At 35.8% G+C, this 144,179-nt stretch overlaps 1 protein-coding gene across 3 annotated transcripts; it reads right to left on the bottom strand.

Annotated features, from left to right (window-relative positions):
* Window positions 1-37,487: 37,487 nt before the first annotated feature.
* EIF3E (eukaryotic translation initiation factor 3 subunit E) lies at window positions 37,488-131,949 on the bottom strand. Of its 3 annotated transcripts, none has more exons than XM_049633521.1 (13): window positions 131,870-131,949; window positions 87,646-87,760; window positions 85,846-85,963; window positions 83,177-83,219; window positions 81,393-81,497; window positions 75,713-75,838; window positions 74,915-75,039; window positions 58,430-58,556; window positions 57,274-57,375; window positions 55,840-55,949; window positions 38,840-38,942; window positions 38,416-38,550; window positions 37,488-37,665 (listed from the first exon to the last, which is right to left on the bottom strand). In XM_049633521.1, the coding sequence occupies exons 2-13, from the start codon at window positions 87,701-87,703 to the stop codon at window positions 37,627-37,629; spliced, it is 1,191 nt and encodes a 396-aa protein (XP_049489478.1). In that variant the 5' UTR covers window positions 87,704-87,760; window positions 131,870-131,949; the 3' UTR covers window positions 37,488-37,626. The 3 variants fall into 3 exon arrangements, with proteins under 3 accessions (XP_049489478.1, XP_049489477.1, XP_049489476.1); XM_049633520.1 differs by having other exon boundaries at window positions 131,829-131,882; XM_049633519.1 differs by lacking the exon at window positions 131,870-131,949 and adding an exon at window positions 91,893-92,023.
* Window positions 131,950-144,179: the final 12,230 nt, after the last annotated feature.

Here is a 144,179-nt window from a genome sequence, read left to right as displayed (position 1 = left end):
TTCATACTGCTAGAAGCACTTTTTAAAATACTGAATACATGGCCACACCAAAACAGAGAATACGGCTGGTATAATATTGGTGTGATATGCAAAAAAGGATTTGGGGTCGCACATGGTGGAGAAGGGAAGATATGAAAACTTTCCCAAGTTAGGGATGAAACAGGCAAGCACTTTGAAATCAATCAATAGTTTCTTCATCTCCCCAAAATATACTAATACTTAACTGAAACTAGTGGTCATTCAATCACTGATTAAGAAATGACCACCACCACCATACCATACATAATTTAAAAAATGTTTTTTTCTTGTGATGAGGACTCTTAAGATTTACTCTCTTAGCAACTTTAAAATACGCAAAAAAGTGTTATTAAGTACAGTCACCGTGCTGTACGTTACATCCCATGACATTTATTTTGTAACTGGACGTTTGTGACTTTTGACTCTTCATGCATTTCACCCACCCACGCACCCACCCCCAACCACTCTCTGGCAACCAGCAGTCAGATTCTGTCAGATCTTACCAATGATCATACTTTCTATAGTGTAAGTGATAAATTGAATCATGGCAAGAAACAAAAGATGTTCCCCCTGACCCCTAGGTATTTTGATTTGAACAATGGAGTTTTAAATTATGTTCTTGATTCCTATGAAGATTTTAACGAAATTACAGAACATACAAAAGGTTGCTGTTATCTTGTTCAAATAGAACTAGATTTGCTCATCTAGCTGCAGATTCAGCAGATATACTGTACAAATATAAATTTTGGAAAATTCTACTCGATCTATAAACTTCTTTTTTTTAATATTTACTTATTTTGAGAGAGCATGAGGGGAGGGGCAGAGAGAGGTGGGGACAGAGGATCCAAAGCAGGCTCTGCACTGACAGCAGCAAACCTGATGCAAGGCTCAAACTCAAGAACCAGGAGATCACAATCTGAGCCTAAGTTGGATGCTCAACCAACTGAGCCACCCAGGCATCCCTTGATCTATAAACTTCTTATCAAAGCACATGAGATCTTACCTGCTAAATGTTCTACACATCTTGTACATAACACTAATAAAAAAAAAAAAAGGAATGTGATTTACTTACCTATAATATTGAGGCTTTCATAATGAAAACATAGGTCACTTTTCAAAATGTGTAAAACATGTAAATGTATAAAAGCACTTAATGAGATTATTGACTTTATAGAAATGGAAGATTGCCCCTTAGACATGTGCCTACAAGATGGATATCATTGTTGCCAGCCATATTAAAATATTAGCTTGCCATAAAATCATATTTTCAAAGCGTGGCACAAGAAGAATGCCTTCTAATTTGCAAATTCGAAGGTGTGAATGGAAAAAAGACTACAGTAAAGCAGAAATGTAGATGCTGTTCCTTTGAAACTGTTTGATGATCTTTGAAGAGGCTATAAGGAACCTAGAAAAAGATGAAGTGGCTATGCAGGTATTGTTCAACGTTCCATGTAGGCTGCAATGAAATTCATACAAGGAAAAAAAATTCATATTTTGGAAATAAGACCGCTTTAGAACTCAGAAAATGGCAGCCAAATTAAACAGGACTTTCTCATTTCTTCACTAAAACTGTACCTTATTTGGAATCCAACTTTAATTTCACAAGTTCAAACTACCTGTCTGTTTTAAAATCCTTTTCCCCAAGAAAGAGAGGTTTAAGTTATGGTGACATGATTAAGAGTGTTTTAAAATGATAGACAATTTAAATATGGACAACTTACATGATTAACTTCTAAATGGTTATCTGATTGATAGGCAGCTGGTCTATCAAAATCAGTCTGTGGATTCAAACTGAATGGACATCTTGAGAGAGATAGAAATGAATTCTTACAAGTCTAAAAACCTGGTGTTACTTGTGAGTAAAACCCCAAGTATTCAATGCTCAGATGCTTTTGTTGAAAATATTCAGATCATCACGTTGGACTGACATCAGGAATCAATGTGATGTAGGCTTAGTAACAGCAGAGCGGCAAGTCAATGTGACTTTTACATTTGACTATATTTACTTTTACCACTACATAAAAAATAAAAGTATGCCCTAAAGAAAAGTTTGCAGGCAGTTCAGAGAAGTATTATTGGAAAAGGAAACTGAAAGACTAAAATTACCCCACTGTATCATAAGACAGAAAGAAAAACCTCACTGTTATCTTTTTATTAGATATAGGTAACATCTGTTTAGTATGAATCTTACAAATATACACTAAGATAGCCTGAAATTGTTTAATATATAATAAGAGTTAAAATAAGTCATAGTATCAGAGCAAAGAAATATTATGAAAACATTGTTAACTTTTCCTCACACATATGGTTTTTCAATTAGTCCTATTATTAATCATTAATGGCCACAGTTACCTAGTTCTATTGCTTTGGTTTAAATAATAGCATTTATATAAAAGAAAATTAAATAATATGAATTTAATATAATTTCAAATAAACACCCATTTTCATATCTTTACGTTAAATAAATAACATAAATCATTTATTATAAACTATATATGGCTATAAAAAGTTGTTTATTATCTCTCAGCCAAATGCTGTTCCCTTGCCCACCTAGTGCTCCCAAGTACACTCTCTAGTCAACCTTCTACACACAACTGTCTTCAGCCAGTCAGATTTCAGAGAACTCAATGATTAACACAGAAATGGTTCCTTCTTTCATGAACTTACAGAGTAGCAGGAAAGAAAGGCATCAAACATGTGATTACCAAGAAAATGTGTGGAAAAGAAGAATGGAGGTATACAGAGGACTAGAGAAAGCACAACTGGGAGAGCCAATCTGGCCAGGAAGGCTTCCCCAAGAAAGCCAGAGCCAGTCAATTCCCTGGAGGCTTCAGGGAAAGCCCAGGTTGCAAGCCCAGGTTTCCAGCACTGGAATAAGTCCAAGGTTGCAAACCAGTTGCCTGCAGGACAGATTTAGGCTGAAGGCATTCTGTGGCCATTACACCGTTGTCAAAAAACTCAAGTGTGCGCCCTCTCTCTCTCTCTCTCTCGAGTCTAAAAACCTTGAGAGGTTTTTAGTCTAAAAACTCTCTCTCGAGTCTAAAAATCTCGAGAGAGAGAGAGAGAGAGGGAGAGGGAGAGAGAGAGAGAGAGAGTTTTACTTTAAAGCCTGATTTCTAGCCTATTTTGAAAAATAAGAAATGCAGCCAAAAATAAGAAATGAAGACCCAAGAAATGGGCCCATGTTGCAGTGACCAACTGGACACGAGTAGCCACTGCCCCCTTTAAATGACGTATGACTTTTCCAATTCACATCTTCCCCTCACTCCCAATTGCTTCCCTGCATGGAGACTGAGTGGCACATGTCACATACCTTCATGCATGTTGTTACTTAGAGTAGAACATGTTTCTCATCAAGATGAGGCAACAAAAAGACAGCGTCCATGTATAGCCAGCTCACTTCACTAATTGAGGCCACTTTAAGCATCTGAATTTGTGATGTCCATCATAAGCCACTCTCAGATAAAACAAAGGTCTCTTTATATTTAAAAATTAGAAGACATTTCGCAGGAGAGCTCTTGTTCAGACTCCATATAGCATCTCCTTCTCCTAACTATTGTCCACCTTCAAAGTGTATCTAACTAAATGCCTTTCTTGATGTATTTAATGTGGCTGACCATCAGCCGAAGTCGAGATCTCCAGCTGGAATCCCTTTCTCCTAGACTTTCCTGTGTCCCATTCAGCTTAAGTCCCTGAAACTAGACTCAGAATCACTCTGCCATCTTCTGGGAAGCATCTCCTGGACAGAGGGCCCCAGGTGTCTTGAATGTGTGCTTTAGGATGCCAAGATAATCCAATGAGGCGTAGGAAGAAAATGTTAGCACTTTTATTTATATTTATTTTTATCTCATGAAACAAAAGAAATGAAGATATATAAATACTAAGCATATAGCTTGACACTGGTATCTTCCCTCCTTCCATGTATCAGGCTATTATGGGTCTAGGTATACTCACTTATTTTTTCAACTTCAATATATTATAATATGTTGCAGTTGGGGAAGTGATTGCCCAAATTTCAATGGCAGTGTGGAGGCATAAATGGTATCAAAACTGCTGTCTTAGAGGACTAAGTCCAAATATACTATGCTGAAGACTCAGCTGCTGCCACCTTATGCGCACCAGTAAACATCTCCAACTCCTAATCTTCTGTGAGTTTAGAAAGCCTCCCCCTAGATACACCAATCCCTCTGGGAACTACCCTCCCACCTCTCTGAACAGCTCTGATAACATTCCTCTTAAAGTCCTTTTCTTCTTCTTAAGAAACTAGTTACACCCATCACTTTTGCTTTGTGTTTAGGCAGAACTGAGTTGGTATCCTAGTGTCACTTATATTCTTGGTCAAATTATTTAACCTCATAGAGCCTCAGTTTTCTTATCTAGAAAAATATCATTTTTTAAGGTTGTTGAGGAATTATGAAGTTTCTAGAACTTTATTTACAGCTGTAAGATTTAGCTGCTATGCTATCCTACTATTCCTCTTATTTAAGCCTTGGACATTTAACTTGTTCTAGAATAATTTCAGACAGAGAAAGAGAGAGAGAGATTTCAATTGAACCCAAATAACACAGAAATACCTCCAAATATCCAGGTCTTAGCTGGCTTACCACTAAAAGATAGTAAGGGGCTCAGAATGAACTTTTCCTTACAGGCTAAAGTCTAGAGGCATTCAAATACAATGTTAAACTTATTGATTTTCGTACCCACCTGCTCAGTTTACAGCTTATTTCCTTGACAGCAGGATTAAAAGAAAAAGAGCAATGAGTAATGGAATGTCTGGGGCAGATTTCGGACACAGGAGATAAACTCCAAGTGTCTGAACTTGCACGTATATCAGCCTATATCTCTTTCTGATCTTCCTAGTAGAAGTACATTCCTTTGGTTTATCCTCACTTGATCTCTTCCATTTCCCTACTGAGGACTTACCAGACTCTGCTTCAGTCATACCCTTGATAGCAGAATGAATTCCATCATCTCCTTCGGTGGGGTGTCATTTGTCAACAGGAATAAGGGCCTCGATTGTGAGGAGGAAGCCCTGAATATCGATAGACAACTCCCAGCTATCAACGCCTCACTTTTGCCTTGCGCCTGATACCCCAGCCCAGCTAGCTAGGTGTCAGAGGTAACATTCCTCTTGGAGGTGTCAATACACTCTGTTGTGACCCCTTGACTCTGCTTGATGACTTCCATGATTTGTTTCTATATATTGAGGAAGGTGAGATTTTTAAGCTTACAAAGGGAAAAAAGCAACCAATTGGATGCCATTTAGCACTCAAAAAGAAATGGATTAAATATCACCTAATTTGTTTTAATTCCTGCTATTCCACAACATACAATATCCTCTGGTTGGGCTGGCTGACTTCCTGACCCCATTCACTCTTACTTTCAAGTGATTTTACTTTTTATTGTGAAATATGTCATCCATAAAAAAGGATGTGTAAAGCATACATGTACTTTTAAAGAGACTGTTATAAAGCACATACCAAGGTCCCCCATACCCCCACATACATATTACAAAATGATAGAAAGTTAATATTTCAGGAGACCTTCCCTTCCCGTGATATAACCACTATCCTAACTTGTGTGATAATCATTATTAATAGTTTTATCACTTATATATGTTATCCCTTAACAATGTAATTTAGCTTTTCCTGTCTTTAAATTTTATATAAATAGAATAATAGTGACTCTTATTTTGTGACTTGCTTATCCCATTCCATATTCTGTTTGTGAGATTCATTCACATTGATAGAGAGGTATAATGAGTTAATTTTCTCTGCTGTATAATACTCCATTGTATTACTTTATTATATTGCAGCTTCTTGTATCTATTCTACTGCTGGTGGAAATTTGATTTTCTACATGTACCTTGCTCCACTTCTGTCTCTATGTCTGTTCCAGCCTAGGAGACATTTTTTTCTCCCCATGAATTTCTCTCAATATATGAATATTGTTCTTCCTGATTCTTCCTCACAGGTTCACTGTCCATCCTGACAGATCATACAAGTTGAGGTCAGACATATTTAGTTACTGAATTACTAATGAACACCTTCATTAATTAATCAAATATTTTGAGTAGGTGTGAGAACTTAGACTCAATACAATGCAGTTTGGTATTCACTAGAGCTTACCAATATTTTCTTTTACCAACACTTTGGACCCATAATAGTACTCAGTTAGTATATGTTAATCCTTGGTTGAGATTAATAAAAATAGCATAATAGTAGTAATAATAGTAGCAGTTAATGTTTACTATGTACTATGTGTAAGGCACTGTACTAAGAGTTTTAGAAGAATTAAATTGTTTAATCCTCACAGCAGTACTATGAAATAGGTACTATTATGCTAATCCTCATTCTATACATGAGAAAACTAAGAGAAATTATGTAATGTGCCCAAAGTCATACACTAATGGGTATTAGAATAGAAGGGATAATAGAAACTTAAAGATAGTCACTTTAGTTATTCCATGCTGATTTACAAAGACATAATCACAGGGGCCTGGATGGCTTAGTTGTTAAGCATCTGACTTTGGATCAGGTCATGATCTCCCAGTTCGTGAATTCGAGTCCCACATGGAGTGAGCTTGAACCCATAGGGTGAGCTTGACCCCTACTTTGCATGAGCTCAAGCCCTGCTTTGGATGAGCAGGAGCACAAGCCTGGGTTCGGTTAAAACACAAGCCCCGGGTGAGCCCCACTTCTCTCTCTCTCTCTCTCTCTCTCTCTCTCTCTCTCTGCCCCTCACTCATTTGCATGCTGCCCTCCCTCTCTTTCTCTCAAAGAAAAAAATCATAATAGTAAACTATTACTTGCTGAGTATCTTCACTGTGCAAAATACTAAATGGAGCCCTCTACATCATCTCATCAATTCTCATAACAATTCATTGTGATGAGTACTATACTATATTTCCAATTTAAGAGCAAGGAAACTGAGCCTCACGGATGTTAAGTAATTGCCTAATTATCTAGTAAGTGACAGGGTGGGATTTGAACCTAAATATGCCTTACCTCCACATCGATGATCTGCCATAACATCCTGTTGTCCCTCTGTAGATTTTACCAGGCCCATGACATTGATGCTTTTGCATCTTAAATCCTAATTTCTTTTTTTTAATGCCTCTCATCATAGGATGTGATGTGAACTATAAAATTCAACATTCCACTTACAATGATGTCCAGGGAAAAGAAGTCATCACTGGTATGGAGTCACAGTTTTGGATTCCATGGAAATTTTTTATCTATTCTATTCTGCTATGTCACCATAAGTGATTGGCTGTAGCACAGGAAGAAAAAGTGAGTGTGACCATTAGTCTTGCTCAGAAAAATTAATGAATATCAAGACATTCTCTTGTCCATTAGCCCTTGGATGGTTCACTTCTTCTTGCTTGTTTCCTGAGAGTGGAAGTGACCAGTTGGATCCTTTGGATCCTTCTCTGTTCTCTGCTACGTTGATTGCTCTGATTAGTGAAAGCTATATACCACACAATCCTTTTAAAACCATTGTACAGAGAATACAACTATAGTAATAAATCAATATTGTTTTTATAGTTTGTAACATAGTTTAATTAAATAACAGTTTAAACTTTATATTTTTAGTAAGACTTACCGTATGCAGCTAAATCTTGGCCCCCAAAGTGGCATTTAGTTATCTTTTTGCTCATATAACTACAAAGCAATTTTTAAACTGAAAGTGTAGGTGTGCTTTTGAGAAACTCCTTTCTGAATCAGCTGGGGAGAAGTCAAAAAACTTACCATGCACAAAAATGATCAGGGGATGGTACAAGTTAAAAAATCAAGACATGAATACATTTTTTTATTTTAATTTACAAGTAGAAAATTATCTCCTTCCAGTACCCCATGCTATGAGTTTTGGCAAATGCGCAGAGTTGAGTAATGATCACCACAAACAAAATACAAAACAGTTCCATCAACCACCTCCTCCTCAAATCCTTGGGTTATCTCCTTGGAGTCAAGCTTTCCCCCTACTCTTAGTGCCTGCCTACCATTGATCTGTACCCTTTCCCTATAGTTTTACTTCTTTAGAATATCATATAAATGGAATCACATGGTATATAGCCTTTGAATCTGGCTTTTTTTTGCTTAGCATAATGTTTTTGAGATTAATCCAAGTTATTGCATGTACCAATAATACATTCCTTTTTATGGATGAGTACCATTTCATTGTATGGATATACCATAGTTTGTTGATCCATTCCCCAGTTGAGGGACATTTGGATTATTTGTAGGATTTGGTATTAGGTATAAAGCTGCTATAACATTCATATACAGGTTTTTATGTAGCACAGATTTTTTTTATTTCACTTAGTTAAATAAGTATAACTTGAGTTACAGGGTTGTAATGTAAATGTGCTAAATTTTGTAATAACTGCTAAACTGTTTTCCAAAGTACCAGTTTGCCCTCTCACCAGCAAACTATGAGAGTTCCCATTGTTCCACACAGTCCTGTACACATGGAATGATCAGTCTTTGATAGTAGCCATTCTAATTAATGACTAATTGTATCATGTTGTAGTCTTCCATTGCATATCCCTAATGATCAGTGGTATTGAGCATATTTTAATGTGGATATCTACCATCTGTATATCTTCCTAATGAACTGTCTGTACAAATCTTTGGTCTATTTTTTAATTGGACTGTTTGTTTTCTTATTTTTGAGTTTTCATTATGTAGTTTGGATCCAAGTTCTTGGAGATTTTCTCCCAAGCCTATGGCTTCTGTTTTCATTTTCTTACAATATGGATTGTGATTTTGATATTGTATCTAAGAATTCTTGCCCTAACCCAAGGTCACAAAGATTTTCCCCTATGTTTTCTTCCAAAATTTTGACAGTGTTGCTATTTACATTTATACCTATGATACCTTTTAAGGTAAAATTGGTATAAAGTATGGAGTATATATCAAGGTACATTATTTTTGCATATCAATATTTAATTACTATAGCATAATTTTTTGAAAGGACTGTCCTTTCTCCATTGAGTTGTCTTCACATCTTTGTCAAAAATCACTCTACCACATACATAGGGGTCTATTTCTAGACTCTTTATTTTGTTCCATTGATCTATGTACCTTCCCTTCATTCATACCACATTCTCTTGATCACTGAAGCAAATCAGCAAATGAGCAAATCAGATAGTGTCAATTTTCCAACTTTGTTTTTTCTTTTTTCCTCCAAAAGTGTTTGGTTCTTCTAAGTCCTTTGCTTTTTCTTTATATATCTTAGAATCATCTTGCCAATATCTACAAAATATCCTGTTAGGATTTTGACTGGAAATTTCATTGGATCTGTAAATCAGTTTAGGAACAATTAACACCTTAAAAATACTATTTCACTCCATAAAGATAGTATAAATCTTCATTTATTTAAGTCTTTTTTTTTTTACTTCTTTTACCAGTAATTTATAGTATTTCAAATAGGGGTCCTGCATATATTTTGCTAGATTTGTAGCTAAATATTTTATTGCTTTAATGTGATTACATAAAGTGTACAGTTTTTTATTTTTATTTTTCATTTTTGCAAAGTGTACCGTTTTTAAAAATTCAATTTCCAATTATTCGTTGCTCTATATAAAAGTAAAATTGATTTTTATGCATTAAACTTATATCTGCAACCTTGATAAACTCATTTAAATAAAGATAATTTGTTTCTTCCTTTCCAGCCTGTGTGCAATTTCTTTTTCTTTCTTTTTTTTATCTTCTCGCACTGGCAAAGACTTCCAGAACAGTCTTAAATAGGATTGATAAAATGAGACATCCTGAGTTGTTGCTAATCCTAAAGGGAAAGCATTTAGTCTTTTACCATTATGTCAGCTGTAGTTCTTGTATATACTCATTATCAAGTTAGGAAAGTTTTCTTCCATTCCTAGTTTGCTGTTAATTTTTATCAGAAATTGTTGTTGAATTTTTTTCAAGTGCTTTTTCTGCATCTACTAAGAAGACTGTGTGGTTTCTCTTCTTCAATCTGTTAATATCATGAATTATATTGATTGATTATTCCATGTTGACTTGCCTTACATTCCTGGGATAATTCCCCTTGGTCATGATATATAATCCTTTTATATGTTGCTGAATTTAATTTGATAACATACTGTTGAGGATTTTTATGTTTGTGTTCGTGAGATATATTGGTCTGTTGTGTTGTTTTCTTATATGCCTTTGTCCACTTTGGGTATCAGAATAATGCCAACCTCATAAAAAGAGTTAGGAAGTGTCTTTTCCTCTTCTATCTTCTGAAATAGTTTGTGTAGAATTCATATGACTTCCTCCTTAAATGTTTTGGATAATTTGCCAGTGGAACCAGTTTGTTGTTGTTGTTGTCATTGTTGGAAGACAATTTAACATATAAATTTAATTTCTTTAATAGATATAGGGTAGTTCAGGCTATTTTTTTTTTAATGAGTTTTGGTGATTTGTGTTTTTTGAGTAATTTGTCAATTTAATCTGTTACGGAATTTATAAGCAGAGAGATATTCATAGTTTTTTTTTTTTAATCTTTCTAATTTCTTTAGGGTCTCTAGAGGTACCTCTCCTTTCATTCCTAATATAGGCAATTTGGGTTTTATCTCTTTTCTTGGTAAGTTTTGCTAAAGATTGTCAATTGGAATGATGAGATCAAACTGGATGCATTTAAAGCAAGAATCCCCAAAGATTCTGATATTAATGATGCTACAGAAACCCCACTGTATGGCATACAAGACACTATCAGTAAAACTTAGCAAATTCAAAGTAATATTTATATTTGAATAGAGGTCTTGTGATTTTCTTAACTCTAACCTGTCTCATCATGTCTCACATCATTTCACTATGTTAATTTAAAAATCATGTAATTATTAGAACAAACTTTATCTGGAAAACTCAACAACCACTTCAAATGAGTAAATGGTAGGTTTTCATTTCCCCAAACAAATCTTTCCAAGTGTCTCTTTGTATTTCAAATAGTTATTGACATTTTTAGAGTAACATATTAAATATCTTAATTATTAATTTTTCTTAATCAAAAGAAGTTACTATGGTTCATGTGATCCTGAGTTTAAAATAAAATTATTTCAGGAGATAACAGATGCTTTCCAGATGTCCTCTAAAATTTCTGATTGAGTTATATACTCATGTTGACTTACAAAAAAACAAAATAGGGCTTAAGAAATGATTCAACCATCTAAGCTATTAACATTTAGAGGCCTAGATAAATGAGTTGAAAATGTACAATGCCCATCTTCCTTCTGGAGATCCCAAAATTTAGGACTAAGTTATTTCTATAAGTCTAGAACCAATTAGTGCTGTTTCCATAATGTTTAAAGCAATTCTTCCACTGTACTGGATTCAAGTGGATTAATCTGTATTTTAAGCTATGGCTATAATTATCAAAATCTGACTTAATAAAATAGAGATGGTGGAATAAAAGAGACTTTATGAATATTTATTAATTTTCTACTTTTTTAAAAGAATATTTTTTCACAAATAGAAATTTACCTTGAGGTCCTCTAAAATCAGATTAATTTTTCTATCCTCTAATCCCATTTCAAATATCCTCAAAGTACCTATATGCTGTCCTGTAAAACTACTTCTTTAATACACTAAATAAAGTTAGGGCAATCATATATTCCATCTTAGATAGTAAATTATAATGTTACCCTACCTAAAATGAGTTTGAGTCAAAGCTATCAATATAAAATGAAACATTCATTAGAGCAAGTACTAACTGATCAACACCAAATGCATAGCAATTTAAAGATAAAAAGAATTAATGCCTTCTGCTTTTAATTTTTTTTTTTAACATTTATTCATTTTTGAGACAGAGAGAGACAGAGCATGAACGGGGGAGGGTCAGAGAGAGGGAGACACAGAATCTGAAACAGGCTCCAGGCTCTGAGCTGTCAGCACAGAGCCCGTCGCGGGGCTTGAACTCACTGACGCGAGATCATGACCTGAGCCGAAGTCCGCCGCTTAACGACTGAGCCACCCAGGCGCCCCAATGCCTTCTGCTTTTAATGAAACAACACGCTATAATTTGGTGTATATAAGTACTAAGTATTAAATAACAAGATGAGTTTTTTAAAGTACCATTACTAATATGCTTAAAAGAGTATATCTGAAGGAAGAATATTGAGTATAAGCTAGACTCAGCAGCATAAGAACCAGAAGCACGTCTGTTTGGACCCCTACTCTATTCTTGGCACCTAGCACCATACCCATAATAACTTTTGTCTGCTGACTGTAAGTCTAGTGGTTAAGTACATGGGTTTGGAGGTCAGACAGATATAAGTTGAAATCCTACTTTATCTAGGCAGATATATATTAAAACTTTCATTAAAAACAATATTATCCAGTTTATTTTTCTAAATCATGAGATATGAATTTTAAAAAACCTAGTTCTAAGAATCAAATCTGTTCTCAAAAGTTAGGATTACCACATGAAAATCACTAAAAAGTTATGCTTTAGGCTTTGAAGGCAACTCATAAAGAGGAGTTTCAGAATTTGTAGCATGTTACATAAGCAATTATCTGTGCAGAATGTCCACTTTAAGGGGGATGATACTTTGGGATATATAAGCTTTCATATATTTGTTTAAATTCAATCTCAGATACTGATGGCAGAATAAATTTAATAAAAAGTGGAATTACATATTATTATAACTGTTTGTGTACTTTGACTCATTAATTCTACTTCTGAGAGTCTACAATAAATCAAAATACAGAGTAGTTCATTGAAACATTACTTGAAACAATTACAACAAAAGGAACAACCTAATACCCAACAATGGAAAAATAGAACCAACATCAACTATGAGAAGATTTTTGACAAGGAATCTTTTGTCACGTTGCAAAATCAGAAGTGCAAAAAAAAAAAATTATGTATGTAGTATGCATTCAACTACATAAAAATATACATAGAACTAGCACTAAAACTATCTCAATTTAAAGATAAAGAGTGTCAAAAATAAAAAATAAAGATAAAGAGTGTCAGATCAGGTTTAAATAAAAGGCAAATATCTCAGATAAGAGGAGCAACTGAAAAATAACAGACTAGTTTAAAAGTAAAAGATACCATAGGCAACACAAATAGAACTCGTCTCAAACATTAATTTCATAAAAAGGACAACTCAAAGAACAAAGCATTAAGTGGAATAAAAGATACACATACATGTGTATAATAATACGTTCTACAAAATGCATAATAACTATATAAAAACCTATGTATCAAATTACACAGCACCAAAATATAAAAAGAGTCATTAGAGTATATGTGAAACATCTAGAAATACACTTTACACAGAAAATTTTAACATGCTTCTATAAATTTTGTCATATCAGATAGAAAAAACAAGGGGCACCTGGGTGGTTCAGTAGGTTAAACGTCCACCTCTTGGTTTCGGTTCAGGTCATGGTCTCACAGTTTTGGGGTTCAAGCCCCATGTCGAGCTCTGCATTGGCAATGTAGAGCCTGCTTGGGATTCTTTCCCTCTCCCTCTCTCGCTCTCTCTCAAAATAAATAAATAAACATTTCAAAAAACAATTTTAAAAAGATAGAAAAAAGCAGATAAGGACAGAGAGTTGAATAATTAATAAAATTAGTAATGCATATTGCAAATACTTCATATAATTTGAAAAGCACCTAAGTAAAATTAACATATTAACCTCCACTAAGCCAAAAAAAATATATAAATAAGTTCTATACAAATAAATTATAACAGGCTAATTTTAAATTGCAAAGCAATAAATTTATAAAATAATGGAAATTTAAACAAAAACACCTCAACTACTTCAAAAATAACAGTTTCTCCTATTATATCAGTTTGTGGAATACAGTCAAAGTTGTCCAAACCTTTATTAATTTTTTTAAAACAAACAATGAATAGAGATAAATGAACTAAAATTAATTTAAGAGGCTATAAAAATAATACGTTTCATCTTTACCTATTAAATTTTGGAGATTTCCAGGGCTAGACTCTGTTCTCATTCTGTTGCAAGGCAATTTCATCCATTCTTACAGTTTCATCTATCATTTATATGGCAGTCAAGATAATTAAAAAAAAACAGAAGAATAGAAATTAACCCTCAAAAAGAAAGACAAAGCAAAGCGTAAAAGAAAATATTAGAAAGAAAAAAAAACTGCAAAGTGATAAAAGTCATCCGAATTGGCAAGGAGGAAGTCAAACTTTCACTCTTCACAGACAACATGATACTCCATATGGAAAACCCAAAAGATTCCACCAAACAACTGCTAGACTGATCCATGAATTTGGCAAGTTGCAGGATATAAAATCAATGTACAGAAATCGGTTGAATTTCTATACACCAATAATGAAGCAACAGAAAGAGAAATCAAGGAATTGATCCCATTTACAATTGCACAAAAACCATAAAACACCTAGGAATAAATCTAACCAAAATGGGGAAAAATCTATACACTGAAAACTATAGAAAGCTTATGACAAAAATTGAAGAAGACCCCCCCCCAAAAAAATGGAAAAAGATTCCATGCTCCTTGATAGGAGGAACAAATATTGTTAAAATGTCGATACTACCCAAAGCAATCTACACATTCAATGCAATCCCTATCAAAAAACACCAGCATTCTTCACGGAGCTAGAACAAACAATCCTAAAATCTGTATGGAACCAGAAAGGACCCCTAATAGCCAAACCAATCCTGAAAAAGAAAACTAAAGCTGGAGGCATCACAATCCCAGACTTCAAACTATATTACAAAGCTGTAATCATCAAGACAGTATGGTACTGGCACGAATGCAGACACTTAGATCAGTGGAACAGAATAGAGAACCAAGAAATGGACCCACAAACATATGACCAACTAATGTTTGGCAAATCAGGAAAGAATATCCAAAGGAATAATGACAGTCTCTTCAGCAAATGGTGTTGGGAAAACTGGACAGAGAGATGCAGAAGAATGAGCCTGGACCACTTTCTTACACCATACACAAAAATAAACTCAAAATGGATGAAAGACCTAAATGTAAGACAGGAAGCCATCAAAATACTTGAGGTGAAGGCAGGCAAAAAACCTCTTTGACATCAGCTGCAGCATCTTCTTACTCAACACATCTCTGGAGGCAAGGGAAACAAAAGCAAAAATGAACTATTTGGACCTCATCAAGACAAAAAGCTTGTGCAGAGCAAAGGAAACAATCAGCAAAACTAAAAGGCAACCAACAGAATGGGAGAAGACATTTGCAAATGACATATCAAATAAAGGGTTAGTATCCAAAATCTATAAAGAACTTATCAAACTCAACACCCAAAAAGCAAATAATTCAGTGAAGTGGGCAAAAGACATGAACAGACACTTTTCCAAAGAATACTGATGGAAATAGACTGATGGAAATAGCCAGATGGCTAATAGACACATGAGAAAATACTCAACATCATTCATCATCATGGAAATATAAATTAAAACTACAACTCACACAAACCAAAATGGCTAAAATCAACAATTCAGGCAACAACAGATGTTGGTGAGGATGCAGAGAAAGAGGATCTCTTTTGCACTATTGGTGAGAATGCAAACTGGTGCAACCACTCTGGAAAACAGTATGGAGGTTCCTCAAAAAGTTAAAAATAGAACTACCCTATGATCCACCAATTGCACTACTAGGTACATATCCAAGGGATACAGGTGTGCTGTTTTGAAGGGGCACATGCACCCAAATGTTTATAGCAGCACTATTGACAATAGCCAAAGTATGGAAAGAGCCCAAATGTCCATCTATGGCTGAATGGATAAAGAAGATGTGATATCTATCTATCTATCTATCTATCTATCTATATCTATATATATATAGACTGACATATATATATATGAGTGGAGATAGGTAGGCTAAAATGTTACTGACAGTTCTCTGCTTTGTGGAGTTTGACTTTCCTTGTCTTGTTTTCTGCTTAAAAATTATTTTTCTATGATGAACATATATTAATTAAAATAACAAAGATAAACATTAATTTAGATAAAATGGTAGAGTAAAAAGAGAAAGGAAAAAACTATCAACAACTTGCTCAGAGGGAAAAGAAAAAGGTAAGAAAATTTACTACAGTTATGAAATAATTATTATATGCTACTAAAAATGATAAAGGAAAATAAGAAGAGATCTTAAAATCTAAAACAGAATGGATAGAATAAAAATTCCAAACAATAGTTTAAAAGACAAAGTCAGCACTTGCAGTTTTTGCTCTGACATGAAAAGAGCTTGAAAGTCATGTCTCCCTCCTTCATAAGAAGAAAAAATCTGAACAATGCCATGCCATGAGGACACACTCAAGTGGCCCTTTGGAGTAATCCATGTAGAGAAGAACTAAGGCTCCTAGCCTACAGTCAGCACCAATTTGCCACCCTCAAAATATATTTTCCAGCCCCCCTCAAGCTTTCAGATAACTATAGTCTCAACCGACATAAAACTTTAATATCATGAATGACCCTGAATAAGAACTAAGCCCTGAATGTGACCTACAGAGACTATGTGACAATAAATGATTATTGTTGTTTTAAGCAAAACAAATTTGTTTTAAGCAAAACAAAACAAAATTTTGGGCTGATTTATTATGCAGCATTAGGTTATTAATGCATTATTTTGATAGGCATGTGACAGAAATGTAGGAACATTTGGAAAAAAAAATCACATTAAGTATAGAGAAAAACAGAGATAATGGCAGAGAATTTTTCCAAAACTGATGAATGTCATCTTCTATTATCTTCTGGCTCAAATAGTTCAGTGAATTCTAAGTAAGATTAAAAGAAAAAAAATCACACCTAGACATCATAACAACACTACAGAACATCAAAGATAAAGAGATCTTCAGGGAAGCCTAACAGAAAAAGATAAAGGATCTTCAAAGGATCGAAACCTAGACTGACAGCAGACTTTTTCATAGCAACAATGGAACCCAGAAGTCTGTGAAAAGATGTGTTCAATTTTGCCAAGGGAAGGGAACTATCAGAATTCTATACCCGGAAAGACTATACCCAAAAAATCATTAAAAATGGAGATGAAATTAAAATGTCTTCAGAGAAGAAAAAACAGTGAGTTTGCTACCAATATAATATTACTAACTGGCACAAAAATAGGCACATAAAGTAGCCCAGAAATAAACCCATACTTAAATCATTGATTAATCTATGATAAAGAAGACAAGAATATTCAATGGGAAAATGACAGTCTCTTTAACGAATGGTGGTATTAAAACTGGACAGCTACATGTAAAAGAATGAAACTGGACTGTTTTTTTCACAGAATCACAAAAATAAACTCAAAATGGATTAAAGCCATAAATATGACCTGAAACCGTAAAACCACTACAAGAAAACATAGGCAGTAATTTATTTGACATTGGCCATCACAATAGTTTTCAAGCTATGTCTCTGCAGGCAAGAAAACAAGTAAAAATAAACTATTGGGACTACACTAAAATAAAACAGCTTTTGCACAGTGAAGGAAACCACCAACAAGACAACCTACTGAATGGGAAAAGATATTTTCAAGTGATATACCCAATAGGGGGTTAATATCAAAAATATTTAAAGAATTTATAGAACTCAACACACACACACACACACACACACACACACACAAACAAATAATCCAATTAAACATTTAAACAATAATCCAATTAATGTACATAGGATATGAATAGACATTTTTCTAAATATGGCATACAGATGGTCAACAGACACATGAAAAAATGCTCAACATCTTTCATTATCAGGGAAATGCAAATCAAAACCACAATGAGATATCACACATGTCAGATTATCTAAAATCAGAGGTGCTTGTGTGACTCAGTCAGTTGAGCATCCAGCTTTTGATTTCAGCTTAGGTCATGATTCCAAGGCTGTGGGATCAAGCCCTGCTTCGGGTTCCATTCTGAGTGTAGAGCCTGCTTGGGATTCTCTATTTCCCTCTGCCCCTCTCCACTGCTTCTCTCTCTCTCTCTCTCTCAATTTAAAAAAAAACTGAAATCAAAAACAAAAAAATAAGTGTTGGTGAGGATATAAAGAAGGAACCCTGTACACTGTTGATGCAAATTTATGCAGCCACTCTGGAAAACAGTATGGAGGTTCCTCAAAATATGAGAAATAGAATTACCATATGATCCAGTAACTCCACTATGGAGTAGTTGCCCAAAGAATTCAAAAACACTAATTCAAAAAGATATATGCACCCCTATGTTTATTGCAACATTATTTACAATAGCCAAGATATGGAAGCAACCCAAGTGTTCGCCCACAGATGAATGAATAGATGTGTGTGTGTGTGTGTGTGTGTGTGTGTGTGTGTGTGTATTTGGTGTGGTGTGTGTGATGGAATATTACTCAGCCATAAAAAAAGAATGAAATCTTGCTATTTGCAACAACATGGATAGACCTAGAAGGTATTATGCTAAATAAAATAAGTCAGAGAAAAACAAGTACCATATTTTTTCACTCATATTTGGAATTCAAGAAGCAAAACACATGAACAAAGAAAAAAAGTGACAAACCAAAACAAAAACCATTCTTCAAAAAAAAAAGTATGTTTATTTATTTTAGAAAGAGAGCGACAGAGTGCAGACAGGGAGGGGCAGAGAGAAAGGGAAACACAGAATCTGAAGAAGGCTCCAGCCTCTGAGCTGTCAGCAAAGAGCCCAACATGGGGCTTGAACTTGTGAACTGGAAGATCATGACCTGAGCCAAAGTTGGACATTTAGCTGACTGAGCCATCCAGGCACCTGAAAACAGACTCTTAAATACAGAGGAGAGGTGGGCAGAAGGACACTTATCATGATGGGCAACAAGAAATGTATAGAATTGTTAAATCAGTATATTGTACACCTGAAGCTAATGTAACACTGTATGTTAATTATAATTCACTAGAAAAAATATTACTAAGGAAATTCCAAAATATGTCCTTTAGTCACATGGAATGGGAGCTGTGGTGGAAAGTACAAGAGGAAAGGGTTTTATGGACAAATTCGATGAAATCTTGATGGTATAAAAACAACAAAACTAATGTCTTTCTGGATTGAAATAAAAACAAAAATAAGTTAGGATTAAAATACATGACAATAAAAGGATACAAATGAGGAGCAGGTGACTGGAATCAATTGTGCTAAGGTTTGTGTATTGTTCAGGAGGGGAGTAAAGATTTTTTATTAAATTTAGATCTTGATAATGCACATTCATGCTACAATTTCTAAGAAAATCCTGGGAATAATATCTCTTTTATTACTTGATAGATACGACAGCTACCAGTGAGACTAATCCAAAATAACAGAGAAAAATACCATTTGGAAAATAAAAGCCCAAGAAAAGAGAGAGAGAAATATAGAAAAAATAGAATAATGAGGAAAAACAAAATAAATGTTAGAAAAAAATATCCAAATATGTGTGTTGTAACTTAGAATATATATATTTTTATGAACAGATATTTATATATAAAACATATATTTATATATCATATATATTTATACACACATATATATGGTAATTATATCTACATATAGTAATTAAAATAAATCTAAATGGACTAAATGTACTCATTAAAATATAAACATCACCAGAATATGTTTAAGAAAACAAAAATCTACATCTAAAACACAAGACTATAAAAAGTTTAAAAGGAAAAAGTTGAAAAAATCCTAGGAAATATCGACCAAAAGAAAACTGTGTTCATTATATTACTGTATTAATATTGGACACAATAGATTTTGTAATAAAAGGCATTATTAAAATAAAGAGGTCCACTACATGCTCATTAACTGAAAAGTTCACAGTTCTAGATGTGTATACTACTAATATTATGGCCCCAAAACATATAAAGCAACAATTCATAGACTTCAATGGGAGATAGACAATTCTGCCATAATAGTGGAAGATTTTAACACAACTCTCTCAGTACCTGGAAGCTTTAGTAGAAAAAAATTAAGGATACAGACAATTTTAATAACACAATTAATAAGATTCATCTAATGTTAGTTTAGAAAATGCACCCAACAGCTATAGAAGGCACTTTTTTTTTTTAAATCAGGCACACATGAAGCATTTACCAAAGGTGACCACATACATAAAACAATTCTCAACCAACTTGAAAGGATTGTACTCAAAGACCTTCTTCTCTGACTATAATATGATTAAGTCAGAAATCAATACTAGAATGATAAGAGAATAAAGACCTTAGAAACAAATACTCTTCTATGGTCATTTGCTATATGATAAGGGTAGTGTTGCAGAGCATTTATTCCTCACATCATACACAAAACTCATCCCAGATGGATTTACAGCCACATGTGAAAAGCAACACTATTCTTCTGTACTGTTTTCTATAAAATTTTTAGAAAACAGCATAGAAGAATATTTTATGATCTCAAAGCACAAAAGTATCCTTTCTTTCTCTTTCTTTCTTTCTTTCTCTCTCTTTCTTTCTTTCTTTCTGAGAGAGTGAGCATGAGTGGGGGAGGGGCAGAGGGAGAGACAGAATCTTAAGCAGGCTCCATCCCCAGTGCAGAGCCTCACGCAGGGCTCGATACTGTGACCGTGAGATCAAGACCTGAGCTGAAATCAAGAGTTGGTCACTCAACCAACTAAGCCACCCAGGCACTCAAAAGAATTTCTTAAACAAAACACAGAGAGCACAAATCAGAGGAACAGATTAATTAATATGACTGTTAAAATTAAGAACTTGTGTATCAAAAGACTCCATATAGAAAGTGAAAGTAGGTATCTGCAAAATATATAACCAACAAAGGGTAATATATCAATAATATATAAAGAATATTGTACTTCAATTTTAAAATGAACCTAATAGAAAAATGGAGGGAAAAAATGAATTCCATAGGCGCAGAAATGAAAATACACATACAACAAAAGATATCAATCTATTGATAAATCAGGAAAATGCAAACTAAAATCACAATGAGATACTGTTGATACCCACTAGACTGGTACAAATTTACATTTCTGACAATACCAAATGCTAATGAGAATGTAGAACAAAAACAACTTTCATCTAATTCTGGTAGAATTAAAAATTAATACAATCACTTAGGAAAATTATGTTATAAATGAGAACATACACAGACGATAAGCCCACTGGATGTTCTATACAGTGCACCAGAAGACATGCATAAAAACATTTATAATGACATTGTAGTAATAAAAACTTGAAAATGATTTAAATGTCTATCACTGGTGAAATAAATAAGTTGTGGGATATTTACAAACAGGATCATGATGGAGCATGGAATGAGTTAGGTAAAGCTATGTGTATCCACATGGACAAATCTCAACAATATAGTGTTGAGAAACAGGAAAGCAGTCATAGAAAAATATATATAGTATGATTCATTCATATTAATTTCACCAAAGAGCACAACCTAACAATGTATTCTTTAGTGGTCCATATACTGGTGTAAAAACATTAAAGAAATCCAAAGGGATGTGGTTAATACAAATGTCTGAATAAGGAGAGGTGCAGACAGCCAGGAACATGGAAAGCATCTGTTCTATTTCTTAGCCTGGGTGATGAGCACATAGAAATCTTTTATTATTGTTCTAAATCTGCACACATGCAATTTTTTATCCTTTTTCTTGGTTGGATATTCACTATATTTTACAAAACACACACCAAAAAATCCTTCTTTCTTTTCTTTTTTTCTTTCTTCCTTCCTTTCTTTCCTTTCTTTCTTTTCCTTCCTTCTCTTCTCTTCCTAAAAAACAAAAACCCTGAATAAACTAATGTACCTTTTGTTTGTAGATGTAAATAAAAAATTCACTCCAAAGAGCTCAAGCAAAAATTAATTTGTAAATTGTATTATGTGGTCACTGAATTTCTTATATGAGCAACCACCCCAATTTGGAGACTATGCAGACAAATGATGCTTCTGTTACTCTGCTAAATGGTTCTTGTGGAGCTGCTGCTTCAGCAGCCACAGAACAGGGTAGACACTATAACTGGTCAGACTGGGCAGTGGACATTGTCACAATATTCTGTCTCTGGAGGTTTGACAGTTCTGTTCCCAAGAGCATTGGAATAGATTTCTGGAACACCTGCTTCTGTGTGACAGTAGTTTCAAAGTGACAGGAAATAATGAACCTAAGTCATATGCTAGAGAAATTGAACACAGCAAAACTCTGCAAGGAATCATTCTCATCAGAGTTGATGTGAATGCCATCTTCCAAAGTTGTGCAACATAACTGTAGGCATCTGCAGAAACCCTGGAACATGTTTGAAAGTGAGTTTCTGGATTCTAGCTTTTAAAAGTGTGGACACCTAAAGTACGAAATTCTCCAAATACAAGAAAGGTGTTAGAAATTGTCAGATGGCTGCCTGGGACTGGATGGTAGTCTCCACAAAATTCTATGTTTAAGTCTTAACCCCAACCAAGTACTTCAGAATATGACTGTATTAACAGATACAGTCTTTAAAGAGGTAATTAAGTTAAAATAAAGCCTTTGGGGTGGGCCCTAATCCGATCTGACTTGTGTCCTTATAAGAAGAAGAAATTTGGACACACAAAGAGACATCAGGGATGTGTACCCACAGAGGAAAGATCATGTGAAGACATAGTGAGAAGGCAGCCACTTCAAGCAAAGGAAAGAAGCCTCTGAAGGAACTAAACCTGCCTATGTCTTGATTCCAGCCTCCGGATTGGTGAGAAAATAAATTTCTGTTGCTTAAGCCACCCAGTCTGTGGTATTTTGTTATGGCAGCCTTAGAAAACTAATACAAAAAGAAGGACAAGTGTTTGCTGAGACTACTCCCAAGAGAAAAAAAGGAAATAAAAATTATTTTCAAGGCAGAATAGTGATTAGCTTTGAAGGGGTTTTCACTGAGATGTTGGAAATATTTATATTTTGATTTGGGTAGTGGTTACAGAGATATATATGTGTATGTCTGTATATGTATAAAATTTCAGTGGGCTATACATTTTAGGTCTGTGCATTTTACCATATGTATAATTTACCTCAAATAAAATGTTAATTTTTTACAAACTACCACAAAAATGCTTGGCACCAGTTTTACTGGTAGGTCTTTCATAGTTTTTAAAACTATATATTTCTTAGACTATAAAAACTGTCGCAGAATTTGTAAGCAAAAATAATTGAATTAATTTCATGAAATTAGCATAGCTCTGAAACTGACACCAAATAAAAAACTGGGTCAATTTTATATAGAAATGAAGATTTTTTTAAATAATAAATTATTAGTAGTACATTCATCAGTACATTAAAAAGTAAATCCTTTACAGGGACAATGTGGAATTTATTCATTGCAGATAGTTCACTTTTGAGAAATTTATTAATATATTCTACCACATGTCAATAGAGGTCAAATGACATTCCACACAAATTCCTGATTTTATTTTCATTTATTTTTTTAATGTTTATTTATATTTGAGAGAGAGGCAGAGACACAGAATCTGAAGCAGGCTCCAGGCTCTGAGCTGTCAGCACAGAGCCCAACACAGGGCTCAAACCAACAAGCTGTGACATCATGACCTGAGCCAAAGTCGGATGCTCAACTGGCTGAGCCACCCAGGCACCCCACAAATTCCTGATTTTAGAAATGAACAAATCAGCAAAAATAGAAGTAGTTGTTCAAGATTAAAAATATACGTGGTAAAATTAGGAAACTAAAAGAATACTCACCATCAATCAGGGATTTCAGAATAAGAAGGCAAATAAAAATTGAGTTAGCATTGGTAAATGTTATTGTTTGTAGATAATAAAATTATATGCTTAGAAAACTGGTGAATATCAACTTTACAAAGTTCCAAAATTAGTAGGCTTTCAGCAAAGCATGAGAAAATATAAATATGCGAAAATCATTTTCTTTTCAATTAGCTGAAAATATAATTGAAAAGAAGATTCCATTTGCTCTAGAAATGAGAAACATAAAATAATTCTACTAGAAATTACCTAAGGCTCACATGACAAAATTATAGCACTTGCAATACATAAAATCAGATTTAAATGTAGAAATATACCATGATCCTGAATGGACAGGCTAAATTTTGCAAAGGTATCATTTCTTCCCGAGTTAAGTTATACTGGGAAAAAATATTGGTGTGTGGCAGTTTTGTAATGTGTCAACTTTTCTTTCTATTTCTCACAGGAGTGGACAAGAGAGATTCTTTCAGGACATTTGGAGAGTAGACATGAAGCAGCAGCCATTTTGTAGCTTTGACACATTGTCACTGATCCAGTTTCATCTCTGGGTGTGATGAGTGGCTGGGCAGACATTACTCAGCCTTCCCCTGTATCCTCCTTCGGCTGCTCTGACTCCTGGGACAGATGTGTGTTTGGCCTCATGACCAAAGGCAGATACTCACACCAGATACTGCAGAGGCAGTATGAACAGGCACTGGTATCACTCCATCCTCCAGGGGCTTAGCTCCTGTGATTGCGGCTGCACACTGTCCTTGCTCTTTCCATTGTACCCCCATCTTGCCTTCCCACTTGCTTGCCCTGTGGCAAGCTTGCCCTGTGGACTTCAAGCTCCAGGATCAGACACGAAGACAGCAGCCTTATAGACCACTGCTTACCAACTCCTACAATCACATAAGATCGTATCTGCATGTGTATACCTCCTAATGCTTTTGCTTCACAAAAACTGAAAAGTATGATTACGTACAAATTAAAACTTCAGAATGTTAAAAATAAATACATTTAAAGGCAAAACAAAAATCATAAGAAAGGTTTTAAGTCTTTAATACATAGTTTCCTATGAGTCAATTAATAAAATACTAACTATACATCTGAAAAATGAGAGAAAAGAGAAATAGGTATCTTAAAGAAATATTGTATTTGGCCATTAGACATATAAAATCAATATGAAATATCAATTGTATTTAAAGAAATACAAATTGAAATAAAAATTGCCATCATAACTACCAACTATAATTCACTAAACTGTTAAAAATGCAAGTTTAATCTCACTAATAATCAGAAAGTAAAGTGATACAAGGTTTTCAGAGGTCAGTTTGGTTTGTTCTATCAAGAGCTTTGGGGCAATTCTTAATTCCACCTCTAGAAATCTAACCTAAGAACACAATTAGCATTTGAATAACTAATAATACACAAAGATGTTCACTGCAGTATTATGCTAACAAACAACTGCATACAAAATTATTTATAAATAGGAAACTGGCTAAATATATCATGGTATACTCATAAGATGGAGCCATAGTCCTCATTAAAAACTATGTACTTGAAATATTAAAATAATAATATAATGTCCATATATAATGTTATGTGAAAAGAATGCCTTTACAAAACTTTGTACAGTATAAATTTTGTTACAAATTATAAATTAAATTAGATATAAAAATAGTAAAAGTAAAGGACTAAATGAAAAATATCAAAATATCAAAATGGAAGTGGTGATTATGTGGAAAATTAAGGAATTTTTTTAACTTTTGTCTTTTACTTTTCTGATATTTTTCTCTTTATACTTTGCTGTATTTACACTTTTTATAATCATAAAAAATAGATGTTACTAATATATCAAATTATTGTCCTTGGATGGTGGGATTAGGAGCAGCTTTCTGGTTTTATGGAGTCCCATTTTTTTATGCATTAAGTTTATAATCTGACTTTTTAGAAAAATCATCCTTTTCACATCAACTCAGGGGCCAAGTGAGCACAACTGAAGGTCTCAGATATCAGTTTTTGCAAAAAAAAAAGAAAAGAAAAAAGCAGCTACCTTCCCTTTCCCTGAAAGTGTGAGATCTCTGAGCTAGAGGGTTAAGTACAAATAGTTAAATCATGATTGGTGAAGGTCTTGCCATTATTTTTCAGAACGTGATTTTCCATGGTGCCTCTTGGGCACAGAGTATATCTAATCCTTCCTTCACATACAAGCCCTCCAAATATTTGAAAAGTTTTCATCCCCCCCGCCCCCCAGTCTTCTCAAGGCTAATATCTCCAGATCCTTCAGCTATTTTTCATAGGGTCATGATTTTGTCTCTTCAGTTCACATGTCATCCTTCAGACACATTTCCTTTTTTCAGACAATTAACAAATGAGAAAACCTTATTGACTAGCCACAAAAAAAGATGAAAAGTCAATGGTAAGATTTATTTTCAGACTTAGTTTTCAGTACTTATTAGAAAATAATTTACTTTTCCTTTTAAAAGGTGAATTTCCAGAAATTGTTCTTCATTTTAACTCAAGTGCTCAGAAAATTCTAAGTTAAGGACACACTTGGCTAAATTATTTAATTATTCCTAGAAGCAGGGGGGCAGTATAAACTAGTGTTTAGGAGCATAGTCTTTGGAATCAGACCATCTAGGTTCAAAGTCTTCTCTACTATTTATAGCTGTATGACCTTGAGCATAACTCTCGGTTTGATTTCTTCTTTGTAAAATAGGTGGTAATAATATTAAACATCTCATAGGTTACTGAGAATTAAATAGGATAATGTATGCAAAGCACTTAAGTCATATTGCCTGGTACATAGTAGTCTTCTTAAGCAAAACAGTCTATATATATTCTCAAAGTAATTTTAAAATCTTCAAAACAAGTCTATATGAAGACAGTGACTATAGGAAGCATCTATATGAAGACAAATACAATCAGAAAGCAAAAGCATAATAGTTACTAACAGTGGTTTTTACAATATTTCACTTTCTAATCCTAAATACATGATTTGATTTAAAAACTATACTTTCACAAATTCAAATTAAAGATATACAACTTTTCTGTGAAGGATATACATAAATAGGGAATTTGGACCAATGAACTAAATTCAGTTTTCCAGGGGAGAAATGATGAAGGCTTGATTCATGGAGACAACAATGAAGACTATCATTTTGTTGAGTGCTTACCCTGTGCTAAGCATTCACTCAAAGAGGAGGAAGAAAGGCAGAGGGATGTAGGGAAGCAGAAGAAAGGAGGATGGGGAGAGGAGGCAAGGGAGGGTAAGGAGAGGAAGGGACAAGAGGGGAAGAGTAGGGGGTGGCTGGGTGGCTCAGTTGGTTAAACCTCCAACTTTTTATTTTGACCTCAGGTCATGATCACAGTGCAGAGCCTGCTTGGGATTCTCTCTTTCCCTCTCTCTGCCCCTCCTGTGCATTCTCGCATGCTGTCTCAAAATAACAAATAATTAATTAACTAATTTTTTAAAAAGAGGGGAAGAGGGGCGCCTGGGTGGCTGTCGGTTGAGCGTCCGACTTCAGCTCAGGTCACGATCTCGCGGTCCGTGAGTTCGAGCCCTGCGTTGGGCTCTGGGCTGATGGCTCGGAGCCTGGGGCCTGCTTCCGATTCTGTGTCTCCCTCTCTCTCTGCCCCTCCCCCGTTCATGCTCTGTCTCTCTCTGTCTCAAAAATAAATAAAACGCTAAAAAAAAAAAAATTAAAAATAAAAATATAAAAAGAGGGGAAGAGTGAGTGGTAGCTAACAGGTATTGAGTGCAGGCACTGTGTTGTTTATATGAATTTGTTTCATTTAATCCCATAAACCTACAAAATAAGTACTAGAAAAAGTCTTTAGAGAGGTTAAGTAACTTGCCCAAGGCCATAAAAATTTATTAACTGGCAAAGGACTCAAACCTAGTGCTTAACCACTAAGTTATTATTAAGAGGGAAATTGTTTCGATTAGGGGAGCAAAAGGACAGGGAAGAAAATATGAAGGTTTGGGGTCTAAGTTACAGAATCAGTAGTGATAAGAAGTATGGATTTGAGTGGGGATGGGAGGTGGAATAAACAGGACAGTAATTCTTTGATTTTTGCATTTCTGAAGGCAATATCCAAGACACTCTAAGTAAAGGAAATTGGAACATTTCGATTACACTAAATCAATTTCACATGATAAAGGAATTGAACACTAAGGTCAATAACAACATTTCAAAGACTAGCCAACATTCTCAATCATTCCTTTTATTTAAATCTGATTTCTGTTTCATTTTATTTAAAAATGCAACATGAAAGAGAAAAAAAAAAAAAACCTTCCTTGTTTTCCATCAAGGTGATTTTTTCAATTTGGTAACTTTAGAAAGGTCCATATTTTCCTCAATTTGATAACATAAAGTTTAGCAGTGGGGAATGGCTTTAACCAATACCTTCTTAAATATATATACCAAAGGAAGCCTTTCAGGACTCAGCAGAATGTTTTAGTCTTGCCAAGTTCACTTTAGAGAGCTGTGGAGAGTCTGGCTGGTGATATTGTTATGCCGATGCTTTCTTCTAGACACACACCTGATTAAAGCCTGCAGGATCAAAGAGTAAACCACTTACAGCAAAGTGCTACAGTCCCAAAAGCTCATCTGTGATTGGAATCACTTAAAACTATTTTAAAGGGTCATCACAAAGAGGGTGCTTATTTTTAGAAATGAGTTTTCTTTTGATACAAAGAAAAATGTTGGCCATTTCCCTTATGTTTATAACAACATTCCAATTTAATCTTCAGTTTAAAAATTCTTTAATTATTGCACAACAGTGTTTTGTTGATTGCATAACATTCACTTCTCTATTTGATACTAAAATCTAGGCTTCCTCTATGTGTGTGTGTGTGTGTGTGTATGTGTGTGTGAGAGAGAGCATGCACATTCTTTTCCTTTATGGTAATGATATATAGCTAAAACTATGGTTTATAGGTTTAAGTCCACTCTCAGGAGCAAGCTATAAACATGAATGATGGAAAAAAAATCTGTTATAAAAACATTATATTTTTACTTATTTCATTCTTACTTTACCCCAATTTTTTTTCTGTTAGCAGCCATGGAGCTGGAAAAAAAGCATGATATTATGCAGGTATCTGTTCCAAAAGTTTATTCCTCTGAATTCCACATCCCTATTCTCCACCACTTAAAGCTACTGACATATGGGGTGCATGGGTGGTTCAGCTGGGTAAGCGTCTGACTCATGATTTCTGCTCAGGTCATGATCTCATGGTTCCTGGGATTGAGCTCCCTGTTGGGCTCCGCACTGACAGTGTGGGGCCTGCTTGGTATTCTCTCTCTGGCCCCCCCTCAAAAAAAAAAAAAAAAACTTAAAAAAAATAAAGTCATTGATATGTATATATACATAAGGTCTTCAAGTTAAAGTAACCAATAGGTGTTGGAATTATTCTTTGGTGATGATTAGAATATTGTACAGAAAAAGGACTTTCAAAGTAAATTCTCTTTGTTGGTTATCATGTCGATCACTGAAAAAGCTGGAAGAACATATGCCAAAACACACAACCACATGTTTTTTTTTTTTTTCTGTCCAGTCATACATCAGAATCCAGCATAATTATTCTTGAATTAAAATCAAAAGCAAGTTTGTAAGAAGAGATCTATGTTCTTTTAAATGCCAAGATTTCATCTGGTATTCAGTTGATAACAACCATTATATTTACTTCACTTTTGTTTATAGTGAAATTAAAAGTTGAAAGACAAAAAAAAAAAAAAAAAAGTCCTACCAATTTAAATAAATTATGTGAAAGAAAACACTGCATATCACATACACCTTTATGAGCCTTTGGCATTTCTATGTTGAGCAAAATATATTGTTCTAATGTAGTATAACTTTTTAATTGTCCTTGTCTTATACTGTTCTATAAAATTGAAGTGACCTTTTAAAAACAAACAAGCAAACAAACAAAAAAACAAAAGAAGTTTGTCTGCTCCTAGAAGACAGAACCAAAAAAACATTGGGCAAATTTAAACACACACACACACATTAGTTTTGCTTCTCTACAATTTAGTCATTATAGTAGAATATAAGTTTCAAACACACAAAACCTCGAGTCTCCTGGTGCATCTTGTGTTACCATCTCTTATTCCACTGGCATTCCTATGTTGGAGCAGAGTGTTCTTAGGATAATTTAGCTTAAAAAAAAAAAACAAAAAAAAAACTACAGTTCTTCCTTGTTGTCTGTTCAAATATCCAGAGATGCCAAAGAGAGTTCTTTCACTTTTATTTTCTTTCGATGCTCTCGAAGTGAACAAACTATTTCAGTAATTTTTTTAAATTTTGGTGAATGATATTTCACCTAAAAGTTGATTGTCTCCTAATAAGAGAACGTAGCATCTTATAAAAGTGATAATTTTGTCAGTATGGGATTATACTTTTTTTAGTCAATTTTTTATAGTAAACTATTCTTCCCTGAGTTCTGTCAGTCACTAATGTCAGACAAGAAGAGTTTGCCAGGTGATCAGATGGTAAACCTGAAGAATAATGTTTAACTTACAAGGTTGTTTTGAGACTCACTTGAAATAATATGCATGATTGTTAAGTAAAAGCAAAAATATGAAGCAAATAAGAGACATTTTTATTGATTATAGGTGAAACCTCATTTGAGTTCTATAAATCTTCAAAGAACAAGGCCCCAAGCCCAGCGGCAAGGGAGTTATTACTAGATAACCAAGAATGTTATCTAATCACGTCATCTATGAAATCATGAGGCATACTGGTCATGTAGAGCTCTGGGCGATTTCTGAACCAATGAGACCGTCCACATTCTGCCCAATATTTTCTAGGACTAGTTATACTAACTTGCAGCAGAAATTCAATTTTTTAAGTAAAAAAGGATTATAAAAGTTCTAATACTTTTTTGTCACAGCTTCTTAAATTTTGTCCCTATCATGTAGTGTTTACACTGCAGCACATATGGCAGCTGACCTTTGAATATACCAAGACAAAACTTCTCATCTACTATTATGGGATTCATGCTTTTTGCTTTGTTTGTTTTGTTTTTAAAAGCTGTGATGATTTTAAGCTGATCTATCTATACTCTTTTCAGGTCCCCCTCACATCCAATGGCATGCACTTAGGAAACAGCTGGCAAAGGTTCAAGGTGCAATCTGTGGCTAAGAACAGAGAAACACTAACTGGCTTATGCACAGATGGACCAACAGCTCTGGCCCGATTAGCTAACTGAACAAAGATACAAAGCTAATCATGTGCTTCCTCTCTATGCAGACCATTTGTCTTTAAAATGAAGTGAAAAGCTGCATAGTCCCTAAGTATAGCAACCAGACAGACTCAGAGCAATGCCCCCTCTCTGCTAGACTACTGCTTCAGTATTTCCTAAACATCACCTGTGTACCTGAATGAATGAATGGGTAGTGAAGGAGTAAATCTCTACAGTATTATCATGCCTACTGTTTACGGAATACAAAGATGAACATATATCATGGTTACTATGCTTAAAGGGCAATGTAGAAGGCAAGAAAAAATGCCCACAAATAAGTGTAATCCAATAGTATTTTATTCCCCTAGGAGAACTGCCAGATTTCAAGTCCTGTTTAAATAAGAATGTCTTTCTGTGATCCAATTTTCCTTCCATGCCACTCTGAATAAACCATGCCTCTGGTCCTCAAACAGCAGCAGTCTAGCACTGATCAATATGGAATCTTAGATGTATACCTTTAGGCAATCAGGCTTACATATAGGCACACTTAGTTTATTCACCTGGAGTTGTGCATAAGTGCCCAAGCTGCTTCCCAGTTCAAAATAGTAACTTCTCCTTACCCCTCAACTGTCCTCACAACATTTAAAAACAAATGGATCAGTCTGACATTGTTCTCCCAATCCCAACAGACTAAATGACTAAAAGTCAGAGTTTCAGAACCAAAATAGGAGATGCCTTAGGTTAATGTTATTTCTTGCAGATTCTAAGAGTCAAACAGTTTATTAAATACATGAGATGAAAAATTAACAAAACATAACAGTGTTTGTGCTACCTCTCCAGAAAATTAACACTTTTCCAGAGAATGGCTTGATCTCTAAGATAATTTAAAATGCATGGGAGTAAATTATTCATGGAAGACACACAAAACAGTTTCAAAGCAGGCTATTTTCTAAGAATCTAATTAAAGTCTCATTGAAAGTTTTAAACATTTCACTCTAGCAGATTGTTTGACTCTGGCCTTGATTACTTTTCTTACTGATGGTAATTATGCTTAGTATTTTACTTCTGACCTTTTTACTGCAGAGGTGAATCCGATTTGGGATTGCTCCTGTGTTAGCAGTGGTACTGGAAGCAGAAAGATTTACTTCCCACATGACCTCTTTAGGATACTCGAAAGATACCTGTACCTCTTCCTTTGTCCACACATCTACCAGCTAGAAAAGAAAACAGGGGTCATATGTGAAGATCAACAATAGGCTGGCAAACAACATGAGTTCACAATATTGTGAATTTGGAAATCAACAGTTTTATATGCTGTCCAGCTATTTTCCTAACCAATGGGTAGTAGAGAGGAAGCAAAACATCTGAGATCATTAGTGTATCTCTCTCTCTTTTTATTTCCATCATTGCCAAGAAAGAGCCAAGACCAAGAGAAAGATAAGTTTTGAAACATTTCATAAATTGTAGTTAACGGTGACTTTTGCAAGTCTTCAGTTGACCTTAACCATTTAAAAAAGTATCTTGTAGCCATACTTCCTGAGTGTAACCTGTTTTCACATAACAACTGCACTTACCATATAGTATTATGTTTGTGTGTCTGTCTCAGACATCAACTGTATAGTCATGTAAAAAAAAAAAAAAAAAGATGTGGGAGTCTTTTTATCTCCAGTAACCAGCCACACAAAGCAGCTAATATTGCCATTAGAACGACTAGGAAATCAGTGAATAAGAAATCCATGATTTTGTTTATGCTCACCCAATAGAATGAAAATTAAAGATTTTTGATAGGTATGTTTATTTATTTTTAAGTCCACATTGTTTTTTTCCATTATGCCATTCCAAACACGATTCATTCATTCATTTGTTCCATTTATTCAATAACTTATCAAAGGTTTAACATGAGCCAGGCATTAGGGATTCAGTAATGAGTAAGACAGATATCATCCATAAACAAATGAAAATGACAGTCTAAGACATTAATCAACTAATTATAAAATTTATTAAGTAATAACTGTAATTTCAAGTCAGATAACTATCTAGCCCAGTCTAGGGGTAAGAAAAAGTTTCCTACAGAAAGGAAATGTCAAGTTTTCCTTTATCTTTGAGTTCTGGAGGATAAATAAAATACAAACTAGAAATACATGTGCGCATGGGAAGTGGGGGTTAGAGGAAGAGAAAATTCATTCCCAGGCAGAGGGAACAATATTACAAAAGTCAAACCATAGGAAGGATTTTTCGCTCTTTAGAGCAGTATTCTTCAAATGTCCATAATCCAACTGGTAGATAATGAAATTAATTTATGGGACATAGTAACTATTACAAAAACAATAAAAAAATAGAGATCATTACATATACTAAGGATGGGTATTGTTTATAAAACTTCCATCAGTCAAATATATGTATTATTTTTATAGTAAAGAATCATGATGTAAAGTATTTTTCTTATTCTGCAGTAGTCAAAATAGCTTGAAGGCCTGAGAGGCCAGTGTAGCTGGAGGGTGGCATAACATGAGGTTGATACAAGAAGAAGAAGGCAGATAATTACAGCCATGTTAAGAATTCAGTCTTTACTCTAAGAACAATAGGGAGCCATGGACAGGTTTTAAGTAGGAGAGAAAAATGATCAGATTTCAACTTGAAAAGATTTCTCTGTAATTTGGAAAACAGGTGGGAATGGGGGTCAAGCATAGTTATAGGGAGAATAATTCAGAAGATACTATATTCACTAAATGATGGATACTAACCTGGGCAAGAATGGTGGTGGCACAGAAGTAGATGGATTCAAAATAGAATATAAAATAAATTTAAAGAATACAAGTTGGCATTGAAAAATGGTAAAAGAAAAATAAACCATCAAAGATGAAAAGAAAAATAATTGAAAGAAGAAACTCAATGGAGGTTTAAGAGCAAATTAGACACAGTTGACCAGATCATTAACAAACTGGAAGAAAGATCTGAGGAAATTAGGCAAAATGCAATGCAGCACAGGTGGCAGAGATCAAAACTATGAAAGGGAGGGAGGTTTTCTTGGGAAACTAAAACAAACAAACAAACAAACAAACAAAAAAAAAAAACAACCAACAACAACCAATGAACCAGGAAGAATTATCCAAAAAGATAATTTTCTAGAACTAATGCAAGACAAAAGCCATTTCAGAATCAGAAGGCCAATGAATCTCAACCAGTATAAATAAAATTCACACTTAGACACATCATAGTGAAACTGTAGAACACTAATGAAAGATCCTAAAAGCAACCTGACGAAAGTCTCATTACAAAAGGAATGAACAAGAAAAAGGGCATTATTGTATAAAATAATGTCTGATTTGTAAAGTACAATAAAAAAGAACAGAATATGGGCAAAATTAAGTGGGGAGGAGGATCACTGGCATAATATCTTCCTTATATTGTTGGGGAGGAACAGAGATAATTTTAGGACACTAAGTTAAAAAACATGGGGAGCCTGGGTGGCTCAGTCGGTTGGGCATCCGACTTCGGCTCAGGTCATATCTCACAGTACGTGAGTTCGAGCCCCATGTCGGGCTCTGTGCCGACGGCTCAGAGCCTGGAGCCTGCTTCGGATTCTGTGTTTCCTCTCTGACCCTCCCATGCTCATTCTGTGTCTCTGTCTCTCAATAATAAATAAACATTAAAAAAAAATTAAAAAGAAAAAAGATGGTAGCAATAAACCCACATAGATTAGTAATCATAATAAAAGGAAATGGATTTAACTCACCAGTTAAAAGACACAATTTTCAGACTGGTTCTGAATACTCTAGCTAAAACAAGAACCTGGAAATGCAATGTGTTCATCAACACTGGGATAAATTAAATATGGTATATTTGACAATACTACAAAGCAGTGACAAAGAATGGATTATAGCTGAATACACCAACGTGAATATATCCACATAGATGAATCTCAGTGCTGGGAAAAGCAAGCAATAGATTATGAAGTATGATTTCAATTAAGTACATGTCAAAAACATGCAAAAACATTTTGTTAGGAATGTGTGTGTCTGTGTGTGTATGATAAAACTATGCAGAAAAACAAAGGAATTATTAACACAAAAGTCATGGTAGTGGTTGCTTCTCCAGGGCAAAGAGGAAAATACAATTAATGAGGGGCCCACAAGCTCTTCAAAGTTACTAGGACCATTCTATTTCTTAAGCTGAGTACCAAGTAGGAGGTATTGTGTAAATGAGCATTGATTTTATTTTTTTTTAGCTTCTATATATATATTTTAAAAACCATAAACACATATGCTTGTGAATACATAGAAACTTTAAAAAAAAACACACAAGCAACTACTTACTTAATATAAGCTTCATGAACTCTTGTTCTTTAATGTGTTCCCAGTACCTGTAAAAGTTGCTGACACATAGGAGGGTCTACTAAGTGGAAACAAATGAAAGTACAGGGCACAAAAAAGAAAGTTAATCAGTACATTATTTGTGCTCACCATCTTTACTGGTACAGTTTACCTGTTATTAAACGTTAAGGTTAAATCCAGAACCAGATAAGTTTTTTATGCAAGCTTCAAAAATGCATTTTAACAATGAACAAATGTTGGTAATGTGTAAAAATGGCCATTACAGGTTTTTTTTTTTCCAATACTAATAATCTATAGTGGCATCATCTTTCAAGTTCAAAGGGCAGCAATATGTGAAAAGCAAAAAGTGATAGGAAAAGTGAACATTAATTATTCATATAATGGATAACCTTGAAGGAGCAAACCATAAATAGAAAAAAATCAAAGGGATGTTCATCATCTGTCTGCTCATCACTTGTCTATTCCAAATAGATTTTTTTAGTGGGGTCACTAGAAATGATTACACTGGTAGAAAAATTGAATATCCTTTGCTCTCATTTGAAGGTAATGGTGCCAAGAGACTTGAACAGTTTTGTGGATCAAGATCCTCCTTTGCAACCTACTGAACATATACCCCTTAACCCTTTATAAGTTTAAGGCAATAATGATATAAGAAAGGGCACTGGGGTATAACTGAAAAAGCTTTTCAATTAGTTGCTTTAACATTTAATAGGTGTGACTTTGAGTAACCATCTGTTTCCTCATCAATAATATACAAATATTAGCACCAAAATTTCAGTGTTTCCAGGCATTGTGAGGCACTCAAATGTTAGCTTTGCTTCTCTACATATGTGTGAAAATGCCTGATACATAGCAAATAGCTTCCCATCTTTCCTCCCTGTGTTACTGGTCCACTAAAGCACATTAAACAACTTGCTTTTAGCTGCTAGGTAATCACCTAGAAATCCTTGCCTAGAAATCTGGTTTGGTTGAGCTATAGTCTTAAAAAGTCATTAATGATGTCTCTTTTTGCCCTTGAGTCACTTGTGAAGAGGGAAAGTCATCTTAACATCTAACTTGAGTAACATATGTAATTTTACATAGTTTTGTGTAACTATCTCTAGTTTTTAGCGATCTGTACTTCTGATTCTCATGGAATTAGCTCCTACACACAAGGTAAGAAGGACCTGTTTCAATCTAGTTCCTGAAATGCCACTTTTTGGTACTTTATGAACTTTGCCCAGTTTGTACTAGAGATGATCCTTTAAAGTTGGCATTTTCAGAACACTGGCTAAAGATGAATAAAAAATTAGTATTAGTATTAGTATTTGGGCTATCCTAACCAGCAATCCTCCCCCTCACTTGAACACCTTTGGGCTACAGTTTAGAAGAACCAATACTATAAGCCAGAGGTCTAAACAATAGCACATGGGTCAAATCTGGCCCATATTCTTTAAACTTAACTGCAGGCTGAGGGTGACCTGATCAGAAGCCAAATAAAAAGCCAATATGCACGTATCTTTTATCCTTGTGTATGTTGAAGAACTCCATTTCTAGAATATTCTCATAATGATAAAATAACAGAGATGGAGGACAGATTAGTGGTTTCTAAGGGTAGAGCTGGCGGAGGTAGGTATAAACATGAAGGGAGTAGCATGAGGGAGAAGGTCATGATGATAGTTCTTTATATTTTGTTTTTGTCTTTTTTTTTTCATATAAAAAAGTTCTTACCAACCCAGTGGTGCAAAAGCCTAGTAACAGAAAAATCATTTCCCCAATAAAGCAGATCTATTGTTCAGGTAGTAGTGATGTTTACAGAGTGATAGGATACAAGCACATGACCTTCATGCAGCATAAATATGTGTGCCATCCCATATACAATCTCTTATAGACCCAGCCTGGTTCTTCTCCAACACTGCCTGTTGGGAGTTGTGCCTGATTTTATTACTAGTTTCCATCTGAATCCATTTGGGAATGGGGTGATTCTGCTTTTGTTTCTTAGCCAGGAACAGTCAACCCAACACACTATGATGGCAGAGAAAAGAAGACAGTACTTTATCTTGACTGCACTGAAGGCTATACAAATCTACAGAAGTGATGAAATGGCATAGAACTATTTACACACATTGTACCTATGTCTATGTCCTGGTTGCGGTAATGCATCATAGCAACATAAATGAAAAAATTGGGATGAACTAGGTTTAGGCTACAAGAGACCTCTCTGTACTATTTTCACAATTTTCTGTGAATCTATAATTATTCCAAAATGAAAAGTTAAAAAAATACACACATCTATACACAAGGAAATTCACAAGATAAAATGAAACACAGCCAATTTTATTCAAATTCCCCCAAATTTATACACAATGTTGTTTCTAAAATGCATGTCATCCTTTATATAATGATTTTATTATTTCATTTTTATCGTTTTTTCATCTTGTCTTTATACACTTCTTCAGTAGAAGCCAGAGTCCTGAGTTGCCCAGTTAGGAGCCTAAAACATGCAAAGGGAAATTGACAGAGTTAGAAGAAAGTACTTTCTGAAAAAGCTAACTTACAAAGTGATACTAGCATTTCCTTTCAGTACTCCTGCCCAAACCCCTAAGATTTTAATGACCTCTGCAATTTCTAAATCATGCCACTTACAACAATAAAAAACAAGTCAAAATATCATCTGAAACAGTTTTTGACCAATTATAAAGTATAACAATGACAGTATCACCAACATTATAACAAAAGTCAATACAAATTGATCTTTAAGCATACAGAAAATAACATCATATAAAAGTTATCTTTTTAGGTTGAGTTATTCTAGACGTGGCTGGAACAGTCATGAACAATAATTTCCCATTTCTTCCTTCTCTTCTTTGAAAAACTACTCAAAGGACACAAACCTTCTGTTAAAATTTCAATCACATGAGGTCTCTGAATGTTCCATCTATTTTAGGAAGCAGTTGTACTTCCTAAAAATAATAACTTCCTACCCTTCAGTTACACATAATCGTAATAGCTAAGAAGCATTAAAGCTGGTTTGGGATTCCAAAATTACATGGCTGTTCAAGTTTAATATCTAATATGTAGGATATTTACCAAAAGAAGGGATATATATATTTTTTGACATAGTTAAATATGACAGATAAAATCAATTTTTTAAAGATCAATACTAAACCACACATGTAAGATGTAATAACGATGTTATATTCTTGCTAAATTCGAGACTGAATAGAAAATATGTGGTTCTTACCTCAGACCTACTATTCTGATTAAGTTTCTTCTCAATATTCATGGCCAACATCTGGCTTCTAAATGAAAGGCTTTTGGTCTTTTCAATCACTTGCTGATAGGGTGAGACTGCATTGTTACCCATAACCACATGACCCTAAAATAAGACAGAGGGAAATTGATCCTGTAATATTACAACCAAGTTTCCCAGTAAGTCATGAGCATCACATCACAACACTACCTGACTGTTGCACACATTTTTATGCACTGTACAGAGATGACAATATAACTCCAGCAACAAAAAAAACAGGTGGTTGCTGTTGCCTTAAAACAAAGCAAAAATTCTAACAGAATAGAACAAAATGTCCTTAATGAAAAATTCCCAAAAAAGCATAAAATAATCAGCAACTTATATCAAGATGTAGCATAACTAACATAATACTCACTAATTTAGAATCAATCTTGGCATCCAGTCTTGCATTTCTAATCAAATTTACGATCCACCTTTCAGCTTCTTCTGGAGTCATGTTCAGTTTGTCTGCCAACATGCTAATGAAAAAAGTAAAAACAATGTTAATGGAGTCTAAAACCTTGGTTTCATGTCCACAGTCTTTGAACCACACTCTGCATAGAGACTTTCAGGTATTTATGGATCACCTCTCTTAAATACTGTGACTTAATAACTGCACTATTCCATGTTTGTGCAATTATCTAATACTGTGCATGACCTATCCCCATTCCACCAACCAGACTGTTAAGATCCTTGAGGGGAGAGGACCACATTTCACATTTATAGAAATCTTTCTGGCTTCTAGAATAGTACCTTACACTTAGCAGGTGCTCAATTAATAATGCTCTAAGAGAGGAAAGGTTTTATAATGTATAAAGATTATACAAATTAAACCTACTACAAGGAACATCAGTGATAAGTATAATATAATGAAGTAACTAAAACTCAGGTCTGGTGTATATGTTTGCATTAAACTCCGAGGGCACTCTGGGAATTGTACACTATACAACCTAAATGTTAGCCAATGAATTTCAAAGGAAGGAGAAAGATACACATACATAAAATATGAGGAGGGTGGAGGAGGGAGGAAGACAAAGAGGGGAGAGAGGGAGAGAGGGAGGGAGGGAGGGAGGGAGGGAGGGAGGGAGAGAGAGAGAGAGGAGAGAGAGAGCAAGAGAGAGAGAGAGAAGGGAGCTAGGGAGATGCCTGGGGTAAAAAAGATACCATTATAGAGCTCAATTTATCAGGACTAATAAAAGCACCCCTTGGCAGTACATAAGTAAACCACTCAGCTGATGGAATAGTATGCATATATAGTATTAAAGAGTACAGAGTATAAATGTATTCACATATGCATGTTTAAACATTAACTGTTCTCTTTTCATCAGTCTTCACTGAAGACATTACACACTTGCCAGGCCCTCTAATGTTATCACTGGTTTGATGAAAAGAACTAGATAACCAATAATACAATCTTTCCTTAGAATATTATAAACTAAAATTCCTGATCCGATGTCAAGACACTGGCAATCATATCATTATGTAATTCCAGACTTTCCAACACAAATAACCTAATTTATAAAAATACCCTTATGAGAATAATATTATCTATGCTATCCCCATGTTACACATTTATTGAAAAAGATTTAACAGAAGTTCGTTCAAAATGTAAAAATTAATGCGGCGCCTGGGTGGCTCAATGGGTTAAGCGTCCAACTTCAGCTCAGGTCACAATCTCGCTGTTCTGAGTTCAAGCCCCATGTCTGTGCTGACAGTTCAGAGCTTGGAGCTTGTTTCAGACTGTGTCTCCCCCTCTATCTGCCCCATCCCTGCCTGCGCGCGCTCTCTCTCTCTCTCTCTCTCTCTAAAAATTAACATAAAAAAAATCTTTAATGAAAAATTTAAGTTAGGTTATCAATAAAATAAGTACAAACTAAATCTATGCAGATATACAATTAAAATTTATCCATAAAGGTGAGCCTGGATAGCTCCATCGGTTAAGCATCTCTTGGTTTCGGCTCAGGCCGTGATCTCACAGTTTGGGAGTCTGAGCCTCGTGTAGGGCTCTGTGCTAACAGTGCAGAGTCTACTTGGGACTCTTTCTCCCTCCCTCTCTCTCCGTGTCCCTCCTCAGCTCGTTCTGTCTCTCTCAAAAAGATAAGCTTTAAAAAAAAAAAAAAAAAAAACTTATCCTTAAAATATGCTTGGAGCTAATAACATCTTGATGAATACGAGCAAAAACACCACCATAAAACTCCCTGGATTTATGTGTCAAAATTTTGTTCTCTGTCTTTCTGTGATCGATTTTGCTCTAAATACAACATTCTCAGCAAGCAGAAAGAACAATTAATCCATGACTATTAATTCAATTTCATGACTTCATTTTATTCTCTTTATCACTGTTCTCTAATAACCCTAATTTTATTTAAGCTACTAAAAATAGGGAACTACATCAACTTACTTAAACAAGCAGGTGTGTTTTTGACTAGTAAAAATTCCTGCAACTGGTGTTTCCTGTGGTTTCCCATAAACTCCTGTGTTTCCTGCTGGTGCTTGACTAATTTTAGAAATGTGTAAATTTCATTGTCTCTACACTTCTATAGTAAGCAAATGTCTGCTACTCTCACCTAAAACTCAACTCTAAATGTAAAGAACAGATTTTCCAAAACATACGGATTATTTTATCACCTCCTATAGCAATTTATCTTTCATATGCCTCCTGCATCTCCCCAAACATAACTCATTAAAGTGAGGCCAAAGCATTTTACTCTGAAAAGCCAAAAGAAACTGTACTAAATATATTAAAATTCCAATGTTTAAGATCACTATATTCTATTTTATTTTTTTTAATATAAAATTTATTGTCAAATTGGTCCATACAACACCCAGTGCTCATCCCAGCAGGTGCCCTCCTCAATGACCATCACCCACCCTCCCCGACCTCCCACCCCCCCATCAACCCTCAGTTTATTCTCAGTTTTTAAGAGTCTCTTATGGTTTGGCCAAACCACTATATTGTATTTTAAAGAGCAGAAAAATTATTCCCAGTAAGCTATGAATTATGTAGAGTTGGTAGTGTAAAGATGCTTTAAAATTATAATATATAACCTATTTATGAGGCTGTTTAAATAACTAAAATTATAATGAAACATGGTCTTGAAGCCTAGGTTATCTATTAGATTCCTCTAGATGCTGTCACATCTAACTGAGAAGACCTAGAATTCTCTCTTTAACCACTGCCTTTTATCTAACCACTCTACTGTCATCTTGAAAGACTTTCCTCTCCACCCACCATACTAAACCTCTCTATTCATTACACTTGCCAGGTTTTTAATCACTTCAGGACCTTTGCATATACTGTGCCTTCTGCTTAAAAGGCTCATCCATCATCTTCACTTAACTGTTACACAGGTCTCAGCTAAAACAGTACCCTCATAAGCCTCCCATGACACCTCTGTAAACTGTAATGTATCTTTGATTTCATAGCCCCTCTATATTCTTTGGAGCAGTCATAATAGGTGTAACTTCCTGTTGTTGAGTATCTGCTTTCATGATACACTGTATAAGCAACCAAAGAGAATGTACCAAAGTTTCTTTGTTCACTGTTATCTACCTAGCAATTAGCACAATGCCAGGTTTACAGGAGACAATTAATAAAAATTTACTGTCTGACTCCTATACTAGTCACTTCCCTAGTTCAGGCTCTATTAGTGTTTCCTAGTTTTTTAACTCATCTACCTCTCCAGTCTCTCCTTAATCTATTTTATATAATTGCTAACTAACCAGTTTATTCCCAAATTCCTTTCAAAACTTTAACACAGTCCTTTTACCAAAACAATAAAATCCAAACTTCTAAATATCTCATTCATGGTTCTATACAATTCGGCTACAACCTAACTTTCCAAATTCCCATTATTCTCTCCCATGAACACTACATGCCAGCCAAACCAAACCAATTATCTTCCTTCCTTGGCATTCACTCAACAAAATATGAACTGTTAGATGCTAACAATAAAATACAGTCTGTTCCTTACTTTTATAAAGTTTAAGCCAGGGGTTGGGGAGTAGAGGACAATAACTTCATCCCCAAAATATATAAACTATTTTAAGTGTAAAGATGAATAAAGTAGAAAGAGCTATGTGAGATGCACAAGAGTTTACTATTCTAGTCTGGAGGTTTGGGGACTTCTTATTTAAGGAAATATTTAAGGTCAGATTTTAACATAAAAGACAGAAAAGTTTACTCTGTATAACTCCATAGAGAATTCTTCATCCTTTCTTTCTTTACATCCATATTCTATCTCATATTCCAACATGGCTGGGGCAATGTGGCAACATGCATCAAGACCCACAAATATCTGCAAACTCTGACCCATAATCCTACGCTGGGGATTTACTGCTTTGCATTGTGCTTGTTGATCCTTTATGTATTAAATCAAGTCAAAGAAAAACCTGAATAATGTCCAAGAAGTATTAATAAATTATTGATGGCATCTCAGGTTATCTACACTACCAATCACTCTGAGAGTGAATTAAAGAATGTGGCAACAGTCCAGTGTCTTTTAAGTAACAGGAAAATATACAGGGTAAAAGAAATTAAATGACTGATAGAAAGAAATCCTCAAAACTTGACAATACTCTTATAGTCCAGTGATTTTATGCAAAAATAGTAAAGTTTTAAAAATAAAACTATAAATCCTATTAAAGCTTAAAAAACAAAACGTTGGCTTAAGCTATCCTATACCATGCTTACCTTGTGTTATTTAAATTAACTCAGTTTATTAATACACTAAAAGACAAAATGTATCGAAATGCAGAATTTCTGAGAAAAGTATCTATTTGATCTAGATTTTAAACACAAAAATAATTTCCAGATTGTTCAGATTTTATAGAAACTCTCAACCTCATCTGGCAGCTTAAAGCTGACATCTAAATATTTGTGTAAATGTCCCTTATATATATCTTTAAGTTGACTAGCACACCTTTCTCAAGTAATGCAACAACATATTGAATATGTTAAATGAGAAATACATATGGAACCACAAAAGACCCTAAGTAGCCAAAGCGATCTTGAGCAAGAATTACAAAGCTGGAAGCATAACACTTCCTAATTTCAAACTATTGTTACAAAGCTTTGCATAGATGTTCAACTAATTTATGATAAAGGAGCTAAGAATATACAATGGAGAATTATATATTGTTTGATTATATATTCTTCAATAAATGATGCTGGGGAAAATGGACAACCACATGCAATAGATTGAAAATGGACCACTATCTTACACCATAAACAAAATTGACTCAAAATATATTAAAGACTGAATAAAGACCTGAACCTAAGACCTGAAACTATAAACTCCTCTAAGAACACACAGGTGGTAGGCTCCTTGACATCAGCCTTGGCAATGATTTTTTTTTTTTTAACGTTTATTTATTTTTGAGACAGAGAGAGACAGAGCATGAACGGGGGAGGGGCAGAGAGAGAGGGAGACACAGAATCGGAAGCAGGCTCCAGGCTCTGAGCCATCAGCCCAGAGCCCGACGCGGGGCTCGGACTCAGCACCGTGAGATCGTGACCTGAGCTGAAGTCGGACGCTTAACTGACTGAGCCACCCAGGCGCCCCGGCAATGATTTTTTGATCTGACACCAAAAGTAAAGACAACAGAAGCAAAAATAAACAAGTGGGACTATATCAAACTAAAAAGTCTGCATAGCAAAAGAACCCATCTACAAAATCCAAGAGTAAGCTACCAAATGGTAGAAGATATTGCAAATGACATATCTATGGGGTTAATATCCAAAATATATAAGGAATTACTACCACTGAATAGCAAAAAACAAAAACAAACAAAAAACCAAATAATTTAATTAAAAAGTGGGCAGAGGACCTAAATAGACATTTTCCCAAAGAAGACATACAGATGGCCAACAGGTACATGACATGCAAATCAAACCTACAATGAGATATCATCTCACACTTAGAATGGCTATTATCAAAGATAAGAAATAACAAGTGTTGGCAAGGATGTGGAAAAAAGAGAAGACTTGTACATTGTTGGTGGAAATGTAAACTGATACATTCTGGATGGAAAACAACATTGACCTTGAGGGCATTATGCTAAGTGAAATAAGACAGAGAAAGACAAATACTATATGATCTCACTTTATATGTGGATTCCATATGTGAAAATTCTTTCTTTTCATTTATAATTTTTTTAATATAAAGAGAGAGAGAGAGAGATTGCAAACTGGGGAGGGAGGCAGAAGGAGAGAGAATCTTAAGTAGGCTCCACACTCAGCATGGAGCCCAATGCGGGGCTCAATCCCACAACCCTGGGAAGATGACCTGTGTCAAAATCAGGAGTCAGATGCTCAACCGACCGAGCTACCCAGGCAACCCTGGAATCTTAAACAAAACAAAACAAAGCAAAACAAAAACTAAAAAAACAGGCCTTGATACAGAGAACAGATTGGTGGTTGCCAGAGGTGGTGATGGGTGGAGGGACAGGTGAATTGGTTAAAGGGGTCAAATGGCACGAACTTCTAATAATAAAATAACTCACGAGATGTAATGTATAGCACGGTGACTACTGTTAATAATATTGCACTGTATATTTGAAAGTTTCCAAGAGAGCAAACCTTAAAAGTTCCCATCACCAAAAAAGATCTTTGCAACTATGCGTGGTGATGGATGGTAACTAGACTTATTGTGGTGACCATTTCACATCAAATCCTTATGTTATACATTATGTTGTCCATGATGTTGAAACTAATATGTTATACATATCAATTATAGCTCAACAAAAACACTAAAATAAAAGGCTAGCAATATCCTTTGAAAAATTACAAACTGTTGTGATACTGCATCCATAAAATAAGAACTGAAAGATGTGACATCATGGATTTGTTTTTTTACCTACAGAAGGTTTGGAAGAAGATGTTGAGAAAATCTCCCCAGAGTGTAGAACATAAAGACAAAGGTATGGAAATTGGAGAGAAAAGGTAAAAAAATTAGAAGTCTAGTCCAGGAGATCCACTATCCAAACAACAGTAGTTTCAGAAAGAATAAACAGTGAAAATAAAAGAAAATAAATCATTGAAGAAATAATGCAAAAAAAAAAGTTTCCCAGAACTGGGGCATGAGTTCCCAAATTAAAAGGGTCCAGTATGAAGAATTAAAATAAACCTACACTAAGATATATCACCGTGAAATTTCAGAGCAATGGGAGCAAAGAAAAATAATCCTTCAAATTGTTAGAGAGGGAAACAAAACACCTATATGTAAAAGATCAGAGATAAAAATAGCTTCTGACTTCTAGAGCAGAAAGCTTCTAGAAAGCGACAGAACAAAGTCTTCAAAATTCTGGAATAAAGTAGTTTTCTACCTAGAATACCATGCCTAATACCATTATTCAAATATGAGAGTAAAGTGGACATTTTTAGATATGACTATTTTACCTCTAAACAACCTCCCTTATAAAGCTATTGAAGGACAAACTTTACCAAAATATGATAGTAAATCAAGAAAAAAAGGAATACAATAAAACTGGAGCTCTATTACAGGAGACAGACTAAAGGAATCTTCAGAACAAAGGACAAAGGGAGACAAATGTGCAACAGGCATAGAGAGCAACAAGTCCAGATCTTTTTCCCATAGATATAACTGATAGAGTAATTAGTCTTGAGAAGAGATTTATAAACTGGCAAACAGTCTGAAGTGTAATTAGTGATAAAGACACTAAGAAAAACAACTAAGCAAATGGGAGGAAAATGGCAATTACCAACTCCACAGAGTATAGTGAATACTAAAACACATTACAAATCTTATTTGAAACAATTTGGTGCTTGTTCAGGAACCCAGAGATAATTACAACAGATTAAAGCATTCAGAAAAAGTCCCATATACAAATGACAATTCAAAATGTCATATGGGTGGCATTTCAAATTAGTGGGAGAAAAGATAATTTTTCAATAAATCATGTTGACTGGCCATTTAGGGGAAAAAAAAAGGTAGTGTCTTCCTTATTCTCTATTCCCAAGTATAAATCCTAGGTGAATTTAAATAGAAAAAATACAGCCATAAAAGTCCTAGGAAAAAACATAAATAGCATATAAACCTATTGTGAGAAAGAATTTTAAATAAAATACAAAATCCAGTATGACAAATTATTAGTAGTAACTCTGACTACAGCAAAATGTTAATAATTTTTCAGTGACCAAAAAAAAAAAAAAAAAAAAAAAGGGAAATATATAGGATTCTAAGTGCTATTTCAAAAAGACAAAGTGAAAATAAGTATTTCACCCTCAGTTCTGTTTCATTAAACACGTTCATGCCTCTAGCACAAAACCAGATACTTTCCTTGTTTCTGGGCAGTAATTAAGACCAGTGGTCCTTCCTAGGAACATCAGTCTAAATCTAGAGAACCAATTAGGGTTCCACCAACTCTATGTCAATTTTCTTTCAGGTTTTTAATTACTAATTTTATGTATTTCAAAAACTATGAACTTAAGCATTTACCTATGGGGTCCTCTTGCCTGCTTTTCACTGAAGACTGAGGCCAACTATTTAGCATATCCAAAGTACTCCAGTCTTTTACAAAGGTAGGACAACTAATTTAAGAATGAGTATTAAGAATAAACTGCTGAACTGTAAAGCTGGAAGGAAATAGGAGAAAGAAAAAAGGAGAAAACTGAGAAATGCTTAATGCTGTGTGACAACTAAAAATTCTCACTGAATTTTCCAGTATCTCCTTAGTCAAAAATAAGAATATAGGCATACCTCTAATTGAATTTCATTTTACTGAGCTTCACAGATACTACATTTTTTTAAAAATTGAAGGTCTGGGGGCGCCTGGGTGGCGCAGTCGGTTAAGCGTCCGACTTCAGCCAGGTCACGATCTCGCGGTCCGTGAGTTCGAGCCCCGCGTCAGGCTCTGGGCTGATGGCTCGGAGCCTGGAGCCTGTTTCCGATTCTGTGTCTCCCTCTCTCTCTGCCCCTCCCCCGTTCATGCTCTGTCTCTCTCTGTCCCAAAAATAAATAAAAAACGTTGAAAAAAAAAAAATTTAAAAAAAAAAAAAAAAATTGAAGGTCTGTGGCAACCCTGCAAAGAGCAAGTCTACTAGTTACATTGTTCCAACAGCATTTGCTTTCTTCATGTCTTTGTGTCACATTTTGGTGCTTCTCACAGGATTTCAAACTTTTTCACTATTGTTATATTTGCTACGGTGATCTGTAATCAGTGATAATTGATGTTACTACTGTTAACAGTTTTGAAGTACCATGAAACTCACGTAAGACAGCAAACTTAACCCATAAATGTGTGTGTTCTGACTGCTCTACTGATGGCTGTTCCCCATTTCTCACTCCTTAGGCCTCCCTATTCCCTGAGACACAACAATACAGAAATTAGGCCAATTAATAACCCTACAATGGCCTCTAAGTGTTCAAGTGAAAGGAGGAGTCGCATGTCTCTTAGTTCAAATCAAAAGCTAGAAATGATTAAGTTTAGTGGGGACGGCATGTCAAAAGCTGACACAGCCTGAAAGGTAGGCCTCTTATGCCAGTTAGCCAAGTTGTGAATGCAAAGGGAAAAGTTCTTGCAGGAAATTAAAAGTGCTACTCCAGTGAATACATGAATGATAAGAAGTCAACAGCCTTACTGCTGATAGAAAGTTTTAGTGGTCTGGAAAAAAGACCAAAACAGGCACAAGATTCCCTGTCAGTTCTATGAAGGCTGAGAGAAGTAAGAAAGGCCAAGGAAAAAAAAACTGAAGTTCCTGGAGGCTGGCCATGAAATTTAAGAAAGGAAGCTATCTCCAGAACATAAAAGTACCCAAGGTGAAGCAGCAAGTTATCCAGAAGATCTAGCTAAGATAATTAATGAACGTGGCTACACCAAACAATAGATTTTCAATGTAGACCAAACAGCCTTATATTGGAAGAAGATGCCACCTTGGACTTACACAGCTAGAGAGGAGGAGTCAATGCTTGGATTCAAAGCCTCAAAGGACAGACAGACTGACCCTCTTGTTAGGGACTAATGCAGCTGGTGACTTTAAGTTGAAACCAATGGTTCATTTACCATCCCCAAAATCCTAGGGCTCTTAAGAATTATGCTAAATCTACTCTGCCTATGCTCTGTAAATGAACAACAAAGCCTGGATGATAGCACATCTGTTTACAAAATAGTTAACTGAGTATTTTAAACACACTGTTGAGATGTACTGCTCAGGAAAAAAAATTCCTTTCAAAATATTACTGCCCACTGACAATGCACCTCATCACCCCAAGAGCTCTGATGGAGACGTACAATGAGATTAATGTTGTTGTCGTGCCTGCTAATACATCATCTGTTCTGAAGTCCACGGATCAAGGAGTAATTTCAAGTGTTATTATTTAAGAAATTCCTAGGGCTATAACTGCCATACACAGTGATTCTTCTGTTGAATCTGGACAAAGTAAATTGAAAACCTCCTAAAGATTCACCATTAAGATGCCATTAACAGAGGCGCCTGGGTGGCCTAGTCAGTTGAGCGTCTGACTTCAGCTCAGGTTATGACCTCGCAGTTTGAGTTCAAGCCCTGCGTTAGGCTCTGTGCTGACAGCTCAGAGCCTGGAGCCTGCTTCGGATTCTGTGTCTCCCTCTCTCTCTGACCCTCCCCAGCTTCTGCTCTCTCTCTCTCTCTCTGCCTCTCAAAAATAAACAAACATTAAAACAATTAAAAAAAAAAAAAAAGATGCCATTAAGATTATTTGTGATTCATGGGAAGAGGTCAAAATATCAACATTAACAGGGGTTTGGAAGAAGTTAATTCCAAGCCTCAGATGATTTTTAAAAATTCCAGACTTCAGTGAGGAAGTAACTGCAGATGTGGTAGAAATAGGAAGAAAACGAGAATGAGACGTGGAACTTGAGGATGTGACTGAATTGCTATACTTTCATGGTAAAACTTTAACAGATAAGGAGTTGCTTCTGATGCATGAGCAGAGAAAGTGGTTTCTTGAGATGGAATCTACTCTTGGTGAAGATTATTGAAAATGACAACAAAGGATTTAGAATATTACATAAACTTAGTTGATAGAGCAGGGACAGGGTATGAGAGAACAGACTCCCCATTTGGAAAGAAGTTCTACTGTGGGTAAAATACTATCAAACAGCATCACATGCTACAGAGAAATTGTTTGTGAAAGGAAGAGTCAATATTATGTGGGAAACTTCATTGTCTTATTTTAAGAAATTGCAGCAGCTACCCCAATCTTCAGCAACCACCACCCTGTTCAGTCAGGGGCAATTAAAACTGAGGCAAGACCCTTCATTAGCAAAAAGATTATGATTCACTAAAAGCTCAGATGATGGTTAGCATTTTTTAGTAATATTTTTAAAAAATGTTTATTATTCATTCTGAGAGAGAATGAGCACACATGTGAGCCAAGAAAGGGGCAGAGAGAGAGAGAGACAGAGAGAGAATCTCAAGCTGTCAGCATGGAGCCCAATGTGAGGCTCGATCCCATCAACTGTTAGATCATGGCTTGAGCCGAAATCAAGTCAGACACTCAACTGACTGAGCCACCCAGGTGCTCCATTAGTAATATTTTTAAATTAAGGTATGTACATTCTTTAGACATAATGCTACATTGCACACTTAACAGACTAGAGACTATATATACTGGGAAACAAAAAAAATTCATTCAACTAGCTTTTATCCCAAGTAAGCTCCACACTCAGTGATGAGCCTGACATAGGGCTTGATCTCATGACTCTGAGATCATGACCTAAGTAGATATCAAGAGTCAGATGCTTAACCAACTGAGCCACCCAGGTGCCCCCATTTGAACAGCTTTATTGTGATATTCACTTTATTACAGTGGCCTGGAACCAAACCTGCAGTATCTCCAAGGTATGTCATATATTACTTAACAGTTAACACAGAAATACAAAAATATTTTTGAAACGAGTTTATCTCCATCTGGAAATACACCTTTCTATATTTTTCTTTAATATCAGGAAATAAAATTATGAATAGTAACTGTAAGAAAGTTAATAAAAACTTTAAGAAAAATATTAAGATCTAAAATGTTATTTAACAAAGTAGAATGGCTTCAAGAGTAGTTGGCAAATATCTTCTTTTGTGAAAAGTCAAACTAATTCTCTAAAGGAAAATTACATTAATGTATGCTCCAACATGTTTATCACACACATTCAAAGTATTACTTCCATACTTTATTTTTATCTACAATTGAAAACCGGTCCAAGAATTACTCTAGAGCAGCTTTTAAACTTCAGACACACACCATATCTCATAAACTGTTCAACTATACTAAATTAAATCCCACCACAGTAATCTTTTATGACAGATGTTGCATACTTTATGGTAAACAGATTGGTAACTTATCCTACAAATCTATACGGTTGTATATAAACTGATAAAAACATTCTTTTTTTTAATGTTTTTATTTATTTTTGAGAGAGAGAGAGAGAGAGAGAATGAGTGGGGGAGAGGCAGAGAGAGAGAGAGGGAGACAGAATCCAAAGCAGGCTAGAAGCTCTCAGCTGTCAGCACAGAGCCCAATGCAGGGCTTGAACTCGTGAACCGTGAGATCATGACCTGAGCTGAAGTCAGACACTCAACCAACTGAGCCACCCAGGCACCCCTAAAAACATTCTTTATAAAGATATGCATTTTTATAAAGATATGACTATCACATGTGTTTAGTCAAGAAACCTATCAACTGAGAATGTTCCAAATCACTAATGGAAAAAGTTGTTTAATAAACAACCATTGGTTCTAGAATATGTACTATTCTCTTGAGCATTTAAAATGTGTCCACTTTTGGACAGAAAGGAGGCCGGAGACCAATCTCCCTGGTCCCCCCAAAAAGGACAGAATATTAAATAATTTTAGATTAATTAGAAGCAGAGAAATAGGTCAGCACAAACTTGTGAATAGAATACTGTGTCATAATTAGTATACAGTGGGGAAAAAAGTCTACTTTGCAGCTTAAACATATTCCATTTGCAGAGTTAACAGGGTTCACTAAAGCTTTAATCTAAATTACTCTGGGATTTTCCAACACACAATTTATAAATTATGTCCATGTCATTCTCATTACTCTATTTTTCTTCAAAACACCTATCATAACTTATAATTTTGTCTTTATTTAATTTGCTTCTTCCTCTGGATTTAAAGTTCTGAGGCTGTGCTCACTACCTTCTAACCAGTGCTTGGCCACAAGAGGCACTCATTCACATCTGCAGTATTTTCTTCTTTGAAGACCTATACTAGTTATACTGTTGCTAATTACATCATAATCATGACACCTAGTGTGTCTATCCTCTCTGGAAAGTTGAACATTACCTTTTAAAAAAGTTTTTGCATATTCTTCAAGTAACAAAATTATAGAAATGGTTAACAGATGAGAATGTATCAATATCAATACACTGGTTGTAATATTTTACTACAGTTTGTGAGATATTATTGCGAGATGTTATCACTGGAAATGTGAACTGTGTAAATGGGAAACTGTGAAGAACAAAGGGGATTTATTATTTCCTACAACTTCATGTAAATCTATAATCATCACAAAATAAAAAGTGTAATTAAAAACGGGTTTTACATCAGAATTACTTAGAGGAGCTTTAAAAAAACATAGTCCTTCTTTATTTTTGTTTATTTCATTTTAAAAGCTTCCCACTTGATTCTAATATGCTGTCAGGACTACAAATCACTAATTCAGAGCAATGTTTCCACCAAAGGCTGAGTGCACCTGGGAAGCTTTAAACCCAGATTCCCAAGCCTTGATCCCAGAGATTCTGAAATCTATACTTTTTAAAATTTAAGTTAATGTTGTTTTAAGTTCTCCAGATGATTTTGATGTACACCTGGGTTAAAAACCTGTATTACAGGGGCACCTGAGTTGCTCAGTCAGTTAAGCATCTGACTTTGGCTCAGGGCATGACCTCCTGGTTCCTGAGTTTGAGCCCCACATCAGGTGAGCTTGAGTCTAGCTTCAGGCTCTGCACTTTCTCCCCCTCTCTCATGGGATTCTCTCTCCCTCCCTCTCTCTCTCTGTCCCTTGCTCACTCACATACTCTCTGCATGTGTCTCTTTCTATCTTAAACAAATAGAAACAGAAACATCTGGATTACAGAACAATGAGTTTTTTCTATGTACTATTTAAAGGTAAACATTAAGCTCTGTTGGTCATTACCATGGATTTCAAACCCTTAGAGTCTGCATTTTGACATTTTCTGTATTTATAAAAGCCCAACTTAAATGTTTAACATTATTTTAAACCATATTCCAAACCCATTAAAGCAGCTTTAAAAAATGAAAAACCTAACCCCTAGACTAAGTCCTACTGTACACACCCTCCACCCTGCCAATGAACCTTACAGAGATCTCGTTGTTGCTATAAGACAACTATTTCTTTTTCACCCATAGCTATACTTTCTGCTCTGCCCCTATCTTCTTAATTCCTTACATACTAAAAATACTAAATCACTGATTTTTCACTCCATTACTTTAACAGGATGTAAATGTGTGCCTAAAAAACTGGCAACTTGATGCAGTGGTTCTCAATCCTGGATGAGCTTTGGTGAATAAACACTTTGAAGGTATAGGGGAGCAGCTCTGTTAGACATCACAGCAGAACATATCCAGAAAATCTGATCCAAAAACTTTGAAATGGCTTCAGGAAATCTGTATTTGTAAAATAAAATAAAACTCTATGATTCTGAGACACAAAGTTAAACAGTGACTTACGGTTTCCATCTTTATCCTCTGGCTTTTAGTGAAAAGACTAATGATAAATTAGTCTCAATCTGATATTTCTAAAAATATCAACTGTGCACAATGAAAAAAAAAGAATTTATAGTGAGGTATAATACAATGAATGTCAGAGATCTATTAGTTCAGGCTCCGTCATTAAGTAAGAACTACACAGCTCAATGTCTCTGAGCATTAAGTTTCCTAGCTATAAATAAGGGGCTAGAAAACAAAGGAGTTGTACTGGATCTGGTTTTTTGTTTTTTGTGGGTTTTTTTGGTAAAACTGTGTTTCCAGAAGTCTTAGCATCCACCGAAGTGCTTCGGTAGTCAGGAGGAAAGCTGAACAGAGGTACAAGCTAAGCAAGCATAAAGGGACTTTAATTTGACTTATATATACACAAATATATATATAATGTCACATTTGAAAACAAGTTCTAACACACACACACAACACACACGATTTAAACCATGGTTCTATAATTTGAAATCTGAGCCACATGTAAAGTGTTCAAAAGCCACAAATGGGGATGCCTGGGTGGCTAAGTGATTTTGGCTCAGGTCATGATCTCAGAGTTGTGAAAACAAGCCCCACATCAGCTCCGTGCTGGGCGTGGAGTCTGCTTGAGATTCTCTCTATCCCTCTGCCCCTTCTCTGCCCTCTTTAAAAAAAAAAAAAAAAGCCACAAATGGACTATTGGCTACTATACTAAACAATATAGATACATAACATTTCCATCAGTGCAGAAAAAAGCCCTACTGTTGATGATTCAGTAACTGCACTGTTGGATCAGAAGCTCCCCAAGATTTCTTCCAACTCTAAAATTCCTTAATAATTGAAGAAAATGCATTATAATGTAAGTATTCAAAATCACCTGAGTTATAGAACATTCCACACACAGCCAAAAGCATTTAAACAACTGAAATACAAAGGAAATGCTATCATTATAAAAGAGAAAAGATTTCTGGACTTTAGAAAGCCACTAGAACTTTAGTCTGAAAATGCTTTAGACTTTGTCTAAAGCTACAAAAAAAACTACTGGGATCAAAGAACTACAGCATTCAAAGAAAAACATCAAAACTACACTGATACCAACTTTAAAAAATTATTAGGTAATGATAAAGTCACATAAAAGCTTATAGATGATGTATTTCCACTATATTATATCCTGTGAGCTGCACTTTTCTCTTGAGTACACAGGACAAATACTTTATTTCACTGTTAAGCATGGTAAACCAAATCTCAAAAAAGGAAAATAATGAATACAAAGTCGTCAAGTTAATAAAGGGAAGAAGCTAGAGCTGGAACAAACTTTGCTCATGGTACCTCAGTGAAAAAGCATTATTGTGGACAAAAACACAAATTCACTAATGCAAAGAAATCTATTCATTTAACAAGTATTTACTGAGCATCTCTAATGTACAGAGTCACCATACTAGGTACTAAAGATATAAAAAGGAGAATTTGCTTTCAAAAGGCTGATAACAAGGATAAATATAGTCCTAGGCAAAGCAAAACACCCAAGTGACCATATTCTAATAAGAAATGGGGGAAAGTCTGCAAGAAAAAACAAAATATTAGCATCCCTCTTTCATAAGACTGAATTATAAATCTCTAAAAAAAGAAGAAAAAGGGCATTGCAAGAATTGTTACCTATTGTAACTGCATCCCACATCTCTTTATTTCACAACCAATAACCAATAACATATTAGGAATATGCATGTATTCTTCAAGAGAATCAGATATTTTAAATTATGTCTGCTAGCTATAGTAAAGTACTAATAAAACTGGTCAAGGCTTTAATTCCCATAGGAGAAGCGCCATGATTATACCATACTTCAAACTGAAAAACCACTTCAATAACCACCCAGTAAAATTAGGCAAACAAGTACGGATGCCTCAGCAAAAACAAATGGCACTAAAGAAAAACTTTGGTCTACACACAATTCCAAAGAGGCAAACATTAAAGTAATTTTTTAAACATTTATGGAACATATTTACTGTTTGACTTCATCTGTGGCCAAACAGCACTAGTTATTTTTCAAATTCTAATATGTACAATTAGTTTCTAATAGGTTATATAAGTTTCACAATTTTTCCCCCAATAATTTTCTCACACAACAAAGGAAATGTGAACTGAAATTCACCATACTTTCCATGTTTCAACATTTTAGGAGGTCACAGCTTACTATATGAGAATTCAAATATATAATTAAATAAAACAAACTCAATCAACTGAAATGATTACCAAATGTAGTCTTTCAACAGTATTTCTGAATCACTAAGGGCTAATCTCTTCCTTATTTGAACTCCTGTTGAAACCATTCTAAAACGTTATTTTCTCTCTTCTCCCTATATGAGTATAACAGTACTTTTTAAAAAGGTACTCAACAATCAGAATACTGCCATGAAGATACCATTTTCAAAAATCATACTATGCCACACATATAGAAGCCAAAGAAGGTGTTTCTGAATCTGTACCATCCCATAATAAAAACAAAAGTTAGGATTTTTAATAAATCACTAGACTGTTTTCTTTCTCTTCTAAAGCAAAGGGAAATAAAACAAAAATCCAATTAACTGGAATCCTATTACGTATAATTTTACAGGAAATGGAAATTTCCAGGAATTTAAAAGTAGAAATACAAATCAAATCAGGGTGTTCTTACTTAATGCTGATACACTGGTGGATGCGACAGAAAGTCTCAAATATGAAGAGACGAGCATTTTCAATGAAATCCTCAAGACAAGCCACCAAGAAGAAGTCATTCACAAGTACCTATGTGTGTAAAGTGTAACAAAAAAATTAACAGCACTGACAAGCAATTTTCAAAAATGTGACCCAAAATACTTTCCGTGTGCTTTACTGCAATTCTCTTACCTTACATCACAAGTTATATACCACAGCACTTTCTAGAATACTATGCTCAAGCCTCTAACAATTTAACCAGAAGTAAATGAATGCTATATGAAAAAAAAAAAAAAAACACCTAATTTAAGCACTGCAGTGTTTCCTTTGTTCTATTGATGACTTTAGCAACCTTTTGACAAAGTAGTTTTGCCCTGCCCGTTATCCGAAATAAATGCTGTGTAGATAACATATCTCTTCTAGGTACTCAAAATCATTATGAAGACTAAATATATGCATATTTGTGAAGTAAATAGACTTGGAAATCTACAAAGGAGAAAAATTCAAGGGGTGGCTCCTATTCCACAGAAGGTATCATAATTAAAAGAGGGTATTTTAACTTCACAGTAATAACCAAGTGCCCCTTGGCCTCAGCCAGGCCTAACCAGCTACTTAGTGTATTGGCATATACCAAGACATAATACATAATAACACTACATATGACTACATGAATACAAATTATCACACTCGAGTCTATTTTATTTTGTCCAATGTGTGAAAATCACCCCTGGAGTTGTATTTACATGATAATTTTCTTGTCCTTAGGGAAATAAGATCTTAATCCTTCAACAAACTCTTTATATTTTGTGTTAACATTTGGGTTCAAAAATAAAACTGACAACTGATAACTTACCGATTTGGTAAATGCATTTAACAGGTAAGTTCTTAATTTCTTAAAACTCTACAAACTAACATTTAAAAAAGCCGATAAATCTAACTCAGCTGCTTGAAGGTACTTTAGTTTCTACCAATCAACAGAAGACATTGTGATAAAATTCACGCCCTTATACCTTGACTGGTTTATAGTAAATGTTCAGTACAATCATGTGAAAAATTCTAAAGACAGGCCCACTTATGAAACAAATTTAGAATCTCAGATAGAATGTGCAGTTCTATACAATCTTATACACACACAGGAAATACTTCACATATTCACTAATATAGAGTAAGATATGGAATCATGGGCATATGTGTGAATTTCTAATGCCACCGATGTTTTAACAAACTGTACTAACAAAAGCATACACATATGGCAATATTAAAAATGTCTACATCCCGCACATTTCTAAAACAGCAGTCATTTTAAGATTAATATATATTTTTGATTATAATCACTTTAATAAAACACTGCAAAGTTAACTTTTACAATAACCAAACATTAAATATTAATTTATAAGTAAAAATTCATACTTACTGATTCACATTCCCTCAGCTTTTTCTGAGCCCCATCAAAGTCAAAGTTAACATATAAGCACTCAACAAATTCCGTGATTGGGTCTTTATATGTGTAAGACTCCTGTAAAATTATGTCAAAGGTCAAGTTGGATTTGATTCAACACTGTTTGGTGGTAGACTGACCCTAGAATATCCCAATATTCCTAGTTTCTCCTCCTTTGTTATTAATTTCTAGCAAATTACCTATGTCATCATCTCAAAGCAATTGCTCATATCCTGATTTTAGGCCCAACCTTAAGCATATAATGTCTTCCAGACTGAGTTCTCTATATATTCTCATCCTAGAACCATTCCAAATGCTTTCAAGTTCCTCTATTGCCAAAAGTCTTCCTTACTCAATAACATCCCCAAGTATAAGGGCATTCATTCATAACCTGCTGAATTTGTCTCTTGGTATTTAATTTATCCTTAGGTCAAAACAGCATTTAAGTTCTTTTTCTAACCCATAGCGATTACGGAGAAACTGACTAAAAATCAACCAGCAGGGCTGCAGCTTTTGTATAACTTGGGGACTATTAATACCATATTCTATGCAGAGATCACTACTCTGCAATTAGGTAGGTAAGAGATCTCCCAGAAATGCCAGGCTTCAAATCTCCTTCACTCTGCAATAAAGGCAATGCTAATACACGATGTATGTTAAGTATCCACCTAGCAGAGAGGAGTAGTCATTCCATACTACATCTGGCATAAGTATATACTGGAATTAAAGACAGTAAATGCCCATTTGAGTATCCTGGGCTCCTCTCTATGTATACTTCATGTAACCTTTCTCCTATTTTTAAAACATTTTACCTTAAGAACTAAGGGTCCTACTTTAGAAACAGATGTTAGATCTAGTTTAGAGTTTTAAAAGTTAACAAAGATTTTAGTTTTGGGGGACACCTGGGTGGCTCAGTCAGTTAAGTGTCTGACTCTTGATTTTGGCTAAGGTCATGAGCTCAGGTTGTAAGATCCAGCTCCACATTAGGCTCAGCAATGGGCATAGAGCCTGCTGGGGATTTTCTCTCCCCCTCTCCCTGCCCTTCCCCTGCTCGTGTGCGCACACACACGCACGGTCTCTTTTTTTCTCTTATGATAAATAAACATTTTTTAAAAAAGATTTTAGTTTTTACCTGTTGAATAACTTTAACCAGATCTTTTAGTACCTGTCGGCGTTTTCGAACATCTTTGTTTGTTATGACGGCAGTAGTCAAATAGCGCAGAATATGTGGACACATTGTCTGTATTGCATTAAGATACCTAGGGTAAAAATATAAATAACTTTAATATTTTTAAGAGTTAATTATTAATAATTTACCCAGTTTCTCTAGACCTAATTTACCATGTGATTAAAAAAAAAAAACCACACACTTGAGCAGCCCATTAGATTGTGCTGTTTCAATAACCTAAATGTGACCAATTAACAATGATTATTATAAAGACCATCTCCTCCAAGAAATAAAAAAACCAGAAGCCTGAGGAGGACACCAGCTTGTATTCCCTAGTTTGAAGGGAAACAGAAGACTCAATTCAGAGGTAAATAATCCTATTACTATTGTTGAGTAAAAGGATTTTGGAAGCCCCCTATATACACTGTCAGTCTGTTTCAAAAGATTGCTAAGCTATGACTCTCAGTCATTCACCTTTTAAAAAAAAAAGTATGAAAACATTCTATGTTCAAATAAGTCCTCATAATCAGAAAATGAGGCACTTAAACAAATTAAAGATTCAAAGGATGAAAGTCTATAAACTACAGGGAGAAGGAAACTGTTATAGTATTATAAGGCTTTGGTTAAATTGGTAGCACTGGGAATTAGAAAGGAAGGATTAGATGTCAGACAAATGTCAGCAGGGCCTTGGCTAATATTTAACAAATCCTGCTATTCTGATGATCAGCAGCTGGCCACCCTCTGTCATTTGGGGTTTATCCTGTATTCCTCCTGCTCAATTTCCTTAAATAGCTCCCTAATTTTTACTCAAGAAGTACCTCTAAGTGTCAGGCACTATGCCAGGTTTGGAAATATTTGTCAATAAAGTCCATTCCTCTTGGCTATATATAAACCCCAAAGTACCCATCCAGCTCCACCTCCCACCAGACCATCATTGACCACTTCCTGGTTTTCTCACTTCTTAAAGTTCACTCCACATGGATTGCTCCCCCAAACATCCCTCTGAAATCCTCAACTCTGGTGTCCTTCAAGATCCAGCTCAGATACCTTATCTTCCAAATTCTTCCAGACTATATTAATAAATCTTTGTATTTCACCACATTGTAGATTCTCCACAAAATGTTGTTTGAACTCCTTAGAGGACTCTAGAATCTGATAATAATAACCTAACAATAATATTTAGTCCCTTCTTATATTCCCTCTAAACAAGGCAGGGTATAAAAACAATCAACACTCAAGAATAAAACAACTTCTAGGAAAAGATAACTAACATCAGTTAAAAGTTTCATCACCTGAAAAATTAAGCCTGAATTTTAGGCAGAAACTTTTTACATTGCAATCTGTTCAGAACAATTGTTTGTCTCAATACTCTCCTGCCAGAGATCTCATGCACAAGCACAAGGATGACTGTTTATCTCAGTATCAGTTTTGAAGTAAATAATTGTAGTAGACATTTCTGGAACTCACTCATAAACTTATCCATACAGCTTAAAAAACTATAAGTTTATTGTCTAAGATGTTAAACATATTTATTTTTACCTATCCTAACTTTGTATCACTGCACCATGTATATCTTCATTGTTTTTAATGAAGGATAACTTCTTAGGAAATTGTATCTCACTTTTTTTGAGATGGTAGGGGCTAGCAAAACTTTTGTAAAAGTTTTGCAAAATATTTTAGGTTTTGCAGGTCAGGAGGCACAATTGAGAATACTGTACAGGTTCTTATATGAAAAGAAAACAAACTTCCAAAATATGTTAGTCAAAATATTAATTGTTGAGTATAATTTTTGTAATTCATCTACTAATGAGAACAGAAATTATCTATTGGGGATAATTTTGTTTAATTGCATTCAAAGTTACAAATCCCTAACATTAAAATTAGTTGCAAATGTTTATCTGTAACTGTTGTTCTGTAATGAAATTTTACATACTCAGTCTTTATAAATGTTTTTCATGAATCTAGTACTACCAAATGCTGATATCAACTGACAGAAATGATTTTAATTTAGCATATTTATCACCTGAAAGGCATTATGGAATTCTGTCAAATTCTTGTTATGATATTGCCCTTTAGCATATCATTACACTGCAGATAAATCATCTCCAATTCAATAGCACAGCTAAATGAATTTTGAAATGGAAATCTCCTTTGTACTTACAGTGAGGCCTAAAAGTTCAGGAATTGCAATTTGAGCTTGAAAAATATATCTGCTGCAAATTTGTGTGGGAATGAAGGTTTCCCTTCTTGTTTTAACATGTGAAAGAAAGGCAAAGAGATAAAGCCACTGGACATTACCTTTTTTAAAATTTTGGACATTACTTGTTATTCATGCTATGTTAGTTGTCATCATTGTGACAACATACTGCAATATAGTTCTTCAAATAAATACTATATTTATAATATTTATAATATTTTATATTTTTATAATATATTATAAATAATATAATATTTACTATATTTATAATATTTTAGGGTGAATTAAGAAACAATAACAAATTACAGTAAAAGTTACTTTCCAGAGCCACCCAAGGCTTGATAATAAAGATTGAGGGCAATTTTTCTCATTCAGAAAAATTTCAATCTTGCCCTGAGCAGAAAAAAAAAAAAAATCACATTAAAACTTTGCCATTACTAAGCTATCTAAAGGTTAAGTAGAGAAAGTCAGGATATTCTGTTTCTGACAAAAGTTCATGGACTGAACACAGTTAAGTCCACATGAACAAATGAAGTTCACAGTTGACTAAAATGGTTCAAAATTACACCACAGATTCAACTATTTTCCACAAAGTGTCTAGAGACGAACAATGTACTGAATAACCGTATTTTGAACACTTCTCATTTTTCCCTCCACATATATTTGCAGATTCCACTTCAGGTTGTACTAAATTAGTGTTTTACCAACTTTGAAAATATTTTCACCTGTAGTTATTCCACAGACGATTCATAAAGGCGTATTCTTCAGTCACTTCAAATCCAGCTATGATTCTTCAAACCATACTAATAATATCTATTAACCCATCAAGAGCCAAGGAAAATCACTAAAAATCATATGCCTCGTTTTTTTAATTGATTATTGATGTTGCTCCAAATATCTTCAACTCTTGAGTAACTGTTCTCACCAAAAAGCTAATATTTTTAAACACGTCTATTTTTTCTGGACATTATTTCTTTGGCTGCTGCAACTGAACATGATTTAGAATCACCACTGGTAAAATGGCTTTCCCTGCATGGCCATTCAGAGACTTACTTTGCTTGAAGCCTCATTTTCATTAATTGTGAGGAAATTCTGCTATGAGGAGATATTCTGCTTTAAATTTCCTAGTTTTTCTGATAGTTGCTTTGCTGTCAGTTGGAATATTACAGTCTTGCAATGTGAATTAAAATATATTCTTTCAGCATACCTATAGTGTCAGTTTAATGCTTTGCTTTCTAATTCAATACAAAGTAATCCCACTCCACTGTGCCTTAAGAGTACCTCTGAAGTCGACTTTTCTTGTTTTGACCTGAGTATGCATTGGGAATAAAATGTTGCAGTATGACAATATTCAGGACCCTTGAAACACTGGCCGAGCGTAACTGCAGCATCATGGGGATTCATAGTGTACTGAGTAGCTGTGTGAGGCAACAAGAATGCAACAATGCATGATCTCTGTCACAACTCTCAACTCCCCCTTATAGTTCAAAAGCAGCCAAAGATGTTATGTATATCAATGAACCCAGCTATGTTCCAATAAAAATTTATGATGGACACTAAAACTGTAGTGTCATATAACTTGCAGGTCATAAAATATTCTTTTTTCAATCATTTAAAATGTAAAAGACATTCTTAGATCACAGGCCATAAGGAAAAAAGCAATGGGCCAGATTTGGTCCATAGTCCAGACTGCCAGTATATAGCACTACCGTGGCTCTGGACTTCCCAACATAGCAGGGACTCCCTATCTTCTAGAACTGAAGTGATCCTTCCTATGTATGTATGTATATGAATCTACACACATCAATACATAAAAAGGGGGAGTGCAGATCAAGAGAGTAACTCTTATGAAGTTAGTTTACCATCTTAAAAATTTACAATCTTGTTGAATCAATGATGATATATTTTAGTTTAAATCCAAGCAAAACCACAGATGTGCTTAACAGTCTACACATGACCACTGTGCTCTTTTGTTCTGTTTCTTTTTACTATCTCCTTTTCTGTCAACTAAAATTTAAGGGTCAATTTTCATCTTCACCGCACTCTTCTAACTTTTCCAGATCTCACTGATAGCTGTGATACCTACAGTGTATTTATAATGCACAATACATCTGTACTTAGTTAAATGTTAAGCTACTTCTTATTATTTGTTTGGATTATAAACTATTTAAGAACAGAGGCTGTAACTCCATTATTTCTGAAATTTAACTTTATTATTTTTTTAAAAATAAGAGCATCAATATTTATTGTATTCTGAAGTATAATTTCATAATAGGTAATTAAAGATATTTTTGTATATTATTTTCTCTAGTACAACCCTGTTCCAATTGTACAATTTTATGAAAGTTTTTTTACAGTGTTTTCTAACTGCAAGTTAGATCATTTAGTAATCAAAAGAAAAATTTCCCAAAATAAAAAAAATTAAATATCTATCATGTGCCCATGCTACAAGAAATAAAGAATAAAAATTCTGCCCTCAAATATGCTTATACTATAGTAGGAAAATTAAAGCAATTATAAATTGTTTATTTTGCAGGTATTAAATAATTAAATACCAAACATAAAGTAGACACTATATACAGGACTTAAGGAAATAAAGCTGAGCTAGATTTTGAAAAAAGGCAGGCTTGAATACTTACAAACAAGAGAATAAGGGCATTTCTGGAAAGACAGACAAAAAACAAAACAAAACAAAACAAAACATGAAAAAAAACAAGGCAGGGCACTTACTAGAACCTCAAAGGATGAAATTTTACTTTTGCTTTTTTTTTTTTAGATGGACACCTTAAAAGGCCATTATCCTGAGCTAGAATAGGTAAAATACCTACATGAAAAAGTGCTTTCTTAGCAGGAATGACTAGAAGTTGACAACTTCTGAATACCACCCAGTGGACTATAAAAGTAAAACTTGCAATTTCTTAGGGTATTTATGTTATTTTTATTATGTTATTTCATGTTACTATTTTATATTTATTTTATTGAGTGTTAAACATTCAGAGGAGTGTTTAATTCAAACTGAACTTTGAATCTTTCTTTTTACAACTGGAGAGTAATAACTAGAGCATTGTATTACAAAAACATTCTTTAATAGCATCTACATTTGGTGGCAAAGCCTCATCTCTAATAGCCTATGAACACTTCTCTATCTTAAACCAGATACCTTATCTTATATATAATGTTACATTTAAAAGTTCAACATTTTTAAAATGTGTAAATCATCTCCATTTTAGATTCAGAATAAATTATGCCAGAAATGGAAATATATATGATGCAAGATACTTTATTTAACCTGCACTGGCATCTAAACTTTCACTTCAAGAACAAATGTATTAATTATCAACAAAGTACTTTTATATTTAAAAAAAAAGCCTAAAGTCCACAATCTATAAAAAACTATCAATCTAACACAATTTTATCAATTAATATATCCAGCAAAACACAATGAATTGTTATTACTGTGCTACTAGAAATGGAAAACAGGAATATACCTTCTCCACTAATTTCTACTATTTATCAAAGACAACTGAAAAGCACATTGAATATAGACATACAAATGACAGTAACACACTTCTTACTAGTAGCTGTTCTACTTAAAGAATATAAAATCCAGAAAAATAACTGAACAATAAACGATCTGTCAAGCCAACTGAGTATATTCTCATTTGAAAAAAGTGAGAATCAAGTAAAACTCAAAACAAGCCAGGAAGACATTACTAATGAGGGAGAAAATATGATGATAACCTGATCTAATGGCAAGTGAAAAGAATAAGCACAGTATTTTAGTAAAAAAAAGAAAGTTGTAATATTACTGGAGTAGTTTATTTTCCACATTTTGCTAACAGGCTGTTTCTGTTTAAAAAAAAAAGTTTCACAGTCAGGAAGTTCTTACTGGGGAGTTGAAACTATTCAAAAACTGATTTACAGTGACAGCTGCAACACTTGGTAAAGTCACTAAAATTCACTGAATTGGAAACAAACAAATAAATGAAATCTTTTTTGAGTATCTTAGGACAAATCAAGATAGTGGCATCATTCTATACCAGTAATCACTTTTTTTTCACTACCAGACTCTTACAGTTAAAAAAACAAAAACAAAAAAAGCCAGTTTCAACTATGTCCTTAATCAGGTAGTACAGATTATTAATTAAAAAAAAATTCAATCCCTGTGTACTAACCTTCATAATATTCTGTATGACAAAAGGAAGTATGTGTAATGCTCTTCTGCTGCATACTGTAGTTGTCACAGTTATCTTAAGGACAACTATATGATTGAACTGTATGCTTAACTGTGTTCCTCACAGAATACTATTTTTACTTGAAACAAAGAATGACAGATAAACCAAAGCTATTCAGAATTGGGTATTTGGTAGACATTTTCTAGAAAATAAAGTGAGCCTAAACTTTCAGAAAAATAAAAGATAAAATTAGAGCTTTCCCAAAAAGGTAGAATTTTGGAAAATACCTGTCACAAAGAGCTTGACTACTTTCCAATACTTTAAACCTTTTCTAATAGGTTTAGTGGTGATATTAATGAGTGATTTTTTTTTTTTTTTGGTATTGTATGTCAACATATCTGGAATACCTGCATAACTCAATGATTCAAGATTTCCCAAACAACCAATGCATGATGTTATAAAGTCAAGCATGAGTACAAGATCCATTAAAGAGCAAGATGGGCCACTACAGTTTAGAATACCAGTATAGTTTAGAATCCAAAAAACTGAATAAGGTTTCAGATTCCCCATTATAATAAACTTTAAAATATTACTACTTGTTGAGTTTTGTTAGATTAGCAAAAAAGAATATTCACAATTATCTGAAAAGGTTATTAAAACAGCTCTTGTCCAACTACATATATGTGAGACTAGATTTTCTTAACAAAATAACATCAAGGATTAAAGTAGATAGGAAAATCTAACATGCCAGCAAGTGAAAAGCCTGCAGAAATGTAAAACCGTGACATTCACAGTTCTCATTAAATTGTTTTTAAGTTATTTTTCAAAAAAAAAAAAAAAATCAACCGTAATCAATTTACTACTCGTCAATTATAAAATATATTTTTTAACTTCTCAGTTTTACTATCTCATACGGTATAGATATATATCAATACATTTAGCCAATAAAGACAAAATTACATTCAACAATTCTTCATGAAAAGGTTTCAAGACCATGAAACCTTTTCAAGCATGAAAAGGTTTCAAGACCAAAAAGTTTAAGTGTGATTCACTTGTAGCAATAACATTCCAAAGACAATTCTAATGTCAACTTTAAAAAAAATTTTTTTTTTACTATTTATTTTTAAGAGAGAGGGACAGAGAGAGACAGAGTGCGAGTGGGGGAGGGACAGAGAGAGAGGGAGACACAGAATCCGAAGCAGGCTCCAGGCTCTAAGCTGTCAGCACAGAGCCTGATGCAGAGCTCAACCTCACGAGCTGTGAGATCATAACCTGAGCTAAAGTAGAACACTTAACCGACTGAGCCACCCAGGTGCCTTGTCAACTTTCTTTTTTAATTAACATTGAATAGCTCCTCTGTTATTTACATTAATTTGACTCTTTGAGGGGGGGGGTTGAAGCTCTTACTAGATATTTCAACAGAGTCCTATTTGCCTTACAAAGACAGATGACTATCTCCCTATATACACATAACACTTTAAAATGTACCCAAATGGCCAATAATCCTTTAGTGGAATCACTGAAAGACAAAACAAAGCAAAACCACCTCAAAATTCCATCCTCATTTAACGGATGTGATAAGGTGTGTCACCTGGAGCATTTCAGGTTTTGGAAAGTATTGTGCAAGTATATATAGTATTCCTTATAATTTTTATTATATCATTTGACATACAAACCCATTTTCATTGCTAACTCTTTATTCTTGAAATGAAATTATCAGTTTTAATATTAATATAATAATAATTTCAACATTATATATTTGGTAATTTTATTTTCATCACCTTTATTGTGTTTGTCTGTACTTTCAATCAAGGTTTTAAAAGCTGAGTAAGTAATCAAAGCTATGAATTAATCTAAGTGTTTCTTTGACAGAGTTTCATGATTAACATTTATTGTCTTCTTTGTTATTTTTACAACTTGGAATGATTTCTAGTTTCACTGTATTCTGCCCAGAAACTACAATCTATAAAATGTATACTTTTTTAACCTTATTACATCTTAAATGGCAAAATGTATTCTTTTTTATATATGAAATATGGAAATATAAACGAAGAATTAAACCTATTTATCTAGAATAGCTTAAGGGTTTCTATAACCATGAACCTCTCTACCATACCTTAAAATTTTTTACAAATCTACTTTTTTTTAGTGCTCGCTTTGGCAGCACATATACGGATCTACTTTTTAGGAGGGGTTCTGGGGAATTCCTACTCCTTTGGGAGTAGGAACATCCCAAGCTCACCTCATCCTACAGATACAACTAAGTAATACCCAAAACAGTGTATATAACCCAGAAAATGACCTAAGGACTGGCAGAACAGACTCTCCACAGCTCAATGTAGAAAAGAAGCCTCATCGAAATGGGTAAAAAAAAGCAGAGACGTGGGTGGGAGCTAAAGGGACCTAAGGGACTGTCCATAAAATGGAGGGATGCCTTGGGCGTGAAGAATGGAGAGAAAAGGACCCTCACACCAAGCACTCCAGGCACAGAAGCGTGAACAGGCAGGACAAACTCCCATAACATTTGGTTTTGAAAAACAGAAGGGTGGAATTTCATGACCTGTTACATTGGCTCAACACCTGAAATTTTAAAATGCAGTGGTGTGGCTCTAGGAGAGCCAGGAGAGGGGAATCAGAGTCCCCACCCTTAAAAGAGACAGCACAACAAACAGCTCCTAGGAGATACAGCATAAAAGCAGCAGTTTGAAAAACACCTGGGGTATGCAGGAGGAAGATTTGTTTACTAATCTCAGGGCCTATGCTGGAGGGCAGGAATCATGGGAGAATTCTCTAGGAACAAAGGAGCTGGCAGGGGCCATTTCCCTCTCTTGCCTCCCAGCCTAGGTACCTGGACACCTGCAAGGAACCAGTGCCGTTAACACTCTCCACCTAGCTGGCTAACATGGTGTCAAGCGCAGACATTCTCCTGTGGACACACCCTCTCCAGCCAGGTCCGGGTCTCCTCCCACAGCAGATAATGCACAAAGCTTCCTGACACTTGCATCCTCACCCAGTCCACCCTCTTCTGAAAGCCCACCTCCTCCAGCTCTGCCAGTCTCCCTCCCAGGAGGCTGTAGACCACCTCCCACAGCAGACCAGCTAGGACCTTGCAAGCAAGGAGTGCCTACTCCCTCCAGCAGGAGTTTTCTCAAGTGGCTGTAGGCTCCCACAAGAGACGCATGCAAACCTTATCAACTACCAGCACTGAAAATGAATCAGTAACCAAAAACTTCCCAACAATCAAAAATCCTAGAAGGCTGCATAGGTGAAAATTTTACCACATTTAAACAAGCTAATACCTATTTTTCTCAAATTATTCCAAAAAATACAACAGGAAGGACAGCTTCCAAATACATCCTTTGAGGCCAGCATTATCCTGATACCAAAATCAGATAAAGGCACTACTAAAAAAGAGAACTACAGGCCAAGTTCTGTGATGAAAATAGATGCAAAAATTCTCAACAAAATATTATCAAACCAAATCCAACAGTACAAAGAAATTACTCACCACAATCAAGTGGGTATTCCTGGAGGCAAGGGTGATTCAATATTTGCAAATAAATCAACATGATACATTACATCAATGAGAAAGGATAAAAACCATAATGATCATTTAATACATGCAGGGAAAGCATCTGACAAAGTACAACATCCATTCATGTTGAAAACCCTCAACAAAATAGGTTTAGAGGAAACGTATCTCAACATAATAAAAACTACATATGAAAAACTCAAGGATAACATGAACATTACACTCATTGGTGAAAAACTGAAAGCTTTCCTCCTAAAGTCAAGGAATAAGACAAGGATTTCCATTCTCACTGCTTGTATTCAACACTGTACTAGAAGTTCTAGCCACAGCAATCAGACAAGAAAAAGAAACAAGACATCCAAATTGGTAAGAAATAAAACTTTCACTATTTGCAGATGACATGATACTATATATAAAGCTTGAAAGACTCACCAAAACTACTAGAACTGATAAATGAATTCTATAAGGCCATAGGATACAAAAGCAATATACAGAAGTCCATTGCATTTGTATATATATTAATAACAAACTAGTAGAAAGAGAAATTAAAACAATCTCAGTTACATGTGCACCGAAAATAATAAAATACCTAGGAATAAACTTAACCAAAGAGGTGAAAGATCTGTACTCTGAAAACTGTAAAACGCTGATGAAATTAAAGAAACTAATAAAAGATATTCCATACTCATGGACTAGGAGAACAACTATTGTTAAAATGTGCTCACTACCAAAGCAATCTGCAGATTTAATGTAATCCCTGTCCAAATACCACTAGCATTTTTCACAGAATTCGAACAAATAATACTAAGATCTATATGGAACCACAAAAGATCCCAAATAGCCATATCAATTTTGAAAAAGAACATAGCTAGAGATATCACAATCCCAGATATCAAGATATACTACAAAGCTTTAGTGATCAAAACAGTATGGTACTGGCACAAAAACACACACAAAGATCAATGGAACAGAACAGAGAGTCCAGAAAGAAACCCACGACTATATGGTCAAATTAACTTCAACTAAGGAGACAAGGATATGCAATGGGAAAAGGATGGTCTCTTTCAACAACCAGTATTGGGAAATTGCAAGCACATGCAAAAAAAGGAAACTGAGCCATTCTCTTATACCATACACAGAAATAAACTCAAAATGGATTAAGGACCTAAATATGAGACCTGAAACCATAAAAATCCTGGAAGAGAGCACAGGCAGTAATTTCTCTGACATCATCCATAGTAAAATTTTTCTAGATAGGCCCCTGAAGCAAGGAAAACAAAAGCAAAAGTAAACTATTGGCACTACATTGAAATAAAAAGCTTCTGAAAGCAAAGAAAGCAATCAGAGAAGCTGAAAGACAACCTAGTGACTAGGAGAAGACATCTGAACAATGATATATCTGATAAAGGTCTTAGTATACAAAATCTACCAAAAATTTCTCAAACTCAAGACCAAATAGTAGTAGTAATAATAGTAATAATTTTTAAACGGGTAAAAGAGGGGCACCTGGGTGGCTCAGTTGGTTAAGCACCTGACTCTTGGTTTCAGCTCAGGTCATAATCTGCTTTGGGATCAAGTGCTGAGTGTGGAGACTGCTTGGGATTGTCTCTCCCTCTCTCAGCCCCTCCCCCACCAGCGCAGCATGTACGTGTGCACACACACTCTCAAAATAAATAAGTAAACATTAAAAAATAAGTAAAAATAAAATACAGATGGCCAACAGAACATGAAATGATGCTTAACATCTCTCATCAAAAAAAAATGCAAATCAAACAAAAGTAGGTATCACCTCACACCTGTCAGAATGGCTAAAATAAAAAACACAATAAACGACAGGCGTTTGCGAGGATATAAGAACTATGCACTACTGATGGCAATACAAACTGCTGTAGCCACTCTGGAAAACAGTATGATGATCCTCAAAAAATTAAAAATATAATCACCATTTGATCCAATAATTTACCCAAAGAATATTAAAAAGCTAATTTGAAAAAATATATGCACTCCTTGTTTACTGCAGCATTATTAACAATACCCAAGTTATGGAAACAGCCTAAGTTAAGTAGATAAAGAAAAAATGTAGTACACACACACACACACACACACTGTAATATTACTCAGCCATAAAAAAGGACATCTTGCCATTTGCAACATAACAGTAAGTGAAGTAAATCATTCAGAGAAAGGAAATACCATGATTTCACTCAAGTGCATTTGAGAAAAACAAAGAAAAAAAGAGATAAACCAAAAAACAGACTCTTAACTATACAGAAGTGGTGGCTACCAGAGAGGTGGGTGGGGAGATGGGTGAAATGGGTGAATGGGATTAAGAGTACACTTATTGTGATGGGCACTTAGAAATGTATAGAATTGTTGAGTCAATATATTGTACACCTGAAATTAATATAACCTTGTATGTTAACTACACTGGAGTTTTTTTAAATAATCTACATTTTTGCATTATTTGCTTTTTGAAAAGTTTGATTTTTATCTTAACACTTTCTGTAATCTCAACTGAACTACCTTTGTATTTCTAGTATCCATAACAAACGGTTCTACTAATGAATTAAACATATGCTTTTAAAACTTCATATGAGCCATAAAATTGTCAGGAATTAATCTGTATTGTTTCCCTCTTGTTTGTATTACATAATTTTCACAGTGGGTTTGAATACTTTTATTTTTCTTTTTTTTTTTAAATGTTTATTTTTGAGAGACAGAGAGAGAGAGAAAGGGAACAAGCGGGAGAAGGGCAGAGACAGAGGGACACACAGAATCTGAAGCAGGCTCCAGGCTCTGAGCTGTTAGCAAAGAGCCTGATGCAGGGCTTGAACTCAGGAACTATGAGATCATGACCTGAGACAAAGTCAGACACTTAACCGACTGAGCCACCTAGGCGCCCCTGAATACTTTTATTTTTCTTGTTTGCATGCTTTTCATTACTTGGAAATATTCAAAAAGCCTACCTATTTAATTTAATGTTCCTTTCTAAATACAGACGTAACTGCAAAAAACACAGAAGAGTGGGTCTACTAATAAGCAGTACCCTGGAAAGCCAATTCCTAGTGATTCCAATGGCTTAATTTAGGAAGAGCTGCCCTTATCCTTAACCCATCCCCTAGGTGTCAGGATTATAGCCACATATTACAGGCCAAAGTGTGGGTTAAATTTGCTCTTCATGGCAGGTTCATCCTCGCACACCTGATTTTGGGGATACCAATCAACTCTTAAGACAATCTTACAGGTTTTATTAATCAGGAGAGAGACAAAATATTAATGTTTGTGTTATTTTTAATCTCTTCTCATTTGAATGCATGTTTGCTTAAATCTCCATAAATAACAAGAAACATATCCTTAATTCTTGTGTGAAATTCTTAGAAAACATCTTTTCTAAAAGATGCATAGTTTAACATTAAAAACAGATATGTAGCTATTTTACCAATCAACATTCCCAAATTTCTTGCAATGATTTACTAGTCATTTTTCTGGATACTCAAGATTTGTCCATTATTGTTGTGTCTCAATCACTGCATGAGATAGATTGTAATTGTCAGTATCACAAGTAAATAAGCCTTTTCTAAAATGTAATGATTGCACAAAAGTACTTCCCAAAAGGTACCTCTCAAGAATCACTGCCCTGAGAGGATTAAATAAACAATTCACCACAGCAGAGGGAGATTAATCAGTTTAATCTCTGGTAAGAGAAAGCTACCAAATAAAACTTGAGCAGAACTTGATAAAAACATTAACATACTTAAATCAGAATGGGGGGTGGGGGTAGGAGCACAGTGAGAAGTACTGATCTGAAATGGAATCAAGAAAAGAGAAATAAAAAAGCAAATCTAGGAAATGCCCATCCAAATGTTGAGAGTAACATATGTCAAAAATGTTCATGATTTGGGGCGCCTGGGTGGCTCAGTCGGTTGAGCGTCCGACTTCAGCTCAGGTCACGATCTCACGGACCGTGAGTTCGAGCCCCGCGTCAGGCTCTGGGCTGATGGCTCAGAGCCTGGAGCCTGCTTCCAGTTCTGTGTCTCCCTCTCTCTCTGCCCCTCCCCCGTTCATGCTCTGTCTCTCTCTGTCTCAAAAATAAATAAACGTTAAAAGAAAAAAAAAAAAATGTTCATGATCTGGCCCCAGTGCAATAGTCCTATTGTGAAGATAGATATACTAGGCCAGCTTAACCTGATGGTGCCATTAACAGTCCACCCACATAATTAAACTTTGCATTCTGATTCTAAGTACTCATAAAGCAATCTTATGTTTATTACACAGCTTCCTATGTGTTAAACCTATAGGGTGAGAACTCTTACTACTTACACTTCTCATAAATTACTGATGGTATTCTGGTTTTACACATCAGTCTTTCTGAGGATGGTTCAGCTTCGATCTTCATAAATCTACCTTTAAGACACTACCAAGTAAAGCTGCTGAGCTTTCTATGCTAAAAGCCAGAACAAGTATTACACCTTGTAGAATCTTATTTTAGTTTACAGTTATTTTGGGCTTTGTCTTTTTAATCTTTTGCATTAGTCTTTTACTTAATTCAACATACAGACTATGATTTATATAACTTTCCAGATTATAAACAATTTATCAAGGCATCTAACAAACAGCAAATAATATCCAAATACAATTATAATTTTAAAACTATATATATAATTTTAATAATGAATTTCCCACAAATATGATTTCTTTAAGGTATAACAGCTAAGAATGAGGCTATTATGAACACATTAGTGAATAACGTGAATCTAGAAGGCATGCTTAAATACTATAAAATACTATAAAATATCTCAAATAGAAAAATAAATACAATGTTATAAAAAATAAATTTTCACCTCTTGTCATTTATATTTAAAATGGGATGCAGGCAAAGATCAAAAATTGTTTTTTACCTAATGCCATGTAGGGTTTTTTTTTTCTTTTTTTCAAGGAAAGAAAAACATAATTTCCTGTTTCAAAAACTCCTCTGCCCATGTTTAGTTTTAACATACTGGGTCACCATGTCATTTATACTGACTAAATACATTAATATTCAATTTACATTGCAATGTAAAATAAAACAGGTCTATTTCTGTTAAAAGTACGTTTTACCAAATTCAGGGGAACATTTAGCATCTAATGCAGAGAACAGAATATACACCATTTAAAACTGGCTCCCTAATTTTCCATAAAAATAATTACTGGCATTTCTCAGTTCGCTGAATATTATTTATCTGTATTACCATTAACAACTTAATTTCTCTTAAATTCAAAGTGCTACTGATTACAGTAACAATTTCACTGAGGAGGTCAAATATATTAGTCTGAAAAATCTTACTAAAATGAGCATTTGAAGTATATTTATTAATCAAAGTCACATTTATTAATGGGACTCAGTTTAGATTATCTCATCAATTTATCCAAATATATTGCCACAGATATTATTTTCAAGACTGAAAATTACAAAAATTAAAAACAGGTTGCTCAATCTTCACTGATGTTTTGTATCAGAAGGGTATTACACCAACTATTTCTGAGGTATACTTTTATAAATTAAAATAAATATGCATTTTAGACAAAAATGTTAAAATCTGATAATTTGACAGACAATAATGAATAAAAATCAAGTGAAATAGAACTACATCTTCATTTAGGGTAAGATATAACAAAACCTATGGCTCAAGTGTTTATATCAAGTTTAGCTAACAAGATAGTCAATATATGGCATACCATGAAACAAATGCTAAAGTGTTATTGCAATCTTGGGCTATATTTATATAAGCACATGTACAGGTCAAGAAGCTAATATTGCCCCAGTAACCTATAAAACTTAAGTAACAAACCTAGAATTCTGAAGATTCATATTTTAAGAAGGCTATGGATAAACTGGCATTGTTATCTAAGAAAGGCAACCAAAATACTAAAGAGTCTGAAAAATTAAATATTGATAAAACCATAGATATTTAGCCTGAAAGAAGAGATAAGGAAAAATTATCTTCAAATATCTGAAGTGTTTTCACAAAGCAGTCTTGTTTTCTGGTGTTCTAAGCAAATAAGAAGATTCAAAGGCACCTAAGCTCAAATGGAAAACTAAATTTAAAAAAATGATATAGCTAACAATGTTCATAAAGCAGTAAATTTCTCATCACCAAAAGATGGATAATGGAGCAATGATGATATAAAGGATTCTAGGATGTATATATTTCTTCTAGTAATTTGGCATGGAGCCCTAATTCTAAAGCTTTAATTAATATATTAATTACCTGGGATCTTGTTAAGATGCAGATTCTGATTTAGTTTTTCTAGGGCGAGGCCTAAGATTCTACATGATGCCTATGCTGCTGGCCCAGGAAGCACACTAAATAGCACTTCAATGAACTTAAAGTATACTTTTTTCAAAAAATTTAGAGTTACGTGTAAACTTTAATAAGCAAATCTACCACATGAAGGGAAAAAAGGTTGACAACAAATTCAAATGTTAGAAGTACATTTTTAAGTTTAAAAAAAAATCCGTATTATTTCATATGACTAAAACCAAATTATATAGTAAAATAACTTACTGTGGCTGGTAAAGGAAGAGATCAATAATATTATCACGCCCTTTGGGGTGGTTGAAGAAAACAAAAAGAGACCAGTGGATGAGCCATGTTCGCTGCTGAAGAGACTGAAGTGGGGAACTCACAGACTATAGAGTTAAAAAATAAGTATATAGGAAATATTAATATGAGAAAGAGGCAAGAGAATAAAAGAATAAACACTGATCTCAGAATTTTAGTTAAAAATGAGAACCTTCTGAGGCATACCCTAGAGCCGTTACGATCAAAGTCCTAACCCCTGGACCCTCTACTATCTGCACAAATCTCGACATTAGAAATTATCTCCCTGTTCTGAGAGATAAATTCAATAATTCTGCTAAGCCAGAAGCTGTAAATTATACCCATTTCAGAAAACATTTTAAAAGCAGACTGAACTAAATACTCCATAATAAGTGCTTTTATTAGAAATAATTATAGATGAAAACTGTCTTATTGAGGACTTATCACTGAGATGGCACTAATAGCATTACGCCATTTTCACTGTACAAATAAAAAAGGCACAGTAGCTGTAAGAGAAATGAAAACAGTTCTTTTCTCTAAGAGCCAAAAGAAGTTTGATAGTTTCTCTCAAGGAGATTCAGTGAAACTAGTCAATCCACTAACCCACTGTGAGTTGTATGTCAAGTCAACAAAAGCTAATCTGAACAGTTTCCTTCCTCTCCCCACCTTTCTATTTTTTAAAGTACACAGTGTTTTCCTCATCAGAAAGTATGAAGGTCACACAGAAATTTCAGAGAATCACCATGGAAAAATGTAACTCACATTATTATCTATGGTCTCTTTTAACCGTGTAAGGTCTTCCATAGCTGCATCCCAATTCTGCATTAAGATCTCAGAGGCCAGTTTCCCCCAGAGTGAACTCAAAGCGTTTCTATCGGTTGCTGGAACCTGTTTAGGCAATCATAATTAATTATATTCTGAGTACTCTGGAAAAAAAAGATGCTGTACATTTTATACTTTACATATCTATCTTGCCTACTAAAAGACCTGTAGCTTTCTACCCCAAACTGTAATTATCTAAGTTCTTATTGGTTCACATTGGCTAAACTGATTCAAACAGCTTCCATTTAACTTGATTTACAAAAAAACCTCAGCCATTTGATATTCAGTCTAAATCAGAAAGAGTGATTTAAAACTAGGACACAGCACCAGTGTTTTAGTTTAACCCATTTTTGGTAATTTATACACTAATCAAATTTTAGGCACCTAAAACTTTGGAAACCAGTTAGATTCAAAGGAAATCTGTTGTTAAAATCACTGGAATGAATGTGTGGCAAATCCAGACTTGTGAATTTTATTCACAATTTAGAAAAATTATTTTTAGAAAAAAATATCCAAATTATGACACAAATGAAAAGGGTCAGAAAGAGACAGAGGGAAAAGCAGGTCTACTGGATAATAATAATAATAATAATAATCAAAGGTATACATACTGAGCAATAAATGTTAATTTTCATATATAATCCTAATAAAAACACTATAAAGGTAAATATTTTCCATTTTAATTAAAGAGGGGAACCTGACACATGGGAGACCCTAATTCCCCCAAAATTAAACTTTTTTTTTAAGTTTATTTGAGAGAGAGAGTGTGCACGCAAGCAGGGAGGAGCAGAGAGGGAGAGACAGAATCCCAAGCAGGCTCTATGCTGGTCAGTGCGGAGGCAGGCGCGGGCTCTATCTCACAAACTGCAAGATCATGACTTGAGCCGAAACCAAGAGCCTGAAGCTTAACCGACTAAACCACCCAGGCATCCCCAAAGTTATACTTCTAATCATGAAAGATATAAATTTATACCACAATCTAAACCTACAAAAGGGTAGAGTACCCTACCTCTTCTTGTCACCGATGGAAAAGAGTCACAAGGCCAAAACACCTATTAAGGACTTTGACAGCAGTAATTAACTCAAATATACTGAATAACATTTAGCAAACTCTAATAACAGACACTAAATTCATAAATTAAATTTTGAAACATATCCATGAAACCACTGATTCTTCTTATTATCATTAGAATATAGGTCCACAAAAAAACATACCACTTGTACTTGAATATTCATGGCAATTTTATTTTTAAGATAACAACTGGAAGTAATCCAAATGATCAACAAATAAATTCTAGTATAGTCATAGAATGGAACACTATGCACCAATAAAAAGAATCAAACTCTTTTTTATTATTTATTTACTTATTTTTAGACAGAGAGACAAAGAGACACACAGAGAGAGAGAGCACGTGCGTGTGAGTTGGGGAGAGAAGCAGATGGAAAAAAATCTTAGGTAGGCACCACACCCAGCACAGAACCCAATGTGTGGCTAGATCCTGGGACAATAACTTGAGCTGAAATCAAGAGTCAGATGCTCAACTGACTGAGCCTCCCAGGCGCATCAAGAATCAACTCTGAAGCACACAAGTAACAGAAATGAAACTTAAAAACTTGCTGGTCAAAGTGAGCCAGGCACAAGCTTACATATTTCATCCCACTTACATACAATTCTAGAACAAACAAAACTAATCTACAGGGATGGACAACAGATCAGTGGATAAAATCAGGGTGAGTTGTGACTACAAGGGGGCATAATGGGTCTTTCTGCATTAACAGAAATATTCTTTATCTTGATATGGTGATAGTTGTACAAGTATATGCATTTGTCAAAACTCAGTGAAATTTAAAAATTGATTTACAGAAATCCATAAAATCACTGTTCAAATTATAAAGGATAAAATGTTTGATCCTTACTTTAAAATCTGAGGAATATTTTATCAAATTTAAGACGCCATCAATCTTAAGATACACTATTATTTATGTTTCCAAAACACAACCAATTTAAGACACAACCCAGTTTGGTATTAAAATGTGATAATCTATGTATCTGAAAATCAATATGAAACAGATAACTTTGTAAAAAATGTTTATTTTTGAGAGACAGAGAGCATGCAAGGGAGCAGGGGAGGGGCAGAAAGAGAGGGAGACTGAGAATCCTAAGCAGATTCCATGCTGTCAGTGCAGAGCCTGACACTGGGCTGAAACTCATGAACTAAAAACTGAGATCATGACCTGAGCCGAAATCAAGAGTCAGACACTTAACCAACTGAGCCGCCCAGGTGCCCCAAACATCTTTTACACCAACATTATCAAACAGAGCACATCAGATCCAAAACATCACCTAAGATCCTAAAGCTTCCAAAAGTCATCACTACTTAAGCTTTCTTAAGTCAAGGGAAAGTACCTTTAAACCAAATGGCATGTACTTACAGGAGATAAATTTAAAATTCTGAGTGAAAACAACAAAAACCCATGCTAGTAAAATATGATCACAAATAGTTCTAGCATCTTAAAATCACTTTTATTTCAAATAGCTGCTGGATGAAGGGAGGGTTATATTTTAGAGTCAGAGGCCACAGAGAAGGCAGATTTTCACAAAATAATTAAAATACAGTGTTAATACCTTTTATTAATTTTTTAAAATAACTTTTAAAACAAAAACGTTCAAAAATTCCTACTAAATCTGCTCTACCATTTCATTCCAAATTAATGCATTTCTCAGAGTACAACCATATAGGGTGCATGTAAACACTGCTTGATGTATTCTAAAAACCACCAAACTTTTTAAAAATAAAGGTAGATTCCGAGGTCACACTGCTTTAATTTACACAACACTGACCTACAATAGGTCACCTGGAGAGTCAAATTCTAATCTCAGATCATAGTTACAATGGTTCTTTCATATCTTATGTTTCCCTAACTATAGATTTAAAAGAATACCCAACCACCAGACAAGAATTTAGAAATGAAAAAAAAAAAGGCTATTACAAAAAAATAAAAGTAAATAACTAACATGTAAAACACTGACATTATTCATCCCAAATCAAAACCAGGATTTTTAATCTTTGCTATTAACAAGATTTCACATATACATACATTTTATAGTAATGCCTATCCAAACAAAAGAAAAGGAGAAGTAAAATTATTCATTTTTTAAAACTTAGCTCTGTTAGCCTCCATCAATATGCCAACAGAAAGTAACCAACTCCCAGCTACTCAAATGTCTTGTCACACAGATGGGACATGAATTTAAAAATAAATTTCACCTAATTTCTAAGCACTATCTAATCACTCTAGTTTAACTGCTCTTAACGTAAAACATTGATTTTGTGCTCAAATCATGGTAATCAATCACCTAACAAATGTCATTTGAGTTCCAACACAAGACCTGTTAGGTAATGCTAAGGTTTAAAATTGAGGATTTTTTTAAGTTAGGAAACTAACTTAGATCTTCACATTTAAAAAAAAAAAAAAAATAAGTATAAAAACTTCACGAGCATTTGTAGAAATTGTCAGACTAATTACAAAATATTACTACATATAATATACTATTAAGACTAGAATGTTATATTTGTTAGGATAAAAGCTTTTTTGCAACAGCATAGAAAGTTTCTTAATCCCCCAAAGATTCATGCGTACTACTCTGGCTCAAGTCCATGTCATTACAGTTGGCTCTTCATACCGACCTGCTTTCAAGGATGGATATGCTAGAAGAGTTTCAATATCTGGATTTCCAGCAGTTACCTTAAGTTTCCATGTCTTAGCAAAATGGCACATTCACTCACTGACCAGCAACAATAAATTTACTGTGCTAGAACTCTAACATGACACTAAATCTTCATTCTCAAAATTCACTCCCAGCATTAACAAATGATATGAATAACCAACTCTTTTCATGTACCTGTAATCATATCAGGCTTCTGATTTTACAATCCTGGTCTAAGCTGTTTACATTTCCAAAGTAATCAACTTTTGCTCTCCTAAATCCTTCATAATATTCAAAGTAAAACTGATGGAATTTTCTGATAAGCCACTACAAGTTTAGCATCACTGATTACCTTCAATGCACTTGCAAGCTAACCACAGCTAATCTGCAAATTAAGAATATTCACAAACGGGAGCAAGAGAAAAATAATTTTTTTTCAAATCAAACTTGGAAATAAACTGAAAATCTTTATTTCTTTGAAGGATAGATGGTAGTTTTAAAAAATGAAGTTCTCTAAGTACTTTTTTTAAGTGTAGGAATTATTTGAATTAATAACATATCAATCTCTTCCCTTTCCCTGCTCCCCACCAAAAGAAAATTTAATTTCCTGGAAAACAACCAAAGATAGCAGCCCTACATCTTTTGACATATGCGGCTAAAAAAAAAAAGAAAGGCACCAGAAAACAGAGACAGAAGAAACAGACTCTTCCAAGGTTAGAAAACAGTCAAGTCCCTGTCTTAAGAGATCATTTCCCAACATCTAGGATTAACTAGAGAAATCAGAGACTTAGGTACTTGCTTATTAACCCAAGGTAACAAATTGTAATTCTTCAAATGAGAAGTTAGTTAAAACAAGGGTATTTTGATAACTCCACAAGGCATTTATTAATACAATTACCTACACAGAAGGCAAAATGAGAAAGAGATCTTTTCATTTCAAATGCTGATTTTTTTCTGTGGCTTCATGGAACTCTCCTTCCTCCCAAACAAAAGCCCTAAAATCTAGGGGCACCTGGGTGGCTCAGTTGGTTAAGAGTCCAACTCTTGATTTCAGCTCAGGTAATGGTCTCATGGTTCCTCAAGTCGCACATGAGGCTATGGGTTCTGTGCTGAGAGCATGGAGCATGCGTGGGAACATGCGTGGGATTCTCTCTCTCTGCCCCTCCCTGATCCCTGTCTCTCTCAAAATAAACATTGAAATTTTTTTAAAAAGGCAGTAATCTAGGAACATGTCAAATAGCCAAATGAAAATAACAAACAGGATTCTTTATGGTTAGAAATTTGCTCTAATAATACCATTTAAACTCACCTACCTCCTACATTAAACACACTCACTCTCTCTCTCTTCTCTCTCTCTCTCTCTCTCACACACACACACACACACACACACACACACACACAGAGTTTCATATTCTAAACTCAGCTGAGTACAGAAGTAAATGGAAAAAAGTTACTATTAAGGTGTAATTTTTTTTCAAATATCATAAGAATTCCATAGTGTTTAAAACAAACTCAAGGGAGATATACGGCATAAAATAATGAATTAAAGTTAGGAATAATGGATTTATTCAATAAATATTTATTAAGTACCCACAATGTGCTGCTCACTGTGCTGCACAGTAACATAACAAATTGATAGAATTTTGCTAATGTTAAAATCATACAATTATACATAAAATAACAAATTAGTGGCTCCTACTTTTGGATTTCAAGGACAAGTTAAATCTTTCTTCAAATTTTGAGGTCCTGATATAAGCTTTCCTATTTCTATTTGTTCTTTGTTAGGAAAAGTTTTATTTTTTCCTTTCCCTAAGAATTCTTGAAAAGTTAATGTACAGACTCAAATCTATAGACATGTCTTGACAAAGCAAGTAAAACCTACAAAATCTGAAAGAAAAAAAAATTACTTACCAACACTCTAAAGAAGTAAAGATATTCTGCTGCTCCAGAGTAATTCCCACATTCATACTGGAATTTTGCATACCTGTAGAGTGTATCTAAATATTCCTGCCTAAACTAAAAAAAGAAAAGAAAAAGCATCAGTTCTATTTCTAACTTTGAGTTTTAAAATTCAAACCATTCACTCCTTTAAACGTCCCTAGAAGTCAATTCTGTGTATGCCAAGTGTCACAAAAAACAAAAACAAAATCCATGATCAGAAATACATATGACTCTTAAAACATATGTTAGGAATTGGTGGATTTAGCATTCACAATTCTGGTCTCAAAGAGTTACAAATTCTATAATACCTAATTTGTTGCAATCCAAATCTGAATTGCAGTGGGAAGGTCTCCCAGCTGGTTAATGAGCTTAGATAACTACCAAATATATGCATCCCTATACAGTCTTGTGATTCTGTACAAATAATATGTACAGTAAACTTCAATTCTCTGTGAAAACTGGCCTCCAAATGACACGAAATATTAACATTAGCAATGCAAGCAAAGTGAAAGTGAAGAAATCTAAGAGAAGGACTCCGAACTAGAACATTATCAAATACACCAAACATTCTATATGGAAGCCAGAAAGAATAATTTGCACAGTGGTCAGCATACCTCCTGCCAAAGTAATTGTTAAATGAGAGATAAAACTTGAATGCAAGTTAAAGAATTAATTATATGTAAATCCTTATGCTTTGAGTTAACACAAGGGAAGGGAGACTGGGAGATGACTAGAAAAGCCTACAATAAAATTCCCTTATTGGGTATTTATGAAAACCTCGATAATGTCAAGAGCTACTATATTCCACAAGGCAGCCAAAGTATTACTTAATTCTACTGCTCAAAGCATTTCTAATTCAAATTTAGTTGTATCTTTATTTGTTAATCCATCAAAAATAAATGGTACCTATTACTTGAGTATTCTAGGAAAAATAAAAAGTTTTGAGAATTTCTATGATTTAAGGTAAGTTTAAGTGGGGCGCCTGGGTAGCTCAGTCAGTTAAGCATCTGACCCTTAATTCCTGATATCAGCTCAGGTCATGATCTCAGGGTCATGAGTTCCAGCCCCATGTTGGGCTCCATGATGACCTGAGTGTGGTATCTGCTTAGGATTCTCTCTCCTTACCTCTCTGCCCCACCTCACTCACAAGCACACTTGCGCTCACACTCTCGCTCAAAATAATATTTATAAAAAAATAAAGGTAAGTATAAGTAAGCATCTCATTTTCTTATCAGCACCAATTTAAAAACTGATGTTTTGAAAACATATCATATATTTAATAAGTCAATCTGCAAATTGTATTCTTGTTAAGCCACAAACCTGTCTTTACAGCACTATTCTTTAATTAACCTTATTGAAACAGGACAACTAAAGAAATTTTTTTTAAGTGTTATTTATTTATTTATTTTGAGAGAGATAGAGAGAGAGAGAGAAAGAATCCCAAGTAGGCTCCCCCTTGTCAGCAGGGAGTCCGACACAGGGCTCAAACCCCCGAACCACTGAGATCATGACCTGAGCTGAAACCAAGAGTTGGACACTTAACTGACTAAACCACCCAGGTGCCCTAAACAAATTTTTTTTTTAAAGATAAGAAAGAGCCCCTTTATTGACCAATATATCACTTAAATATGTTTTGTTAGATTTGTGGAATCATTGCCAACATGAATACAACTGCCATCAAATGCATTAACAATGATTTAAAGTAGAATAAATTATAAATGGGAAAATTAGGAAATTTTTAAAATACCACTTACACCATGCTTGTCTGCTAGGTAGTCAAACAGCATCCGACCATCTCTAAATTAGAAACAAAAATTACTGATTTGATAGGCCACAGAAAACAAAATGAGCATATCCAAACATTCCTATTACCCACATAAAGCCATCTAAATATCTTAATACTTAAACACTAGAAACAAAGTAAGTCTTCCAGAATCAAATAAACAGAACATTACAAGATTAATCAATTATGCTTAACTTATATATCTATGCTACACACCCTGTATAATTATTATCCAACTCAGTGTCAATCCAATTTAACTTTTCTTAAATTAGCTTTGCATAACTAAGATGTTGCCAGGCGGGTAAAAGACAAAATGATGACAAAGACACCAAGGAACAAGTGATAGATGGCACAGTGACCCACTTTCTGGGCATTTTCAAAAAAGGAAACATTTTCTTATGCTTACCACAAGAGGGAATGCTGTGGAATGCTTTTCTGGAACATAATTTTACTTGAGATTTAATGGGGAAGGAATATATCATCACCAAAATCAACATGGGTATATTATAATACTGAATATGAAACATGTATAACTTTTTAACATAAGATTTCAAAAAAAGCTTAACATTTCTTGTGGATCATAGTGAATTACTTGTGTTATACTCCTTGTACCTTTTAGTATGTAATCACTGTCCTTTGGTTGATTGGGTATTTCTGGGAAAGTATGAGAAATACAGTATGTTGAACAAAATTTAAAAACAAATTGGCAGGAAGAGGTTATTACTTTGAAAATAAGTAGTTTAATTACAAGTTTTTAAAACAATTCCATTCTTTCATTTATCTCAATGCCATGCCTATTAAACTGCAAGGAGTGCTCTCTAATATTTGGTGAATAAATCTATATTCATCTTATTCAACCCTAATCTCATTACTTCCTCGTATTTAAGTGACTAGAATAAATTCAGAATTTAAATTCTAAATTTTTGATTGTCCCCTAACAGCTAGATTATTTCAGCTGTTCCTTTGTGGGCATTTACATGTGACCTGAAGGCCTAAATCATTATAAGTGTATACATGTAGCGTGTGTGTGTGTGTGTGTGTGTGTGTGTGTGTATATATATATATATATATGTATGTATATATATACACACATATATATATACACATATACACACACACACAGATGGCTTTATCTTACTAAGCAATCATATATATTTTACGTATAGCTATCTGTGTGTGTGTGTGTGTATATAATCTGTGTATATATATGTAGTATAACACAGTGTATGTTAGTAATATAGCAGGCTACACTGTAATATGGTATATGGGCTCCTGGGTGATGTGCCAATTCTTGATTTCGGCTCAGGTCATGATCTCACCATGCGTGAGTTTGAGCTTCCGTGTCAGGCCCTGCGCTGACAGCTCAGAGCCCACTTGGGATTCTCTCTCCCTCACTCTCTGCCCCTCCCCAGCTTGAATGCACACACGTAGACGTGTGCTCTCTCTCTCAAAATAAATAAACTTGTAAGATGGGGTGCCTGGGTGGCTCAGTCAGTCGGGCGTCTGACTTCGGCTCAGGTCATGATTTCAAGGTTCATGAGTTCCAGCCCCACATTGGGCTCTGTGCTGACAGCTCTGAGCCCAGAGCCTGCTTCGGATTCTGGATTTCCCTCTCTCTCTCTCTGCCCCTCCTACGCTCACACTCTGTCTCTCTCTCTCAAAAATAAATATTTAAAAAAAATTTTAATAAAAATAAAATTGAAAAATAAACTTAAAAGATGGTATAACAATCGTGTAGTATTTGCTGTCTTGTTAAAAATTATCTAGTAACACTTCCCCAGATCACAAATGACAACTTAGAATTAATCTCTCTTAATAGTTGGTTTGGCCATATATTGTAAAAGCTGAAGATACAACATGGCAAAATCTTCAGCAATTCTTCTAGTAAATATGTTGGTAGCTAAGATTTACCACAATGGCAATATTCAATTTTAGTAGGAGATTTTATTTTAAAAAGTTTCTAATAACTCAAAGGGCTTCAATTAATGATATATATCAAGACAGAGTAAGTCAATATGCATTCTTTGGAAACCAAGCACTATGTTTATTTCTAATTAAGGAGAAGTTAAGAATAAAATAACTTTATTAGCTCCACACCACCCTCCCTCCGTGGGCTGGGCAATGAGGTTGGAAGGATATGAGAGAATGTAGCCAAATGATAAAGTGAGCTCAGGTTTCCCTCTAGGTATTGCCCAGGCACAGGTATGTCAACCTGAGTACCACTGACATTTTTGGGGTGGATAATTCTTTATTGGAGGGTAGGGTACTGTCTAATGCATTGTAGGATATTTAGCAGCATTCCTGGCCTCTCTCCTTGCTAGGTGCCAGTAGCACCCCTCCAATTGTGACAATGAAAAAATGTCACCAGACATTGCCAAATGTCCCCTAGGAAGAGGGGAGGAAGGCAGAACTGCTGTAGCATGATCAGATTTGGGGAACTGGTAAAGAAGTTAAAAAAAAATTAGTATTAATATTTATTAAGGAATTCCTGGTCCATACACAATAAGGATAAATGAAAATAAACAGATAAAGTTATCAATTAAACCCTGAACTTTTATGATGGGATATTAAATAAAATTTGAATTAACATTTGTATTAATCCAGAAAAGAATTTTTAGAATTCAAATTAAGGGAGGTTACCTGGTTGACTGCATCTGCCTTGTAGTTTCTGGATCTTCAAACATCTTCACAATTGGTTCCGTTTCTGCCTGAAGCTGTTTAAGTTGTGCAACAACTGTGGTTCTTTTTTCTCTCAAAGCTAATTAAAAATGCAAAGGAGTACTATAATGTTGAACTATACTGCTCACCATGAGAATATCTCTGGAAAAATTTCAATTTATTTCAGTTGTACATAGATTTATTTGCCCCTAGTATATTCACATGCCAGGAACCACCAACCCGGTAAGTCTCGCAAATCCATTTTTTTTCTTTCTAGCAATGCAGAAGCACATAAAGAAGTCCCCTTCTTATTCTTAAGGAAAACTGAGGAATATACAAATACAGCTGGGGGAGGGGGGTGGCTGCTGAGAAATTATCTAAATCCACATTTCAAATACTTTACTCCTAGTGTTTCATTTGTTCTCAATGAATTTTCTCAGATGAGTATTATCCCGGAGTTCCTGAACAGAGACTCAGAGTGGTTTACACATTACTATAGATTTTCAATTAGATTGAATGGAATTTAAATCCAACCAATAATCTCTCTTTTCACTATAAACCTACTTTTGTAATCTATCAAACCCAATTCTAGTTTCTTTTTACCGCATTATGAAGAGCCACAGAAAACTTGAACATAACCTACCCTGCAGGCATGCTTTAAACTTTTACTCTGAAATAGTTAACTTTTGGGGCGCCTGGGTGGCTTCGGCTCAGCTCAGATTATGATCTTGCAGTTTGTGGGTTAGAGCCCCGCTTCGAGCTCTGTGCTGGAAGCTCGGAGCCTGGAGCCTGCTTCCGCGATTGTGTCTGCCTCTCTCTCTGCCCCTCCCCCGCGCACGCACTTTCTCTCTCTCTCTCAAAAATAAACATTAAAAAAATTTTTTTAAAAAGTTAACTTTTTCATCACAAACTAAAATTTAAAGAGCTACTGTCACTTACTGTAATATAAGCAAAAAAGGTGATTATGTTTAGTATAATAATTTCTGTGTTACACATTAAAAAGTATTACTAGAACAATGTTTCTCAAACATAGAAGGGGATATGTGCTTAAATTATGGAAAATGTCAATTTAAACTAAATAAATTGTATTTATGTACTGAAAGCATTCTTAGAATCTTTTAAAATAACATGCTCACAAAAGAAATAATACAGCATTTTTCAAACTTACGGGGAAACTTTTTTTTTTTTAAAGGAACATCTATTACCATAGGAAACGTGGAAAACACCATACCACAGCAGTTCTCCAATTTGAGTGCTGGGCCTCAGCCAACACTTTGTGATTAAGTAGACCTGGGGTATGACCTCAAAATTTGCATTTCTAACAAGCTCTCCCAGGTGAACTGACGATGCTGGGACTGGGGACATTATTTATGAGAACCGTGACTATACCCAGATGCCTCAAGATGGGAAAAAAAAAAAAATCTCTAAGGCACACAGATGCTAACTGAAAAAGTTACTAGCAAACCAAAAACAGCCACATTCTCAGATAATTCCAAGGAGACAATTCATTCATAAGCACAATTTTGATGATACATACTATAAACTGAAAATATTTAAAGACCATGTTTTAAAGTAGTCTCACACTTTTTGTGGTGAGAAAATAATATACTTTAGATGACATGTAACCTTCACATTACCTTTCATCCAAAGAACTTTTAAACCATAATAACCTCAAATAGCATTAAAGGCTCTTGGCTAAAAGCTCTTTTATACATCACAAAACTTTAACACACATATCCTCAGTTCACAAGACAAGCTGTAGTTCCAAATGACAAAACTTACCATGCGGAATATCATCAGAATAAAGATTTTTGTATACATCCATAGCAAAGTCTACCATGTTGGTATCACTAAGAAGATCCAATTTCCCTTGTAATAATTCTTTTTCATTATAGATCTGCAAGAGAAAATTACTTTCTAATGACTATGTTTAAGTTCCCACAAATAAACTAATAAATATCCACACCAACTCTACTGATAAGCATATATAGTGGTTTCCTTGCCACACCAGCAATCAACTCAAATTTTTTACCTTCTTAGTTATCTCTCACATCCACATGATGCCTACCCATCTCTCCTTGAGGTGGGTTCTCCTCTACCCCCACATATTTTTTTTGCTAAATCATTTGAATCCTTCATAATCCTTACCCATCCACACCACTAAAACAGAACTAGCACCCATTCTCTAGGTCAGCCATGTCGTATCAGGTTTTTGCTTTGCAAGGAATTCAAGAAACAATTTAACCCATACTACAGGAATCAAACAGACACACAAGCGAACTCACATAAATGTGAAGTTTAGTGCAATGAGCAACATGTAAGGATCCTATACAGTATTTAAGGAGACAGTAATCAAAATTAAAAAAAAATTTTTTTAAGTGAACAGTTACCAAGATAAGGCTTCAGCAAAAGATCTGCATACTAAATTTAATTTTGTCAAGGAAAGAAAAAACACAAGAAGATTCCACATTTCACTGCCTGTGAAAAGATGAAGGTGATCAAATGGTACAGCTATGAGATCAAAACTGAAACTTCCAAACTATATATAAGGAACTCCTACAGAATATAAGAAAAATAATTGAAAATGGCTAAAAATTTTAATACCCACTTTACAGGAGTATAATCAAATGGCCAACACCAAAAAAGGTTCTCAACTTCATTAATCACACAGAAAATGCAAGTTAAAGCCACATTTGAAAAAAAACAAACATGCACACACACACAAAAAACTGGCAATACTAGTGTTGGTGTAGAAGTAGAGTAACTGAACACTTAACTCTTCTGGCAGAAGTACAACCACTTTGGAAAACTGTTTTTATCTCCTAAAATCAAACATACATTTTCACCCAGTAATTCTGATCCTTGATACCCAAGAGAAATGGGGGAATATATTCAAAGGGCATTTCCAAGAATGTTCATGGCAGTACTAGTCGTAATAGCCAAGTTTATCAATTATTGGAATGGATAAACTGTAGTCTACTCATCTAACATATTAACACTCAGCACTGGGAACGAAAAGAACTACAGTTACCCTAACATCCTGGATGACTCTCACAGTGGTGAAGGAAATAAATCATACAAAGCACTACAATGCTTAATTTCAAAACCAGGCAAAACTATTCTAGGACTAGCGCTTACCTTTGGGGGGTGTAATGACTAGGAAAGGTCAGAAGGAAGGTTTTTAGGATGTTTGTAATGTTTTATTTATTGATTTGGATGGTGGTCACACAAGTGGGTTCACTCTGAAAAAAGGCATTATTATTTGGCACTTTTCTGTATGAATGTTATACCTGATAAAAAGCTTACTTAAAAAAACAGGAGAACCTAATCTTGAGTGAAAACATCTTTCTCTAGCGTGTCAACCTCTTCTTGCCACCCCATTGATAGCTTTTAATTTGCATCGTCTCTACTGTAGATTCAAAGCATCGCTCCTCTGCCATTAAGACCTTACTAGCCTCTTAAATCTGCATCTGCTTATATCACCTTCTCTAAATTCTGCCTTATACCCACCCACACTTACTCTGTAAAGGGTAGATAGGAAATATTTTAGACTTTTAAACCAAGAAGCAAAAATCTAGGATAGGCTATATCAGTACTGTAAGAGTTTCCACAATTTCTTTTCTAAGTAAAAAATAATGGAGTAAACTTTTTTGTAAAAGAGATATACTAATGAGAAGAATGTCATTCTTTCTGGGTGGGAACTGTTTCACTCAATTGGGGTATAAAGTCAGTGTTCTATAACTGAAAATGTTTGCAAACGTCCATCTGTTACAATTATTTTTAACTTACAGACCATACAAAACAGGCAAAGGGCTGTATTTGCTTCACGGGCTATAGTTTGCCAATCTGTGGTCTATCAATCTCTGGGAAACAGCTCCAACTTTTTAATAGATTGAAAATATTCTTCTGACATCTCTTCCTGCTGTCATCCTCCACAAAATCCAACATCCACAATGAAGATCTTTAAAAACTCAAGGTTTGGAGCACCTGGGTGGCTCAGTCAGTTAAGCGTACAGCTTCACCTCAGGTCATGATTTCACAGATCCTGAATTCCAGCCCACATCAGGCTTTCTGCTGTCAGCACAGAACCTGTTTCGGATCTTCTGTCCCTTGCCTCTCCGTCCCTTCCCTGCTTGCGCTCTCTCAAAAATAAACATTAAAAAAAAAAAAACCCTCAAGCCTTAAAATGTCTTTATCTCACAACTTTCACTTAGTACCTCATCTCTAAGACTTCCAACTTAAATTCATCATCTTGGTCACCAATATCATTAAAATGCTTCATCATCCCATTGTACCCTCTGCTCTTTCTCATTTTTATATCACCCTTTTTCGTTGTCACCACATTAGTTTAGATATCATTTTTTAGCTATTTCAAAGATTTCCTCATTAGTAGTAGTATCACTGATTCCATCCATTTTCTCAAACCAAATACAATTCAGTGTCAATCCCTAGTTCTGGGGAAAAAAATCATCTGTTTTCTATGTTCTGGCTAAGGATGACTATAAAATGTTTCAAGAGCAGGCAACAATGCTATTCAATCACATTTGTGCTTTTTCTCTGCTGATCAGCAATCCATCTCTAAATGACATATATTTACATGTCTACCTCCAAACATGTTGATACTACTTCAATCATCTTCCAATGCTCCTTTCAATCTGAGAGTGACTGGCATGAGCTCTTATAAATGTATGATTTTCAATCTCAGTTGGGTCATCCACACTAACCAATTCTTGTATTTGGTCAGTTTTCTCAGTCCCCATTTCTTGTCCTTACCTCACTCCTCAAAACCCCAAGTGGTTGCCTCACTCCTCTCTCATACAGGATGGCCTACCCTCCGAATAGAAAATATTCACGAGTACTTACTTTGTCCCACAAGGCTAAGTACTTTATATGCATTATCTCATGTAATTTGTCTAACAATCCCGTAAGGGAACTTTGCTGTTCCCTAACATCACAACTTTGGAGTTGTGTTATGTATTTCGAAAAGGATCAGGTGAATGAGGAGTACACATATCTAATGAACCGTAACTACCAGGAAGATTTGAAAAGTTATCAGAACAATGTTATGTTTCTTTGAAGGGCTTTTTGGTCTTATTGCTTTTGGGACACACAAATCTACTCCCCAAATGTAGAATTCCCTAAGTAAACTTATGTTGTAATCTGCGTTCACATGCAGAATTCATTTACTTTTCTGGCCAATATTTGAATCCTTTCACCATAATAATATTACTTTATTATAATTAATAAAATGTATCAATTTCCCAACAAATTCAAGGTATAACTAAGACCAGTATATCAAAACTTTTAGGGTTGAGATGTTTTAAAATGAGGTACCAAAACCACAAACTAATCTCACGATATTTTGAGTAGCTAAATGAATGTTAACACTCAAATTACTCGAAGTCTGTATACACCGAAAAAAGCACTGTTAAGTAAAAACTGTCCAATTTCTGGCGGGGGCAGGAGGGCGTCCCCATCCGACAAAATATGCCACGCTTCTAGAAGTGGCAGGAAAGACCAGGAAAACTCTAAGGGAAAAATGCACAACTTTATGGAAATTAAAGTCTACCTATTTCACATAAGGGTAGGAAAATTATTCCAAAGTTCCAGCAAACAAAAACAAAGCCACGCACATCCTTCCCACAGTTTCTGAAAGAAAAATCAAAATCTCTCACACACCAATTTGCTTTTGGAAGCAAGCATTACCCTAGCGAAGCTGGCGAACGATCAACTTCCGAGAGGAACCGACGCGGAAGTCCCTCCGGCACCGTCACGTCAAGAAGTAAAGCAAAGACCTCTTTCTCCCCCTAAGTTGCCTACTGTCACTTCACCTCTCTTCACAACCGAATTCTGCGGTGCTAATCAACTGAGGAGACGCTAAACTACCAGCAGATCCTTACTGCCCGATCCAGGACCAAACCGGCGGCCGCCTCACACGTGTCAGGCCTAGGGCTAGAGTCACCGCCTTTCGGCCTTCCCCAGTGTATCACGCGTTCCCACGCCTTCCTCGCGCTCAAAGCCCCCCTCACCTCTTTTACGGAGAGAAATTCAAGCAACGGAAAGACTAGATGCCGATCCAAAAAGTGCGCGATACGAGTAGTCAGGTCGTATTCCGCCATCTTGGCAAGGAAAAAGGGAGTCTGAGCTCACTAAAACTTTATTCATAGCGCCGACAAACGAACAGACAGGCCCCAGATTGCGCATGAGCAGTAGTTCAACAAGCCAGGGAGAAAGGGGCGGGGTTCAGCCCGTAGCGCTCCGCGAACAGCGGCGCATGCGTGCCAAGGTAAGGTAGTTCCTTCCTCTAGGCAACTCTGGGACTGGGCGGAGCGGCGGGCTCCAGATCTTCCGTTTGAAAGTTTGTCAGTATCCTGCAGTGCATTTCGCTAATAAATATTGAAAATTGAGAATTGATTGCTGAGGGATTGTCGGTTACATTGGGATGCGGCAGAGGACAAGATAATGAGGCTCCTGTTTTCCGAAAAGTTGCGTACAAGAAGGAATAGACCTGAGGTTTCGTTTGGCATATATTGATCATTTTGTAATCGTTTGTTAAATTATGGTAGGACGCGTTTCTAGACAGGAAACAAGTGAAATAATTTTAGTTTATAGTAAAAGCCATAATTTAGTGGGGGTGGTCGGGCTGGGCCTGTTTAATTGGCGGGGGGGGAGGTAAGAGAAAACTTAGGGTAACAATTTAACTGAGAGTTTGTACTGACAGAAGGAAGCCACGAAAATTGGAGCCAGGGTAAAACTATGCTGGTGGAAAGCTTAGCAAACACAAAGGCCATGAGACAGGAAAGGACTTGGTATGTTCCAATAGCTAAATATCCTGTGTGACTAGACAGTAAGGTAAACGACTCTGAAAAGGGCTATGTCATGATTAAGATAAGGAATGTGGATTTTATTCTCAAGTTTCCTTTGCTAGTCCGTTTTCATCTTTCAGGCCTCTTCATTTTGGAGTCCTTGTGGGTCTTGGAGCTTTTCTCTATGTTAATGCCCTAGTTGATATCATTCAACCTAAGGGCTTTAAGTGCAGTCTATACCTTGATAACTCCCAAAGTATAGCTCCAACACAGACTATTAGTTAGCCGCAGACTCACATACATTTAGCTGGCTACTCAACATCTCACTATTAACATGTCCAGAACAAAACTCCCCCATGTAGCTCATCAAAACCTGCTCTGTTTGCACTCTTCCCCATATCAATGAATGCCAGTTCCATCTGTTCAGTTACTCAGACCCCTCGGAATCACCTTTGACTTTGTTCTTTCTCTTACATTCTACATTGAATTTACTAACAAAACCTTTGGTTCAAACCTTTGAAGCATATCCAGATCCGATCAGCTCATACCACCTCCAAAGTCACATCCTTAGTCCAAACACCGTCAATGTCTTGCTTTGATTTTTGGGGTAGCTTCTTCACTAATTAGCTTGCTCACCCTCTTTTCTACCTATGATTTATTCTGATACAGCAGCCAGAGTGACTTTAAATATGCTTAAAACTATCCAAGCCTTATTATCTTACACTGACCTCGTCTTCTTCATCTCCTCCTCTTGTTCGTTCTAACCCTGGCCTGAAGCAACAGTTTTCTATCTCTGTAGATTTCTCTATTCAGGACTTTCATATGAATGGAATCATATACTAGGTAGCGTTTTGTCACTTTGCATAATATTTTCAGAGTTCATCCAAGCTGTAGCATTACTCGTACTTCATTTTTTTCTATGGCCAAATAATATTCTATTATGCTGCTGTACCACATATGATTTACCTATTTATCTATTGATGGACATTTAGGTTGTTTCTACCTTTTGGCTACTATGAATAATGCTGCTATTAACATTCATGTGCAAGTTTTTGTGTGGACATATGTTTTCAGTTTTTTTGTTATTTACCCAGAGATGGAATTGCTGGGATATATGGTAACTATCTGTAGTCACTTGAGGAATTGCCAGACTGTACTATAATTTTGCAACATATTAACACTGGAGGAAACTGAGTAAAGGATACACTGGATCTCCCTGTATTATTTCTTACAGTGCCTCTGAATCTACTATCTCAGAGTAAGGTTTCAATTTAAAAAAAAAAAATGATTCCTAGGGGCACCTGGGTGGCTCAGTTGGTTAAGCCTCCGACTTCAGCTCAGGTTATGATCTCGCAGTTCGTGGGTTTGAGCCCCACATCAGGCTCTGTGTTGACAGTTCAGAGCCTGGAGCCTGCTTCAGATTCTGTGTCTCCCTCTCTCTCTCTTTCTGTCTGCCCCTCCCCAATTCCTGCTCTTTCTCAAAATTAAATAAACATTAAAAAAATTAATAAAAACATGATTCCTAGACTCTGGGCATAAGAAACTGGGTACTCACTGATGACTACTATATGGGGGGAGAATGGTAAAGGAATAGGTATGGGTGCTAAAATCAGGAATTCTGTTTCAGACAGAATAAGATCCCTATTAGATATCCAAGTGGTAATGTGTAGTATGCAAGTTGAGATACTATTCTGGATCAGTTGGTATAGTTGTTACTGCTTACCATGCACGTACAGTGGATATGTGCCAGGACTCCCAGTGGATGCCTGAAACCATGGATAGTACTGAACCCTATATATATTATGCTTTGTCCTGTACATATATATGATAAAACTTAATTTATAAATTGTGCGCAAAGTTTTCTGGAAGCCCAGATACTAAAGTTGTAATAGAATATAGACAGGAAAAGAGGAAGTTAAAGAAATAGCAACCAAAACTTCTAGCAGAAGTGGGCTGGGGGCAGAGAAAGGAAGAAATTAGGTAGCAGTATGGAAATTTTCCAATAAGGAACATAGGGCATTTTTGAGAAGCAGAGAGAAATAAGATGCAATTCAGTTTGATTATCATTTTGAATTTTTACCATATGGTAGGCACTCAGCTAGGTATTAATGGGAATATATTATCAGTAAAGGCTATATAGGAGCTTTCAACCTAATAGGTGGCAATTACTTATTCATTCATTCTGTATAAATTGAATACTTAACAATGTGCTAAGCACTGTTCTAGGTCTTGGGAATATAAAAACTGACTATCTTCTCTAAAGAAGCATATATTCAAGGGAAAGGAGATGGATGAAAACAGATAAATATATACTTTGTCCAGTGGTGATAAATGCTGTGAAGAACAATATGCAGGGTAGAAGTTAGAGGATGGTGAGGAAAGGCTTCTAATTGATATAAAGTTGTTAGGAAAGACCTCTCTGACAAAGTAGAATGTGAAAAGACACCTGAAGGAAGTAAGGAACGTATGGTTTTCTAAAGGAAAATTCCAGGTAAAAGTATAAAGGTACTGAATCAAAACTGCAGTTGATGTCCTTGAGAAATAGCAAAGAGACTAGAAATTCAAGAGCTGATTGAACAAAAGGAAGTATGATAGAAGATGTGTTCGGAGAGGGGCTATGGGACAGATGACAATGTCTGGAAAGCCACAGTCAAGACTTTGGGTTGTATTCTGAATGAGATGGGAAGCTATTGGAGAATTTTGAGCAAAGAAATTACATAATCAGAGTTATGCTTTGAAAAGACCACTTCAGAGGTTGGGAGGTGGGGGCAACAAGCATATGCATAGAGAAGCCAATTAAGAGACTCCTGAAATGATTCAAGCAAAAGATGATGGCAGCTTAGAGATAGCATTGAAAAAGTTGTGCATAGTAACAAAATTCTGAATATATTTTAAACACAGAGCTATCCAAATTTGCTAATGGACTGTATGAGAAAGAAAAGGGCCAAAGATGACTCCAAGGTCTAGAAGAACTGAGAGGCCATTTACTAAAATGAAGGGTGTGATAGATACATGTTTTAGAGAGAAGGCAAGAGTTTAGCTTTGGACATATGCTTTAGATGCCTATTAGACATCTAAACTGAAATACTGATTAGGCAGTGGTGTATATGAATCTGGAATTCAGGAGACAGGTAAAAGCTGGAGACAGAAAACTAGATCTTGTCAACCTATTGATGAAATTTAGAAACATTTACTGAATGAGATCAGAGTGTGAGTACATTTGGAAAAGACATGAGGAAGACTAAATCTTAGGCACTTCAACGTGTAGAAGTTGGGACAACTTAGATAAAGTAAAGAAGCTGGAGAAAGATGAACCAGGAGATGGCAAAGAGAAGAAGAGAAGTAAGGGAAAGTGGTGTCCCAGGCGCCAAAGAAGGAGAGTGGTCCATGCAGGAAAGAGCAGTATATCAAATGGTGTTGTTAGTTCAAGGAGACAACTGAGTATTGCCCTTTGGCTTTCAAAATATGCAGGTTATTGGGATGCCTGGGTGGATCACTCAGTTAAGCATCTGACCCTTGATTTCATCTCAGGTCATGATCTCACAGTTGTGGTATCAAGCCCCACATTGGGCTCAAAAGATGGGAGGAGAAGAAGTGAAACAACATATATAAACATCTTTTGAGGAATTTTACTAGAAAGGGAAGTAGTGAAATAGAGCTATAGATGTGGAGTCTAGGGAGGGTGTTTTAAAACATGTATACTGATTGACATGATACAATATTTATGTATATGACTGTCATGGAAGGATAGAGTATTAATCCGAGACTGTAGGGAATATGAGAAGAGCATGGGTCCCAGTCAGGCTGGCCCCAGAGATTGATTCTCAATGGGAGTAGAGAAAATGGGGAAATTTTGGTGGGTTGGATGTCTTTTTTATTGAGCAAAGAAGAGGAAGAGGGCTTTGCAGGTGGTTCAGGAACAATGTGAACAATGTAGAGACACAAAAACAGGAAAATGGAAGAAGCATTTGAGAAAGACAGCTTGGGAAGTTAGTTGAAGATCGAAGACTAAGGGAGGATACGCCAAAAAAGAAAGATGAGGGCCAAATAGTAGAAAGCTTATATGAGGAATTTGAAATTTATCTGAGGTCACGAGGAACCTTAAAATATTTTTGAATATGAGAGTGAGTAATCCTATCTGTGTTTCAGGAAGATAATTCTGACAGTTGTATGCACAGTGGGTTGGATAGGTGAAATGCAGCCAGGCTGTGGAAGGTCTTCAAAACCAGACTGGGAAATTTGGATTTGATCAGATAGGCAATGGGAGCCACTCATTAAGTTCTTAAATAAATAAAGAAATAAACAAACAAACATAGTGGTTTGTTGTCCTTTAAAATTAAACTAGAAGTGATTTACAAGTTGGATTAAAGTGGTGACAGATTGGAAACTCTACTGATTTGCCTGGCTTTTCCCTTGGAATTTTCCTTGCTGGTTTGTGAAAATATCTTGTTTCTTTTTATAAGAGAGATTTAGCTCCAAAAATGGAAAATCTGACTTTCTTGCTTTATTATCTTTCTAGTGTTTTAGTTAAAAACAGATACTACAGAAGAAGAACAAGCAAAGCCTCACCTAGTACTCAGTGGTATTTGATTCTCATTCATTTATTAGATATTGATTGAATGCTTTCCATTGGCTGATCACCATGTCAGGTTCTATGGAAACAAAGAAAGGAAACCAATCTCAGCCCACAGGAAGCTTATAGTTTATTGGTGGTAGCAAGCATGTAAAATGTAAAATAATTGTTACACAGTGTGAGAGAGTCTATTCAGAGTGCACTTGGGAGTCCAGGGCAAGAAATGATTTGCTGTCAGAGGAAGTTGAGTCTTCATGGGGAAGGTAACATTTGACTACCTCTACCAGAATACATAGATGTTTAGCTGGCTAAGAAAAGAGGAAAGAATGAGGGATGAGCAGGCACACAGACTTGGCCTTGAGAAAAAGCATACTGTGATCAAAGACATTGAGAAAGTCTTTATGCCTAGAGGGTGCCATGTGTAATGTCAAGTGGCAAAACATTAGTCTGCTTTGAGGGATCAGGGCTAAAATGTCAAGCGTACTGAGGACTATGCTGATAAATTTAAATTCTATCATGCAGGCCAGTCTTCCTAACTCTTTTAACATCTCCCTTTGACACATCCTCTTCCTCTGTCTTTCTAGTTCAGGCTCTGATCATCTCTCACACAGACTACTGCAATAGTCTTTCAAAGGCTCTCACTGTCCCTGGTCCTGCACTCAGCTAACCTGTCCTCCTTTCTGCTATCCAGATGACTTCAATATACAGCTAATTTTGTTATGAACTGAATTGTGCCCCCAACTCCCAAAATTCATATGTGAAGTCCTAACCCATAGTACCTTAGAATGTCATTGTATTTGGAGATAGGGTCTTTAAAGGGGATGATTAAGTTAAAATGAGGTCATTAGGTGAGCCCTAATCAAATATGACTGGTGACCAAATATGAAGACAGATTAAGACACATGCACGTACAGAGGAAAGACCATGCGAAGACACAGGGAGAAGAGAGCCATCTACAAGCCAAAGAGAGAGGCCTTTGGAAGAAACAACTCTGCTAACACCTTGGTCTTAGACTTCTAGGCTGTTATTTAAGTCAACCGGTCTGTGGTACTTTGTTATGGCAGCCCTAGCAAACCAATAAATTCTGCACTTCCTATTTCATATAATAAAAGTCAAAACTTCTTAGCATATTATATATAAAGTTCTTTGGAAACTTATCTCTCCAGAATCTTATACCTTTCCATGCTAAGCTCTGCTCAAACAAACCACCAAGTCTACTGTTTCTCTACATTAAGAAGAAGAAAGATCCCAAATAAACAACCTAACTCTACACCTTAAGGAACTAGAAAAAGAACAAATGGAGCCCAAAGTTAGTAGAATAAAGAAAATGATAAAGAGCAGAGCAGAAATAAATATAATAATAAAGAGCAGAGCAGAAATAAATACAATCAAGAACAGAAAAACAAAGATTAACCAAACTAAGAGTGGGTTCTATGAAAAGATAAACAAAATGGACAAATCTTTAGATAGCCGAACAAAGGAACAAAGACAGAGGATCCAAATCAAAGTCATTAATGAAAAGATAACCTGCAAGAAATGGAAAATTTCTTAGAAACATACAACTTACCAAGACTGAATCAAGAAAAAACTGAAAATCAGAATAGACCAATTACTCTCATAGGAAGATTGAATCAGTAATGAAAATTCTCCCAACAAAGAGAAGCCCAGGACCAAATGTCTTTACTGGTGGATTTTACTCTTTACTATTTAAATAAGAATTAATACCAACCCTTCTTAAACTCTTCCAAAATGTCAAAGAGAAAGGAACACTCCCAAATTTATTTTATGAGGATAGCATTATTCTGATAACAAAACCAGAAAAGGATACTACTAGAAAGGAAAACTATAGGCCAATTTCCCAGGTAAATATGGATGCAAAAACTCTCAAAATTCTAGCAAACCTAATTCAGCAGCACATTAAAAGGATAATTCACTATGATCAGTGGGATTTATTCCTTGGTTGAAAGGATGGTCCAATGTATGCAAATCAGTCAATGTGATACATCATGCTAATAGAATGAAAGAAAAGAATTGTATGATCATCTCAACAGACAGAAAAAGTGTGTCTATTCTATATCTACGTGTTTTTTAAGTTTTTTTCCAAAATAATTATTTGACAAAATTCAACATCCATTTATGATAAAAGCGCTTAATAAATTAGGCATAGAAGGAGCATATCTCAACATAGTGAAAGCCATGTATAAGAAGCCCACAGCTAACATCATACTCAGAGATGAAAGGCTGAAAGCTTTTCCTCTAAGATCAGGAACAAGACAGTGTGTCTGTCTTCACCACTCCTATTCAACATAGTCCTGGAAGTCCTAACTAAAGCAATCAAGCAAGAAAAAGAAATAAAAGGTATGAGAATTATGGGGTGTCTGGGTGGCTCAGTTGGTTGAGTGTCCAACTCTTGATTTCGGCTCAGATCATGATCCCAGGGTTGTGGGATCAAGCCCCGCATCAGGCTCTGCACTGAGTGTGGAACCTGCTTAAGATTCTCTCTCTCTCTCTCTCTCTCTCTCTCTCTCTCTCTCCCTCCCTCCCTCCCTCCCTCTCTCTCTCTCTCTTCCTCTGCTCCTCTCCCCTGCTCATGCTTTCTCTCCTGAATAAAAACTTTTTTAAAAAAGGTATCAGAATTGGAAAGGAAGAAGTAATATTGCCTCTATTTGCAGATGACATGATTTTATACATAGAAAATCCTGCACACTTAACCACAAACTCCTAGGTCTAATCAGTGAATTCAGTAAAGTTGCAGAATACAAAATTAACATATAAAAGTCAGTAGTGTTTCTACACCCTAACAACAAATTTTCTGAAAAAGAAAGAAATCAATCCCATTTACAATAGCATCAAAAACAAAATACTCAAGAATAAATTTAACTAAGGAGTTGAGAAGTCACTATTCTGAAAACTACAAGACACTGATGAAAAATTAAGGCACAAATAAATGGAAAAGTATTTCATGTTGATGGAGTAAAAGAATTAATATTGTTAAAGTAGCAATACTGCTGAAGCCATCTATAGATTCAATGCAATCCCTACCAAGATTCCAATGGCATTTTTTACAGAAGTAGGGAAAAAAAAACTTCTAAAATATATGTGGAACCATGCATTTATTGCTTCTTCACTTGCTTTCCAGCAGGTCATTCAGACGAAAATGCCCTTCTGCCCCCTCCCACCCCACTGACCACCTTTTCACTTTTTAAGACTCAAATGAAGCATCATCTTCCATATACTGTGTTTTCCACTAGAAGAGCATATCTGAAGTAATTAATCCCTCTTTCTAACCCTCTTTACTGGCAGCAACATTTATCCCATCCTGTAACATTCTAGCCCACTTTTTCTTTTTTCTACATGTTTTTTTCCTCCTACTTTACTATACAGATCTTGAGTATAAGGACTATGATATCTGTCTTTATAGTCCCAATTCCTGTCTTAGTGCCTGGCACATAACAATTATTCGATAGATACTATGGAAATGAGTAAGTGTGCACAGTGTCTGGATATCCAGATCTTTGTGTTCTTCAAAGAAATCCAGCCATATTTTGGAATGGTTTAATGAAATCCTATCATTACGATAGGGGACACATGTTTTAAAATGCTCATGTCTCCTGATATAATAGCTTTCTTACATATTTATAAATAACACTAAATAACATTATTTGTAATCCAGTTACCCTTTTATATACTGCATGCAGATGCCTATTGCATTTTAGTGTCTGCCTTCTTTAGTTATATTTCCAGTTCATTTACTCAGCACACATTTGTTCAGTTTCTATTTTGTGCTAGACACAGAGCTAGATTGTGAAGTTAAAAAAAAAAAAAAAGAGAGAGAAACTAAATGCTGTTTCACAGTTAGGTAAAAGGGACAGATACATAAACCAACAATTATACTTTAGTGTGGTAAGTGCAAAGATAGAAGTGTACAGGAGGCATTAATGGAGTAATTTCATTAGACTGAAAGTGCAGACGTACCTTTCATCTAGGTGTTTTTTAAGTCTTTTTTTTCTCCTCCCAAATAATTATTACTTCTTGGAGTGTGTATCTTCAGAAGATGACTTTTTCCTGACCTTATTCTCTTGCACTGGAGGGACCTCTTGTAACTCCTTATGTGCTGATTCTACCTAATGCCTGCATGAGAATTTCCAGAAGCCTCAGTCCTGCTGTCATCCTCATTAAAGTATCACAGAGAGAGAAGGTGCCTTTGGAGGACTTAAATCCCCTTCTTTCTTCACTTACCACCTCATATAAAGCTAGGATTGACAGCTAATTCTATTCTACTCTGAGACTTTGTAATAAGTGCAGTGAAGGATATTCGCCAAAGGGAACCATCACTGCTCTTTCTCATCTGTCTCCAACACCAGGACCTGGAATGTGGCTACCTCATTCTTGGGAAAGTAGCAATTACTGGTAGTTGGGAGTATCTCAGAGGAATCTGAAAGAATTGTGATGAATCTAAAAGAGCTGACAAGCTAATATAAACTGCTGGCCACTTCAGAACGTAATTAAAACACCTGTGTATCTGTTCAACTACTTCTAATTCGGTGTGTCTTTTATAGAATAGTCTGTGTCGGTATTATCTGTCTTTAAAAATTCTTGCAGTCTAAATAAGCCCTTACCGCCTGATTACCAGACCAGTGTGGTTGGTTAACATACTTACCAACAGAAATATGTGCTGAAATGCAATACAGGCTTCTGATAATGGCAGTTGTCATTTGAACACATTCTCTTATGTGATAACAACCATCTTCAATTATCTGGCTAAAAATCCTATTTAACATTTATTTGAAAATCTTGCTGTAAAAAATACAGGCTCTTTAAGAAAATAATTTTTAAATCAAGTTTCCGTATTACTTTAAGTTATATATCTCAAGCCAATGTTAGATCTACTGGCTATGAAGAAATTAAGCCAGTATTGCATGCACGTCCAGTTACTGCTGATCCAGCCAAAAAATAAAAGATAAATATTGAGATATTATAGGGAGCCAGGCAGAATTTTCAGCCTGGAACCCAAACAAGAAAACACAGTTTTCCAGGCACTCCAGCGCCCCAAGGCAGACGAGTTAAGTAGGAGAACAGTAACACTGTTCATACTTGTGGCATACCCTTTGTCATATCGTATTTACTTGATCTGTTTACATGTCTGTCCCTTCCACTAAACTATGAGTTCTACAAGGTCAGGAATGAGGCATATTTATGTCTATACCCATTTACCTTTTGGAAGAAATAAAGAAAAGAGGGAGGGGGAAAGGCCTGTAGGTAGCCCCAAAGGGGAATAACAAGTGGATTCATGGGAAGGCATTTAAATATTTTAATATTATCAAACTAACCAGACAGTAAGAGACTATGGATGTGGTTAGTGAAGTCTTACCTGACTTTGCTATTTAGAATAGCTTCCTCCAACATTTCAATACCTTGTTTATTTCCCCACCAATGCTTATCACAGTCTGTGTTTACTGATTTAAGTCTTTCTCACCTCAAGGTAATTTCATGAAGGCAGGAACCTAATCTGTGGTCTTTTTCATTACTGCCTGATAACTGTTTGCTGCTTATTAACTATTTGCTGAATGGATCTTTGAATGAATTAATATGTGTTATTTAGGCAGAACTACATGATAAGAAAAGGCTTACTTATGTATCCTGGTGTGTGTGTGTGTGTGTGTGTGTGTGTGTGTGTGTGTGTGTATACACATAAATATACATATAGATATGTATACATATATACATATAGAACTATTGAAAAAGGAGAGAATGTGGAGTGTCTGGGTGGTTCAGTCAGTTAAGCGTCCAGCTTTGGCTCAGGTCATGATCTCAGGGTTTGTGAATTCAAGCCAGCATCAGGCTTGCTGTCAGCACACAGCCCGCTTTGGATCCTCTGTCCCCATCTCTCTCTGCCCCTCCCTAGCTGGCGCTCTCTATCTCAAAAATAAATAAACATTAAAAAAATAAAAAAGAAAGAATGTGAAAATTCCTTGATTCCTGGAATTTGATCTGTAAAAGGGAGATCTCTCCTTTTTATTCTCCTATGTGACAATGGGAAATTAACTCCATGTCACAGAAGGAGGGAGCTAAGCTAGTGATACTCTTATTTTGAAGGCTTCTCTGAGTCCTGGAGATGAGGAATGAGGGAGTTGTTACAGGCATTAAGCTCCATTTATTTAACAAAAGTATTCTGTACCTGTTATGTGACAAGAACTGAGTGGGGCCACAAGATACAAAGATGGCTCAGAGGAAGGTTGTAAAGCAGCAACAGGTAAAAACAAGAGCTCCTGGTCTGTGAGCTGCTGGAAAAGATCTGTGTACTAGCTTCACGTCTTTTGTTTTGTTTTTTTAATCTCTTCATTTCGTTTTGATTTTTAAATAATTTGTTTTTTAAAATTAAAAAACTTTTACTTGATTTTTAAGGCATTAACATAATATTTTTTAATTTATGTGTTAATGGTTTAATTCTTTTCTAATTTCTGTCACCTCAGTGTTGAGCTTTTCTAATTCTGATTGACGATATTCTTTCACATCTTGAATCATTTTCTTAATGTCTTTTTTAGGCTTGTTTTGAAATGGTGGGCTACAGTTTTGAGCTGTTTTGTGAGCACATTTTCCTTGTCTGTAGGAATGTTAGTTTGCTCCTTAATTCCTTTTTCTTATAATATTTTTGTAAGGGACTTTCCCTCGATACTCTCCTCATGCTCACTTCTATGGGAAATTAAAAATCCCCCCCCCCCCGAACATTTACGGTTAGGCTGGTGGAGAAAAGCTTTTCTGACTTCAGCATGCCCCCTCTTTGGTTGTTCTTCTATAGCGGTCAAAACCTTGGTGGCTAGCTGTCTGGAATTCTCTGGCCCCACTTTCTCCCCCTGCACCTTTTCTTTCTGAAAATCTCTGCTGAGATTTCTTCTCTGCGCAGCAGCTTTTCCTCAGTGTGGAACCCTACCCCAGATCAGCGCACTGGGGCAAGGCACAGGTTTGGGAGTCCCAGGGAGCCCTCCTGCTCTGTTCCCTGCAGTTTCGCGGGCTGAAGCGCCCATCCGGCGGGAACGGACAAGGCGCCGGCTCCCACCCCGGCTGCGCGCTGCCGGCTGCCGAGCCTGGAGCTGCTGCGCGCTCGCGGCAGCAGTGGCACCTGCCGGCACCTGAGCTCACCTGCCTTGGGCTATCGCAGGGCTTCTGCTTTTTCAGGGCATCCGCCTGCTGGCTTCCTTCTTCTTCCCGCACTGACCCTGAGAATCTGACTATTGGGGATTTGGCTCTACCCGCTTGTATTTTGGGTGCCCTAGCTTTGCTGCCACGTTTACCGAGACGTTTTGGCTTCCCCACGTAGTTACTCTGTTTTTGTGGTTGCTTGCTTTTGCTTGTTAGTTTTGTAGGAATTCAAAGACTTAAAACCTGCGCTTCCACCGTCTCCCCCGAATCCCTGTCAACCGCATCTAAAGCTGAGAGAAAGCTGAGACTAAGCAGATATGACCTTCCACACAGGTTCTTTGAACTAAAGAGCTGTCCTAAATGTATGCTTCCTCGTTATCCATATCACCACTGTCTACACATTTAGCAGCTTATTTCTTCCCTAGCCAGTCCTGCTGAGTTCACCTTTGTCCTCAGTCTCCATGCTTGGTTTAAGTAATCTCCCTAACAATCACACAGGACCATCTCACTTCCCTGTTCCAACTCCTTGGCAGTGCATGCAAGACCCTCCATAACTGGGGACTTTATCTTTCTCTTGTCTGATTTGGTGCACAACCTTCCAACCCTGTGGGTTAACGACTACTGGCCTGCTTGCGATCACACACGTATTACATTGTCTCATGCTCAGTGCTTTTGGAAGGCCTTTCCCACCATTTCTCTTCTAGCTAATTCTTATTTGACTTTCCAGACTTCACTGCCCTCCTCTTGGATCTTACAGCATCTTGTACTTCTTGTCATTGACCAAGTGAGATACATATGATCTGCTTAAGTGTATGTCACTTCCAGTTGGCAGTAAACTAGGGACATCTTACTCATCTTTGTGTGCCTCGCATCACATATAATGCTTTGCACATAATCTTAACATTTTCACTGCTTCTTGCTTCTATCTGTCCTTTCTGAGTCGTTTTACAACTGCTAGTTGGTACTAGCTTTGTCCTATTTACTGCCATGGTATGTTAAAAAAAAAATCAATTTTCTCTCCAGCTGAGATATGTCTTCTGAGCTTCAGAACATTTATTTGCTGCTTGAGTAACATCTTCACTTGTGTATCTCCCAGGAATCCAAAATCAAGATCCGGCTCTCCACTGGAGTTCCCTTTCTTCATCAATGTCACCTTGTTGATCATGCCCGAAAATAGGAGTCATGCTAACTCACTATGTTTTCAAAGCTCCCCAGTCATCAAGTCTTACTGATTCCACCTTCCAAGCCTCTCTCAGCTCCATCCTTTTCTTATCCACTGTCACTGCACCACTTGAAGCCATATAATCTCTCACCTGAAGCCATTTAAAATAGATTGCTAGCTATATTCCTGTATCTACACTTGACCTTCTCAAATCTGTTTTACATATAACAGACAAAAAATTACTCCTCGAAAATGAAAATCTGATCAGCTTGTCCTCTGCTTTAAAACAATTCACTGTCTAGGGCCCCTGGGTGGCTCAGTCACTTAAATGTCTGACTCTTGATTTTGGCACAGGTCATGATCTCACAGCTCTTGAGATCAAGCCCCACATCTGGCTCTGCACTGACAGCACAGAACCTGCTTGGGATTCTCTCTCCTCTCTCCTTCTCTCTTTCTGCCCCTCCCACTTGCACTCACACATGATCTCTCTCCCTTTCTCAAAGTAAATAAACTTAAAAAAAAAAGTTGCTTTTCATTGTTTTTAGCATGAAGTCTGAAAATCCTTAAAATGGCCTCTAAATTCCTGTTCCTTTTGCTCACTGATTTCCTTTAAGTTTCTCAAATTCAGCCAACTCCTTCCTATCACCCAGTCATTCTATTTCCTCTGCCTGGATCCTCCTTCCCCCTTACCAGGCCAAACTCATACTTTGGCTGTAATATGGTAAATACTTTTCTGCTCTTTATAATTATATTCAATAAATATAGCCCTAAAAATAGTTTACGTTTGCTTGTTTTTTAACTTTATATACGTGAAATCAAATTCTACAAATCTTTTTATGACTTGTATTTTATACTCAACGTTATGTTTGAAGGATCCATCCATATTGCTGATTGTATAATTTTTCCTTTTTCTTGCTCTATAATATTCTACATTTTCTTAAAATCTGTTCTAAAGTCAGTGAACTTTAGGTTTGTTTTCAGTCTGGGGCTGTAATGAACTATGAATAATACTGCTACAAACCTTCTTATACACATATCCTGATCTACCAGTGCACCCATTTCTTCATAGTATATTCCTATGACCTTTGACAATTGATGCCAGATTATTTTCTAGAGTGGGCATTCAAGATTATACCCATACCAGGAATATATGGGAGTTACTACTGATATACATCCTTGCTGACACTTTTTAATTCATGCCAATCTGATGGAGGAGTGTTTTTTTTTACACTTTTTTATAATAAATTGATGCTTTACAAAATAACAACATGGCAATATGTGGTCAATTATTTCCAGAGCTGGCCACACAATACCTCTAATCTCACATGCCCTTCTGCAATATCATTTTGTAGTTTCTCCATTAAAAATTTGGAGTTGATTTCTCTTCTCCCCAAATCTGGGCTGGTGTGATGACTTATCTTGACTTCTAGATTTAAGTCTTCAGAAGCCTGGTAATTGCCACTTTCACTTTCATGGAATCCAGCTGCCATGTAAGTTCAGGCTAGACAACTGAATGACGAGAGATGATGTACAAAGAGAGAGGACACGCCATCCCCCAGCTATCCCCACTATCCCAGTTAAGGTGCCAGACACGAGTGAGGTCATCTCAAATATTGCCCCTTCACCTGAGCTTGCAGCTGAATGCAACCGCATGAGTGGTCCCAGCCAATATCATATACAGAAATAATAAGCGCTTGTTACTTGAAGCCACCCACTTGTGGTTATTTTGTTATATAACAATAGATAATTGAATGAAAACATATCAGAAATCTTTAAAAATGCCTATACCTTCCATATCAATTTCTTTCTTTTAATCATCTATCTTAAATAAATGTTTTAAAATATGTACAAAATTGTTAACCATAGTGATAATTGCATTTTTTTAAAAAGTGGAAACAACCTGTGTGTTTAAAATTTTAATGTGGAGTAATAAAATAAATTATTATTCTTTTATAGCATAGAGCCCTCTATAGACAAAATTACATTGAAAGGAATTTTGACGATATTGGAAGATGCTGAAGAAAAATATGAGGTGGTGGTAATGGCAGGATCAATATATATTTATACATATATTCTTGTTTAAAAATTGTACATAGAAAAATAATTGGAAAAAGCAAATCAATATATTAACAATAGTTTGGGTGGGTTCCCCTCCCACCCCCCAGTGTTTGAAAGTTTTCTATGGAGATCACATATTACTTATCTAATGAGAAAAAAGATACTAATGTCATTTTTTGGAGCAGTAGAACATTTCAGTCAAATTTGACACACTCTGGCAGAGAAAAATCCCCTACTTAGGTTTAAAGTTGTACAGGCTGTGGCACTCTGCTTCCCCTGGTGGCAATCATTTCAAATTTCAGAAGCAGACATAAAGGCTAGGTAGCCCACGTTTTTGAAATTTAGAGACAGTTTCTAACTCTTTTTCTAAATTCAAAATAAACTCTACTCTTTTACTGTTAGAATTATTTCATAAAAGAAATGGCATTTCAAAGCCCTGAGTGTAAGAAGAATGCAATCTCAAAATAAAAGAAAACCCTTTAAGCACATTTAACTTTATGAAAAACTCACTAAGGACTTTGAAATTTTCATTTTGCCATGGACTAGGGAGACTTTATTTGGGCAACTGGCTCCAAGAAAGAAAAAAAACGCTGAAAACTTAAGACTACACAGAGATATTGAAAGCCCTATATATTCTTACTCAGTAGAAAACCACCTAGATTTCCTAATAAAATTATCTTTCAAGTTGAAAGGGATGAAACTTCTAGAGTTATGAATCCAATTCAGCTTTCTTCAAGGGCAGAGTTTCTCCAAATGGAGGTGCTTATATAATGTTCAGCCTCAAGGGCGCTATCCCAGACTCATAGATATGAATCTCTGGGAGTGTGGCCTAGGAATCTACATTTTTAACAGCATTCACAGGGGAGGTTTATACACCTACGATTGAAGGAAACATTGTCTTTTAAGGCTTCTCTATATTGATCTGGTTGGCAGATCATGGCTGTAACATGTAAAAATTCAAGGTGTAAACTTAAAAAGGTAAAAAGAAACAAAAAATATTAGGAATTACATAATTGCCTTAGCAAAATAAACTTAGCAAATTTTAATTGACACTAGCAGTTATAATTTATATATTTCTGTTGCTCTGAAGCAGATTGTTTTGCATTTTGTTAGCAGACTTAGGCACTGGTCATTTTAAAAGTCTCATGCTCTACCGACTGAGCTAGCTGGGCACTGGCACTGGTCATTTTAGAAACAATATTTTATATAGTTTTGGTTAAAATAGTCTTATTTTTTAATGGAAAATAATTCTGGTTTATAGCCAAATTTATGTGAAAAGACAAGCCATTATTTTGTTTTCTTTGATATAGATAACATTCATTACTATAGATTGCTAAAATTTTGTATTTCTTTAGAAAGTTGATGTTTCAAGTAAATGGTACATTTAAACCCATGGAATTTTTGTTTTGTGAGTATGAAGAAATGAAAACTTCTACAAGAAGGAAAAAAGAAGGGCGCCTGGGTGGCTCAGTCAGTTGAGCATCCGACTCTTGATTTGGCCTCAAATCGAGCCCTCTGTCGGACTCTGCACTGAGCATGGAACCTGCTGAAGATTCTCTCTCCCTCTCTTGCCTCTCTCCACCCCAACTCATGCTCTCTCTCTAAATCAAAAAAAAAAAAAAAAAAAAAAAGAAGAAGAAGAAGAAGACAGGAAGGGAGGGAGGAAAGAAAGAAGAAAAAGAAAAAGCGAAGAAGAAAGAAAATGGAAAAAAACGGTGCCCTAATGACACATTTCTGCCCCTTCTACTCAAAATAAATCCCTTCAAATAACTTAAGACATTTCACATGTTTTGATCATCAGTTTTATCCTAACTGTTCTCTAATTCCCACTTATAACAGCTTTCTGAACTGCATAATAGCTTATTATAACACTTTATGTTTGAACATATTTTGTAGTCATTTCTACTGATATGTATTTATAAGATTTATTATTATTTAAAATATATGACTATTTCTGTGTTGGAAAGAGAGAAGCAGAGACTCACTAAGGGGCAAGGGGCAGAGCACCTTAAAGAATTTGTGGACTCTCATTCTGATGCCTGATTTATCACACACCTTTACAATTTTACTAGTGTTAGAAGGAGGCCTGTTTTCTCTTGGAATGCTACATTCTTTGGGGGATGAAGTGTTCAGAGTCTTTAATACTGTATTAGAGTGTCCCTAGAGTATTTGGCATCTGGATATGGCCATCATCAGAGTAATGAAAGAGCAGGCCAGAACTAACTCTGTCCAGGGGAAAAGCAGGATAACACCAAATCTTCCCAGTGTTGCAGAAATAATGGCTTATAGCATCTATATAAAATACTTCTTCAATCGTGCATTTAAGTTGCATTATTGTCACCCAGCCTACATACAATTAGGAAATTAATAGTTAATGAGTTTACTATAAAAATTTAGGTGATTTTACACCATAATTTTCATAACAAGTATGGGTTGTAAATTGTTTTTGTCACACATATAATAGTATCCTTCTCTTTTTTCAATAATAAAGAGTCCTAAAAAATTTAGAAGGATTTCTGAAATATAATGAATATATTTCAGAATATTGAATATAGTGAAATATAGTGAAATGCTCATCTAATTCAAATAACAGTTGTACAAGAGGGTACTATTATAAATTCTATTTTACAGAAGAGAAAGCTACAGAATAGACTTAAAAATGACTTGCCCAAGATCAGGCCACTTGATTGACATTAAGCCACCCAAGCACTCCTTTCCTACTTTACTTTTTAAGGCTGAATAATATTCCTGTGTATGTACCCTACCACATTTTGTTTATCCACTCATCTGTCAATGACATTTGGCCTGCTTTCCCCTCTTGGCTATTGTGAATAATACTGCTATGAACGCAGCTATGCAAATATCTTGTTGAGATACTGCTTTCATTTCTTTTGGATATAAACCCAGAAGCAGGGTTCCTGGATCATATGGTAATTTTATTTTTAATTTTTTGAGAAACTATCATAATATTTTCCATGGCAGCTGCACCATTTTACATTCCCACCAACAGTGCACAAAGATTCCATTTTCCCCATGTCCTTGTTAATACCTGTTATTTTCTGTGTTTTCTTTTTTTTCTCTATAGCAGACATTCTAATCGGTATGAGATGATATCTCATTGTGCTTTTGGTTTGCGTTTCTCTAATTAGTAATGTGAGAATCTTTTCATGTTTCTTGCTCATTTGTATACCATCTTTGGAGAAATATCTATTCTAGTCCTTTGCCCATTTTTAAATGGAGTTGTTTGGCTTTCTGTTGATGAAGATCTTTATATGTTCTGGATATTAATACCCAATATATATTTTTAAATACATGTAGAATAACTACTTTGCTATGAAATCTATACTCTGGCATATGTATAGTGTAATTTTGAACAATCCTTCTATTGCAAACATGCTATTTTCATTTTTTGTTGTGATAAATTAAAATGCACTGATCATATTGATTTTATGATAGTTTCTGTATTAGTTTCTGGCGTCCATTGTAACAAATTACCACAAACTTGGTCAAAGAATTTATTCTCATAGTTCTAGGGGCTAGAAATCTGAAACCTGTCAGGACCACACTGACCTTCCAATTCTCTGGGGTAATGGTCCTTTCATTTCTGGCTTCTGGTGACTGTTGGCATTCTTTGCATCATTCTGGTATCTGTCTCTGTGGTCACATTGCCTCCTCCTCCTATGTAATTCCCCTCTACCTTAATCTTATAAAGACACTTGTCATTGGATTTAGGGCCCACCCAGATAATACAGAATGATCTTATCATCTCAAGATCCTTAACTAAATGACAACTGCAAAGACTCATTTTCCTTATAAAGTAACACTAACAACTTCTGGGGATTAGGACATGAATATACCCTGGGGGGCGGGAGGGGACAATATTCAACCCACCAGTTTCACTAAGATAAATTTCTAAAATTAGAAGTGTTAGTTCAGGGTATGATGGTTTTAGACAAATATTTTCAAACTGTGTTCTAGAATGACTTTGAATCGCATTTAAAAATTAAAAAAGAAAAGAGAAGAGACAATTAGAGGTGGGGAAAAAGTGAAAACAGAATAGTGGGGGTTATCAGAGCTGTCCTTGGTGATTTAAATTCTATTCATAGTTGTATAAGTAAAACATACGTTACTGCTCTAGGCCTAGAGATGTGGCCAAACTTGTGTAGCTGTAACTTATTTATTTGATTATCTCTCTTTTGTTTCTGCTTAGAAATATGTTTTGTTTTCAAATCTTTGCATTTTTATGTAAATAATCTTCAATTTTGACACTTTCTATTGAATTTCTTTTCCTATTTTCTTCAATTGTCAAGTAATATTTACAATGTAGACTATAAATTTGGGGGCTTTTAAAATCATTTGATGAAAAAGCTAAGAAAAGCTATGTATGTGTGTATGTATGTATGTATTTTGTTGGGAGGTAGAAAACCATAAGGATTCTTTTCTGAAACATAGTTGAAAAGTTCACTAGAAAGGAACTATGTCTCAGGATAAAAGTCATTTTCAAGAGGATTTGGGTAATAAATCATGTGGAATTGTATTTTCAATACTTTATCATGAATAGCAATGAATCATTAGCGTCTTGATAGAAGGTGACTTTTTGTAACCAACTTGTAGAACTTCTACACTCCAGTTGAGTGTGATTTATCTTTAAAGTCAGAGGCAATATACTTTTTCCAGGGAAGGGACAATTGCTCAAAGTTGAGTTTTGAACTTCTCTCTTAAAACTAACTGGTTTTAACTTGTGGCTTAAGATTCTCAAAAATAAACCAGTTTCATTTATTTGATAAACCCATCTTGTATTTTGTCCAAATTTTCTATTTATTTTTCAATTTGTCCATCCATTGGACTTGACTCTGAGTAACTTGTCTGGTTCCAAAAAAATCAAATCCATTTTCATGAAAAAATAATTTGCTACCAGAGAAGATATTCAGTATGTTGCTACATTTACCAAAAAGGACTTAAGCGGCAGCATTATCATTAAAATAAGGAAATGGCCTCCTGAGGAGTATACTTTAAGAGAGGACACTTAGGAGTGTTATTTGTGGTATGTTTTCATTAACATCCTCACACATTGCTACAGAAGTAACACAATAGAGTCTGTTGGATACTAGATTCTATGGGACAAAGGCAACTCTCAAGATTTTCTAGTCAAACCTCTTAATTTTACGAATAAGGAACAGTGAAATTCGGGCAACTTAAGTAGGAGAAGGTTAGCTACATCCTTAGTTGGTGATGGATTTAGGGAGATACAAGTATTTTAATTTGATTCTTAAAAAAGACAACTATATATGGTGTAGCTGATGCCTAACAAAGTTCAACCTGCAGATGCGTTTGCATTGGCTAGGAATTTTTAAGTAACTTTAGGAGGGGCAGTAACTCTACTTCAGATTAGAAACAGCTTTTAGTTATGTATGAAACATATGACCTTTAGGTAAAGTCAGACTTAAATAAAAATGTGAATTTCAGATAAATAATGCTTAATTTTTTACTATAAGTATGTTCCAAATATTGCATGGGATATACTCATACTAAAAATATTCATTTATTTGGAATTATTTGGAAATTTAACTGGGTTTCTTGTATTTTATCCTGCAAATCTAGCTTTGGAGCATATGAGGCATAGATATTACCATTTCAAACCCAGCCTACCAGCCATGTATGGCAGAAATATTTACAATTCACTAAATAGCCTTATGTTCCTTCAATATTTTGTAGCTTTCTTGAAATTAGGCAGAGCCACATGACTAGTTCTGGCCAATGTGCTGTCGTTTGAAGTGATGTGTGTCAGTTGATTGACTTAGTTAAAAGCCAATGTGCAATGTGTAAACACCTAACCCCCTACACTGTCCTTGCTGCAGTGAACCAGGTGTGAAGCTGTGTGTTCAAGATGTTATAGATGGAAGACACAGTAATACAAGATTTATCTTGTATCCCTGAAGAAAAGTTGAAATGCAGGTACCCATAAAACCACTGGACCCACAGCAAACTTTGCTTGTGTAAAAAATAAACCTTTATCTGTTAAACCATTGAAATTTTTGGGTTTGTTTGTTCCTGCAGCTTGGAGTAACTGACCCTGATGAGCCTACTGTGTCCCATTAGATAAATTAAATAAATTCTGTGAATCTTTGCTGTTGTTTGCCACTGTTGTTTTCTAATCTTTAAGGAGTTGCCATCACCTCTGTGGAATTATTTGAAGAATTACAGGCGAAAAGCTTTAGCACTCCATAGGCTGCAACAAATGAGAGCGACATTTAATGATACCATGCCCATTATGATTATTGTCTTAAGTCTTACAACAATCTTCTGAAATTGGTATTATTATCATTTTCATTTCATAACTAAAGGAAATGAGGCTTGAAGTGGTTGAGCAATTTTCCCAAGGTCGTTTCACAAAGCTCTTATATTAGAGAGCTACATCTCTATTCCAGTACAGTCTGATTCCAAAATCAGTATTTTCAAACCTATATCACATACACATTTACCCGTGACATACAGAAGCCTGTCTCTATGCTATTGGATCATTTTTAAAACATTTATCGATTGCCTATCGTATCAGATACCCATATTAGGATTAGAATCTAAAGATAAAAGACCAGACCAAACTTTCCCTTGAGGAAGTCTCAGTCTTGTTCAGGCATGTAAATATATAATTACAGATTGTTATGGTAAGTTATATGATAGAGAAAAGTGCAGGCTTCTAAAGAAACACATGTTGGAATGGGGTGAGGCTTCAAGGAGGTGGTGAAAACTGAATTGAGTCTTGGAGGATGAATGTGACGAAACAGCCTCAGACTCTGGATGGGGAAAACATATTACAAGCATGCACAAATCCATTTGGTATGTTATAGAATTGTAGTTAGTTATATGCTGGGGTTGCAATGATCTAATGAGTTCAGAAATCAGGTATAACCAGTGGGAGCTAGAAACATGGCAGAGGCTGCCCAATAGGAGTGAGAATATAGAGATGGAGTGGTCCAAAAGGACAAAGAAAATGTAAGTACAACAGGGATTTAGAGAGAGGGGTAGAAATACCCCAACTTTTTCCTTCTGCTGTGTTATATCTTACCTCCGCCTCCCATTGAGCAAACCTAACTAGAAGCCAATTGGCAAGACAGCCAAGGAAATGTAGTTTCAGCAGCCAGCTTTCTGCCATACAGAACAGTATAAGGGAAGAGTGAGAAATGGACCCTGGAACAAATAACACAAGAATATCTATTCCATCCCTTGCTCTGAGAGGAAAGTGTTCATATTCTTCAGACAACAGTATTAATATATCCTATTGCCTCTAATTGGGTTTCCTCAGCAGCAGATCCTGAGATGGAGATTAGGGTATAGGAAGTTTATTGAGGAATGCTTTCCAGATCAACACTTGTGGAAGAGAGGAAAATGAAGTGGGATTGGGCACAGGTAGAAGTTGAACTGCAATGCAGTTTCAACAAAGCCCCAGCTGACCCCATGTGTAGCTGTACAGCCAGTACAGCCCTTTGAAGTTGTCTCCAATTGAGGTACTGGGATTGACCTTTATACTCCCATGCTCTTTGGTTATCGGGTACCAGCTATTCTGGGAAGGAGGCATGACCTTGGGCCCGAGGAGATCCCTGTAGAAGGCTGACAGCCAAGAAGCATCTTCCAGCAGCAGTCCCAGAGGCTGGGGAAAGCTACCATAATACACCCCTTGTGCCCCTCAATCTCTGCATGGTTTCCACAAGCACTCCCCATGAGCCTTTCTTCCTAGGGGAGATTTGGAAAAGGAAGGTTAATGAGACAAGCTAGAGTTTTCACTGATGTAGCTGGTCACAAGGCCACAAATACTGGTCATCTCCCTCCTCTACTGTGCATTCTAGATCTCCTCCCCTTCAGCTATCATCTCTAGTGGTTTACCTGGTGGCATAATCCAGACCCTTTTCTCTGAGGTATCTAAAGCACCAATTACCATACCCTTCTCTGGCCAGAGTTACTGCATTTGCCAATCTGCCATCAGAATTGGGCAAGGGAATAAAGGGTCACCCAAGTAGATCACCTGGGTTCTGCACATATTCCAACTAGTTCTATCCCCTCTTGATCCTCTTGGTGACTCTTTACCTTGCTGACTGGTCCCTGGACACAAGGAGCCAGAAGTGTCCAGGCAGCAGCCACAGTTCATGGTTCAATTGGACTCTTGCTGTGCACCCTGGAAGAAATGTTCTCTCTTTGGGAATCAGGATCTCTGGACCCATAGAGCCCAGAGTTCTATACAGACAGTAATAAAGAAATCTTAAACTTTTAGTGAAGAGCAATCTTAGGGGATCTTAAATTTTTAGAGGCTAAAAAGAATAAGAACACCTAGAGAAAAGGAAGTGGCCAGTTACATAGGAAGGAAAACAAGTGTGTGATGCTTCTGAAGCCCAAAGAAGAACATTTTCAGGAAATAGGTTTGATCAACTATTGTCAAATGCTGCACTGGGAAAGGTAAAATATGATGAAGGTTCAGGTTAGACCACTGGATTCAGTAAGAATTAATGACCTTGAAGAATGGGTTTTCAGTGGAGGGGAAGAATGAAAGCCTGATTAGAGGGGGTTAAAAATAAGAATAGGAGACAAGAAAGTGAAGATGGTGAGTATAGATGCTTTTTATATATTTTTCTATAAAAAAAAAAAGAAGTAAAGAAAAAGAAGATAGCTTGAGGATAAAGGCACAAATGATTTTTGTTTTTAAGGAGGAAGACAACATAGCATATTGATGGAAATGACCCAATGGTGAGACAATGAGAGGCCTAATTAGTCTTTGCCATAGATGCCTAACAAGAAGTGCTCAGTGAATGCTAGCTACTCAGACCTTCATAATTATAAAATGATCTTCATACTTTCTGGAGATTTTGATTGAAACTTTTATTTCTAGCAAGTTTCCAGGTAATGTCATCAATAAACCTAAACATTAAGGCCCATGAATGTTGCTGTGAAAAATAATAAATTAGAAGTTTATGGTTTCTTATGACCATGTGAAAATAAAAGCATACTCATTGTTTTGAAAGGAGAGGTTTATATAGGCTAGTTTTGAAGGGAGGGGTCTACATAGGCTAGCCCATGCATCTGAATCTAAACCTGTTATTTCCATGAAATAATTTAGAATTTTGATAAGGTTTATTGTTTGAGTAGCTTTGGTCAACAGCCAATAACAGATGGCTTGTGGATGTGTAGGGTCACAAAAACAAAGAAATAAAAACAGACAACAGTACACAGAAGAAAGAATAAGGCCAATGGAATGGCTGCAGAGCATTTAGCACAATCTGCGCACTCAGATAAAAACTCTCTCTTTTTAAAAGTAACTATGGCGATTGGGAAACTAATCAGGGTGACTGGGATTAGACCTAGTACTTTAGTGAATCTAGGACAGAGAAAAAAGGGAGCATATGACGTGTAGTCTTGTTATTTTGAACAAAGGAGAAAAGAATAAACCTCTTTATTTGTGAAACTGTTCAATTTTTGTGTGGAGAAAAAGCCATGACTATAACCAATCGTAGTCTTTGTCCAAGTGAAAGATTACGGAGAATTATTGTCAGATGCTGGATTTTTCCTTCCAGAGAAATGACAACCCTATACCTTGAAAATTTCAAGAGCAGTCTTCCAAAACCCCTATAAAATATTAAACTAATATACTTGCAATTTTAGTATGAACCAGGAAATGCAGAAATTACAGTACTCATAGTTATATTAAGTTCACAGGGCACACATGTAAGACTTTTTATTCCAAAGCAGCCCAATTTGAAGAGTTAATATTTCTTTGGGGACTGAATACTTGTATTTTCCATCTTCTCTGAATTAAGATTAGAAAACGAAAATAAGTGTTTGCATACTTCATTTAATGTATAATTTCTTAGTTTTGCCAAGATGTTTGGCTGACCTCTGATTTTGTATCAATATTTAAGGGAAGATATTAAATGAGAAATCATCTTGAGTCAAATTCAAAGACCAGTCATATACCCGGGCTCTTATACGTTTTATATTTATAATGCAGTAATTTTATTGTGACTATTTTCCATAACATGTTTCCATCATTAAAAAGAGAAAAGTATTTAATTTCTAACAGCAAATCTTTAGTTTTTCATTTCTTTATTCTAAAACATTGAACAGAAGAAAATCATGAAGACAGTTTAATATTTGATATACTTATATTTCTCATTAAAATTTTTTTTCTCTTGCTGTGTTTATTTTTTTAATTGTCCAAATATTTTTTGATTGGTTTAAATATTCTGGAAAATTGATTTGGGAGCTGGTAAAATACTTCTGAAGTTCATGATGGCATGGCTACTTGTCAATGTAAAAATGGACATAACCAAAATATCCCTAGTTCTACACTTTCCAATTAACAACAACAACAAAAAATATATTCCTTTTAAGAAATATTCCAAATCAACCAATATGATTTTATCTTATGGGGACAGTCTGAGGAGCTGTTGCAACACACTCAGAATGGTCCACTCAGGGACTGGAAGAGGGGAATATTTCTCTACTGATTCTTGTTCTGCATTGTGTTAATACCTTCACACTTGCAAGTTTGTGTGTGAGTCAAAACTTAGCTCAACAGGTTCCCACAGGTACTACAGCCAGAAGTCCCTGATGTAGAAAGCAAGAAATTGCATTAGAGGCAAGGAGCTGTCCCATTATATTTGTGTATGCCTGGTTGTCATAATAACACCTAGGCTAGCTAGAAGTACTTCAAGAGAAAGTGAGGTGGGACACAATAGGTGTCTAAACACTCTTTCATGGTTAATTTTGGAAAAATAACATGGTATAACAATCAATAGATGTAGTTATTTGCAAATTGATATTTAAGGTGATACAAGAATGCCAAAGATTTATCAAGATGACTGCAAGAAAGAATGTCTAAGTGTAATAAATCATGTTGTGTTTTAGTAAAGAAAAGACAGGCTATAGTTACAGAATATATCCCATGTTTTTGAGTCTGCACAGGGCCTATTAAGAGGAAGACAAGGGGCACCTGGGTGGCTCAGTCGGTTAAGCGTCTGACTTCGGCTAAGGTTTGTGAATTTGGGCCCCACATCGGGCTCTGTGCTGACAGCTCAGAGCCTGGAGTCTGCTTTGGATTCTGTGTCTCCCTCTCTCTCTGCCCCTCCCCTGTTCACACTCTGTCTTTCTCTCTCTTTAAAAAATAAATAAACATTAAAAAAAATTTTTTTTAAGTTCTATGGAAGATTTGTGTGCCTTCAATATAGTTGCAAAGCATTGTCTCCTATAAACTACTCAAATATCTAGTCTGTCTATCAACATGGTCTTTTGTGAAGGAGGCATCAGGCAATCAAAACTTAAAGACATTAACTGGGAATCATCTAACTAACTTTATTTACTCTGCTTCTACGTTTACCAAACAACCTCTGATTCTCCTGAGGCTTTCTCATAAATTGGTCTACAGTGATAAAACGGACTCATTTTCAACATGAGTAATTGTCTTCTCTTCAAAGTCACGTTTATCATTGTAAATTTACAAACTAAAAAACTGGAGGCATTTGGGTGGCTCAGTTGATTGAGCGTCTGACTTTGGCTCAGACCACGATCTCATGGTTTGTGAGTTAGAGCCCCACATCGGGCTCCCTGCTGTCAGCACAGGGCCTGTTTCAGATCCTCTGTCTCCCCCCCACCCCCTCTCTCTCACCCCCACTCATGCTCTCTCTCTTAAAAATAAATAAAACATTTAAAAAAAACCTAAAAAACTAAACTATGGTTTGTATGTCAATCCTTTGTGAACCTGGGTAGTGTGAGATGAAGAATACTGAGCATGATTGGGATATTGTTTAAAAATACATCAAGCATGGATGTGACAAGGAAACCATTATGATATAACAAGAAGAGGATCACTTTTCAAGTAAGAAAAGCAGTTGAGTAAAGGTTGAAAGAGTCGAGTGGCTTGGAAGAGTAGAAAGGGCAGTGTGCTGACTCTTCTTACTGGCTCTGTGGACAAAGTGAAGGAGGTTTGGGAGATAATATAGTTTTCAACTATGGGAGACAGAGTGAGAAAAAGATTTAAGACTATAGCTTGGCTATTTTGATAGTAGAAGGACCTCTACAAAATATTGTAGACCCAGTTATCCTCAATTTTCAATTAGAGTGTGGTGTAACGGAGCCTTTGACCTTGGCAAAATCGCATCTCCAAGTTAGTGGTTTGGTTTGATCCTTTATCCAAAAGTCTTTGGAGATGGGAAATAAAGGTGATTGCAAAGCATTCGGCAAACATAAATTAACACAAACTAAATATTAGCAACTTTTCAGCAAATGTCTCTGAAATAAGTGGTGTATTTCACGAAAATTTTCAAAGTGGTTTCTTGATACATTAAAATGTTTTTCTCTTATTAGTGATGCTTTCGTAGTTGGCTTGATTCACTTGATATCGATGATCTACACTATAATAAAATTTAAGCAGAGAAACTTAATACAGTCTGAATTGGGAACCACAGCTTCATTGGGACTTAATGTATCATGTTGCAGCATAACATTCTAATATACATAATTTCCTAAATCAGGCATTGACTTCAGGGAGTACTTAAATATTCAGCTCAGTTCTCTCTTAAGTGTTCAGAATATAGTTAACAATATAATGTCCTGCATGCAGAAGGTAAAAAAGCTTCCCTCCACACCCAGAGCCACAAGCAGAGCCAGAAAATGAGGCAATAGTTGTATGAAAAACGCCCTGGCAGTTATTTTCAGCACATTTTGATAGGATTTAAAAGGAAGAAGAATCAACATTTCCTGAATGCCTGTGCACCGGGCCTTTTACTAGTATTTTAACACGGTGTAGCCATTAAAACAAATCTGAAAGTCTAGGTATTCATTATTCCTATTTCATTTTTAAGGAAATTAAGCTCAGAGCTGTGCTGAAATTAACACAGCTGTGGTGGAACTGAGACTGGAATACAATCCTGTCTTCGTTCTGTTCACACGCATGACTGAGGATCTAGGTACAAATCAATGAATGTAAGAGAGTTCAGCCCGAGTAGCCCACCATGGGTATTCTAGCATCATTCCTTCTTCAGACAGTCTTTTCAGTGCTGCAATGTAGGCATGCATTTATGAAAAGAAAATCTCTGCTGCTTCCTTAAAGGCAAGAAGGGGGCTATCAGACCAGTTTTTGCCTTCTTAGTAACAATGGGTATGTTTTCAGGATCCAACCTCTAACATGTTCACCAACTGTAAACTCCTGCATGACAGAGACCATGACTTAGACTTCTAATTCCCAATTTATACCCGGCTTAAAAGAATCTTGCCCAGAGTCAAGCCATGGCAGCTTATGTTTTCGTTGTTGAATTCTTGCTTCCTCTAAACCCTGAAGACTGAAGCCCTGAATTATTTCAATTATTTGTGAAATAAACCAGTGGTCACATGAATACAGTTATTTATTTATTTCATATAAGTAGATGAAGAAGATGTTTGGCAAATGCTCACTTTTACAATGAATTCGGTTTGGCTTATTGACTGAGTGGCAAAGGATTTGGATATGAATATTTTCAGTTGGCAGTAAGGAAGAGAAAGAATTCTCTCTATTTGTGTCTTGACATTGTGAGTTTAAGGAATGCTCTGTGCTGTTATCCCAACAGACTTACAAATCAAAATAAACAAGAAATGTGGGGTGCCTGGGTGGCTCAATTTGTTAAGCTTCTGACTTCAGCTCAGGTCGTGATCTCAAGACTCATGGGTTCAAGCCCTGCATTGGGCTCTGTGCTGACAGCTTGGAGCTTGGAGCCTGCATCAGATTCTGTGTCTCCTGCTCTCTCTCCCCTTCCCCTGCTCACACTCTTGTCTTTCCTTCAAAAATAAACAAACATTAAAAAAACAAACAAACAAGAAATGGTAGCCTACAGTCTTCAGTGGAAGACAATATTGGCAGGAAAAGAGAAGTATGTTTTCATTATCAAAAAGGTAAAATCTGTCAGTAGGAGAAAGGGGAACTCTTATTTTGAAGCTAATGTATAAAATGTTAATTTTTTATAACTTCATGAGCAAACACATTAAAATTCACTTTAACTCCATAGGAAGTTAATAAATATATGAGAAAACTAAGGTAAGTACTTCAAATGAATAACTGAGAAGTCACCTTATAAAAGGGTTTAGTAGGTAGACTCTAGAACATGGTCCCTAACTCTTGGTATTCTCATCCTCATGAAGTCTCTTCCCATGAAGTGTGGGCTAGACTTAGTGACTTGCTTTTAATGAGCAGAATGAGGTATAACTAAAAATGTACATCATAAAGGACAGTGTAGTGTCTCTTTCTCTCTCTCTCTCTCTCTCTCTCTCCCCCACTCCCTCCTTCCCTCTTTCTCTCTAAGATCATTCACTCTGGGGGAGCTAGCCATAGTAGCATGAGCAACCCTATGGTGAGGCACATGTGGAGAGGAGCTAAGGCCTCTTGCCATGTGAATGAGCTTGGAAGTGGATATTCCAGCCCCATTCAAGCCTTTAGATGACTATAGCCCCAGCTGACAGTCTGACTGCAGCCTCATGGGAGACTGAACTGGAACTACTCAGCTAAGCAGCTCCTAGATTCCTGATCTTGAGAAACTGTACAAGATAATAGATGTTCATTGTTTTAAGTCACTAAAATTTGAGGTAATTTGTTGTGCAGCAACAGATAACTAGCACAAGGAAGCAGGAGTCATAACACACACTCTATCCTGGAAAGGATAGGGCCAGGAGTTCATTTCAGCAGGAGGACGAGATAGGAATATATCACATTTAAGTAGGTCAGTTAAAAGAAGAAAATATATGCCACAGGTCTTGATAGTCAGCATGTCAAGACTGAAGGATTGGAGGGCCAGCAAAATTGGCACACTTTGGAAAACTCGGTACATAAAGGTTTAACCTCAAAGATTAGTAAAGGATGTAGGTGAATGACCTTAATTGAGGGGGGCGGGCAGCTATAGAGAAGCTGGAATTACCCCATAGACTGGGAGACTATATGACATTTGATGTGGAAGTTGTCCTAGTTATCAGAGTTTAGTCAATTAAATAGGCATGATTGCTACCCTGTAGGAGCTTATATTTCTAAAGGGAAAAGTTGACCTGGGCAAGCATATAAAAGGGTATCACTCTAAATTTTAAATGAATGTTCTTCCTCCTTACCATTCTCTCTGCCTCCATCAGGCTCAGACTCTCAGCACCTCATGCCTAGCACTTAATTGCTACCAGGTTGTTTCTTGTTCTTGAGCCTTGTCTCCTCAGCTAGACTGTAAGTTGCTTAAGGAAAGGATCATGTCTCATACAATAATCCTCCTCTAACCACAAGTTCTTACTTGAAATGTGAGTACGTGTGGACATATTTCTGTGTACCTTCTCTGAAACCACAAGAATTTTGGATCACTATATATGTATCATTTGAAATGCCACCATCTTGTCTCTAGTGACATTCAAATCTCTCTGGGTTATTTTGTTTTCCTACCCTCTTCTGCCTCTCTATGCTATTGGTTACATTCTCTCCAATTTTTGCAAAGGTGCATTTTACATTTTCTTTATATTATGGGCATTGTGATGTGGCACAAGTAATGGTGCTAGGTATTGGGAGACTATGCTGTCATTGAAAAGATAGACATGTCATTTCTGTCATTTGCTACCCATGTCATCTGTACAGTATTATTAGGGAAAAAGTAATTAAACAATAATACACATAAACAGTGACAGTTCCCAAGAACGATTAAAGATAGTACCCATGGTGTGTCATGCTATTTCCCAGTGAAGAATCCATTTTTTGATCTGACATTATGCTGTGAGTGGTATCTTGTACCAAAGAAATTTCCATAAGATTTTTCAACACAGAATGCTCTTCAGAACAGAAATATGTACTCATATAAAGGATATAGATAAAGAACACAAATGCTGGAGACACAAAAATGCAGTATCTGAAAAGTAGGCAACTAACAGTTGTCAGAGCATATTGACGGGTAGTAAGACCTTGGAAAATAACCTCTTAAACCTTGATAGCTAAAAAATTTTCATTTGAGCAAGTGGACTTATAGTGTATTTTAAAAAGACCTTCACACATATATTACATGACTCATTACAATTCTATAAAATGACTAATTCTTTCTAGTCTGTTAAGTATCCATTCAAAGTTGTTTCTTCCAAGAGTCTATCCCATGTAGTTCAATAGTCCCTTGTACTCCAGCATAATTTAGAGTAATTTAATATTTAATTGTCCATTTCCATCCAATAAATCATGGGATTTTAATGAGAGCATGGACCTGTCTTTCTTGATTAATTTTGTATCACTAGTCCCTAGCACAGTGCCTCACACATGGAAAGTGTAATGAATAAAGGAATAAATATATGGAAGTAAAAAGGGTTTTCAAAAAAAAAAAAGAACTGTTATCATATGCATTCTTTCTCTAAAAAGATAGAAAAAACATTGAAAAGAAATAAAGTCACACTGTAGGGCTGTTTAAATTTTTTTTTTTAACGTTTATTTATTTTTGAGACAGAGAGAGACAGAGCATGAACGGGGGAGGGGCAGAGAGAGAGGGAGACACAGAATCTCAAGCAGGCTCCAGGCTCTGAGCCATCAGCCCAGAGCCTGACGTGGGGCTCGAACTCGCGGACCGCGAGATCATGACCTGAGCTGAAGTCGGACACTTAACCGACTGAGCCACCCAGGTGCCCCTGTAGGGCTGTTTAAACATGTCTGGTGATAAATAATTCTCCTATGAGCACAAGATCCATTAATTACTTTTCATTCATTTCTTCATTTATTTATTACCTTCTTTCTGCATACTCAGCAACACCTTTTACCTCTCCTTTTCGGCTTCTGAAGCCTCTCTGGGGGCTGCTTTCCAGGTTGGCCCTAGCAGAAACCTGACATTCCTGGAACTCACTCTCTATCTTTTGCTTTGAAGGGTCTGATATTGAACAGTCCCAGCTTGCTCATTCATAACAGGCTGAAATATTTGAACTGCATTCTTCTAGAAACAGCAGTCATTAAAGTTGTGTGAACAAAGAAGCAACATTGCAAAGCAGGAAGATTCTTCTGTTATTGACCAGTAGAATTGGTCTTTCTCTGGAAAGGTGGATGGAGAAGAGACATAGCTTTTAAGCAGAGGAAGGCCATACAATGTTAAAGGACAAGGAGCAATAAGATATGTTGTATTTGGTACCAAATGGGTGTCACTGGTATGAGTTCAGTGAAAGAAGAGAGAATGTGGGATGGCAGGGTCAAGGATCCCTCAGTGATAAAGTGGGTCATAAGTTAACTTTGAAGATAGAAAGGCTTTAGATAAGTAATAGTGCATATGATTTGTTTACAGGAAAAAATTGAGAACAGTTTGATTGTGATAGTGGTTTGTGATCTCAACTTTGGATTCACTTGAGCTCAGTAAAATGAGAATTCATGTGATCTGTCAGTGTCCTCCGAATTCATGTGATCTGTCAATATCCTCCAGCCAAAGACCACCAGGAACACACCTGCAGTTGAAGAAGGCTAGGTTTATTGCTTCATTGCAAAGAGGGAGAACTATGCAGTACCTTAGTAAGAGGGCGTTAGAAAAGACTTACTATAGGGGCGCCTGGGTGGCTCAGTCGGTTAGGCGGCCGACTTCGGCTCAGGTCATGATCTGACGGTCCGTGAGCTCGAGCCCCGTGTCAGGCTCTGTGCTGACAGCTCAGAGCCTGGAGCCTGTTTCAGATTCTGTGTCTCCCTCTCTCTGACCCTCCCCCGTTCATGCTTTGTCTCTCTCTGTCTCAAAAATAAATAAACATTAAAAAAAAAAATTAAAAAAAAAAAAAGACTTACTATAATATTTAGGCTAATGCTAGTAATTTGGGGTGGGTTCAAGGAAACAGGGCTTTGCTCTATGTTAGATGCTGTCAAGAAGCAGGGTAATTCCATGACTGGGGATCTTAATAAGTCTTACCTAGAAGATGGAAGAAACAAAGTAATGCTATAACTGCAATTAGTAAAGAAGCAGCAATCAATCATACCATTCAGGATAGGGGGTATTTGGGCACTTTTGTGGTTTGGGCACTGCTCCTGTATTAGTCTGTGCTAACACGTGATTACAGATTGGTTATCATGGGTACCAAGTGGTCTTGTCTGATGTTGGTGTTCTGTGAAGTTGCTGGGGCTCAACAGAATACCATGGCCCTAACTGTGAAGGTCAGGGCAGCTCCTGGATGTTGGGGATTGCTTTTCCAATTTTTCATTTTTTATTTATTCATTTATTTTTTCAATATATGAAGTTTATTGTCAAATTGGTTTCCATACAACACCCAGTGCTCATCCCAAAAGGTGCCCTCCTCAATACCCATCACCCACCCTCCCCTCCCTCCCACCCCCCATCAGCCCTCAGTTTGTTCTCAGTTTTTAACAGTCTCTTATGCTTTGGCTCTCTTCCACTCTAACCTCTTTTTTTTTTTTTTCCTTCCCCTCACCCATGGGTGTCTGTTAAGTTTCTCAGGATCCACATAAGAGTGAAAACATATGGTATCTGTCTTTCTCTGTATGGCTTATTTCACTTAGCATAACACTCTCCAGTTCCATCCATGTTGCTGCAAAGGGCCATATTTCATTCTTTCTCATTGCCACGTAGTACTCCATTGTGTATATAAACCACAATTTCTTTATCCATTCATCGGTTGATGGACATTTAGGCTCTTTCCATAATTTGGCTATTGTTGAGAGTGCTGCTATAAACATTGGGGTAAAAGTGCCCCTATGCATCAGTACTCCTGTATCCCTTGGGTAAATACCTAGCAGTGCTATCGCTGGGTCATAGGGTAAGTCTATTTTTAATTTTTTGAGGAACCTCCACACTGTTTTCCAGAGTGGCTGCACCAATTTGCATTCCCACCAACAGTGCAAGAGGGTTCCCGTTTCTCCACATCCTCTCCAGCATCTATAGTCTCCTGATTTGTTCATTTTGGCCACTCTGACTGGTATGAGGTGATATCTGAGTGTGCTTTTGATTTGTATTTCCCTGATGAGGAGCGACGTTGAACATCTTTCCATGTGCCTGTTGGCCATCCGGATGTCTTCTTTAGAGAAGTGTCTATTCATGTTTTCTGCCCATTTCTTCACTGGGTTATTTGTTTTTCGGGTGTGGAGTTGGGTGAGCTCTTTATAGATTTTGGATACTAGCCCTTTGTCTGATATGTCATTTGCAAATATCTTTTCCCATTCCGTTGGGTGCGTTTTAGTTTTGTTGATTGTTTCCTTTGCTGTGCAGAAGCTTTTTATCTTCATAAGGTCCCAGTAGTTCATTTTTGCTTTTAATTCCCTTGCCTTTGGGGATGTGTCAAGTAAGACATTGCTATGGCTGAGGTCAGAGAGGTCTTTTCCTCTCCTCTAGGGTTTGGATGGTTTCCTGTCTCACATTCAGGTCTTTTATCCATTTTGAGTTTATTTTTGTGAATGGTGTGAGAAAGTGGTCTAGTTTCAATCTTCTACATGTTGCTGTCCAGTTCTCCCAGCACCATTTGTTAAAGAGACTGTCTTTTTTCCATGGGATGTTCTTCCTGCTTTGTCAAAGATGAGTTGGTCATACGTTTGTGGGTCTAGTTCTGGGTTTCTATTCTATTCCATTGGTCTATGTGTCTGTTTTTGTGCCAATACCATGCTGTCTTGATGATGACAGCTTTGTAGTAGAGGCTAAAGTCTGGGATTGTGATGCCTCCTGCTTTGGTCTTCTTGTTCAAAATTACTTTGGCTATTCGGGGCCTTTGTGGTTCCATATGAATTTTAGGATTGCTTGTTCTAGTTTCGAGAAGAATGCTGGTGCAATTTTGATTGGGATTGCATTGAATGTGTAGATAGCTTTGGGTAGTATTGTCATTTTGACAATATTTATTCTAGGTATTTTATGCTTCTTGGTGCAGTTGTGAATGGGATCAGTTTCTTTATTTGTCTTTCTGTTGCTTCATTGTTAGTGTATAAGAATGCAACTGATTTCTGTACATTGATTTCGTATCCTGAAACTTTGCTAAATTCATGCTTTTCCAATTTTTTAGATGCAGCACAAGAAACTGATTCACTGGTGGACAAGAAATCTATATTTCTAATACGACGTCTATGTGATTCTGACTGAGGGAATCTGAGGATCAAGTTTTCCTATGATGGGAAATAAGGCTGAACAAGAGGAGTGGAGGATTACAGAGATCTTTGAAAAAAACAGGCTAATAGGTTTGAACATGATTCTGCCAGCAATAGCAGCCTTTAAAGACATATGAGCAAAGGAGCAACATTACAAAGCAGGGTTCAGGAAGATTTTTCTCTTGGTAGTGAATACAGTGGTTAGATAGAGCTTACCCCCCAGCAGGGAGTAAGCAGGGAGAATAGAAGCAGACAGACAGCAGCTAGGAAACTCGTGCAAGGTCTGATCTTGACAAGATGATCAATTGGATTAAAATATTGGCAGTGGCAATGGAAAGAAATTGTTGGATATGAAAGTCATTAAATAAAAACTTTAAATTATTCACTGTGAGCCTTGGGGACAGGGACTTTTCCTGATATTCTTTGCTCCCAGGCCTGTGCCTGGAGCAGATTTTACCTCAGGGAGCACAAGTGTACACCCAGGAACTATTTAAGAACTGACTGAATTAAACAAGTAATAGGATTATATAACTGACAGGATGTGGGGGGGAAAGGAAGAAGGAAAAATCAAGAGTGATTTCAGGACAGTTTGGACGGGAAAATTATTTCAGTAAAAGAAGCATTCAGTTTGGATACTTTGAGTCTCTGTCTTGTCAAAATTAACAATATGGACTTTGAATTTGAATTCAAGAGGTAGATTAAAATAGAGTTGCAGGATGAATAAATAGGAGGACTGAAATCTTTGGAGTACATGGAATTTTTTTTAACTGTTTTTTGAAGTTTATTTATTTATTTTGAGAGCAAGAGAGCATGGGAGGGGCAGAGAGAGAGGGAAAGAGAGAATTCTAGGCAGGCTTTGCACTGTCAGCACAGAGTCCGATGTGGGGCTCGAACTCACGAACTGTGAGATCATGACCTGACCCAAAATCAAGAGCCACCAATGCACCTCTGGAGTACATGGAATTTCTAAGAGTGGGTAGATGAAAGAATGGAAATAAGAGTCAGCCTCCTTTTCTTTTGGTAAGGCAATGCTTGTTTTCTACCCTAGGGGATGAGTTAACCGTTAGGGGGAAAATACATAAATAAAATACATATATATATTTCCAGCGCATCCGTGTTTCAATCAAGCTGTGCTTTTTCATGTATTTAACTTACATATTCTATAAAAAGAATATAGTAAATGTAAATCCAAACACTTAAAGATGGGCCTAGAAAGAAAATGAAAATACAAATCTCACGTGGGAATGTGTGAGTGACAGTGTGCAGTAAGTATGGTGAAGCTTTAGTTGGCTGTTTAGGATATTTCGGCCTTCTCAAAACATGGCCTCTTGAGTAAGAGTCGCCATCTTCAATGACTGCCTTTTCATATCACAGGACAACGATCAAGAATTTAAATGAACCCATTGCTGCCAAAATGGTGGAATTTTGAGAGCACCCTCTAGAGACTAAGTAAATACAAAATAAGAGAGGAACATCCTTTGACTTGACAATTAATACTACATCCAACCACTAATGGAGTTGTTAGAAGTAAATGTATTTGAGATGGCTCTTGCCTAGCCCATTCTGGATTTTGTAAAAAACCTATTTCCAGACAGCTCACTGGAATCTTTCTTGTTAAAGTTTAACCAAAAGGTGGCGGTATTCGATACAAATGCTCAATTGTCCTCTACTATTACTGATATGTTTTGTAAAATAGATGTCTCAACATTATACATTGTGAGAATCAAGTCATTAAGAATCAGGAAATAAAATACCAGGCTTCATAGAGAAAATGTGAAATTTATAAGAAAACATCTTTAAGTAATGTGGAACATGACACAGAGCGTTAGTGTTTGTGTTTCTACCAGGAATCTTATGATACGTTCAGTATTGGAGACACAAAAATCTGAAGCAGCATTTCCATACTTGATTTGTACGTGGTCTTCTTATCATACTGCCCATCTAAACATTCTAAAATTGATTAAAATTTCTTTTTTTCTTATATAAACCTTTATTCCTCAACCTTCTCAGGGAGGCCCTCCAGTTTACCACAGCAATTAGTGTAATCTATGGGAAAAGAACACTGTCCTACATTCTAAGATACCCAGGTTTTAATTCAGATTCTATCCTAACCATAACAATGGAAGAAACAAGCATTAATTGAACACCTATAACACACTAAGCCAAGATATATGTAATCTTGGTTAAATGGTAAAGGTGACCCAATAAGGTAATTATCATTAGCCCCATTTTACAAATAGGGAAAGTGGAGGCTCAGGAAAGATATATAATCTATCCAAGGTCATTGGCTAGCAGCTAGGATATAAATATTTAAACTGACTTTGAAATCCCCAGTTCTTTCCATTATGTTAACTCCTATGACTACAAACCACTCATGTTTTTTGGTTGTTATTTGATACTATAGTTAGGGAAAAGCTACTAACAAGTTAAGAACTTTCTTCAGGATGTCGGGAAATATTTTTGTAGAAATCATTTTATTAGTTCACAGCATGAATTAGATGTGAAGTGTAGAGATCTGGAAGTGTATGTTCTCAGTGAGTACATTTTAATAATATTGGAATAAAGCTACATTGTGACATTGTTCAATGTTATACTTAAAGCTTAATATGAGGAAAGAAAGACTGAGTTACAGCATATGAGCCGTATCTGTAACTTATTTTTGTGCATTACCCACCATTATTTTTCCTACAGGCTGCATTTCCAATGCTCTATAAGAATTTTAGTTTCCCCAATATTGTGTTTTCCCAGCCCAAATCTTTGACAGTCTCAGTCAAAATTCAATTGATATTGTGGGCTGATTTTTTCCCCCTAACTTTTTATTGAAACAGTCTATTTCTCTGGAATGGTTTAAGGCTGTTCTTACCATTTCCTGCTGGGTGGGACTTTTTCTTTTTCTTTTTCTTTTTCTTTTTTTTTGCTATGCTGTTTGCTTAAACTATGAAACCATTTCAAATAGACGTGTTTTATCATCCTTTTTCCCCTTTAGAGGAACCTCCCTATAATTTAAGGTTGTTAATAACCTCACCAAAGTGACATTTCTAATATTTACTTGTTTATTTTTGTCATTAGAAACACAGAATGAGGGACAGTGGTTTGTCATCAGTACTTCTAATTCCAACCTACAATGAGTTGTTGATAGTGTGTCCCTTCAATAAAATTGTGTGTCATAAAAAGGGTATTTTAAGCATAAAAGTAAATAAGGCTAATAATTTTAAAAATACATGAGAGAAATAGCTAATATGAAATAAGGCTACTAATGTCTTAAAATATAGGTCATCCATTTAGGAGTTGAAAAACCAAACATATTCCTAAAGTTGCTTTTGGAAAGCAGAAGGCATTAGGGTTAAATTAATGAAATGAGTATTTAGGACATGTATGTTATTATCTTCCTCATCACTGTTATTATCAAGGTACGTTAGCCACAGTAAGAATGTGGCATGTGTATCCATTTACACTTCATCATTAATTAAAGCAAGTGACATGCTCTTTGGGAACTTATCAATGAAACAGAACAAAAATGACAGGGACTCTATTAAGCCAACAGATACATTAGATCGTTGAAGATGAAGGAAAGAATGGACATCCATTCCCTTTCACATGCTGTTTTAGAAAATCATTCCAGTATTTTTCCTGCTTCATTACAGGGAGTTTCTTATTTTGAAATTCCCCTGCATGGGTATCCTGACTTGTTCTTAGTAAGTTACCATTACACTAGTCCCCCCACCTCCCCATCTGTGGTTTTGGCTTTTCTCTGTTTCAGTTGCCCACGGTTACCTGGAAGCAGATGATCTTCCTTCTGACATACCATCAGAAGACCAATGTCACAACCATATATCATTCACCTCAGTTCATCTTATCAAAGTAGGCATTTTTGTCATCTCACATTATCACAGAAAGAAGGGTGAATACAGTATGAGATATTTTGACAGAGACCATATTGCATTCATGTTACTTTTATGACAGTACATTGTTATAATTGTTCTATTTTATTATTAGTTATTGTTGTTAATCTCTTACTGTGCTTAATTTATAAATGGAACTTTACCGTAGGCATGTACGTATAGGAAAGAACGTAGAATATATATAGGATTCCATACTACCTGTGGTTTCAGGCATCCATCAGGGGTCTTGGAACATGTCCCCTTCAGAAAAGAGGGACTACTTTACCTGCATTCCTAGATGAAAGCAGATTAAATCTTCTTCCATACCTCGTAATCTAACCAGCTGTCCTTATAATGTTTTCACGTTCTAGACTTGCTGGGTCAAAGAGTGTGAGAGGATCGGGCACCCTGGAAAAACAATTCACGATGCAGGTTATACTGATGTGAGAGACTGCCATCTTCTCACATCATGTAACATATAATCACCCCTTATTTACAGAAATTGTACAGAAAGTACTGAACTGGTAGTCATTAAACTAAGGTTCTAGTTCTAAGCCCATTTCTAACTTAAGAGGCCACTCTTGGAAGTCACTTGGTCTCTCTGGGTCTCAGTTCCCAACCAGTAAAATAAGAGACTGTAGAGTATATTGTCTCTAAGATGTCCTCCAGATGTGAGACTTTAACAAGACCTATAAAATCTGTATTAAATGCCAGAATCCAATTGGAATAACTTTAAATTTACTAAATAAATACTGAGCACTAGCAAGGGGTCTGCAATACACCTGTTGAGCAACATTTTGAAACTCTAAACCATGTGACCTTTACTAAAAACCAGGGCTTTGTACAATTTTCTTTATCCTACTAGCAAAGAAGCCACGCGAATGAGTAAAATTCCTAGTTACAAAACTGCTGAGAATTTTATGGAAATCATCTTCAGTAAATATGCAGTATAGCTACCTATTAGAATGATTAATATACATCCTAAATAAACATGCTAAGAGAGCTACTACTTTGAAGGAAGAAAGTAAGTCAAGTGAAAAACCATTTGTCCATTGTACATAAATAGCACATCTTCTTTATCTATTCATCAGTGGATGAATATTTGGGCTCTTTCCATAATTTGGCTATTGTTGATAGTCCTAAACATGGGGGTGCATGTGACACTTTGAATAAGCATTTTTGTATCCTTTGGATAAATTCTTAGTGGTGCAATTGCTGTATTGTAGGGCAATGAAAAAGAATGAAACTTGCCATTTGCAACAATATGGATGGAACTAGAGTATATTATACTAAGCAAAATAAGTCCGAGAAAGACAGATATCATATGATTTCACTCATATGTGGAATTTGAAAAACTCAGCAGATGAACATAGGGGGAGGGAAAAACAAAATAAAAACAGAGAGGGAGGCAAACCGTTAAGAGACTCTTAAACACAGAGAACAAACTGAGGGTTGCTGGAGGGGATGGGTTAAATGGGTTATGGGCATTCAGGAGGGTACTTTTTGGGATGAGCACTGGGTGTCATATGTAAGAGATGAATCACTGGGTTCTATTCCTGAAGCCAAGATGTCACTGTATGTTATCTAACTTGAATTTAAAAAAATTTTTTTGATGGATGTTTAAGTAGACTTGTGGCGTTTGTTTTGCAATACATACAGATATCGAGTCATTATGTTGTACACCCAAAACTAACATAATGTTTTATGTTATACCTCAATTTAAAAAAGGAAAAAAAGCACGAGAAACCATTTTATTTTCTTTTAGACAAGCCCCAAATATTTTTCTCATCTATTTTTAAAATTAAGAATAGGGAATACTGCCTAATTGTCAATACATTTAAAAACTAGTAAAGAGAGGCAGAGATTAGAAAAGAAATGAAAAATGAACATGGAGGGAAAAAATGAGAAAAAGAAAGAAAGGGATTCACAGACTGAGAGAGAAATAGACAAGCCAGAAGATAAGGACCAACAACAGGGGGACTTTTACAGACATTAAGTGGACAGGCAAAGACAGACAGACACTCAACAAATGGAACATTAGTCATCTACAAGGAAGGTTTTCATGGAGAAATAGCTTAATCAATGGCTTTTAACAAAACAGATTTCATAAACATAGTAGTTTTAAGCAATCATGGGCATATGGGGAATGATAACCTCTTTGGTACCAATTTCTGGGCTGACGGAAGAGGAATTGAAGACTGCATCAGAGATTTCCCAATGTTATTTCAATTAAAATGAACTTCTTCAATGGGCACTCCCTACACTATTGTAAAATGAGAGTAACTAAGTAGAAACTGGTGCCTCATCTAGAAAGAGGAGGAGAAAAATTTAGGACAGAATAAAAGACAATTTTAAAAAAGTATTTTGTTCTTCGTGGGAAAACAATTTATAATTTTTCATGAAAATTATTTATTTACAAATCCTTTAAATAATGTGTAACAACTGCTAACATCCATCTCTTTTCATATTATTATTAATTAAAAATAAAATATTTCTGAAATTAAGGAATTAATTGCTTTTTTTTAGGTGTTATAGATGAGAGCATAATTGTTATTTTTAAAATATCCTCATCACTTGGAGATATAGTAGACATATATGAGTGAAATGACATGATTTCCTCCAATATAATCTGTCAAAAATGTGTGGGGGTTAAAGATAAAACAAGTGGCAGAATATTGCCAATAACTGAATCTGGGAGATGTGTACGTACAGGCTCATGCATTTTCTATTTTTGTATATATTTGAGATTTTCTACAATAAAAAAAAATAAAGTCTCTTTTTTTTTTTTTTGAAACTGAGTCAACTATTGCACTGTGTTTGGAAAAAGTAGCTAGATGAATACACGATATCTCACCTTTAGGGCGTCATGAAAGACTCAAGGATTTTTTGTTACCAAAATTTCTTTGGCTCCTACTTCTGTTTCAGTGATTTCTGCAACTTTATTCTTCATCATTATCTAAGTTTTATTTTCAGAACAGCTGAACTGTATTTTTTATGAATTTCCACTTCAGAAATACAGGAAGTCTTAAGAAATGGATGAGAACCAGGTACTTGGTGTACAGTTTTCCATTGTGTTTTATTTAACCCAAGTCCCAGATTCTAAAAGCAGAAGTGGCAGTGTCTTAATGCCTTGGGTAAAGATGTCTCAATTGTTCCATGAGAAAGCTGGAGAAAGAGTTGCGTTTGGAAGCCTTGCTTTGGCTATCACCTGAGACTGGTATCCTAGAAGTACAGTGTGCTCAGCCTCTTGGAGGAGAGGAATGCTTGCCTCTTACTCACACACGGCTTTATTTGCAAGTTGAAGTCTCAGAGGAGACTGCCTGTCTACCCAGCTGCAGAATGTGTATGTGATGATTGCATCTGTTGCCATGGAAACTGAAATATAACCGATAAACTACACACCCCAAACAGATTAACATTGACTTAGAAAAACTATGTAGGGTTATTACAAAATGTATGATAAAACATCTCTTTACTGTACCTCCCTCTTTAAAATGATAGCTTATGAAGTAGGATTTTCAGAGAAATCATTCTCCATAGCCGAGTTTGTGGTGGTAGCAAGATTATTGCTGAATAAATCCTTAAAGTAGTATAAAATAACTGCACATGACAGCAGATGGATGAATGGTTTAAATACGTAAGGGTAATGATAGAGTTATGAACTACTATGAGTCCCAGAAATCCAGGCCCAAATGTGTTTGAACATGATAAAAATATAATTGATTTTTATTTTAACATGATTTACTGTTTCAAAGATGTATTATCTATTGTCTTGTTGTTGAACTTATATTAACCTAAACTTAATAATAGCTACCACTTATTCAGCAGTTACTCATGATAAAAATGGTAGATATAGAGAACTAATAATTGATGTCTTAAGAACATTAGTTGGTTGAAATGGAGATTTTTTCCCCTGGAATGTGCTATCATACCTAAATAGCTGAGATTGGTCATTTGGAGAAACTGAAAAATTATGAAATGATAATTATTTAGATAGCATACAATTAGCAAAACTTATTTTGGGGGGATCAAGGGAATTACAATCATTTGATAATAACAATAAATTGTAAAAAAATTTTCCTAACAAAAATAATCAATGGTATTATATACTAAGGGAAAAGAGCAAACACTGGAATTGCACTTGACCATTTTTGGATTTTCGTTGTGTAATGAATTTGTTCTGGATTAGGAATTTTAAAAAACAATCTTGCAAGTTTGTTGCAAGAGGACAACTTACAGGGATGGGTCTGTTTCCTGGAAATTTTGAAGTTTGTTTTGCTATCTTTTAAGTCAAAGGAAGACTGGAAGATTTGTTTCCCCATTTGTTGCTCTGAATATTTATTGGAAAGGGAAGGTTCTTTTGGAGACAGCTGAAACAAAGTTCCAATGTTCTAAATTCTGTCTTTGGAAATGATTCATAGCTTCTAACATAGGACCTTGTAATGATTTGTATGTGGATGTATGGAATGTTCATGGCCTAGGAATGGTGAGAGCTGGATCCTCATCTATTCTCTGTCCTGCCATTACTTGGCTATGGATCTCAGACATTTCTGGCCCACAGTTTTCTCATCTGTCAGATCTCAGTAGGAGGTGCCAAATAATCTGTAACATTCCTTTTAATTCTAATTAGAATCAAAATTCATGCTAATGTTTCTGGCTGACTCAACCCTAATCTACAATTCCTTTCTCCCTAATCATTTTCTGGTATTGAGCCAGGGGTAAGCATGTATGCATTTCTAACCAATGAAGTGTTAACGGCTGAGATTTCAGGAAAGCTCTTTAAAAGGATACATTGGGCCGGAATGATCATTTGGGCCTTTTGAACCTGTCCCCTTTTTGACTGAAAAAAATGCAATGCATAGGGTGTAGCAGCCATCTTAATGACCATGTGGTGACAAGCAAAACTGTAGGGATGGCAGAAGTGGAGAGATGAAAAGAATGTGTATCCCTAATGAGAAGCTGTGCCAGCCTTGGACTGCCTGTATCTGGATTTTTTGCTATATGAGGAGAATAAACCCACTGTTTAAGCCACTGTGGTACGATTTACCATTATTTGCAGAATTTATGCCTAAATGATATAGCTTAATGCAACAAATAAAATGAAAATGTCCGAATTGAAGTTTCCTTGTGAAGGATACAGAGATCACTACCATGACTGCCTCTCTCAAAGAGCTTCTAAGTAGAAGGCAAAAGACGAACACTCAACTGGCCACAATACAAGTCAGAATGCATTAAGAAGAGATACAGTACCAACATTTTCAGCAAGATGAAGTTTTTGATTTTAGGGAACCATGTGGGGAAATCAGGCATAGAGCCTTAAAAAGATATATTTTAGTATTCTTAGAAGTTTATGCTGCCTCCTAATTACATTAATAATTAAATTATTAATATAGAAGTAATAACTGCACATTAAGCTATGATCACTTTTTTTATGCCAAGCTAACAATTGTGTGTCATATTGTTTGGCTTGACTTTCAATGGAACATTTTATGATCATGGTAACCCATTTCCTTCTCTTCGATCAGCTACTGGTTTATGCAACTATTCCCAGTGTCCTAATAATTTGCTGTTTGAAAAAGTATGGACTAAAGCCAATGCCTGTCTTCCTTCTTCTTATACACATTTCTCTACTACTCTGATGCTACCCTGACCCTACCCTACTGTCCCAAATCTTTTCCCAGCCTGTGTAACCTGATAAGTGATTCAACACAGATGAGTTAACCAATAAAAATGGCTTAAGATGCTACTAGTGTTCCCTCGTGTTAGTGCTTTTATAGCATCTAGCGCATGATAATTCCTGATCACATTTTAGAGTCATCAGGGAAACTTTTAAAAAGACCAAATGCAGGGGTGCCTCAGCGGGTTAAGCGGTCAACTTTGGCTTAGGTCATGATCTCGCAGTTGGTGAGTTCTAGCCTTGCATTGGGCTTTGTGCTGACAGCTCAGAGCCTGGAACCTGCTTCAGATTCTGTGTCTCCTTCTCTCTCTGTCCCTCTACTGCTCATGCTCTCTCTCTCTCCCATTCTCTCTTTCTCTCAAAAATAAATAAACTTAAAACAATTTTTTAAAATACCAAATGCACGAGCCCTCCCATCCAAGCCAATTTGATCTAATTAGTCTGCAGTGATAGAGGAATTGGTAGGTTTAAAAGCACTTCAGTTGCTTTTAATGGATGATTGAGTTTAAGAACCAGGAGTCTAACCTACATCCAAGACATGTATCCACCAGGTGCCTTACACTGCAAGTTTCTCTAAAAAGCTACTCTCAGCCTTGTGGGATTAGATGACCAAAACACAACTCATTTTGTCCAGGGGTTAAAAAAGAGTTTGTTGAAAGAATCCTGCATTTTCTCAGCAAAACCACAGGGAGTGGGATCTCTTTAGGGCCTGCACCCAGTATCAGAAAAGCTGACAGGAACCAGGCAGTGGTTCCCCCGCCCCTTCCTCTCTCGCTGCCTCTCTCTCTTTTTCTCACAAACTGCTGCTTCTCTGCAGATTTTGGTTTATTCTTATCTCCCTCTGGCCATCCCCAGACATTTGGTCAATTCTGCTCTTTCTGCAACCCAGCTCTCTCTGCCTTCCCAGCTATGAAGACAAATACTATGGCTACTCAAGGTCACTACATAGATTTGTGCCCTGCACCTGAAGCTGCATTTACCTAGAAGGCTTCCCTTTTCTTATATGAACAAAATAGTCCCTCCTGAGGGACATGGCCTCAAGGTACATCACTACGGGTGGCCCCAGCTTCTCCCTTTAAAAGACACAGGCTCCTTTCTTACAAGTACCTGGTCTCTGAGATGCTCTGGCCCAGCATAGTTAAGTGCCCATTCTGATCTACTCACCTATGCTCTGAGACACAGGCTATTATGGCAGAAACATAGCTACAGAGGATTCATCCCTACATGGGGGAAAGGGGAACTTATTTAAAAAGGGAACCATTTACGAGGTGGGAAGTTAACTGAAAAGGTCTACCTAATCCCTCAAAGAGCTACCTTCTGAATATGAGAGATGTCTAAAATGTTAAATGTCTCTCAGAAACCCTCTGTCAGTGGAATAAGCAAATAGGAAAAAACCAGAGGTCTTTCCTGACTGGTGTGTTCCGGGAAAGCATTATGGAAGGGATATAATTTTTATACACAATGTAGGGAAAGAGGCAGCCCAGACAGGCAGACAGAGTATATTGAACAAAGGCATGAGGTGAGGATGGCAACCATTTCAGACTGATTGGACTGTAGGATTTAAAGTGTAGTGTGTGATGAAGTTAAGGCCAGATTGTGGAGATTTTTGAAAGTCAGGGTAAGGAGAAAGGATACCTTCTAGAAAATGTAAGATTTTTGAGCAAGGGAAATAAATAATCAGATGAGTATTTTAGGAAAGTTGATCTTTTCTAAAGTGCCTGTAATAACTAAAGAGGAGAAGATACGCAAGTAGATGAGTGGATCAAATAAGAGGCAAGATGGGGTCTAATCTAGGTTGGTGGCAGTAAGAATAAAAAATAAAGACAGGACATTCTTGAGGACCATGGGGATTTCAGGCAGCATGCCAGGGCAAGGAGAGAGATATTTGGATTAGGAAGCATATTCCAGTGCTGTGGCCACATACATGTATGGTAAAGCCAGATCCAACAAGTTACTTTTTAAGGAACCCTACTGTATTTATTTATTTCACTTCACTCATTCCATCATTCACTCACTCAACAAACATTTACTGAGTACCTGATTTGATCAGACATCATAAGAGGAGGTGGTTCAGATAAGATGAATAAGGCTGGTCTCTTCTGATGAGGATGTGGACACGAAAACAATGAATGAGAAGACACTGTGAGAAGTGCCACATTACCTCATAGGGCTGCTGGGAAGATTAAATGAGATCACGTCTGTAAAATGCTTAGTTAGGCACAGTGCCTGGTACCTAGTAAGCACTCAACAAATAGTAACTTAACCATTATTCCACATAAAATCCCCTGAGAGCAAAAAGAAGGAGTGATGAACTGCTTCAGGATATTGAGGACAGCTTCTGAGAGGAGGTGACATCATTGACCAGGCAGAGGCAAAGTTGGGCATTCTAGATGAAAGGGCCCACATGAGAAAAAGCATGGTGTGTTCTGAGAAGATGGATACGGGATTTGTATTTATTTATTTTTTAACAGTTTTTCTAATGTTTATTTTTCATTATTTTGAGAGACAGAGAGAGAGCAAGCATGTGAGCAAGTTGGGGAGGGCCAGAGAGGGGGAGAGAGGATCTGAAGTGGGCTCCGTGCTGACAGCAGAGAGCCTGATGTGAGGCTTGAACTCACAAACCATGAGATCATGACCTGAACCAAAGTCAGACACTTAACCAACTGAGCTACTCAGGCGCCCCACAGGATTTGTATTCAGTAGTGGCAGGTAAGCTGGGCCTCCTTTTAGGTGGCCTTAATGCCCAGCAAAGTCTAGATTTTCTATTTTAGGCAATCAGAAGCAAAGATTGGATTTCAAGCAGACAGAAAGGGTAAGCAGACTCCTTATTAGAAAGATCACTATAGGGACAGTTAGGCAGATGGACAAGGGGTGGGAAGTGAGAATACGTCAGAGAAAAGAAATTAGTAGGCTACTTAAATTGTTCAGGCAAGTCATTTGAAGTAAGAGGCAAGATGGTCACAGTAGAAATGGAGTAGCTGAAAAAAATGGTAATCTTTCTTTTACATTAACAATTTTGTTTTGATAAAGCATTTTATGAAACATTTTCAACAATCCATATATTTCTAAAGCTCTAAAAGTTTATGACATTATGTTTGAAAATTTATCTAATTCAAAATGTATTACATTTTTATCAGCTATTCCAATGTTAATCTCTTCTAAAACAGAAAGACCATGCTTTAGGGAAAACACAATAAAACTTTCACAGTTGTAATATCCATGATAACATCATAGGTTGGATTATTTGCAAATATACTGTTCAAAAATAACCTCATGCAAACATTTAAAAACAATTTATTTTGAGAGAGCATGTGCATGTGCAAGTGAGCATGAGCAGGAGAGGGGCAGTGGGAGAAGCAGAGACTCTTAATCTCTCTGCTGGGCATGGAGCATGAAGCTGGGCTCATGCACAACAGTGACATCATGACCTGAGCCGAAACCAAGAGTTGGATGCTAAACCAACTGAGCTACCCAGGTGCCCTGAGAACATCCTTTTCTTACTGCATTACCTGAGAACCAATCAGGTGCATAGACCTCGGTCATGCCTAGGGGCATCAGTGGCTTTCCAGGTTGATAGATTGCTTCAGGCTTATCTTCCTGACAACTGGAAAAGGTTACAGAACTCTCTGAGGTCTTATTCCTGCAATTCTTGTTTCCAGTCAATGCCCACTCATTGAAAATCAAATTAACCAAAAATTTCAAATGATTTTTTTTTTAGTCTTTATATGTGATAACTCATCTTTATAATAAATGCCACCAAGAAGTTTAAAACCCTGTATTTCATTTTAAAACAAAAAAAATTCCTCCATTCCATTTGCTATTATTTTACTGTCTTTTTACTTTTTAAATTAGAGAGAGAGAGAGAGAGAGAGAGAGAGCCTGAATGAGTGGGGGAGAGGGACAGAGGGAGTGAGAGAGAATCTTAAGCAGTCTCCACACTCAGCGCGGAGCTCTATGTGGGGCTCAATCCCACAACCCTGGGATCATGACCCGAGCTAAAATCAAGAGTTGGACGCTCAACCAACTGACCACCCAGGCACCCTTTACTGTCGTTTTAAACTAAACTTCTAATTTTGAGGTAATTGTAGATTCACATGCCCTTGTGAGAAATAATATAAGAAAATCCCTTGTACCCTTCCCCAGTTCCGCCAGTGGTAACATCTTGCAAAACTATAGTACAATATGACAAGCAGGATCTTGACATTGATAGAGTGTAAGTATCTTCCTGGACTCTCTGTTCTATTCCATTGATCTATCCATCTTTTTCTCCATCAATACCCTATTGCCTGATTACTATAGCTATATAATGACCCCAATATCAGGAACCGTGATTCCTCATACTTTATTCTTCTTTTTCAAGATTGTTTTAGGTATTCTAGGGCTTCACTTTAGTAAATTTCATAGTAACATATTTCTTTAAAAAATAGAAATCCAGGTATACTACATACAGCAAATCCTATTAACAAGAATATGAAGTTAGTTATTAATATGTCATTCATCACAATTCTGAATAAGCAAGAATTTACTTTAAGTCCTGGCTTTAAGGTGAAGTTACGACAACATAGATTATAAAAGCAAAGTTGTGGAATATTCTCTGTGGGCATTTAAAAACCATCTATTCCTATCTATATGGATATACCATGAATATTTCAGGTCTAATACTTCTAATCTATTCATTCTTCAAAATAATTTTAAATGCTACAAGTTCTAATATGTTAAGCCAATGGGGTGTTATGTAAAATGTTCTGTTTCATCGACCTTTAGTTATATTTACCTACCTATAACCTTTATAAAGCAATAAATAACTGCAAGCACAGGATGTGAACAAATCCCCAAACTAGCTTGTTGAAATGCAACTTTGTCTCTAAAGGTTCTGCTGTGCCATTTACCTTTAGAGAAGAAAGGAGCAGAAGACAAACAAAAGCTTCAGCAAATTGATGCACAGAAATTAAATGTACTTAAGGGTGGTGGATTTATTTTTAGTCATGAGAATGGATAGTCTCAGCAGCAGTGTGCTCTCATAATTACCTGTTATCAAATGGGTCAGGATACAGGAGATAAATCTGCAAACTACTGAATATGCTTGCCAACTTTTGAATTTCAGAAGCAATCATATTGTAAAATTTTATACAACATTCTCTAATCCATAGTACTCCTAATTTCTTTTTGAGGTAGAAGGAATTTTTCATTTTCTTCTAGACAATTGATTAAAATATTTGTGCTGTCTTCAAACAAGAAAACAGGCTTTTAAAAAGGTAATCTTTTATTATTGAAAATGAAGTCTAACCCTATCAGAAATCACTGTAGCATGTAATCAAAAGAAACAAATATAAAGCAAAAATATCACCATCATATGTAATGCATTGCTATTTAGCTAATGAGTTCTTTAAGCAAGAAGAGAAAATGGGGCTCCTGGGTGGCTCAGTCGGTTAAGCGTCCAACTTCGGCCTAGGTAATGATCTAGCCATTCTGAGTTCTGAGCTAACAGCTCAGAGCCTGGAGCCTGTTTCAGGTTCTGTGTCTCCCTCTTTCTCTCTGCCCCTCCCCCCCTCACACTGTCTCTCTCTCTCTCTCTCTCTGTCTCTCTCAAAAAATAAATGAATAAATAAATAAACAAACATTAAAAACATTTTAAACAAGAAGAGCTTTTTTGAAAATTTGCATATTCAATGAATTTATTGAAATACAATTGATATAAAAAACTACACATATTCAAAGTATATTAAAACAATGTAAGTTTTGACATGTGCATACCCTTTTGAAACCACACCACAAGCACTGTAATAAACATATTTGTTACTCCCGAAAGTTTTCTTGTGTCTTTTTTCTAATCCCTCCTACCTCCCTTACCCCAGTCTAGGTAACCACTGGTCTGCTTTTTGTCACTATATATTAGTTTGCATTTTCTACAATTTTATATAAATGGAATCATACAGCATGTATTTGGTTTTCACTTGGCTGCTTTTACCCAGCATAATTATTCTGAGGTTTATCCATGCTGCACGTATAACAGTTTGTTACTTTTTATTTGTTGAAAAGATTACTTTATCTCCCGTGAATTGCCTTTGCACTTTTTTTTTTTTAACCTTTATTTATTTTTGAGACAGAGAGAGACAGAGCATGAACGGGAGAGGGTCAGAGAGAGAGGGAGACACAGAATCTGAAACAGGCTCCAGGCTCTGAGCAGTCAGCACAGAGCCCGACGTGGGGCTGGAACTCACGGACCGCGAGATCGTGACCTGAGCCGAAGTCGGACGCCCAACCGACTGAGCCACCCAGGCGCCCTGCCTTTGCACTTTTGTCAAAAATCAGTTGTCTGGACATGTGTGGGCCTATATCTGGGCTCTCTGTTCTCTTTCATTATCTATCTTTATGCCAATATACCACTTAATTACTGTAGTTTTATAATAAGTCTTGAAATCAGACAGTATTTGTCCTCTTTGTTTTTTTTCTTCAGTTGGAGACTCAGACAACCGAGGTGTCATGACAGAGAATAGCTGTGTTCTTGTCTTTCTTTCTTTCTTTCTTTCTTTCTTTCTTTCTTTCTTTCTTTCTTTCGTCTCTCAGTTCTACTCTGTTTTGAGAAGCTGAGATTAAAAAAAAAATCTAGTTCAAGATGGTTCTGTGAAGGATATGCTCACAGAAATATGGTAATGCTTTAATTACCACTCCACTTGTATCTTGGACTTTGTTGAATACAGACCATGTTTCAATTATTGTGGCTGAGATTTGCATCAATCCAGTTCTTGATAAATGCTAGCTATTGTAGTATAGGTAAGTGAAAAGTATGTGCTGAGTATAACTTCCAAAAGACATCTTGGTCTTTTGAGTCCTTGATCCATTTAGAAGGAATCTGGAGTGAGTTTTCATGAAAATCGCTATTTAAAAATTCGACAGAACTGGGCGCCTGGGTGGCTGAGTTGGTTGAGTGGCCGACTTCGGCTCATTTCATGATCTCAC

This window comes from Panthera uncia, chromosome F2 (genome assembly GCF_023721935.1).
Source record: "Panthera uncia isolate 11264 chromosome F2, Puncia_PCG_1.0, whole genome shotgun sequence".
Taxonomy (NCBI): domain Eukaryota; kingdom Metazoa; phylum Chordata; class Mammalia; order Carnivora; family Felidae; genus Panthera; species Panthera uncia.
The sequence above is the reverse complement of the archived record's forward strand: the minus strand, read 5'-3'. Positions and strand labels throughout refer to the sequence as shown.

Coding starts and splice junctions, on each gene's coding strand:
- EIF3E (XM_049633519.1), bottom strand. CDS start 91,982: ATGGCGGAATACGACCTGACTACTCGTATCGCGCACTTTTTGGATCGG. Junction 83,220..85,845: donor AGGCAGATGCAGTCAACCAG/GTAACCTCCCTT, acceptor TTTCTAATTTAG/AGATGGTCGGATGCTGTTTG. Junction 55,950..57,273: donor AGCTGAGGGAATGTGAATCA/GTAAGTATGAAT, acceptor TTACACACATAG/GTACTTGTGAATGACTTCTT.